We start from the raw sequence: 144179 nt of genomic DNA on the forward strand, positions 1-144179 counted from the left end.
AATGGTCCAATATTGTTGGAATAGTAAAGTCAAACCTTGCTGCTAATTCACATGTAGGTTGAGATGGATTCGCTTCCACTACAGCTTTCAGCTCATCATTATCCACCTTGGTCTCAGGTCGCCCACGTGGCTCAATTTCAAGATTAAAATCACCAGAATGGAACATCTTAAACCATTGACGGACTGTGCATTCATTAGTCACATCCTTTCCAAACACTTAGTTGATATTTCTAGCTGTCTGTACTGCATTGGTTCCATGATGGAACTCATATTCGAAAATAACATGAATTTTTGACTTATCCATGGTTTCACAAAAACTGCTCAAAAAAAAAAATTTTGAAAGATAATCACAAGCCAAACCATCAATGCATTTGAAAGAATGTGGATGTACCTTCACAATAAAAATAAAACAAGAAGCGTCAAAGTGAAATGTCAGAGATATCAACTGTCTAACGTGGTACTTAAGGAAATTGGACATTGCATATTTAGTAACCTAATGCAACTGGGTGGCATGTTTGGGGAAGCAAATACAAACTGTATTGGGCAGCAATTTAAAAACAGAATCGAAGGCCAGGTGCAATGAGTCATGCCTATAATCTTAGCACTCTGGGAGGCCAAGGCAGGAGGATGGCTTGAGGCCAGGAGTTTGAGACCAGCCTGAGTGAGAGATACCGTCTCTATTAAAAATAGAAAAATTACCCGGGCCTTATAGCCTGTGCCTGTAGTCCCAGCTACTTGGGAGGCCGATGCAGGAGGATCACTTGAGCCTAGGAGTTTGAGGTTGCAGTGAGCTATGATGATGCCACTGCACTCTAGCCAGGGTGACCCAGGAAAACTCTGTCTCTAAAATTAATAAATAAATAAAAATTAAAAAAATAAAAACAGAATTGGCAGTTATATATAAATATTGTATATGTGTACACCAGGATTCCTCCCCTAAACTCAAGTATTCTCAGAACCCAAAGGGATGGAATCATAAAACAGTATTTTAGATTCAGCAAACATGTAGGTTCCTCTCACCATGTCTATTCATTTGCTTTGGAGAACTATAATTTTTTGCTACTCAGATGGAGCCAAGTTTTTTGGGTTTGTTTTTTATGGATAAACTGAGGTATAGTATTCTGATGACATAGTCACATAAGTTATTATAATTGAAACAATGAGACCCATTCACAGAGATGTCAGCACATATTAAATCCACAATAAATATTTTTAGATAATTATGAAGATTAAATGTTATTTACTTGGCATTTATGCTTCCTTTAGTGATAGTCAGTATGAATAGTGTTTCTCACTCTTCTTGGGTTCTTGTCAAACTTTTGAATAGTCTTTGGTGACACAGGCCAGAAGTTACAAACTGGCTGCCCACAGAATGAGTTTTGATGGTCTTGCAAGTGTCTTCCTAACAGTTTGAATCAGGGGCCAGTGCAGAGGCTCACACTTGTAATCCCAGCACTGTGGAAGCCTGAGGGGGCAGGATCCCTTGAGGCCAGGAGTTTGAGACCAGCCTGGGCAACACAGCTAGACCCTGTCTCTATCAAAAAAATTAGCCAGTGTGGTGGCGCATGCCTGTAGTCCCATCTACTGGAAAGGCTGACATGGGAGGATTGCTTGAAGTTCAAGGCTGCAGAGAGCTATGATCAAGCCACTGCATTCCAGCCCGGGTGACAGAGTGAGACCTTGTCTCTAACGAAAAAGAAAGAAAGGGGAATAAAAAGTTTGAATCAGCTGACAACATTTAAAAATCAGGTGATTTCACATCAAAATTCAGATTTCTGGCTTCTCTTGAAAAATTAGGAGATGTAGTAACCTGGCCATGCATGACAATAATCAGTGCAGGCTACACGGGGACTCCCCACCATCAGACCAGGACTACCTTCTCCACAACCCCTTTCTCTTACCTTCATGGTCTCTGGAAGCACTTGAGTTTGAGACCTCGCTCCTGTTCTTGGCCAACTGACCACTGCTGGCAGTGAATTGCATTTGCATTGTCTTTGACAATATTTTTGTCTGTTTCTTCCGGTCAGACTAGGAAGGCTGGAGTGTTACTTGTTTTATGTGCTTATGTGCCTACGGCCCTGTGCCTGGCTTATAAATCAAATAAAAGTTTGATTAATGAGTCTATGAGGGTCAATTCTTCGCAAGCATTTGGCTATAATGAGGAAATTGAAATTGCAGTGATGGGCCTCAGGTACAAAAGCTTCAAAATCCTGAGTATGAGATTAGTCCAACCTGCCTGTGAGGACGTGAACAAAGGATAGGGTCGTGTTCAAGTGCATTCCGTGGCAGATCAGTCCTCAAGTGCTGATCCTATGGATCTTTTTTGAGTCACAATATGCATACCAAAGGCTCTGAGGAATTCTATTGTAAAACAACAACAAACAAAAAACCTGTTTTATTTGGTTTCACTGAATGTTTCCTAATCTTCATCCACCTTTTCACTATTTTGACACTCAGTCTTTGATTTCATAACATTCCCTCTTCCCAGATGTACTAAATGGTAAGCTGTTTTTTAATGATCATGAAATAAAAGTATCCTGGTTAAGACAATTTTGCAAGAACTTTGCGACTGTCCCCACAGGTCCCTGTGGTGTCCCCCAGGGTATCGCTAAAACAGCATTGGGAAACGTGGCTTTCACTGTGGTGCTGGAAGTCAAGGTTAAGTTATCCTGTTTCTTTTTCTCCTTTGATTGGGCCATAAATCTCTGAAGATATAATAGCTTACATTTGTAGGGCATTTTATAGTTTACATCATCACATGCATTATCTCAATTTCTCCTGCAACTACCCTGAGGGTAGCGATAATTATTCCATTTTTTTGGAAGAAGAAATGGACTCCAAGAGCTTCAATGACTAGTTTAAGGCCCTAAGCCATCCAGAGGCGATGCCCAGGCTTAAACCACTCTTTTTTCTAGATCTGATGCTCTTCTGGTACCTCTGATTCTGTCTTGAACACGTTATTTAGCTTCTTCGTCAAATTGGAATGTTGGCTGTAAATTTCTACGATTGGGGTTGTAATCCCTTCCTCCACACTGAAATGCCGACCCCGCCGTTCTCCACTGCAGCTTTGAAGACCACCACGGGAAGGTGCGAACGAAGGTTCTCATACCTGGAGGGCACACGCGGGGACGTCGAGGGGCTCAGATCTCAGTGCAGGACACCGGTGAAAGGGTCTGACCTGGTCTCTCTCGCTCCTTCACCTACAATCTTACCTCCCTCCACCGCGCCTCAGGGCCACAAGTCCCATCCAGTGTCCAAACTTTTTCTCCAAGGAGTTGCAACCTTGCCTCTTACTTCCCTGTCCTATGGGAGGAGCTACTCTTGTGAAAAGCTTCATTTGCCTAAAGGGCCTCCTCCAAACTCGTTTCTGGGCCTTTAACCTGCTCGGCAGGTGTCGCTTGCTGTTTTTGTTTTGCAGATTCTGGGTTCAGATGCGCCGGGACGCAGGCAGGCAGCGCTGCTGGGGCCCCAGGTTCCAAGGCTTCTAGTTCCCCGGGCGGAGCGGGGAAGGGGCCTTCACCTTTGTCCGGGAGGGGAGAAGGGGGAACAGGGAGGAGGCGAGGAGGGGGAGAGGGACGACGAGGGGGTGGGGGATGAGCGGGAGAGAGAGTGGGGGGCAGAGTGAGGAGGGAAGGAGAGGGGAGGCTAGAGAGGGGGACAGAAGGCCGAGGTGCTGGGGCGGGCCGGACGTGGGGAGGAGGGGAGGAGGAGGAAGAGAAGAGGAGGAAGGAGGGCTGCGGGGAGCCGAGACCCGCCCGCGCCGGCCTACAGTCCCTGCCCTGAGCGGTGCGAGCCGCCCCCGGCCGGCGGGCGCCGGGGCCCTGGAAGTCGCAGGCTGGAGGCGGCCCAGCAGTTCCTAACAAGAACGGGCGGCGTGAACTTTGGCTCCGTCCCGCGGGGAGGCCGGGGCGCGGGGGCCGGGGCGGGGCCGCGGCGCCGCAGGCCGGGGAGTGAGCAGAAGCCCGCGCAGACCGGCCCCGACGGGCGGCTCGAGGGCGGCGCAGGCCGCTTCCTAAGTGCGCTCGCCTCCTCTGGTGGGTTCAAGCCGCGGGGGTGTAGGAAGCAAAGGCCAAGAGTGCATCTGGGATCTGCTGCTCAGATCTGAAAGGCGGGAGCTGGATGGTCAGGGGTGCAGTGTGATTCATATGATTCCTCAACGAACTCCTCCAAGGGGCTCCTGGGCCTGAAAAGGGGGTCTTCATTTGTGTGGGGCCCCATGTTGTAAACTTGCAGAGGAAGGGTAGGAGGCTCACTCTTCCCCCAGGCTGAAGGTGTGCATGAATACGAATTTGCATCCAGCAGGGCTGAGCACCACGAAGGATGAGGGTCTCTGGTTCAGGAACTCCTCTTCCAAACCTCTAGTGAGTGGTGGGGTGAAGGGTTAGAGCTACCTGAAAGGGAGCGTGACCCCAGGGAAACCCAGGCTTCCAATGTGACCGAAGTGCTGAGCATCTTAAAGAATGCTCCAGATACTTTGCCTTCCATTCCTGTCCTGTCCTGTCCGTGGTGATCCTATGGGATACTTAATAGTGACGTTTGTTGTATTTGTTCTCCCTTCTCACCTGTTCTCCACTCCCAATCCCAGGCTACAAACTCATATTTTTGTATCTACTAATGCTTGGCTGGATGTTTCCGGGTTTCTCTTGACTATCCAGTCTCCCCTAGGCCAATGGACATCTCACAGAAGCACGTTAGGAGCCCAACTCTGGAGACAGACTTTCACTGTTGAATCTCAGCTCTGCCACCAACTAACTCTATGACTTGGGGCAAGTTACTTAATCTCCCTACCACGGTTTCCACTTCTGTAAAATGGGGATTGATTAAATGAAATAATTCATGTAAAGTTTAGTATTATCTAACAGCCAAGAGCCCCCTTTCCCCTTTACTTTGCTTCCTAACTCATTAAATGGGCGGTTGCTTGACTGTACATTTTCTCTCTCTCTCTTTTTTTCCCCCTGAGCCACAAGGTCTTGCTCGGTTGCTGGGGCTAGAGTGCAATGGCTCATCATAGCTCACTGCAACCTTGAACTCCTGAGCTCAAGGGATCCTCCCCAGTTAACCTCCCAAAGTGCTAGGATTACACGTGTGAGCCACTGCGCCTGGTGATAGTACATTTTCTTTGTGTCTAGATAGCTTGTTTCCTCAACCTACTTTTTAAGTTCTTTAAATTTAGTCACTTTTATTTCTATGTATACTCAAGGGCACCAATGTGATGCATTGCACCCAGCTCATATTCAGTAAATGTTTGATTGAATGATGCATGAAACCTCACTGATACCTAGAGAGAGACTTTTTTTCTAGAAAATTTGAAGTTATGGAAAAGAAAACTCTTCATGGGACAGGATGAATATAAGAAAAATTAAGATATGAAGTCACTTTGTTCATTTAGGACCATAAAAGTGTATCATGTGTAGTAATCTCTGCCATGTAAACTGCAAAAAATAAAACTGGAAGTAAAATGCCAAATGTTATAGTTGATGCCTCAGTGTAGGATTATGAGTGATATTTTTCTCTCTTGTTTTATACCTTTTAGTCCTTTCCAACTTTTCTACAGTCAGTATGTATTTTTGAGTTACTCAGGAAAAGTACTTTAATTATATATACAATTTACCTGATAAAAATGATCATATTTTGGATATTTAGAGGTGAGGTGGCCCTGGAGGAAAGAATATCTTGAGGACAAAACAATAGTTTTCCTCTAACTTTTCCTTCATTTTTTTTCCAGGCCAGCCAATCTTTACTGATTTATGCTAGAAAATCAATTCGTCAGTTTGAAATATAGAGATATTTCTATTTTCGGTACCAGAATATTTTTCTTTTCTATCTAGGGGACTTCTTTTGAAATGTCAAGATCCCAGGCAGGGAACTAAAATCACAGAAGGGTCATCCTAAATCTAGAGTCAAGACAAAGTGAGTCAAATGGTCTTAATGGTTATTTCAACTAGTCTAGTGAACTTTCACCTTTCCAGTGATTTTTTTTTTAAGCTTAGAGATGTGCTCTTTTGCTTATATTACTGTAACACTTTTTATTAAATAAAAACAATTTCCAAATTTACAATTCAATTCAACCAGCATTACCTTCCATTTCTATTGAAAATAAGGACAATGCCTTGAACAAAAATTTACTAAGTACCTACCAAGTGCCAGGCCCCATGCTGATGCTGGGGAGACCCAGGCAAGACCTGATCCTTATCTTTCAGAAGCTTAGGGTGCAGCCTGGGCAACATAGCAAGAACCAATCGCTAAAAAAAAAAAAAAAAAAAAAATTAGCTGGGCGTGGTGGCACATGCTTGTAGTCCCAGGTACTCTGGAGGCTAAGACAGGAGGATCCCTTGAGTTTGAGGCTGCAGTGAACTGTGATCACTCCATCCTGGGTGATAGAGTGAGACCCTGTCTCAAAAAAAAAAAAAAAAAAAAATCTTAGTATGTAGTTGGTGGACACATATAAACAGTGACATATAGAGAATTGTCTCTGGGGCTTTGGTAGATCGAAGTAGACAGACTTATAGCAGCTAGTGGGACATGAAGGAGTAGCCAGTTGTTGTGAGGAGGAAGGACAGCAAGGAGGAGGAATCAGGAGAAGCCTCATAGGTAACCAGTTAACTGGGCTGATTACGAATCTGTATCTTATAAGTGGGTAGATCTTCCTGACTTGAGACTATTTTTTTTTTCTGTACTTTGCCCTAATCACATTGTCTTATAGACTAGCTGTCTGATGACATTTTCTGATACATTAACAGTATGCTTTGTGATTCCTTCCTTCATTTATAAATGCAATAAGTTTATAATATTTAAATCCTATTCTACCATATTCTAAGAACTAGCCAAATTTTAAAAATATATTAGTTCTTTTATCAGGTATAATTGAGATTTATAAAACATATATACCTTAAACTTTTAATTTTTACTGAAAGCATATGATTGTACATTCATTCCCCAATCATTACATGTCGGGTTCAGTGTGTGAGTTCTCTGACTGAAATTACTCATTGTTTTTCTTGCACTAACCCCACCCTTGATACATTGGGTTTATGATTTCCAGCTTTTGTTCTTCTATAGAGGAGAAAGCTTAAAGACACTTGTAAAACAATATCAGTGTGGAATTCTTTTAGGCTTTACAATTTCTTTTCCCAGTCTTTTATAGTTTTCTAGTTCATAACTAATTTGACAAGACTTTTTGTTTATTTTTTAGTAACTGGCCTTTGTAGAGTCTTTTTAAGACATTCAACTTCATTTTCATAATTTGGTTTTTTCGTTTGTTTCATGGTGGGTTTTTTTGCACTCATATTTCATTGTTCTATGTAATAAGTGTAAACAAATAACTGACTGTAAACATAGAACTCAACTGATTAGTACTGTTTCGTTTAAAAAATGCTGGTCATGACCCAGTGGATTTATTTCACCCCAGTAAATTGGTGTGAAGACCTGCAGTTGGAAAAATACTATGTCAAAGAGTAGCCTCCTAGCATTCAGTGCCCACGGGCATCAGTGGCTGTTAGAGAGGGATAGAGAGTCAGCTAATATAGTGAGTTGGTTAAGCAGGGTTCCATTAAGAGAGCTTCTATTGTATTAAGATTTTGTTGGGGGCCGGGCGAGGTGGCTCACGCCTGTAATCCTAGCACTCTGGGAGGCCGAGGTGGGCGGATCGTTTGAGCTCAGGAGTTCGAGACCAGCCTGAGCAAGAGCGAGACCCCATCTCTACTAAAAATAGAAAGAAATTATATGGACAGCTAAAAATATATATAGAAAAAATTAGCCGGGCATGGTGGTGCATGCCTGTAGTCCCAGCTACTCGGGAGGCTGAGACAGGAGGATCGCTTGAGCTCAGGAGTTTGAGGTTGCTGTGAGCTAGGCTGACGCCATGGCACTCACTCTAGCCTGGGCAACAGAGTGAGACTCTGTCTCAAAAAAAAAAAAAAAAAAAAAAGATTTTGTTGGATTCAATTTCTGGACCAACCACCAGAGTTTGGAAATCTCATTGCATTCAAGCTTTGGCTGTTGTGGTTTGAATTTGAAAGACATCAGGCCTAGATCTAGAGTTCTCAAGCTTAGAGTCAGCACTAATTGCCCACAAAGTTCATATTATATATTTAACTAACCATAACTGAGCCATTTGAAGGCCATTTGATTATATCCTTTTCAATGGATAGAACAAGGAGATTGATTGATAAAATGTTTAAGCTAATTGAAGAAAACATCTTTCCTAGTCTATGGCAATGTCTGAGCCTTCTAAGAATGCTTAAGTCTTAGCCCTGAATTCTCCAGGGACACAGGACTTGAAAGATATTTGGTGGAGCCAGAAAAGGATATGGAAAGCAAGAATATTTGTTTTAGTTGAAATCAAGACCTTCCCTCTCCTTGGTAGAGGCTCCCGGATATAAAAGGTATTGGGGGCTGTCTCACCAGAGAGCATAGAAAAGGCAGGTGGGTATTTTCCTGGGATGATAGTTTTATTTACTCTGGTGTGTAGGACTAGCTCTCAGAAGTTAACCCCTTTTCAAAATGCCTGTCTTTCAGGGAAGATGGGGCCAGTGCAAGAATGGATCATCTGTTGCAAACATCTGGGAATCCCTGCCTGCAACTCAGGTACCTCTATCTCCTTTTTAATGAGGGTACACACTATGACATCCTTCCTTTTTTAGGATGTCAGGCCTGGACAGTTAGAAGTATTTGATGTGAAGATTGCTGGGAAGCAGAGCTGGTGAGAGATGTACACCTAGGCACATCCCTGGCTTCTCTAGCTGTTTTCTGAGTCTTCTGAGATGGAGCTCCCTCTTGCAGTTATATAGAGGACCCAACACTATCACAGAGAGAAGCCAGCCAATTCTGAAAACATGGCCCAATGTGGGAGTCATCACAGTTTCATAGTCCCCAAACTCAATGTTGTCAATGTGACCACAGTGACCAGGTTCTGGGGGACGGATTCATGCTAGCCAGACTTGCTGAAGAGCCGTGAGTGAACAGAATGCCAGTTCACAATGGGGACATTCATCTCTGGTAACCAAAAGACTCATGTGTTTTCCAGGACTCTCACTGCTAAATCCCGGGTACCTGGGGAACCATACTATAAACCAGAAAGTTGTTTGCTGATCTCAAAACCACAAAAGAGAAATGGATGGTGTTATGGGTTAAATTATATCATTCCCAAATTCATGTGTTGAAGTCCTAACCCTTAGTATCTCAGAATATAACCTTATTTGGAAATAGAGTCATTGCAGATATAATTACAGCTGACCTTTAAACAATGCAGGGGTATAGGGTGCCAACCCTGAGCAGTCGAAAATCTTTATATAACTTTTGACTCCTCCAAAATTTAGCTACTGTTGACCAGAGGCTCTACTGATAACATAAACAGTGGACTAACGTATATTTTGTTTTATGTATTATATACTGTGAACTTACAATAAAATAAGCTAGAGAAAAGTAAAAGAACAGCTTATTAAAAATCATAAGGAAGAGAAAATACATTTACAGTGCTGTACTGTATTTGTTGATATCAGTTTTTGGTTTGTTTTTTTTTTTTTGAGACAGAGTCTCACTCTGTTGCCCAGGCTATAGTGCCATGGCATCAGCCTAGCTCACAGCAACCTCAAACTCCTGGGCTCAAGCGATCTTGCTGCCTCAGCCTCCTGAGTAGCTGAGCCTACAGGCATGCGCCACCATGCCCGGCTAATTTTTTTCTATATATATTTTTAGTTGTCTATATAATTTCTTTCTATTTTTTTTTTTTTTTTTTTCAGTAGAGATGGGATCTTGCTTTTGCTCAGGCTGGTCTTGAACTCCTGAGCTCAAACAATCCACCCGCCTCGGCCTCCCAGAGCGCTAGGACTACAGGAGTGAGCCACCACGCCTGGCCTGTTGATATCAGTTTATATCATCTGTTTACAAGATCAGTTGTCTGTCTGAATGGTGGGCAACCGCAGCTGCAGACCTCAAGCTATGGTACATACCAAGGAATTCAACTTTTCCTTGTCATGTCATGCTTTTCTCTGCATCTTGGGAGCACTTCCAGCGTTGGTTGGAGCCAATGCTGTATTTGGCAGGGCGGAGTGGCAGGAAGAAACGGTCCTGGAGGCCGTGCTGTGCCACTGGATCAACACCTGAAGCCTGATCTACCTCTGCACTTTCAGTTATGGGAACCACGGCCTTCTCTTTGTTATTTTCTAGTACTTGCATCCAAAAGCATGCTTGCTGCTACTGTGAACCAGACTCTGAAAAGTCTCTCAGATGCACTGTTTGCCTAAAGAAAGTTTTTTAAAAGACTTAACGTTTTTAGAGCAGGTTTAGGTTCACAGCAAAATTAAGAGGAAGGTACAGAGATTTTCCATGTATCCCATCCCACACATGCATAGCCTCCCCCGGTATCAAGATCCCCCACCAAAGTGGCACCTTTGTTACAACTGGTGAAGCTACGTTGACACATCATTATCACCCGCAGTCCGTAGTTTACATTATGGTTCACTCTCAGTGTTGTACATTCTAGCAGTTTGGGCAAGTGTGTAATTACATATACTATTTATATCATCACACAGTAGCATCTTACAGAGTAGTTTCACTGCCTTAAAGATCCCCTGTGCTCCACCTGTCCTCCCTCCGTCTCCCAAGCCTTTGGCAACCACTGATCTTTTTACTGTCTCCACAGTTTTGTTCTTTCCAGAATGTCATATAGTTGGAATCATACAGATGTGGCCTTCTCAGATTTGCTTCTTTCACTTATTAATATGCATTTAAGGTTCCTCCATGTCTTGAGAGCTCATTTCTTTTTGGTGCTGAATAATATCCCATTGTCTAAATATACCACAGTTTATTTATCCATTTAAGATGTCCTTTACCTACTGAAGGACATCTTGCTTGCTTCCAAGTTTGAGCAATTATGAATAAGTCTGCTATATAAACATCTATGCAGAGGTTTTTGTGTGGACATGAGTTTTCAACTCTTTGGGTAGATACCAAGAAGTGTAGTTGTTGGATCATATGGTAAAAATATGTTTAGTTTTGTAAGAAATGGACAAACTGTCTTCCAAAGTGGCTGTACCATTTTGCATTTCCATCAGCAATGAGTGAGGGTTCCTGTTGCTCCACATCCTTGCTAGGACCTGACATTTTCAGTGCTCTGGATTTTGGCCATTCAAATAGGTACCAAGAGGCTGGTATTACACGGTTGTTCGCTTTTTTCTTGTTGAATTTTTAAGAATTCTTTGTATACTTTGGATAACGGTCCTTTAGCAGATGTGTCTTTTGAAATATTTTCTCCCAGCCCGTAGCTTGTTTTCTCCTTCTTTTGACGGTGCCTTTCACAGAAGTTTTCTCCTACGTTATCTTCTAGGAGTTTTATAGTTTTGCAATTTACATTTAGGTCTATGATCCATATTGAGTTAATTTTGGGGAGCGTAAGGTCTATGTCTAGATTTATTTTTTTGCATGTAAATATCTAGTTGTTCCAGCATCATTTAAAGAAATTTGTCACAGTTCCATCAGAGCTAGACTACACGTAGATCTCAGGGACAATTTTCCTAAAACATTCTTTCTCATGTCTCTCTCATCTCATTGAATTGGTCTCTTGGCAAATTGCAAAATCCTTAGAGCACTGTGCCAGAAGCAGAGCCAGACCAGCTCAGCATGGCAGAAAGCCTGAAATTATTAGCATAACATCCCCATGTAATAGTTAGTAGTTTATATTGCCTGTAGACTAAGGGGTTTAGAGTAGAGATTAAGAGACTTACCCAGAATCAGAAGAGTCTTCTATTTCAAATCTTAGATTAGTCTATCTGAGTAATTACAATCCATCTGTCACATGGAAGACAGTAGGGCTTTTCAGGAGGAGACTGGCTAGCTGGCTGCTTCACTGATTGGTAAAATATTTGTACAGATATTACAGATCTGATCTAATAACTACTGGGCCCTTCGCTTGAGGTGATTAAGCAGAAAAGGATCAATTCATCATAGTCAAGCTTATAAGAGACTGATGTGTAAATCTGTTTGTCAGATTATTTGTAATAGGAAGTGTTTCTCACACTTAAGAACCTATAGATTCTTGAATATATCCCAGTTTGAGAAACATTGCATGCAAACTTCCATTATAAGACTTGAGGTGATCACCAGTACAAAATAGTCATAAATCCACATCTGGTCTGGGCATTGATATTATGTGGTAGTACTCTGTAAAAAGGTGGTGATCCAGGTAATGCTTGTGTTAAAATTTTTATATTATCTTTAAAATGAAAAGACAAAATTTAAAAATTCTTCTAAAGAGTTTATGGACCTCTGAAAATATGATTTAAGAGTCTAATCTGAAAAACAATGCAATAGGAGAAAGGCTTTGTTTGAAAACCAGGGCTGTTTGTGTATACACGATGCTCTAAAGCAAGTCCACTCAGGAAACTGTATTACAGAGTAGAAGGCAGATCGGTGAGTATAGAAAAAGAACAGAGGCAGTTGGCTGTTGTCAGGGAATACGGCACTCAGACAGGGTAGCTAGTTATCCTGTCTGCATTTGCTGCCCAAATATTTCAGTTTAAGACTCTACCAGGGCCGGGCGCGGTGGCTCACACCTGTAATCCTAGCACTCTGGGAGGCTGAGGCAGGTGGATTGTTTGAGCTCAGGAGTTCGAGACCAGCCTGAGCAAGAGCGAGACCCCATCTCTACTGAAAAAATAGAAAGAAATTATCTGGCCAACTAAAAATATATATAGAAAAAATTAGCCGGGCATGTATAGAAAAAATTAGCCGGGCATGGTGGCGCATGCCTGTAGTCCCAGCTACTTGGGAGGCTGAGGCAGGAGGATCGCTTGAGCCCAGGAGTTTGAGGTTGCTGTGAGCTAGGCTAATGCCACAGCACTCTCTAGCCCAGGCAATAGAGCGAGACTTTGTCTCAAAAAAAAAAAAAAAAAAAAAAAGACTACCAGTCATGGAGAACAGAGCACCATCTTTCTTGCATTGTGGTCGAGAAACGCTGACAAATTATTACTCACTAACTTCCCTTTTCCTAGACTTCATTCTGAATCCACGAACCCTCCCTGCCAGTGCATCATTTCTAGGTAAATAGGATGTGCTTTGTACTTGACAAGAAAGAGATTTGGACCAGATCAGTGGAACTCCAGAGCCTATGGTCTTTCCAATTAGCCCGTTGCTAGTTTCTCTCATTGAACTAAAATTATGAGGGGCCCTTATATACTATAGGAGACAGTAAAAGCAACCTTTTATCTCTTTCCCAATTTTGTCTACAGCAGTCTGAGAATCACTGGTTCTTCTCAGATGACTTCCCCCGGTTTTCTCTACTTACCCCTTTTTGACATCTGCCTCTGACCAACCCACCCCTTCTCCCACCTCCAGTCTCAACTGGGTCAGTGCTAGGAACTTGGGAACACCCACGGCCCACTGCCATGTACTCCCTCCTGGCTCAGGATCCAGGTTGGACCAGAGCCAGACTCTGCGCTGGGCAGCCTCCAAGCAGCCTGAGAAAATGCCTGCTGTTCCCAGGCAGCGATTCCGGGCAGAATTCAATCGTCAATTCTTCCCTGGCCCCTGAGAGCCCAGAAAAGGCATGTAATCCCTTACACCGCTTGGCAAATAAATGCCCGCTTGTTCTCCAGCACGGTCAGAACCAGGGAGAAGGGCGCCTGCCAGTCCTAGAAGTGAGAGGGCTCCGAGAGAGCACACCCTGAACCCCAGGGAGCACTGGTGGGGACTCAAGGTCGGTGTTCACCGACCCCTGCCTTACCTGTCTGCCACGCCACTCAGTGCTTTCGCCTGCGCATGCGCCAGCAGTGACCTCAGGAGCCTTCAGTCCTGCCCGGCTGGGCTGCTGGGGTGGCCCCTTTCACCCTTCCCATTTCCTACCTGTGGGTGCCTGGACTGCTCCTCCCTTAAAACTCCTCCTCACAAAGTCCTCCCCACCCTTCAAGAGCCACAGCTGCAACGAACCCCCTAGAAAGCTGTCTATGATCCACAACCAGAAAGGAGCCCTTTTTTTGCCTTCTAACTGCCATACCCATTTTCCTGGACCTATCTTCGAACACAAACGACTTTCTGTTTCTATTATGGCTGTTGACGCACGTTTCTTATCTATTCTCCCAGGAAATAAGGTGGACATAAGGGCATGTCTGATTGGCTTTGTTCTTCCCATAAGGTTCTGCACATTGTAGGTACTTAATATTTGTTGAGTGAATAATAATAAATCGGAAGTACTGTACACGGGGTACACAAATTACAGAAGACTGGACAAGTCACAGGTTTTCGTCCAGAAGCTGCCTTTGTGCAAGGCTTCCCTGGGACCTCTCTGGCCTACTTACACACCTGCAGCTCAGGGGCCCTGTTGCGTGGGGCAGGGAGCCTTGACCCAGCAGTAAGCCGGCGCCCTTCCAATTGTGCAGTGCTAGGCCACACCAGTTGTGTAATATTTCGAATATCAGCCTTGCGTTGAGGGGAGGCAGCACTCAACCAGATGACTCAGGAGAGACACTGTATAGAAATGCGTGTTACAGCAGTAACATGAAGGACACGAGAGAAGTCAGGGAATCTGGTGCTGTTGGACGCTGAAAACCAGGGGGAATCATTTCACCTTTTGTTAAAACCTTGTGGAGTGAAGCGAGTGCTGCTGAAGTTTGGGAGCAAATAACTGGGGTGTGTTTATCCATATACCTTAGCAAGGCACCCGTGCGCCTTGGAATCTCTGCTAGCTAGTGATTTCTGTGGGCTTCAGGAAGCGGGAGGACAGGATGGAGAAGATGTGAGACTGATGGTTCTAGTCCCCTGACTCCCCAAAACGGTCTGCTGGGAACAGGACTTCTAAAAGGCAAATATGTCTGGAAGGCTGTGGTCGAAGGCCATTTTTGCTGGCTATAAGCGGGGTTTCCGGAACCAAAGAGAGCACACAGCTCTTCTTAAAATTGAAGGTGTTTATGCCCGAGACGAAACTGAATTTTATTTGGGCAAGAGATGTGCTTATGTATACAAAGCAAAGAACAACACAGTGACTCCTGGTGGCAAACCAAACAAAACCAGAGTAATCTGGGGAAAGGTAACTCGGGCCCATGGAAACAGTGGCATGGTTCGTGCCAAATTCCGAAGCAACCTTCCTGCTAAGGCCATTGGACACAGAATCCGTGTGATGCTGTACCCCTCAAGGATTTAAACTGACGAAAAGTAAATAAATAAAAGTGGATTTGTGCTCTTGTAAAAAAAAAAAAAAGTGCAATTTTGGGCAAAAGAGCACTAGCCTGGAGTCAGATCTGAGTTCTAGTTCTGGTACTGACACCTGCACTTGGATCTTGGACAAGTCACTTCTTGTCCTAGTTAATTTAGCTACGCAATAAAGGGGGATGGTGGAGGTTATGGTGAGGTAGAGTGCATGCTGCTCGGTGGATGTAGACAGTCACGAATGAGGCCTTAAGAATGGATATGTCAAAGGGAATGTGTTTATATGTTGAGTCTTCCTGTAAAAGAAAGTATACATTTTTTTTTTTTTTTTTTTTACTGTGCTTCAGTAGGATTTATTGGCACTAGACTAAGTCTTGAAATTGAGCATCTGGCAAAAGAGGGAGAAAATAAACCAGAGTATTTAACATTACCCTGGTGTTTCCATACATAACGTGCCCAGTGGTCCAAAGTATTTTTGCTTGAAACAGGAAGTATTTCTTGTCAGTTCAGATCACAATTAAACCATGCTTCTATTTCTTTGTAAAGACAGTTTTTAAACATTTAAGTTCTTTATTATTTCTCCTTTGAAAGGGCTCACGACATATTGCCAAATGTACCCAGTGAGCACAGAGTAGGTTATGTAAAAGTCTGGCAGAGTTTAGTTTATTATCATTGTTTTTATGACTTGGTAAAAACAAAACAAAGAAAAACACTTGTTGACTATATTCTTCTGTGCAAATAAAATTGCTTAATAGAAGAGAAGGAAATAGAGCAACTGTCAGTAAGTTCCCCAAAAGCAGAAGTTGAGTTCCTTTCACATGAGTATTCAAGTGTGCCAGCCACACACTCTGGTCTTGGCCACTCATGACTGCGGAAGGCCAGAGCTGTGTAGAGAGAAGTCAGAAGTGAAGATGTCTGAGCAGCCAGAGGAATGCGAGCAGGAGGGAGACTCAGGGAGGTGGTGTTGGGGATGGATCTGGGAGCAAAGCTACTTAGTAGCAGTGAACACCACTCACTCACAAACCCAGTTATAATCTGTGCAACAGAAACTTGTTGTGGACTTTCTAATTTCTCAGACATGTGTTGTATTTCAGGAATCTTGAAAGCTCCCCATGGGAACTTTCTCTAAACTCATTCTGTTCAAGATCAAATCCCTGACCCGTAAGATGATTTTCTATATTAGAGAGACATTTGGAATCTGAAAGTCTTGAAATAAGTATATCATAATAGCTTAGAATCTGGAACAGAGGTTCATAATTTTAACATATGCACTTAAAATTGAATTATCATCGGTTAGACAGATATAAAATTTATCCAACTCATAATTCCCAGCCTCGTTTTTCTGGATAGAAGCCGTGAATGTGCTACCATATGGGAAATGAAGGCTGACAGGTGAGCACTGGGACAGCTGATTGTCTTTCTGGCAAAGGGAATTTTCCTAACTCGTTCATACCCCACTGGATCAATGCTAAGACTGGCTATTGGCTATTAATTATCTCCTACAAGAATTTGGTTTCTGTTGTTAATCTTGATAAGAAAGCAGTTGTTACTGTAGACTTCAGAGAAAGAATGGAACCTGAAAGAGCATGGCACCAACAAGTACGACCAGAGTTTTAACAAGACGAGCTTTATTACATAAAAAGGATCTGGGAGTTGGTATTTCAACACATTCTGCCTCAGAAAATTAAGTTTCATAATTGCTTTTGTTGTTAAATGCAAGTACATAAAATATATGTCTGATTAGTTTCACGATAAGAGGACAAGTCCCCAGTTCTGCTTATACCAGATATAAGCTGATGCGTTGGTTTTACCTTAAGTTTGATGTTTTAAGAAAAGACTTTAAATGTAAGTATTGTAACTAAGGGGCAGGACAGATAATTATGTCCTTCAGGTCTCTGATCAATGTCACCATCTCAATGAGGCCTACTTTGACCACCTTCATTAAAACTGTGGTACAGTCCCCAACACTCATACTCTACTGCTTTTCTCTATGGCACGTATCGTTTTCTGACTTACTAGTTTACTTATTTATTATGTTCATTTTTCATTATCTGTCTCCTTCTACTAGAAGGTAACCTCCACCAAGGCAAGATCACCTGTGTTGTTCACTGATTTTTTTTTTTTTCTTTTTTGAGACAGAGTCTCACTCTGTTGTCCCAGCTAGAGTGCCATGGCATGATCATAGCTCACTGCAGCCTCAGGCTCCTGGGCTCAAGCCTCCCGAGTAGCTGGCCCAAGTAGCTGGGACCACAGGCACACGTTACCACACCTGGCTAATTTTTTCTGCTTTTAGTAGAGACAGGGTCTCACTCTTTCTCAGGCTGGTCTTGAACTTCTGAGCTCAAGGGATCCTCCTTCCTCTAGCCTCCCAAAGTGCTAGGATTACAGGTGTGAGCCACTGCGCCTGGCCTCACTGCTACATTTTTAGTGCCATAAACAGTGCCTGGTTTATAGTAGGCACACAGTAAATATTTGTTGAATGATTGAATGGACATCTATATATCTATACTTTCAAATCCTCTTCTGTTCATAGAATAATACCAACATCTAAGAACCTAAGATACATTTCTTAAAGGTAAAACCCCTGTGGGTATATATGATCAAAATATAGTCAAAGTACTGATGTTGGGACACAAGTGTTTGGAATTCTAGTCACTCTTTGAGCACGTACTAGAAGCAGCTCATTGCTGACTTTGTTTGGGACATAAGGAGAAAGCTCTCTCGGTCACTAGTAAGTCAAGTCAGTATGTATTTGTGAAGCACTCATTTCTTTGTGCAGTGAGGCTGAGCTGGATATTTTCAAAATATCTCCATATCTGAGCACTCTTGTGAGGAGGATAACATGCATGTTTCCCTGCTGTCTTCTACTTGCAATGAACAATTCAGTCATGATGGGATGCCCAACTATCTTGTTTCTCTAAGACACAAATCTGTGCTTGACTCTGACCCGAGGTCCCCGGGACCTCCCTAGCATGCTCCCCTGTGTTCTCACCTGGTCCATACAGTCATTGGCTTGTCTCACTGTCTCTGGTCCCTGCACTTCTAGCCCCTCCTGCATGTCAGAGCCAGATTAATCCTTTTAAATTATGGCTTTCACCTTATCAGGCCCCTCTTTAGGAGTTAACTTTACAACAATTCCTAGAACTAAATCCAAACTCCTCACCCTAGAATTCTAAGCCTGCCATCCAGTGGGACCAGCTGGCTTACGTGACCTCGGTTCCTGTGCCTGCCCGGGATGAACAGTGTGCTCCAGTCCCTTCCCCTTCCACACTCTCATTTTCCCTTTCCCAGCCCTTGTCCCCCACCCTGACACCCTCTCCATGCCTTTGTTTATGCTGTTCCTCCTCCATCCGTCATTCATTCATCAAGTAGATACTGAGCTTCTGCCATATACTAGGCAGTGTTTGGGGTCCCCAGGATGTAAACTCAGCAATCTGGAATACACTCTCTCCCGTCCTCCCTCAATCCAAGGCAATCCAAGTCAGAGACTGCCTTCAGGAGAAGATTCAAACCTCACCTTCCCAATGGTTCCCCAACTCTGGAAGGCAGCCAGGTATACTGGTTATAAGCAAAGACTTAGGAATCAGCTAAATCTGGGCTGGAATTTTGCTCTGCCACAAAATACCTGTGGAATATTGGGCAAGTGACCCAATCTTTCAAGCCTCCCATTACCTCATCTACAAAACGGGGGTCATAGGTACCTCATGGATTCGTTGTGACAATAAAGAAAGATAGTAATTAAAAGTGATGCTGCTGTTACTATCTTTTCCTTCTCTGAAAACTTAACAGCAAACTAAATAATGCCAGGTCACTTAAGAATGGGTAAATATTACTTGTAATGTATTTGTGTGTCTCATGAAACTCCTTCCCTGCTCAGCAGTCTGTAACAGTGAATGCACGCTCAGTAAGAGGACATTTGGCTGTCTCCTCTCTCTCCCATCGAATCCCCAATTCCTCAGGGACACCAGCTTCAGGCTGTCCTTTCTATACTCTCTCCCAGTCAAGATGGGCCTTTTCTGTGGATTGAAAGCCACCGAGGTAGAAATGGAGAAGCCTCTATCTGATCTGAGGATAATGGGAGAGGAAAACTTTTACAAACTGGAGAGGGCCTGAATTTCCAGCTAGTGTTAAGTGGCCATTGCAAAGTATAACCCATGGCTTCAATTTGGCCTGTCAAAGATGGAATTAAAAGTAAATTTGAAGTTTCACAACATAGTTCTCTCTATTACGGGTGCTGCTGTGCATTGAAATCGTCTGTGTGAGGCTTGTCATGATGGGCAGAAATTCAATCACTGCTAATGGCTCAAGGAAATGGGGTGGTGAGAATTAGGGTCATCTATCCCAATTGGGGCAAGAAGGAGAACCAGGAAATGTGTTTTTCAGGCTTGACATCTTGCCAGCTAGAGCTGGAAGGAAATGTTTTTCTGAACTCATTGAGCAGTCTACTCACAAATCACAGAGATAGCTGCATTCAATGAGACTAGATGTAATTTTTATATGGTCTGGTTACAGACTTGCACCACCCACTCAGAGTAGTGCAGAGCACCCCTTAGGGACCTTTGAAACTATACCACATCGCCAGGTAGAAGTCCACGTTAGCAAACACCATGGCAACTGGTTTTATGCAATGAAGCTATTTACATATCCTCAGTAACAGTTTGGAATATTACAAGAGTAATATGATATGGCAGACACAACCACCAAATCCTGCATCTTTAGTCATCAATAGATAACTGAGATATTGTCTACTAGGAGTAATATTTAGGTGTAGCATCTGTTTTGGAATTTGGTGTGAAGGAGTCTTAATACAAATAAATATTCTAAATAAGTGACAGGTCAACTTTATATTTTCAAAAGAACTTTCATATGGTCTCTTTCATATGATCTCACCTGGTTCTTTTTTTTTTTTTTTTAATTGGAGAAAGTGTCTCGCTCTGTCACCCAGGCTGGAGTGCTATGGTGTGACCATAGCTCACTGCAACCTTGAACTTCTGGGCTCAAGCGATTCTCCTGCCTCAGCTGGGGATTGTGTTCTTCAGTTCAGTTCTACAGGTACGTGCCACCACTCCTGGCTAATTTTTAAAATTTTTTTCAAGGCCAGCCTATGTTGCCCAGACCAGTCTTGAACTCCTGGGCTCAAGCAGTCCTCCCGCCTTGGCCTCCCAAAGTGCTGGGATTACAGGTGTTAGCCGCCACACCTGGCCTCATGATAATTATTATACTGACTCTATGACATACTTCTCTGATTTTTCTGCTCTGCTGCTTCAGCCTACCTTGGGATAGGGAGTAGGGTGTCCCTAACTAGATGCTTGACTTTCACAGGGGCAGGTAGGGGCCGGAAGCTGGGGCTGACCCTCCTGGTCCATTTTCTAGATTTGCTTGGGGCCAGGCCTGAGTGGGATATTTAGAACTGGAGCCCTTTTTACATTTCATGTTTTTCTGGTTTCTAAAAATGAAAATGGCAAGAAACCCCTGCAGCAGGAGTATTCGTTCCAGGCAGGGTGTTTCCTGCCAGTCTTCTCCAGTAGGAGGATCTGCCTTTTGTTCTAACACCTTTTAAAGCTATATCAGATTCAGCATTTCAGTTGCGTCCTGGTCTTACTATTGGATTAGAGTGCAAATGCAGTAGATTGCATGGATCTACTTCATTAAAACAAAACAAAACAAAACAATTCTTAAAGTTAAGAGGTGCACTCATTTGCCGATATTATGCTGAAGCTTTAAGAAGGGCCCTCCCCAGCCCCAGGGGAGTTGGGCTGGCTGGCTTGAGTGCAGGAAGGAGCAGTGGTGACCAGCACAGGCTGACACATGCTGGTTTGGAGGTGGGGCGGCATCTGGCAAGAGTCCTGGCTGTTCATTATCTGAGATCACTCACCCACATTTGGTCTCTGCTTGGATTTCTTTTGGAAAAGAAAGGGAGAAACACACCCCACATTCCAGGTAATGGAACTTCATTAAGTTGAAGGCGCCAAGGTTGCGTGAATGAGGAGGATTTTCATTGCACAAGAAGATGTAAAATACCCTTGCTCCTCCATAGCTGGAACTCATCCATATGCACATCTGCACTAATCCTGCTGCTGCTGATTGTTCTGAGGGCCAGGACCTGAGTTTTGGATGCTCACAAATCAGTGGTGCCAGGGGAAACCCAGAGCCATCTAGCAACTCTACCCAGAGAATGCAGTCACCTTCACACACTTCAAGGGCTGCAGGGGAAGGCATGACTTGGAAAGTCTCTAGCAGGCTGTAAGAACATGCTTTCCCACATAAACTCTGAGACATCTGGGGAGAGAGAGGGATCGAAAGAGGGGTGGAGGCAGGGAGACTTTCTCTGGATAGAATAAGCCAAGAGTGCAACAGCAGCCGTGAACGTGCCAGAGGCAGGCAGGCAGGTAGCCAAGAATCTTTGAGCAAAAGCTTGCTTAGCTTTTGCTTAGCAGGGCAGCCCCCTCTCCCAGCAGAGTCGCTGGTCTGGAAGTGTTAGATGGTGCCCACCAGTTGCCTAAGCAACCAGGGGGTGTCTAAAGTCCCCAGCATTTCCTTTGAGCTCTGGTCTGGCCTCCAAGTGGGGGCTTCCTGATTCTTTCCTAACTTCGTGGGGAGCAGCTGGAGGGTCTGAAGGGCCCAGGGTGGTTTGGGGCTCCCCCTGGCCAGCAGAGCTCCTAGCCTTTACAGACTGTGTCACAGCAGCAGCTGTTGCCTCCCCAGCTAAGATCTGCATGTAAAATCATATTTGTTACTGTATCCTAACCGTTTCAGCATGGCTGTGACTTAATTTTTAAATTGCCCTTTGCTGGCTGGGGATTGTGTTCTTCTCCCCAGAGTCCCTGCATCACAGTTCCGGAGCCTCCTGCGTCCTCCAGCACTTATGTTTTCTCCTCTCCCACCCCAGTGAGAAAGAAACTGAGCATCGTGACATTTAAAGTATCTCAACCCCAAATTCTAGGAGGCTCAGCCCTCAGGAGAGGAGGTGGCCTCATGAACACCAGCTGTGTGCAGCCCACGTCCAGAGAGGAGCGGAGGGAGGGCCACAAACCCCAGCCTCCTCCGGCCTCTGCACCTCCTCTCTCTTCAGCCCTCTTCCTTTCTAAGACACACTGCATTCCCTAAGCCGCCTTACTTTATTTCCTGGCTCCCAGAAATCTCTGGTGTGAGAAAAGGCAGAGGAATCTCCTGGGGTGTATTTGGAAGGAAGGGAGTAAGCTTGGGGTTGGATAACTTCCAAGAGCAGAATCTAAATCAGTGGTTCTTAGCCCTGCTGCACAATAGAATCATCTGGGAGCTGTTGAAAAAATTGCAAGGCCCAGGCCCAGAGATTTGGTTCAATGGGTCTAAATAAAGATTTTGTTTTGTTCAAAAAATTTTTTTTGACAAAGATATTTTTAAAAACAATTCCCAGGTGATTCTGAGATGAGAAGCACTGATCTGAAGGTGAGTAGCTTGGGCACAAGCACAGAAAAGGTTCCTGTGTGCTACATAATGGGCCTGAGCTTTGTTTGTCTGCAGGAAGCCTCTCAGTTTGGGCCAGCCAAGCAGGTGTGCTTGTTGGCAGAGACTGCTTTCTTCGTCTGTTTATCTACCACATACACCCCCTAACTTGGTCTAAACTTGAGGGAGGTTGTCTTGGGTGAAAAGGCCCCCAGTGCTGTGGTACAATTATAGAAAAGAAGCTTTTGAGTGGTCGCCAGAGGAGAAATACAACCTCAAAGCACTGGGGAGGTGGGTGAGGGGTGGGGGGAGGAGATGGTTGACTTTTTTTGAACATCTAAAATAAAACCCAGAGGAGGGGTGGGGCAAAGACAAAAGGAGGAACAAAACAGAAGTGAAACAGCAGATAGAATCATGAACGAAAATGAGAGCATCCAGCACGATTAGAAACTCTCGCACACCTGTTCTCCGAACATCTCGGAAAGTTGGTCTTTTGACTCAAACAATTAAAATTACAAGTGGCCTTCCTTGAAAATCTGTCTCAAATCTCTGAATAGCTATAGCTCTGGCAGCTGCATTGGGACAGTTATTTCAGTGTCCCAGAGGAAAGATATTTTGGGGTTTAGTCCTTGCCAGAAATAAGAAGCCAAGAGAAAAGGAGAAACATTACAGAATTTCCAAAAATATTTTGATAGCAATGCAAAACTTTGTAAAGGCTTAAAGAAAAATTAGAATACATTCTTATTTTAAGGAAGCCTAGTGGACTGGCTCTGTATTTTGGCCAGTAGATTAATTATGTTTCCCTGTGTTATCAGCTTGGCGGAAGGGCCTGTAAGTTCATGGACATACACGTTCGAGTGTATGTGTATACGTGTGTGTGTGTGTGTGTGTGTGTGTTTGTATGTATACTTGCATACGTTTATAATGTATTTTTTTAGTTACTTTTCTCATTTGGGAAAATGAGGGCGATAACATCAAGTAACTCCGGTGGGAAAGTTAAGCAGGGGAGGCTTCAGTTAGCAATTTAAAGTTGGACTCTACATCTCCAGAATCAAATATGACCTGACCCATCTGTGGTCATCAGGGCAGTACTGGCTCATTACCATATCAGGAACCTTCCGTGGGCCTGGCTGGGAAATAGTTTGCTCCTAATAAAGCTTGCTGTTTTCTTCCTCCAGTCCTTCTTCCCTCTACCAACTCTTACGTCTCTTGAATTGCTTACGCAAAGTCTCTTTCCTTCTTTTTGTGTTTTTTAGAGCCGAGGTCTTTCTGTGTCGCCCAGGCCGGGGTGCAGTGGCTATTCACAGGTGCAGCTGAGTGCACTACAGTTGCTAAGGGTCCTCCTGCCTCAGCCTCCTGAGTAGGTGGAACTACAGGCACTCATCACCTCATCTGACTTGGCAAAGTCTCTTTCTAATGTGTCCCAATCTTAGGGGTTAAACGACTTTGCTCCTCCCCAGCAGCCTGGCAATAAGACTATTTTATGGGTTCTCATTTTTAATTGTTGTAAACTATTAGTTATTGTTCTGTAATACTTTATTATGATGTGCTCATTTTCTCTACTAACATCCAAAGATGGCATTGCACAGGGTACAATTTTAAAAATAAAATAAAACAATAAAATAAAAATGTGAATTATGCCCTGGAGGTTGGCAGATGTGAGTCTAAGAATTCTTTCATTGTAAGGGTATCCTTCAGTCCTGTGCATGTTAGTAAGCATCTGCCTGTCAGTCACCTTGTCTGGGCAACCAAATCTATAGGATCACTTTGGGATCGAAGCTACCAAAAGTGGCAAAGCTTTGCTTATCTCAGCAAAGACAGTTTTCATGCAGTTTGGGATGGAAGAATAAACATTTCCATGGTTGAAAATAAAAGTACAGGATCTGAAGGAACAGATTTTCCCAGTCATCAAAGTGTGAGCCCTTTTGAAGGAGACAGGCAGTTACCACCAAGCAGAATTCAGATTGGAGTTCTGCTGTAGAACTCAGCATTGAGTAAACAGTGTTATCTGCTCCATAAAATGTGTAAAGAAAAACTCATCCCAGTGGCTCTTTTTTTTTTCTTCTTAGATTTCTCAGTGATAAGAGAAAGAAATTGTATATTTATTAAAGGAAAGACGGAAGAAAGAAAAAGAAAGAGAAAAAGCAAGCAAGAAAGAAAACTATTTTTATGCACATGATTATACAGGAATTTGTTTTGTTTCCTTGAATTTTAAAATAGTGACATTGATGACATGTAAACCCCCCAATGCAGAGTTTCAAGTTCATATTGTTATTAAATGTAAGATTGAGCTTAATTAAGAAAGTTTTTAAGTGGAATGCTAACTGTAACAATAATTAAAATTTTACAGTGCTTACAGTTTATAAAAAGCGTTCATATACTTGCTCATTTAATTTTCACAACCTAGAGAGGAAGATCAGGCAGATTTTATTATTTCCACTTTATTGGTAGAGAGACCAACTCTCAGAAAAGTTAAAGAGCTTGCCCCAAGTCATAACACAGGTACTTGGAAAAATTAAATCTGACACCAAACCCGTGCTCTTGTTTAACTGCTAATTGATTAGTTGGTAAGGACTGTTAAAAGCTAATGAATTATGTATAGGGTGTCTTGGATCATATGGTTTCTTATTAAGTTTTAAGTTTTGTCAGAGTTCTGTAAGAGAAAAATCTCAGATGGGAAGCAAGGGTAAGCTTCCCAGGGTTTCAGTTTTCTCCATCCCATAGTCATCAGTGCTGTTGGCTCAGGCAGCTGTTGTTCCTGGTCCCAATATTGAATGAGATCTAGAAAAATTCTTTCCTCTTAACATAGTCCAGCCCAGCTGTGACAACACTGGACCCCTTTCAAAATTGGCGTATCCTAATAAACTGAGAAAACAATTATAAAAACACATAAGTGGATTAGTTCACAGAACACAGATTTTATTCTAACTTAACTATAGCCTGGCCTGTAGCCACAGGAGCTTTCAGGACACTGGATACCAGCTGCTATGCCTTACTTTAATCCTGTTGGGGGTGATAGAGAAGATGTGGTACCTTGGTACTCGAGATTTCCAGCCTAACAAGAAATCTCTCTATCGTCATTCCCGATATGAGCTCTCTCTGACCCTGTGTCCTGCTACGCTCTGTTCTATAGGGTCTAACCTATATTATTATTTTGTTTTATTTTTAAAACTGTACCCTGTGCAATGCCACCCTTGGATGTTAGTAGAGAAAAAGAGCACATTACATATTACAGAACAGTAACTAATAGTTTACACCAATTAAAAATTTGTTAGACCCTATAGGGTGTGTCATTTATAATATGATAGAAAAGCACTAGGCTGGGAGGAAGGGACCAGGGGACAGGGAACACATCCAAGTCCTCCTATGTGACACTGGCAAGTCACTTTGTTTTTCTGGTCTCAGTTTCCTCTTTTGGGAAGTAAGTGGGTTAAACTGGACCCACTCCTCTTTTCTCAGCCCCTCTCCCAGAAGTCTCTCTCAGCAGTCAGAGATCCTGAAGGCCAGAGCCTAAGAAGCCCCAGCTGAGGTGGTGAGAAAAGCGGAAAAGTCTCCCCTTTAACCACTGCATATGCACATGGGAGAGGATCGGGTTGAACCTGGGACCCAGAAATGCAGAGACTCTGCCTCTCCAAAGACCCAGGGTGCTGAAAACTAACTCGTCTTGGACCCAGAGATGCAAACACCAGGGATGAACAAGGTAATAACCTCCAAGAATTGAGACCTAGAGAAAATGCGAAACTACCGCAAGGATTGAGAGATGATGCCCAGGTGGGACTCATTTCTGTTAGAATTCGAACTTCATTCTATCAGGCAGTGTTTTTATTCTGTTTAATGATGGATCCCACATATAGGTGTTCAATATATGCTTGTTGAATGGCAAATGAACTCTTTAAACTTCTGATAAGCTCAATGAACAATGTGAGATTATCTAATTTATCTAACTGCATTCACCCTAAAATCTCCCCTGGGTCCTAGGGCAGGGCTCTGGGTCTAGTGGTGTATTTAGAATCACTAGCTAAGCTACTCTCCATGTAGCCACTCAATGGTGTGGCCTTTCCTTGTGCAACTTGCATTGACCCTTGCCTGTGGAATGGTTGGTTTCATTTATGACTCTGCCCATCATCAGTTAATCAGTGTCCCCAGAATAATCACACTGTAACACAATGCAGTCATTAGGTGGAAATGGTCGGTAAGAGCCCGCAGTCCCCTGGAAACTTTGTGCAGAACTAAGGATGTGTTAACATGTGGGTGGATATGTAAGTAAACAGTAAACTGAGACAAAAAGGAGAAAAAGAAGAAAGCCACCATGTCCTGGTGCCTCTGTTGCTCTGATAATTAGGAATGTGCTCAGATCAGTTTAAAAATATTCTGCTTGTGTTCCACTTTGTAAACAGACAACGTGAAGTGATTTCATTAACATCATTTTACATATAATAACTTACATATAGGGTTTTTTTGAACACAAGAAAAGCCTGACACAAAAATAGAAGAAACTAAATAGGGTAACAGGGTTAGGAAAAACCTGGCAGCTCTTGGAAAACCTGCCCGGGGCCACCTGCAAAGTTCTGAACTGTTGTTGAGCCACACACCCCCTGAGGCCAGGCTGCTGCCTGTCAGCTCTTTCTCCCGACAGGTTCAGGCTTCTCTCTCTTTGGTTTATCTCCTCTTCAGAATTCAGTTCTATACTCTGATAATTTGTCTCTTTTGCTTAATTCCTACGTTAGTAGTTGCTTTTTTCCCCCCTACCAACCTCTGTTCTGTGTCTGTGTCACGTGAAACAATTCCTGGTGGCATATGTGTGCTGTGAGACACACACACCAAGGTGCTGAACCCTGTGTGTTCTTCCCAAGAGGCATTTAGGTTGACATAGTTTGGGTTATTTGTGATCCTTGCCCTCTAAGTAGGTTACAGCCAAGTAAACAGATAAGGCAAGCAAATATTGGATGATGTGTAAATAAGTAAATCAATTGACTAGGACAATATAAGTTACATGGAATATGTATAAAATGCATAATTTACAAGGAAATAAGGTTAGTTGTTTTTAGTAGAGAGAGTGAAAAGTTGTGGCAGATAGATTGGATTTATGATTTGCTCTAATAAGTAAGTAATGTTCTATGTTGGACACTGTAAGATAGAAGATGGATGAGACATCATTCCCACTCTCAAAGGTTATAGTTTGTAGAAGAGAAATGATGTATGCACTCATATCTAAAATACTAGCTAAAAAATATTAAGTGTTACAGAAGAGGGACGCAAGCTTCAGCAACGGAATGATGATTTTTGGCTAGGGAGGAGGCGAAAGCATTTAAAGTGGACTCGAAGCATGGGTGGGATTTCATATTTTTCACGTAACCAGTGTTTTCAAGGTCACTGATGCCTCAAGGCAAAAATAAGTTACACTAACTGAAGAAATAGCATTTTTCTGGCTTTGGCCAAGGTTTACCATAGTAGCATGTGCAGCGTCTTACAAACTCTGCTTGCCCCAGTATTTTTTTGGCAGTTGCCAGGGCAGTAGTTCTTTTGAGGATGACACTCTTTTTTGAGAATCTGATAAAACTTATAGAATCTTTTTGTAGAAAAATAAACATATACCTAGTAAATTGCATGCAGTTTTCAGGAGTTCATGGACCCTTGCAGCCTACTCTTAGACTCCCAGGAGTCCATGGTTTCCAGTTTAAGAATTCCTGGTGCAGACAGTGCCTGAAGTACTGAAGCTATTGGTGTTCAGAGCAGCATAGCAGGGTCACAGTGCCAGAGTCTTGGGAACTCTTATGTACAGAGCCACATTGTTTTCTCTGAAGCTCTCAGTGCTTTGGGTGCAGGCTGATCTGCATAACTTTGAGGGCCAATTTTGGTGCAAAAGCAGGGCTCCTTGAGAGGGTGCACCACATGCGCATGCGCACACACACGCGCACACAGTCAGAATGAGAGACGTACTTGTTCGGGGTACACTTTTAAAAAGATTTCCTGGTGATCCTGACATCTGCAATGTGTTCCCCCACACCCGCTGCCTTAGGATGTTATTTTCTATGAGCTCCTCAGTCCCTCGTGCGAGAGACTCCTGGCAAGCCCAGCAGACATGCCCAGACGAATCTGTATCCTGGCTCAGAGCCCAGCTTTGGCTCAGACTAGGACATCCCTCCCACTCCCCTTCCATGCTGCATTACCATTGAAACTGGATGGCAAAATAAGGTCACCAACAAGGAAGCTCTAGAAAACAGGCAGTTTGCAAGTGTTAAAAAAATATTTCTGTATCATAGCTTCATTGCACGGGACCTGGGCTGAAGCCTTTTAGAATCAGGGATGTGACCTGGGGTTGCTGGCTGTAGGTTGAGTTGTTCTGATTTGTAGCTTTAGAATTAGGCCAGCTTTTGGGAGCAGTGAGTAGGTTGGGGTGTACACCACGTCCCTTTGACTATTTTAATATCAGTGCGGTAGCTCCCTGAGGACCAAAGCTGGATTTACCTGGTAGGTAGGAGGAAGCACACGCTTGAGGCCCTAGCAGCACCCCACATGGTCTGCTCCCCCTTAATTAGGGCCCAATGTGCTCTTTCTCCATCAAGACCCCTTTTCTCAATGAGAAAGAGCAATCCGGGTGGAACTACAGGTACCCCTTTGTTTCTACAGGACAATCTACATCTCTGAAGACTTGAGGACAGACGCCTACTTCATAGACCTCAGGACTTCACAAGGATAATTACATTTCTAACACTTACTCACACATACCCTCTCTATCTGGGTACTGGGTCAGGAACTTCAGAAACAAACCATTTATGATGAGTTGGTGGCAGGGAGATATTCTGGGGAATATGTGAGGAGGAGACCTTCTTGAGGTCCCTTGATTCCCAATAGAAAAGCAAACTATGCTCACACCTGTCAGAATGGCTACTATCAAAAAGGTGAGGCCAGGTGCAATGGCTCACACCTATCCCAGCACTTTGGGAGGAGTCGCTTGAGGCCAGGACTTTAAGACCAGCCTGGACAACATAGCAAGACCCTATCTCTAAAATAATACAAAAAATTAGCCAGGCGTGGTGGCGCATGCCTGTTGTCCCAATGAAGGTAATGTGATATATTATATATGGTGGAATACTATTTAGCCTTATAAAAGAAGGAAATCCTGTCATTTGTGACAACATGGATGAACATGGAAGACATTAAGTGAAATAAACCAGACACAGAAGGACAAATACTGCATGATCTCACTTATATGTGGAATCTAAAAAAGTCTGTCTTTGGAAGCAGAGTAGAATGGTGGTAACCTGGAAATTGAGGTGGGGAGATGTTGGTTAAAGGTTACAAAATTTCAGTTAGACTGGAGAAATAAATTCAGCATATCTATTGTACTCTCTCTCTTTCTATATATATATATATATATATATATATATATGAGATCCATTGGTGACTATATTTAATAACAATGTATGATATACTTGAAAACTGCTGAGAGAGTGGATTTTAAGTGTTCTCATTACAAAAAAATAAGTATGTGAGGTAATGCATATGTTAATTAGTTTGATTTAGCCATTCCACAATGTATTTGTATTTCAAAACATCATGTTTTGTACACCATGTATATAATTTTTGTCAATTAAAAAAAAAGCAAACTGGCCAGGTGCAGTGGCTCACGCCTGAAATCCTAGCACTCTGGGAGGCTGAGGTGGGAGGATCGCTTGAGGTCAGGAGTTCAAGACCAGCCTGAGCAAGAGCAAGACCCCGTCTCTACTAAAAATAGAAACAAATTAGTTGAACAACTAAAAATATATTGGAAAAAAAATTAGCCGGGCATGGTGGCACATGCCTGTAGTCCCAGCTACTCGGGAGGCTAAGGGAGGAGGATTGCCTGAGCCCAGGAGTTTGAGGTTGCTGTGAGCTAGGCTGACACCACGGCACTCTAGCCTGGGTGACAGAGTGAGACTCTGTCTCAAAAAAAAAAAAAAAAGAAGCAAACTATGTTTACCATCTGTGAACAAGTCCTCCTTCTTGCCTCAAGTGTTTCTTTTTTATTTATTTATTTTTTCTTTACTTAAATTGAATATAAAGCTTTCATTGTCTTAAATGTTTTTATGTTAAAAGAGAGGAAGTAGAAGGCTTTTTAATCTTTCTAGTTCTTTCTAATAACTGTCAGTCTTGACATCTGTCATAAAATTGTCATGACTTTTAACGTCCTAAAACGGAGTGAAGGAGAAGGAGAAACAGGAAGAGAAAGCCTGGCCGCCTTGAGCAAGACAGGAGAGCCCGGGCTCTTATTCCTTGTTCCGAGGCGGCCGGGAGCCTTGGGGGAGAACTCGATGGAAGGAGGTGCAAACCATGTGTTGGGAACCCCTACTCTCTGCTGCACTGAAACCACTAAAACAGACTATTTTGAGGTTTTGGAGCTGAATTGTGTTAAAAGATGGGTGCTTTTTGTTGTTGTTACTGAAAGTTATCATTATCTTTGTAATTTATTTCAGGGCAGTGTGCTTTTGAATTTGTTTTCACTTCTTGTTTGTCTTCCAAAGCTTGGGGCTGTGAGGATGGGGTATTGCCTCATGGGGAAGGAGAGCACTGTCATCTGTGAGGAGACTCTGTGCCACAGGGCTTGAAGACTCACAGACTGACTGACTTGAGCCACCCGGGAGCAACCAGGATCTAGAACTGAGCTCTGTATTAAAACCCAACACCAAACCAAACAACACAAACAGCTTCCAAAGGTAGAAAGCAAATGAGAATGGCTCACACCTCTGAATAGCAAGACATCATTAAATGGCAAATGAAATACTGGGAAGAAATATTTGAAACATTGAGAGAAAAAGCTTAGTGTCATTAATGTGCACTTTCAAATCAATAAGTAAACTATGAATTCCTTAATAAAAAACTGGATGAAGGGTATAAACAAGAAAATACAAATGGCACTAACCATATAAAAATGCTCACTCTCACTAGTAATCAAAGAAATACAACTTAAAACAAAAGAGAGCCATATTTTTTAAAATTAAAAAAAAATTTTTTCTTTTTGAGACAGAGTCTCACTCACTCTGTTGCCCGGGCCAGAGTGCCATGGCATCAGCCTAGCTCACAGCAACCTCAAACTCCTGGGCTCAAGCAATCCTCCTGCCTCAGCCTCCCGAGCAGCTGGGATTACAGGCATGCCACCATGCCTGGCTAATTTTTTCTGTTTTTTAATTGCCTGGCTAATTTTTTCTATTTTTAGTAGAGTTGGGGGTCTTGCTCTTATGCAGGCTGGTCTCCAACTCCCGACTTCAAGTGATCCTCCCACCTCGGCCTTCCAGAGTGCTAGGATTAAAGACGTGCAACCTCACCTGGCCAAGAGCCATATTTTTGATGATCAATTTGGCAAAGTTTAAAAAACTGAGTGTGTGGAGAAACGAGTACTTTTATACACTGCTTGTGAGTGGATAAACTGGTAAATTTATCCACTTTGGAGGGTAATTTAGCAGTGCATGTCAGAAGCCTTAAAATTGGTATACCCTTTGCTACAGCAAGTCCACTTACAGGAATTCAACCTTAGGAAATTATCATGGATCTGTGCAAATGTTTAGCTACAAGGATGTTAAATAATGCAGCCATACTTTGAAATATTATGCAGGCATTAAAAATGACATCAGAGGTGTTTAATTATATATAAAAAGATATTCATGCTATATTAAATGTTTAGTTAATTAAAATTAGTGTGTGTAGATAGAAAAAAGATGAAAAGGATATAAAAAAAGTTAACAGTTATAACCATTTTTCTAGGGTAGGAGAATTATAGGTACAATAATTTTATTTTATTTCTTTTAGTTATTTCTTTCTTTCTTTTTTTTTTTTTTTTTGAGACAGAGTCTCACTCTGTTTCCCAGGCTAGAGTGAGTGCTGTGGCATCAGCCTAGCTCACAGCAACCTCAAATTCCTGGGCTTAAGCAATCTTTCTACCTCAGCCTCCCAAGTAGCTGGGATTACAGGCATACGCCACCATGCCTGGCTAATTTTTTCTATATATATTTTTAGTTGGCCAGATACTTTCTTTCTATTTTTAGTAGAGACGGGGTCTTGCTCTTGCTCAGGCTGGTCTCGAACTCCTGACCTCGAGTGATCCTCCCACCTTGGCCTCCCAGAGCGCTAGGATTACAGGCGTGAGCCACTGTGCCTGCCTCTTTTAGTTATTTCTTCAAACAATATATTTTCATTTCATAATTAGAGAAATAAACTTTTGTAGCTTTTTTTATTAGCCAAATGGTAGTATATATTTTTATTCTCTGAGAGTGGCACCAGTAAAGAAGTCTCATGGCTTCAAAGGTAACCTGGACAACGAGCCCTGCCATTTTTAGAGTTTAAATAAAAATTTTTTGAATTTGAAGCAATTTTAATTCTGCCTTTTGTGGAACAGTAATGTGAGAACTGTATCTAGAATCAGAAAATTCAGTCTTACTGTTTGATCTTGGACAAAGTGATTTAATCCCTTTGTATTAGAATAATGTTCTGTGGAATTTAAAGTCCATATTGGTTAATGTAACCATGAAAATAAGCACTGATTTGTAGAGTTTAAAAATAGATTAGGGCTGGGCACAGTGGTGTGTGCCTGTAGTCCCAGCTACTCAGGGGGCTGAGGCAGGAGGATCGCTTAAGGCCAAGAGTTTGAGGTTGCTGTGCTCTATGATGGCACCTGTGAACAGCCACTGCATTCCAGCCTGGGCAGCATAGTGAGAACCCATCTCTAAGAATAAATAAATAAATACATGAATAAATACATCAATAAATAAAATTAGGGCCCCAAAGCCCATTAGACACCAGTCTAAACTTGAGGAAAACATTAGACAAACCCAAATTGAAGTACTTTCTACGAAATACATGCCCAGTACAGTAGTGCCCCTTATCCATGGTTTTACTTTCTGCAGTTTTAGTTACCCGCAGTAAACCAGGGTCCAAAAAATATTAAATGGAAAATTCCAGAAATAAAAAAATTCATAAGCTTTAAATTGTGTGCTCTTCTGAGTATTGTGATAAAATCTTGGGCCATCTCTCTCTGTCCCCCCAGGACATGAAGGGTGTACACTGGATACTCTTTGTCCAGTGTATCCACACTGTCTTTGCTACCTGACTGTCAGTCACTCAGCAGCCCCCTTGGTGATCAGATGGACTGTCACGGTATCACAGTGCTTGTGTTCGAGTCACCCTTATTTTACTTAGTAATGGCCCCAAAGTGCAAGAGTAGTGATGCTGCCAATTCGGATACACCAAAGAGAAGCCATAAAAATACTTCCTTGAAGTGAAAAGGTGAAAGTTCTCAACTTAATAAGGAAAGAAAAAAATTGTATGTTGAGATTGCTGAGATTTACGGTAAGAATGCATCTTTTTTTTTTTTTTTTTTTTTTTTGTTGAGACAGAGTCTCACTTTGTTGCCCAGGCTAGAGTGAGTGCCGTGGCGTCAGCCTAGCTCACAGCAACCTCAAACTCCTGGGCTTAAGCGATCCTACTGCCTCAGCCTCCCGAGTAGCTGGGACTACAGGCATGCGCCACTATGCCCGGCTAATTTTTTCTATATAGATTTTTAGGTGTCCATATAATGTCTTTCTATTTTTAGTAGAGACGGGGTCTCGCTCAGGCTGGTCTCGAACTCCTGACCTTGAGCAATCCACCCGCCTCGGCCTCCCAGAGTGCTAGGATTACAGGCGTGAGCCACCGCGCCCGGCCGAGAATGCATCTTCTGACCGTGAAATTGTGATGAAGGAAAAAGAAATTTGTGCTAGTTTGCTGTTGTACCTCAAAAGGCAAAAGTTAACAGCCGTAGTGTGTGGCAAGTGCTTGGTTAAGATGGAAAGGCAGTAAATCTGTGGGTGGAAGATGTGAACAGAATGTGTTCCGATTGATGGCAATTGGGTTCAGTACTGTCTGCAGTTTCAGGCAACCATTGGGGGTCTTGGAACATATCCCCTATGGATAAGTGGGGACGACTTTACTCCTCAAAAGAGTCAAGGTCATGAGAATCAAGGAAAGACTGAGAAACTGTCACAGGCCAGAGGGCACTAAGACATGATGACTAAACATAGTGAATGTGGTATCCTGAATTAGATCCTGTTATAGGAAAAGGACATTAATGGAAAGACCAGTGAAATCCAAAGAAAGTCTGGAGTTTAGTAGTAATGCACTAGTGTTGGTTTCTTAGTTTTGACAAATGTACCATGGTAATGTAAGATGCTAACATTGTGGGGTGACTAACCTTCCCAGTTTGACTGGGAGAGGGTTTCTTAAGATGTGGGACTTTCACTGCTAAAACCAGGACAGTCTGGACAAACTGGGAAGATTAGACAACTCACATTGGGGGAAACTGGGTTAGAGGTATATGGGAATTCTGTATTATCTTTGCAACTATTTTTGCGAATCTAAAAGTGTTCCAAAATAAAAAGTTTATTAAAAAACTAAGATAAATTAGGGCGACCTCAGTGGCTCACGCCAGTAATCATAGCACTCTGGGAGGCTGAGGTGGGTGTATTGCTTGAGGTCAGGAGTTGGAGACCAGCCTGAGCAAGAGTGAGACCCCATCTCTACTAAAAATAGAAAAAAAAAAAATTAGCCAGGTGTGTAATCCCAGCTACTCAGGAGGCTGAGGCAGGAGGATCACTTGAGCCCAGAAATTTGAGGTTGCTGTGAGCTAGGCTGACGCCATGGCACTCTAGCCCGGGCAACAGAGTGAGACTCTGTCTCAAAAAAAAAAAAAAAAAAAAAAAAAAAGATTAATTAAAAACAGTACAAAACAAGTTAGGAATAGCTGACTAATAATGGGATAAGAGAAGTTAAATATCCATCTATTAAAAAAATTTATTGAAGTTCTATGTGCAAAGTTTTCTGTTGGTCTCTACTTTCAAGTGGGCAAAACAGACAAGTACAAATATAAAACTGCTCTTCTTTCTAGTATCTTGCTGTTATATTTTCAGAGACAATGTGTTTATGGAGAACTCTGTGGGTTTGTTCATTTTCCGTTTTCATGCATATACTTTTAGCATAAATTACATAAATTTTTAAAAGTTTGTACTTTTTTGCATTCTGCTTTATCCATGGATTTTACCTACTACCAAACTATTAATTTCTATGCCTTATTCGTACATTTTTTTTACATCTTCCTCAAAAAAGTTTCCACAATTAAATAGTCCATGTTAAACCCCTCTAGGTACAGGGAACTGTGCCATCCTCTATATTATTCTCACAGTGTTTCGCTTTCAGTATTCTACTAGGTTTTTTTTTTTTTTTTTAAGTAAAGATTCTCTCTATTTTTTTCTTGCATTTAAAAAAATTAAGGTATAATTTATATATGATAAAACTCATGCTTTTTAGGTACACAGTTCTATGAATTTTGACTACTGTAATAGATTTGTACTATTGTAATTCAAATATTTTCTTCTTGATTGTTAACAGATGTTTGAATTCATCAATAAAGAGAAGATGACTTAAAATACTTTATTTTTTTTAAAGACTAGTCAAATGCAGTAGTGAGAAGGGGGAAAGAGTAGAACAGGAACTCGATCTGTTAATGACTGTGATCAAGTGAGATAACTCACTATCTCTGGGCCTTGGACTGACATGTTAGGGCCAGGGCCTCAAAGCTCTGCTGTACACCGCCACCCCAAAACCCCACCCCCAATCCATGGAAAAATTGTCTTCCATGAAACTGTTCCCGGGTGCCAAAAGGTTGGGGACCACTGAGTTATAATAAGTAAAACCCTCATTCAATTATTTATTTATTTATTTATTTATTTTTTGAGACAGAGTCTCACTGTTGCCTAGGCTAGAGTGCCATGGTGTCAGCCTAGCTCACAGCAACCTCAAACTCCTGGGCTCAAGCAATCCTCCTGCCTCCCAAGTAGCTGGGACTACAGGCATGTGCCACCATGCCTGGCTAATTTTTCTATATATATTTTTAGCTGTCCATATAATTTCTTTCTATTTTTAGTAGAGACGGGGTCTTGTTCTTGCTCAGGCTGGTCTCGAACTCCTGAGCTCAAACAATCCGCCCGCCTTGGCCTCCCACAGTGCTAGGATTACAGGCATGAGCCACCTTGCCTGGCCTCATTCAATTATTGTTCATTCCCCAAATATCCCTTTTTCTCCTGAGCATGAGATTCAGAAGTATTACGTTTAACTTAATGAGAAGACATTGGTAAATTTTGCAGGAAATCAACAATTGGAAGTATCAGAAAGTTATGATTCAATTTAAGGAGTCAGCATGGATTCGTTTTTGATCTGCCTTAGTGATGTAAAATTACTTCTGGTTCTAATAACAAATATCAGTGAAGGGAAGCTGTGAACCGATTACTTGGACTTTAGGATAAAACACCATGAAAAGAACACTATACAAACACCTAATCTAGAAGTCAGATAAGTATGGTATAGGGATGAACTACTTAAGTAGATTAAACATTGACTTTGATATCAAAGTCTGGAATAGTTTGGAATGGATGGGTTACAAAGCTCCGGGATCAATATTAGGACCAATTTTATTCATTTTGTATGTCAATGACTTGGAAGAAGGAACATGCAGTAAGCTTGTTATACAAAACTAGAGGGAGGGTCAGTCGATACAAAGAAGGAATGAAATGACTTGAGTAGACTAGGAACATAAGCAGATAAGTGGCTTATTCAATGCAGTGTGCAGGAAATATGAAGTAGAAAGATTATCTCACAGTAATGTGAAATCAGAATGTTCAAAATAGAGTACAAAAGTAAAACTCATAAGATGAGTAAATAAGCATGCTAGAAACAAATTAATTCCAATGCTATGAGTAAGACAGGAATATTGACTATAGCATTTAAAGAAATAGCATATTTTTGATATACTAGACTAAGAAAATAACTCACTGAAATATATATAGTTAGAACAAAAATGAAGTCATTTGTTGTGAAGGGTGATAGAACCCTTAAGTTATGGGTGTCTATTGGTTCCAGAAATCTTTTAAATTAGGTGACTTCATCACTTAATTTATTATTATGTTTTATAAATTACGTATATATTGCACATATTTTATATCTATCAAATGGTTCATAATAAAACCATTTAAAGACTTCCTTATAAGTGTTTGACGATTTGTTCAGCTGGTGAATACTAGTTTTGTGGCCCCTTTACAATCAGCAGGTCATATTATCAACAGTTTCTCCATTAAAATAAGTCTGAAATCTTAATCCTAAAAGAATCCAAATTCATGGCTTATTGAAATCAATGAATTCTTCAATAGCTATCCATTGATTGTGTTCTATTGCTCAACACTGTAGAACTGTTTCTTGACCTCTTTCATTAAGCAACATGCCTCTTTTGATAAAGTATAAAAATCTCACATTTTCCTTTGACATTTGAACTTCAAATAAGTTAAATGTCATAGCTTTAAAAAAAAAAAAGTCCCCATGGGACAAAGCTATTTTGTTTTCAAACTATACCTGTCTCTTTCTTTGAAAATCAGTGCTTAAGAACTACACAAAGAGTAAGGTATGCTTGTGCATAAAGTGCTTATGATTTCAATTGTGGTGACAATGTTAAACCATGAATTAAGTAAGTGCAGTATTAAGGGGTACATTCTAAGGTTAATGGAAAGTTAAAGATGAGGGAATGACCAATAGCTGGAAACAACGGCTTTATGGAAAGAGATTAAAATGAGAACAAGAACCGAAGCTTAAAGTCTTGTTAGGATTTGCACAAGCACAGGGAAGGAAGAAGGAAAATTTTGTTGGCAGACACTGAATAAATTCTCAAGGGTAAAGGTTACTAACTGGGTGACCACAAAGAATTGTGAGAGATGTTATACATGGGAATCACTAAAATCTTTTGAGCCAGGTAAAGGAAGATTAATGTGTTAATACATGTAGAACAGAAAGGAGGTGAAAGTCTGGTCCCGTCCAGGGCTGCAGAAGTTGGCCAGGGCAAAGCATGCTTTGATCTCTTCCAGAAGGATCTAACTGACCCCTGGTGATTTCTGAATGCAGAGGGTAGTCGTTTCATAATGCATCTGGTATATTTTAGATTTTGTTATTTCTTTTCTCGATTATTTGCATTTGTGTATGTTTATATTTTGTTTCTTAAGTGGATTATCTGTTTCTTGAGAGTAGGGACTACCCAGTGTCTTGCAGAACAGGTTCAATAAATTTTGTGATTTCAGTGAACAGGTAGCTGAGAGAGACTCGCAGGAAAACTTGTCAGCACCTGGTAAGTGGCGGCCTATGTGAGAGGGAAGGGAGGAAATGTGTCAAAGACTTCTGAGGAAATGATGGCATCGCTGTCACACACAAGTGTCAGAGGGGAGGTGGAGCTGGTTCTGTACAGACAGTTACAAACATTCTGAGTGTGAGGTGAAAGTGCCACGTTCAAGAGGCATTTACAGTGCTGAAGGGTATGGAATGGAACTTTGGTGACAGGAGATAACTAAAGATAAGATTTGGGATTGAGTTTAGAGACGAGGGCTGAAGTTGCAGAATGTTGAGTTTTGGGGCGGGGGGGGGGGATGAGCCTCTAAAGAAAAGCTCAAGGAATCAAAAACTGAGTCTGGAGTAATGTTCATATTTAGGGGCTGGAAAGAGGAAAAGAAACCCTAAAGCTGCACTGTCCAATATGATAGCCGCTAGCCACATGTGGCCATTCAAATTTAAATTGACATTAAGTAAAATGAAGTAAAATGAAAAATTTCAGTTCCTCAGTCACACTAACTACATTTCAAGTTCTTAATTGGCCACATATGGTTAGTAGCCACTGTAAGGGACAGTACAAATAGAACATTTCCATCATCACAGATAGTTTTTTTCACAGGACAGAATGGCAAAGATACAGAGAAGTATTCATTTGAGAAAAAAACAAAAAGCAGATGATGTACCAAGGGAGGAAAGAGTTTCAAGGAGGAAATGTTTACAGTGTCCAATGCTGAAATTGGGTGTAGACTTCAATTAGGAAGGCAGTAGGAAAAGAGCAAGTTATTGGGATCTTAGACAAAGAAAGGAAGGAAAGAAAGAAGACAATAGCTAGAGACAACAGAGGTCACATGGAGGTTTTTTCTTTTGTTTTTGTTTGTGTTTTTTGTTTTTGTTGTTGAGACAGAGTCTCACTTTGTTGCCTGGGCTAGAGTGCAGTGGCGTCATTATAGCTTAAACTCCTAGGCTCAAGGGGATCCTCCTATCTCAGCCTCCCAAGTAGCTGGGAATACAGGCACGTGCCACCATGCCTGGCTAATTTTTCTAATTTTTGTAGAGACAGGGTCTTGCTCTTGCTCAGGCTGGTCTCAAACTCCTGGCCTCAAGCGATCCTCCCACCGCTACCTTCCAGAGTGCTAGGATTATAAATGTGAGTCACTGTGCCCAGCCATATGGAGGCTTTTTAAAGATGGAGAGACTTGTTCACGTTTGAAGACAAATGCATGGAGGTAAGAGCCTCCAAATCCTTACCTGCCATTGCTCCTCTTTGCAGCTCTAGATTGAAACTGACGCTAGTCTGTTGGCTACCTACCTCATGGTGTCCTGCTAGCTCCTTCAACTCCGCACATCTAACACCAAACTTATGATCACCCATTGCAAACTCATTGTCTCTCTTTTTTTAATCCCTTATTTTATTTTATCTTTCTAGTTGCTAAAGCTGGAAAACTTAGTCATATTTGAATCATTCTCCCCCTCACCTCCACCCCTTCAGTCAATCAGTTGCCTGGCATATTTATTTTACTACAGTACTTCTATCATGGACTCATTTGTTAATTTTCTTTTTTTTTTAGTTTAAAATAATGATCATGTAGTATTTCAGGCAAAGAGAGCAGTATAGAGAATATAATAATAATAGTATACTCAGCCTAGCTTAAGAAAACTTGCAAATATAAACAAAGCCTATGAGAACTCATTCAAATCTCATTCTCTTTATACCAAAGGTAATCACCATTTTAAATTTAGCATTTATCATTCCCTTGCAAGATATTAGTGTTACTACACATGTATATATCCACATATAGTATAGAATATAATTTGGTACATTTTAAAGCTTTATATAAATATTGTAGTATTATACGGTTTATCCTTCTAGCTTTTTTCACTCAACAGTTTTTGAGATTTATCCATGACAATCATCTCTTTCTTCATTCATTTTAAATTTCATTTAATGACCATATCCACAATTTATAAATTCATTGTAGATTATACTATATGTTTGTATGTTTATATCATTTATACATATATATTATACATATGTATGTGTATGTGTATATAATTGCATTTATTTTTTACTTCAGCTCTTGAGTTGAAATGGATTGATTATATGGTGCAGCATTTCAGCCATTTTAGGGGAAATTGGAAAAATTCTATTCCCTAAAGATAGGTAAGAACTGTCTTCAGTATTTTCTACAGTTTTATCCAGTCTTCTCCTGGCCATGTCATTTTTTATTTTATTCCTCTTCCTCTTCCCTTCTCTAGCTAGACTTTGGGTATGCTTGTCTCTTTTGGGATTAGTTGCTACATAAGTCTGCTACATAATTATATAATTAAAGGGAACAAATTTTATTGTATGATAAAGACTGAATCATGAAATAAAGTATGAATATACTCCAGGCTGAAGGTTGTTACTCATTGCTTAAGGATATCACACTTAAATGGTTACTTGTTACTTACTATGGTCAGATTATTTATTTATTATTATTTGTTAAGTAAAGCCACCTCTTAAGTTTTCTAGTTTATAATCAAGAGAATTTGGAGCATTCTTTTTCTAAGATAGGTTATTAATGAGGTAGAAATAAATAAACCATTTTTTCTTGGAAAATTGCCACCACTCAGAAATCTAATGTCAGTGGACTAAGCCTCTTGGACTGACATGAAGATAACTTCAGGAGCGTTGCAAATAATTAGAAATTTCAGAATACCAAGGAATGTCAATGTTCTGGATAAAGAGAATGGGATTCCTTGAATTATAAAGACATCAGGCCTTTTGTACCATAGTGATATGGTTGGTGTGGAGCTTGAATGAAAATCAGGGTCAAGGCCAGGTACAGTGGCTCATGCCTGTAGTCCCAGCTACTTGGGAGGCTGAGGTGGGAGGATTGCTTGAGGCCATGAGTTTGAGAAGAGCCTGGGCAACATAAGGAGACCCCTGTCCCTAAAAAAGTAAAAAATTAAAAAAAAAAGCAAAGAAAAGAAGGATCTGACTCATTTTGGGAAGGTGATTTTGAAAGAAGTGAGCTATTACAAGGTCAAAGAAATTTTACTATACAGTATTTATCAGTTAACTTTTTTATTCATCATCCATTTTCCCACAAGATGATTGTCTTGACAATCTTTCTGCTTATTATTAAACATCTACAATGTGTCAGTATTGGTTAGAGCATTCAAAGTATAGGATCCCTAACACAAGGAGCTCAAAGACTTGCTTTAAAAATGATCTTCCTTATAAATATGTACCAATTTTACCTACTTTGTTTTATTTATCTTGTATTTATTTACTTTTATTTTTTCACATAATGGGCAGGTTAATCTTTTAAACTGATCATTTAAAAAGACTTGATATATTGATTGGCAAGACTGAAGAATGTGGGTTTGAATCTTGTCACTTATTTGAAAGTGACATCGAGCAAATTCCATAATCTTTACAGTTTCCTCATCTGTAAAATGATAAATCTATAATGCTTGTCCTACAGGGCTATGAGGATTAAATAAAGATCTGAAGGACTTGGCACGTAGTAAAATAGTAAAAGCTCAAAAATGTTACCTCTACCTTTTGTTAGATTAAGAAAAAAACAAGAGATGATTTTTAGTTTTGAGAAAGTAGGGAAGATATGAAGTATGAAGGGGGTTAAGTATACCTGGTTAATGTAAACTAGAATGTTTCTGAAGTGTGATAGTGATTATGTAAGTGGAACAAATTAAGGTTCTTGAAATCCTGTGAACAGGTTAAAGAGATCTAGGGTGGGGAAAAATAGGGTCACAATTATAGCAATAAAGGTTATGTTCATGAGATATTCATTTAGGTTGAACTATACAAAATTGCCACCTTTTTAGATTAAAAAACAGTTGAATATTGGCAATTTCATATGGTCCATTTGATAGATGTTCAGGAGGGAAGAAATGGACAACTAGAGAGCATGAACGAAAGGACACAGTCCTTCAGTTGTGCACCTATCCAGGGCTGTCACTGTTTTTAATATAGAATGGCTAGCCTCTTGCAGATGTACATCAAACAATATTTAGTGGCCTCTTTTCTTTGTAGGGAAGAAAGGGGTTGAAGATGAGCGAAAGATTTCATGCCACTAGGTGTATAGAACCTTGGAGACTTTTGACCTTCATCACATTTCCAGAGGATTTAAGAAAACTTATAAAAATACATACAAATTTTTTTTAAAAAGTGAGGAAATTGAGGATAAGGAAAAATAAGGTGACATCCAGATCTCTTACTATGATGTAAGCAGTGGCCAGCACAGAGCTTCCTCAAAGCATTTTGCAAAAGAGGAAGTGCAAATAATAGCCAGCACTGTACTGCTCTGTTAAGCAACTGCAATTTTGGGTTCCTATGTAAATGTAGCAGTAGGTGCCACTGAGGTACCTTCTACTAAGAAAATAAATATCTTTTAATTAAACTGTATTTCAAGCTTTGACTATGGTACTAAAATAGTTAGGAAAGGGTGTTCTTTCAAGAGACTGTCTTAATTTCCAGCCATCTTTTTAAGATATCCCATGACAATGACTCTTTCAAGTATGGTCCAAGAGGGTTCTCTGAATCTTACTGTAGTAGTGAGTGATAGTTTTGGTATATGTATCTCTTTTTTTGTTCTTAAATTTTTTTATTGATACATAATATTTTTACATATTTGTAGGGTACATGGGATATTCTGATACATGTATACTATGTGTAATGATCAAATCAGAATACTGAGGTTATCTATCACTTTGAACATTTATCATTTCTTTGTGTTGGGGACATTTCAAATCTTCTAGTTATTTTGAAATATATAACATATTGTTGTTAAATATAGTTAACGTACTGTGCTATCAAACACTTATTCCTTCTATCTAACTGTATGTTTGTAAGCACTAATCAACCTCTCTTCATTATCCCCACCACCTCCCCCATATGTATCTCTTAAAAGCAAAATAGTTAGTTCAGGTAGGTATTTTCTCTTTTTCAGAAAGAAGTGTTTTCTGCATGTCAGAATGTTCTATGGACTAAAAAAGAAAAAACTGACAATTTATTCATGTCATTTGTCAATTGGTATCTATTAAGAAATGAATTTAATTCCTGTGGCCAAAGACTTTGCTTTCTATGGGGGTTGGACTAATGCTTTGCAAAAGGGGCATAGAAATAGTGTACTTAGACCCATAAAACACATCTCCACTTCTGGAAAAACACCTGAAAATGTGTGAAATACCCTTTTTAGGCAAAGAGCTAGCCTCTAGCTAACATATCCAGATAAGAGCAAAAAGTGATTAATAGTGTGACTTTTCTTCCACTCTCCCACTCCACTTGTTTTCATCGCTGCTTTGCTCTTCAAGCCACCCATCCCTTTTTCTATCCCCTCTATCAGCTTATTCTTTTATTTTCCTTTAAAAATCTAAGTGTACAATAGTGTACCAGTTATACTATCAATTTTTAAAAATGATTCTTCTGGTTAAATATGAGACCAAAAGTACTTACTATAATACAGGAAGAGATCAACCCTCTTCTTGGATCAGAATTTTGAGTCTTGTTTTTGCAAGTTTGTGGTTTTTAGGTCAGTTCCCTGGAAATCTGATCTTTTGTACAATTAAGAGTCAAGTAACTATACAGTGTTTCTGGTCCTATGAGCATAGTTGGCAAGTGTTAGGTGCTTTGGAATTGGGATGCAAACCCAGTATGCCACAAAAGGATTAAGAATTTTTTTAGTTAGTGCACACGAAATCTAGTTCAAGTGCTTGGACTTCACTACATCATCCCCCGGCAAAACTACTCTTATTACACAAAATATAATAATCACAGTAACTGGAACACTGATTCTTGTTTGAGTCAGATTTCTAATAAAAGGGAAGTATCGTGGACAGTGTTCCTATCTCTTAAATTTAACACCTTTCTTGGCAACTACACCTAAAGGTAATAGGCAGAGATGTCTCTTAGTTGGGAAAACACACACATAAAACCTGAGCATTTTCCCCCAGGATGACAGTAAGATATCAAGGATGCCAAAGAGGGAAGGAGTGTTAACCTAATCTAATAAATAAAACAAGATTTTAAAGTAGAACGAAAAACGTTCCAAGATAAAAAAAACTACTTCACTGAGATTCACTACTTTAAAAACATTGGCAATCGTTGATGGGCTTTCTCAGGAGATATCTAACTCGGTACCAAGAGGATCAAGAAGCGGGTAACATATGTTTGTGCAACAAAATGATTATGTGACTGATTCTTTTAAAAAAGGATTCTGCCCCATTGAGTACATATGCACACCACATATAAAATGAAATCTACTTTTAAGTCCTTGTTTGCTGTCACTGGCCAGAATTAAAGCTTTCGTCCCGTAAGTGAGGTGACCTGAGATTTCTTTTTTGCTTTAAATGCCTGCCTCCAGGGTACGAGAAAGCGGGAAACCAGTTGGAAACTCAGGGCTAAGGGGGATGGGAACGGGATGGCTTTGACTGTGAATCTAAGAGCTGAATGTGTGAGAGAGAAAATCCTCCTCCAGCCTCGGAGGGGGTGTCTCCCCCAATACCAGCTCCCTCCCCTCGGGCTCGTGGGGCGGGTCTGGTTTGCTCAGTAGCAGCAGCGGCCGCAGCAGCAGCCCCGGGGCTGAGCAGTGGCGGCCTCCTGGCAGCGCAGGGAAGCGGCGGTTCCGAGAGCGCGAGGCCCTGGGGAGATCCGGCCAAGGCTGCCGCTAGGATGGAGGAAGCGTCGAGTGGAGCCGGAGTCACCGGGGACGGATTTCCTCCCCAGCTCAGCTCCCCTACAGCTTGGCGAGGCCTGCTCCTAGCGCCTGCGAAGTGGAGGAGGACTGCGTCTCGGGCCTGGCAGCGGCAGCCGGCGAACGAGGCGGGCACAGCAGGGTAACGGGCAAGCCGTAGCCGCTCTCGGGAACCTACGCCGCCACGGTCGCTCATTGTCTATCCCCTTCCACCCGGGGGGCAAACAGGAAGCGCGCTGCCTGGCCGAGCGACGGACATGCGTCTGGACCAATGAGCACAGCCGGCGGAGAGCGTGGTGGCGAATGAGCGCGAAGAAGAGGGGCGGGAGTTCCGGGCGGGCTGTCACCCTCTTCCCCCCTTTTGGGCTGGAGGCTCCACCTTTTGTGTTTCCCGCACAGTCAATCAAAATAGGAAAAAAAAATCCCCGGACCGCTCCGGCCGTGTCCGCCGCCGCTTCCCGCATCCTCTCCCGGCGCCGCCGCCTTCGCTCCTCACCATGTGTAAGGCGGCGGGGAGCCCCGCCTGAGGTGCCCTAAACACACTATGACCGGTACGTAAAGCCGAGAGAGAGCAACCCTTGCTGCTGCCGCCGCCGCCGCCGCCGCCGCTGCTGCTGCCGCCGACCACAGCCAGCCTGGGGCCGCCGCTGCCTGTCCCGGCCCCAGCCCCGTGTGTGCGACCGAGTGTCTTGTGAGAGGCAGAAAGCCGCACTCCCCTCCGCCTCCCTCCCTTCCAGCCACCGTCCACCCCTGAAGCCCCAGCAACGCCGTCTCCCCGCCGCGCCCCGGGGCGGGTGGCCCGGTCCGCCGGGAGCGCATCCCCCTGTGTGCGGGCGCGGGCGGGCGTGTGTGAGTGACTGACGGTGCGAGAGGAGCGAGCGCGAGTGAGAGCGAGCGGCGCGAAGGGAAAGGGGAGGAGAGGAGAGGAGAGGGGGCAGGGGCAGCGCGGGGAGGAGGAGGAGGAGGGAAAGAGGAGGAGGAGGAGGGTTACAGGCAGCGGCGGGCGGGGGCAGCAGCAGGAGGGGAGGAGGGAGCCGCCGCCGGGGGGCGGGTGGGGGAGGGGAAGGGGCCTGGGTCCGGGCTTTCGGAGTAATTTCTCCTCGGCCCGCGGGCCCCCTCCCTCTCCTCCACCCGCCTTCCTCCCCACCCCCACCCCACCCCCCCGCGCTGTGCCTGCAGCTCCCGAAAAGCCCGTGAAACAAGAGGAAATGGCTGCCTTGGACGTGGACAGCGGCGGTGGTGGCGGCGGCGGCCACGGCGAGTATCTGCAGCAGCAACAGCAGCAGCAGCAGCAGCAGCAGGGAAACGGCGCGGTGGCGGCGGCGGGCCAGGTGAGGAGCGGCTGAGCCCCGGCCGGGCTCCCCCCCTCGCGCCGCTTTCTCCTCCCCTCGCCTCTCCCCTCCCTTCCCCCCGCCCCGGGAGCTGCCCGCCCGAGGCGCCAACGCTCCCGACCCCGCCCGCGCTCCCCCGCCCGCCGCCTTTTTGTGCGTGTGTGAGTGTGTGCGCCCTGCCGGGGGTGGGTTCCGGGCGGAAGGTGGAGGCCCGGCGCGCAGCCCGCCGCCCGCCTGCCCGCGGACCGGGGTGCCGGGGTGCTTGGGAGCAGGGGACGCGAGCCGGAGGCCAGGGCAGGAGTTAGAGGAGGAGGAGAGCGCGGGCTGGCGCTCGCCCGGGCGCAGCCTGGGAGGACCGAGTCGCACTTCCTGTGCGAGCGGCGGCCCGGCCCTAACCGCCACCCCCTCCTCCTGTCTCCCTCTCTGAACCCGCCCATCGGGGGTAGGACACTCAGCCGTCACCGCTCGCTCTGCTGGCCGCTACCTGCAGCAAGATAGGGCCGCCATCGCCGGGCGACGACGAGGAGGAGGCGGCCGCCGCAGCCGGGGCCCCCGCCGCCGCCGCCGCCGCCGCCGCCGCCGCCGGAGCGGTAAGTCCCGCGCGCGGCCCGCCCCCGCCGAGGCCCTGCGCCCGCCATCCCGGGCCTGCGGCGCGCCCGCCCAAAAGGCCTCCCCGGCGCCCGCGCTTGCCCCGAAACGGACGGGTCGCCGAGCCCTGGGGCGCCCTTTCCTGCTTTTTCGCATCCCTGTTTGGGTCGGGAGCCAGCCCAGGCTTTCTCGAAATTGTCACTGCGGCACCGCGCTCAAAATTTTCTACAAAATGAAGTCTGAGAGGGCGGGGGTAGAGGACTCCAAAATGGATGTTTGAGCAATTCATATCAGTGCTGAAAACTCCTTTGCTTGAACACTACAAAATTTTCAAGCACAGCCTGTCGGCCATAGATAGTATCAACTACAGAGGCAGTGTCTAGTATTTTTGAACCTGGAGCTTTTACTGCTGGAAGTTGCTAGATTACTGATTTAAATCGTAGATTATAAAAATCATAATTTATTACTGATTTAAGTCGTAGATTATTAAAAAAATGAGGGTTTATTCTTGGAATTACCCTTTTGTGTGCAGAAATGAACACTCTTGGAGTGCTTTTTTAGTGACCATTCAAAATAGTTGAATTTTAGTTTTTGCAGACTGCTAAAATTTACAGTAAGTTTTCTGAAGTGGGAGTAAATGAAACGTTTAGCGACCATTGAAATTAGCGAAGTTAGCACTTCAGCTTTTGAAATTGAATATGAATATCTGTTAGAAACAAAAGTACATGTAATGAATTGTATTTACGTGCATACTGATACATACCACACTTGCCTTTGAATTTGGTCGGCAAAACTCTATTTTTATTTTATTATGATTGTTAATGTAATAGGATGTAGTGGGATTCTTTTTGTAATGCTTTTACAGTCTGAAGCAAGGGGAGGAGCTGGCTTACGTTATACGAAGGCTTAATACAAATAAGCTAGGAATAGTTTTTACCCTGTTAATTGTGAATTTTACATTTGTTTGGATTTTTGCTGTTTAACGTGTGTGTTCACCTACTAATATAATTGAAACCCCTCTCAATGTTTTTTTGGTAGTGGATTATAGGAATTGATTTGTGTAGTGATATTTTAAACAGTCACTAGATGGAAAAGTTAGGTATAATCTGCAGCAAATAGTATGCTTAGGTATTAAAAGTTAAGTTAAACAATTAGTAAATACTATATTTGTGATTTTAGTGCTTCAAATTATATTACGGGGGACGTGAGTAGTTTTAATGTTTTAAGTTGTGCTTTTGTAAGCTCAAATGTAAAGGCATAAAATTATGTTGTGAGAGACATAATTGTTATTTTTAAACAAACTTAGGGCATGCTAGACCTTTTTTATGAAATGTATCCCTCCAGTCCCAAAGTGCCAAAACAAATTGTTTATCTTAAGAAACCACTGTATAAATAAAATTGAAAAGTAGATTGCGTCTACTTATGTTTTTATATTTCAAATAGAAGAAAAAATTTCTTGGAAATGTAGTTTACAAAGTTCAGATATCAGCTTACAGATGGGGGAGGGGGAGTGAAGAAGGAAGTTATAAGTGAAAAATACGTATATGTACATATACATGTGAGTCTCCAGCCTTAGCTAACTGTGGCCATATACTTGTAGGGAAGTTGTTTCCATGTCTCTTCTGTGCCTTCTCTGAATTACCAAATCACTACTGACAGCAAATTTTCCGCCAGCTGAACATGGACTAGAATCAGTCTCATAAATCTAAGATTTATCAATCAAATGCATCATAATTTGTCAATTATAGTAAAATGAAAATACAGTTTTGCCAAAAACCCCTCAAAACATACATTTGTTTGTGTGCTTGGTACCTATGTATAAGGTTTTTCACTTTGAGTAAAATTGGTAAGACCGGCTTGTATATGCCTTAGCAGATAGAAAAATGATTTTTCCAGTTCAAAAATGAACTTAAGACATTTTTTCAGTACATCTTAGAAAGTGAAAGAAATTCTTGTGAGTTGTTTTCCTTTTAAAATGTGCTAGATAATCTTATTTTAATTACTCAAATTACTGGGAATCAGGTTACAGCTGTGTTTTTTTTTAAATTGTGTTTTGGAACAATTTTAGATTTACAGAAAAGTTGGAAATACAGAACTGAGAGTCGTACCCTTCACCCAGCTTCCCCTAATGTTAACATAACTGTGGTACATTTGTCCAAACTAGGAAATTAACAATGGTATGATATTACCAACTACAGACTTCATCCTCATTTCACCACTTTTTCCACCAATGTCCATTTTCTGTTCTGGGATCTATTCCAGGATACCACATTGCAGATATATGGTGTTTAAAATCAAACGGAAATATATATAGTTCAACTTTATGCCAGTTTAGCTTCGTATTTTAAGATTAAAAGGGCGTTGAAAAGCCAATCAGCTACATTAAAGATTTGCTTTGAATATTTGGGTTTTGAATTTGGATTTTTTTTTTTTTTTTTTATATAAGAGGATCCTGGCCAAGGGTGTTTGGTTACCCTCAGGACAGTGCTGAAGAGGTCTAATTGCAAAGTAGTCTCACCTGTAATGTCCCATAACATGGACTCCCAAGGATGGTTTTATAGCAAGTTTCTTTTGTAACTTTTTTTTTTTTTTTTGAAACAAGGTCTTGCTCTGTTGCCCAGGCTAGAGTGCAGTGGCACCATCATAGCCCTCTCCAACCTCAAACTCTTGGGGTCAAGCAAATCTTCTTGCCTGAGCCTCCCAAGTAGCTGGGACTATAGGTATGAGGCACCACAACAGGCTAATTTTTTATTTTTTGTAGAGACAGGGTCTTACTATTGCCCAGGCTGGTCTCGAACTCCAGGCCTCAAGTGACCCTCCTGTCTTGGCCTCTCAAAGTGCTAGGATCACGGGCATGAGCCACTGTGCCTGGACTTCCTTTTTACTTTATTAGTAAAAGTTGTGTGGTTAGTTTTAGAAAGTCAGGAGATAGAATAAAGTAGGCCTTTATGCAAGTATTAACTTGTCCACTTCACATTTGTGTAAACTTATAGATTATTAGTTACTTCATTTGTACTTTTAGTGAAATAAACTGAACAACATATTATGAAAGTCATTGCCTGATCTTTGATTTAGGTTGTAAAGTTAGTGTTCATTAATTTAGCATATAATTGTTGGTGAGCTAAAAAAAAGATGAATAATAGCTTATTTTTTTAAAAAGTCATTTTTGCCATTGCTTAAGACCTACACTGTCATTATTGTAGTTAATTCATTGGGCAGGGTGATTTTTTTTTTTTTTTTAATTTGAAATGTTTGAGTTCTGTTAGTGTTCCTTGAAGATTTTAAGAAACTTGAGTATTTGCCTAAGAATGGTTCTTAGTTTGTTTCCACTTTACCCTCACACTTGTTCTTGTTTCCAGTTATACTCCTTCCTTTCCTATTTCTGGTTTTCATAAAGCCATTTGTGGGAACTGAGAAGTTAATGTAATCCTTTCCAAGTGCTGTGTAATAAGTGGTGTGAATTTTTTCTTTTTCCCTTTCCACAGGTATTATCTAAGAAGATGTACCCTTTTTTTCTTTCCTTTCTAACCCCCCCTCAACCCTCTATTTTTATGTCCAGTTGTGTTGAAGAATGCCCTTGTATTGAATTGCTATAGCAGTGTCACTGCTGGTGCCACCCCGTGGTGCCTGCACCCCCAGGGCTACAGTAGGTTGTGGTCCTTTTCACCCTGTGGTTATGTGTTTATGTATAGAGAGACTTAGAGTGCCTTTAGTTACAACTTTTTGCTATGCTAATGCCAACATCTATGTTAAATGGTGTCTTGTTTGTTAATTGTCCAATAAGAATATTAGAGTTACTGAGAGAAACACTGGTGGGTTTTTTGTTTAGTTTGTAAGCTTATGTAAAGGGTTATCTTGCTTCTAAACCAAATACTAGTTCTCCCTAGAATGTATGTTTTTATGGCTCTCTCTTTGTGTTTCCTATAGCCTAACATCAAATATATATATATATATATATATATATTTTGTTTCCCAGATGATTTTTCTAATGTATCCCTTTCCCATTTGGTATTTAATGTGCTTTATCTCTTTTAGTGGTATGTTACTGATGAAATTTCTTTTACAAATTAATAGGCTTAGAAAGCTTTGTAGTTTTGAAATATATGGGGCTTATTCATTGTGTAATTATGGAAATAGGTTTAAAATTGGTTTAGCCTTCTTCATAGAAGGCTCTAATACCTCAAAGGTAGTGTTTTCGATGTTCTTTCTGTCATTTTGTTTGCAGTGATTTTAAAGTAAAATACCTTTAACTGTTGATTCAATAAATATTTATTGATCTTTGTGCCAGGAATTGTGCTAGGCATCTAATGGATATTTTTCAAATCTGTTCTCATATTCTTAGTAATCATAATGATCTTTGGGATTGCACAGTGCTTTATAGTTTATAAAGCTTAACATTTTCTTGACCCTGCACGATAATATTTTTCCTATTGTTAACACGAGGAAATTGAGTCTTGCTCTAAATCATGTACATTTCCACAGTTCTAGCTAGGATGAGAACTAAGTTCTGAGTTCTTTCCTTCCTAGTATAATATACTCCTCTCTTCCAAGCATAGTTTTACCTTAAATCATCAAAATCTGGTAGTTTTCTGATTTAGTGTGTTTTTCTATTCCATTAAAAAAATAGTATTTAGCAAATTTTTTAAACTGCAAATTTATTACATTAAAAATCCTTTTTCTTGCCTGATTCTTTTGTTTAAACTATCCATTGTTTTTTTTCATCTTTGTGCTTCATAGATATTTAGATATGCTTTTCATCTTAGGTTTATTTAAAAAAAGTTCAGCATACGTCATTTTGTCCTAGGTTTGGAGATTTTCCTTCAATTAATGGCCTGCATTGCTGAGAAAAATGGTACTACAGTTTATTTTTATTTAGCCTCTGGAGAGGGGGTGACTTGGCAATGTTTACTCAGACTTGTCATTTGAGTAGTTATTTATTATCAAGGAATTTCTTGACTAGAAAGCTGCTCAATGGTGGCTGAATATCTGCCTTTATTACTATTTTAGATGACATAAGTTTTAGTTTTTTTTAAAGAAAGGAAAAGGAACAAAATGTCAGTATTGTAAAATTAATTTGTGTCTGATATAGTATATTTGACAAATGTTGAATATTTGTAAATTTAATGTTGGTCATAAGAAATTTAAATCAGTTCTTTAGAAGAACAATAATCTTAAGATAAAGATTGGTTTTGGGCATACAGAAGCACAGATTTTAGTATAAACTGTAGATTTAGATATTTTTAGTTTACTTAACATGCCAAAAGACTGAAATGAGACATGATTTGTTACTGTAATGTTAGGAAAGGTGACTTAAGCTTACAATTTCTATATCAGATTGAAGTTGAAGAATGATATGTGACTTTAATGTCTGGTGTTTCATTTTAAAATTTGAGTTTAGTAAGTTGAACTTAAGTTTTTGTATTTAAAAGACAGATCACTGTTTTAGTTTAGGCCTAGGGATTTGTGTTAGGTCCTAGGGTTTCTCGGCCTTTAGTCTCTTCCTCATTTCTTTCAGTCTCCTTTACTGGACCTTAGTTTATCTTTATAAAATACAGATGTGATTGCACCACTCACTCGCTTATAAACCTTTTATAGTTTTCCTTCCTTTATCTGCAGGATAAAGTCCAATTTAGTGGGATCCACAAAGCCATTTACAGGCCTTGATAAAAATGTTTAGTCCTGTTCCTTATTACTTTTCTCTATGAATATGAGCCTTTTCTAGATCCTCTCTTGAACTCCAAACTGCATTTGTCAGGGTTTCTTTTTGCCTGTGATTTTCTGTACCTTTATAAATGCCTCTATTTTCTAACTGACCATAGTGAAATCTCATATTTCACTCTAATACTGCTTCAGATATCTCTGTGTGAAATCTTCTTTTTCAGTTTTTTGTGTTCCTACATAGTGTTTTGGTCATACGGCTAGCATATGCTACTTTTGACATTGTATTAGCATGTATGTGTATGTCTGCTTGGATTGATTGTGAAGCATTTGAAGGTAGGGAGTATGTATCTGATGGGTTTACTCAAATCTCCTTACTTCACCTTGGCAGGTGTGTTCAAATGTTTGAGTCATTAAACTGGTTTATCCATTGAAATACTGTGTATAGTTCTCGATTGTGTCTATATATAAATTAGGTAGTAAGTTTCTTTAAGAAACTTAAGATCTTTTGGTTCTATAATATTTGCATTAAATTTTATGGTATGGTTTATGTTGGGAGAACCATATTTGTCTTAACCTTGTTTTATGGTCACAGATCCCCATTGAGAATAGATGATACTGTGAAACCCTAGATTATCCCTCCCTCCCAACTTGTACTTTGTCAAAAATGCTGTTTTAGAAGATTCAGAGATTCCTTGTTGCCCAGTCATGGATCCTAGGTTGACAGTATTGTGCTAGATATGCTTATATTCTCATTGTCTAGTGATATGTGGAGTTATAGAAAATCACAGATAGATCTAGAAGGAAATAGGATAGGGATGGCTTTATTTTGATGGTGAGTAAATCATATGGGGTCTATTCTCTGTCTTGATCCCTGGTCTTAGAGGGGGACAGATATGGTCTAAGGGCCTGGTGTTAAAGGGCCTGGGTTTTAGAGTTAGGCTTAGTCTAGATTTAAATCCTGTCTTGGCCATTTGAAAGCTGTGTGATTTTGTCCCTCAGTTTTCTCATCTGTGAAAATAGGGATAATATTAACATCTACCTCATAGGATTGTTTTAAGGGGTTAATAACATAATCTTATAAACCCTTCTTAAAGTACTTGGCATGTAAAAGAAAATCTCTAATGTTAGACATTGCTGTTGTTCCCTTTAAAAAAATCTACCCTTGGGCATTGACATGTAGAATTCTATTGCTTTCTGCTTTTCTGTGTTGGTATTTTTCCAGTCTTGCCTATGGGGATGATACCTGAGATTTTAGCAGGTCACAGAATATAAAATGTGTATCCCTGGCATTCTACTGGAGATTTAAAATAGAATAGTAGGTAAAGCCACAGTTTATATCTTCCAGCTTTTAGATTCTAGAAAAACCTTTTAGATGGGGCTAATTTACCATGCGGTCACAGGGCAATAACCTTCCTCATTAAGTTTTTTTAAGGTCTCATATATTTTCCAGTAGTTTATAGGAAAAGTAAAGAGTTTGATGGCCTCCTAATGGAATAGCCCTAGCCCTGAGTTTACTGTAGAGTACATTAATACACACCATAAAAGAGTAGCTTTAATAATTTGATTTCAGGTTTATAGCAATGTTACGCAAATCTTACATTTCTAACTTGGATGACTTAATACACTTCACTAATGTTCCTTTTTTGTACACAGATACAATGCACCTGATTTAGTCATATGTTTTTAGTGAGTTGTATGCTTTCTGAACTCTCCAGTAGTTGAGGTATGTTTGGTTTGAACTGTTCATGATCTTTTCTAGCCACCTCCACCTTTTGTTTTTCTTTAACTGTATAGCATTAAAGATCATAGATGTAGGATCAGAAGATCAGTTTGTGATTATAAAACAAAGAACATTTTGATTGAGATTTTTTTTTTCTCTTGCTCAAATGGGATGGACTATCTTTACAATAACAAATAAAACTGGAAGTTGATATTTATTGTAGTTTATATAGTAATGCTTCTGTTTTTGAACTCTATTGTGTTATTAAGATAACTTGCATCTTCAGGTAGTAGGATTTATACCAATTTTTAGAGTTTTTTGAGGGTCAGTTTAAATATACCACAAATATATCACAACATTTTTGTTTTTTTCATCCAGACAGGTGATTTGGCTTCTGCACAGTTAGGAGGAGCACCAAACCGATGGGAGGTTTTGTCAGCCACACCTACAACTATAAAAGATGAAGCTGGTAATCTAGTACAGATTCCAAGTTCTGCTACTTCAAGTGGGCAGTATGTTCTTCCCCTTCAGAATTTGCAGAATCAACAAATATTTTCAGTTGCACCAGGATCAGATTCCTCAAATGGTACAGTGTCCAATGTTCAATATCAAGTAATACCACAGATTCAGTCAACAGATGGTCAGCAGGTTCAGATTGGTTTCACAGGCTCTTCAGATAATGGGGGTATAAATCAAGAAAGCAGTCAAATTCAGATCATTCCTGGCTCTAATCAAACCTTACTTGCCTCTGGAACACCTCCTGCTAATATCCAGAATCTCATACCACAGACTGGTCAAGTCCAGGTTCAGGGAGTTGCAATTGGTGGTTCATCTTTTCCTGGCCAAACCCAAGTAGTTGCTAATGTGCCTCTTGGTCTGCCAGGAAATATTACCTTTGTACCAATCAATAGTGTCGATCTAGATTCTTTGGGACTCTCGGGCAGTTCTCAGACAATGACTGCAGGCATTAATGCTGATGGACATTTGATAAACACAGGACAAGCTATGGATAGTTCAGACAATTCAGAAAGGACTGGTGAGCGGGTTTCTCCTGATATTAATGAAACTAATACTGATACAGATTTATTTGTGCCAACATCCTCTTCATCACAGTTGCCTGTTACAATAGATAGTACAGGTATATTACAACAAAACACAAATAGCTTGACTACGTCTAGTGGGCAAGTCCATTCTTCAGATCTTCAGGGAAATTATATCCAGTCGCCTGTTTCTGAAGAGACACAGGCTCAGAATATTCAGGTTTCTACAGCACAGCCTGTTGTACAACATCTACAACTTCAAGAGTCTCAGCAACCAAGCAGTCAAGCGCAAATTGTGCAAGGTATTACACCACAGACAATCCATGGTGTGCAAGCCAGTGGTCAAAATATATCACAACAGGCTTTGCAAAATCTTCAGTTGCAGCTGAATCCTGGAACCTTTTTAATTCAGGCACAGACAGTGACCCCTTCTGGACAAATAACCTGGCAAACATTTCAAGTGCAAGGGGTCCAGAACTTGCAGAACTTGCAAATACAGAATACTGCTGCCCAACAAATAACTTTGACGCCTGTTCAGACACTCACACTTGGTCAGATTGCGGCAGGTGGAGCCTTGACTTCAACGCCAGTTAGTCTAAGCACTGGTCAGTTGCCAAATCTACAGACAGTTACAGTAAATTCTATAGATTCTACTGGTATACAGCTACATCCAGGAGAGAATGCTGACAGTCCTGCAGGTGAGTCTTAATTTACATCATGCCATAAATAAGTTCAGTGATAATATATAGGGCAATTTTTTACTTTAGGTGTTTATTAGTATCTGACTCTTATTGAAGGTGATGGTCCATTTCCTTATATTTGTATGAAAGTAGACGTCAAAGTATTTTTGCAAATTGTTCTTTGAAAGTTTGTCGTTTTTGAAGTTAAGGATTCATTTTTATACTATTCCAATTACATTTGTAGTTTTTCCTTAACAAGTTTACGTTCCTTTTGATGTCTCATTGGTATTGTTAAGCATTATAAAAGTTTTATTTGGCAGGTAGGGTGTCTTGGTTGGCCTCCATGTAATGTGAGTTAAACATTTTATGCCTTATATTTGGTTGGAGAATCAAGTTGGCATAGTGAAAACATGGTACTGGGAGCAAAGACTACTTATTCTGTCTAAGCTACTACCTAGGTGTGATTTTGGCCAAGTTGTTTTTCTCTTAAAAACTTAGTTTCCTCAATGTGTAAAGTGGGGATATTGGACTAGGTAACTATATCTAGGGTGCCTTCCAGACCTAAAATTGTTTGATTCTGTGATCATAGACACTAAACTTAGCTGTGCTAGATATAGTTATTGATAGTATGGGTAGAAATTTCAGAAGTCTAGTCTTTGAATATTATGTAAGAATTAAATTATAAAGTTTAAAAAGAAATAGTATCCTTGTTACTCTGTTAATGTTATCTGTCTAGATGATGTTTTATTGAATGTTTAGTTGTGCATTACATCCTGAACTTTATTACTTTAATTCTACTTTGTATTTGGGTTTCTGTGGAGATTATACTCTTAGAACCTTCCACCGGGTCAGTGATTCTAAACTCTTAAATTGGGTCCCTTGAATTGAACTTAACCGAAATAACTCCCATCATCACTTAAAGATTACCCTTTTTCTCTTGAGAAATTTATAATATTTACTTAAAAAATTGAAATTTTCTTGGAGCCTCAAATCTGTATTTGGAAATCCTTTAATTGTGTTAGAGTCTCCTGAAGCTGTGGTTTACAGCAGTAGTTCTTAAAGTTTGATCTGGGGATCCCTGGGGATCCTTGAGACCCTTTTAGAGATCCTTCATGTCAAACAAACTACTTTTCATAATAATACTAAGAAATTATTTATCTTTTTCTCTGTGTTGACACTTGCACTGATGGTGGATAAAACTGTTTGTGTCTCAGCCTGAATCAAGGGAGTGGCATCAAACTGTGTTAGTAGTTGCTGTTTTCTTCATGACCAGATGTACACTTGTAGTTAAAAATTCCAGTTTCAGGCCGGGCGCAGTGGCTCATGCCTGTAATCCTAGCACTCTGGGAGGCCGAGGTGGGCAGATCGTTTGAGCTCAGAAGTTCGAGACCAGCCTGAGCAAGAGCAAGACCCCATCTCTACTAAAAATAGAAAGAAATTATATGGACAGCTAAAAATATATATAGAAAAAAAATTAGCCGGGCATGGTGGTACATGCCTGTAGTCCCAGCTACTCGGGAGGCTGAGACAGGAGGATCACTTGAGCTCAGGAGTTTGAGGTTGCTGTGAGCTAGGCTAACGCCACGGCACTCACTCTAGCCTGGGCAACAGAGTGAGACTCTGTCTCAAAAAAAAAAAAATTCCAGTTTCACTCAAAAATGACCTTGATGAACCAGTAAAAATAGTTGTTATTATTATTATTTTTTTTGCTAAATCTTGACCCTTGAGTGCTGCCTATCTTTTAAAAAAAATAATAGCTTTATTGGGATCTCAGTCACATACCATAAAATTCACACTTTAGACCTAAACTCAGTGGTTTTCAATATAGTCATAGACTTGTAGAATCATCTTTACTGTCTAATTTTAGAACATTTTTCATCACCCCCAAAAGAGGCCCATACCCATTAGCAAGTCACTCATTCCCTCCACCCTTCAGTCCCTGGTAAGCACTACTCCACTTTCTGTCCTTTCGTTTTGCCTTTTTTTTATTTCATATCAGTGTAATTACACAATACGTGGCCTTTGGTGTCTGGATTCTTTAATTTACCATTATGTTTTCAAGGTTAATCTGTGTAGTAGCATGTATCAGTACTTCATTCCTTTTTATGGCTGAATAATATTCCATTGTATGGATATACCACATTTTATTTACCTGTTGATAGACATTTGGGTTGTTTTTACTTTTTGGCTATTATGAATAATGCTATGAATGTTTGTGTAAGTAGTTTTTTGTGTGAACATATATTTTCTTTTGGGTATATACCTAGGAGTGAATTGCTGGGTTTTATGGTAACTCTATATTTAACTTTTTGAGGAATTGCCAGACTGTTTTTCCAAAGAGACTGCACCATTTTACATTCTCAACAGCAGTGTGTTGAGGGGTTCCAATTTTGCTATAGTCCCAACAGCATTTATTATTGAGCATCTTTAGCCATTCTAGTGGGGGCGAAGTGGTATCTCATTGTGGTTTTGATTTGTAGTTCCTGCTGCATGCCTTTTATACTTTTTGTGATGAAGTGGGAAGTGTGCTTTTTTAATAAAGCATTTCTGCTGCGTACCAAAATAATTGTCTTTGAAGAACACTTTTTCCCCCAGCTATGTAGTTCTGCAAGCTGAACTAGATTCCGTTTTCATGAAACATGTTTTTACTTGAAAGAACAATTGACAAACTATAGTTTTTGAGAGTACTACATTCAAGTGACAGATATTTTCTCAAAAAAATATGAAGTGAGCATGTCACTTAAAGGAAAAAAACCTGAAAGTATTCGCTACCAGTGATGAAATTTGGGCTTTCTAATGAAAATTAGAATTTTGGAAAACTTAAATCTACTCCCATGAGCTTGATGCTGCTTTTTCCTTAAATTTTTAAAAAAAATTTTTTAAACTTTGCTGTTTTATGAGGCTTCTTAATATTTATATTTTTCTGTTGAGATAAATTGGATTTTTTTGATATTGTATTATAATGACATGTGCCAACACTTGGAAAATATAACTCAGTGAACCAATAGTTTTCAAATGGTCAACTTATTATGTTACAAAATCACACATGGGTAAAAGATCCAAAGTGCAGGATAGACCAGTAACGGTATAGAAAATTTACAGATAAGGTTTCAGATTCTACATTCATACTGACCTTTAAGAAACTGCCATGTGTCAAGTTTGGTATCAAAGAAGAATACCCACAATTGGCTGAAAGGCTATGAAGTTATTCCTCTCTTTTCCAGCTGCATATGTGTGAGACCAGATAGTCTTCAAATGCTTCAGGCCAAACCACATATTGCAAGAGATTGAATACAGAAGCATATCTGAGACTCCAAATGTCTTCTTTTAACCTAGACATTACAGAGATTTACAAAAATGCAAAACATGTTTTCTCATTAAACTTTTTTTGTTTTGGAAAATGGTTTTTTTATAAAATGTTAATTTATGGAAACAGGTAATAGATTTATTTTTAAATGAATCTGAAAATTTAAGATTTCTGTTTATAGTACATAAATATGTCTTATAATTTCTAATACAGTAAATGTTGAAAGATACATACATATATATCCTACATGAACAAAAGTTTTTTGTGGACCTTAGTAATATTTAAGAGTTTAAAGGAGTTCTGAGACCAAAAAGTTTGAGAACTGGTAAGGTAACAGATTTTTGAAGACATAGATAGTTTTAGAAACCGGTTTTTAACACTTATGCAAAGCTAATGTTATGGAGTTCTATACATGTTAAGAAAACATTTCTAGAAAATTTGTGATTTTTATGGATTTATGTTGGTTATGAAATTAGGTTGGTATAAAGCACCAAGTGATTTATGAAGTAATTTCTTTTCAAATGTTACCAAATAGAAACATGAGATGAATAAATACAAAATGGAATTTTTAAAGTGCTAATTTAGTTTGTTGAATGGTGGCCAGGAAGAGTAAGATAAAATGTTCCAGAAAGCCATTAAATTTGAATTTTGTCCTAATTTTAAAGGAATGGGAAAAGAATTTGAGAAAGTAAAAGTTAAAGCAAATGAGAAATAAAAGTGCTAGATGGTACATACCATATTTAGTAATAAAAATTAGAAAATTCTTATTTTGGGAATATTGAGTATTAGGAGAACTGTCTCTTAGTGTACTATCTTTTTAATTGACAAGAAGAGGGACAAATTATTTCAAGAAGTTTTTTCTCACCAGAAAATCAGAGCAAAAGATCTTTAATCTATGTTAGGCATATGTTGTATGCCCAGATGGATATGATTAAAACTTTGACATCCTTGGTTTACATTTTTATTTTTGATAGGTATGAAATTAATGTAATAATTTTCCAAAATAGAAGGGACTTTTTTTTTTTTTTTTTTTTTTTAAACTAAGGCTCACAGAAAAATGACTTCTACTCCAGCGTCCCCACCTACCAGGGTCTTACTCTGTTTTCTGGGCTACAGTGCAGTGGCAAGTGGCATCATCAGAGCTTACTGCAACCTCAGACCCCCAGGTTTGAGTGATCCTCCTGCCTCAGGCTCGCACCAGCGTGCCCAGCTAATGTTTCTGTTTTTTGTAGAGATGGGTGATGGGAGAGTGGTTTCCAGGGGGTCTTGCTCTTGCCTGGACTGGTCTCTAACTCTTGGCTTTAAGTGATCCTCCCACCTCAGTCTCCCAAAGTGTAGGATTACAGGCGCACCCGGCCCTACTCTATCCTTTTTAAGCAGTAAATCTGACTCTGGGCCCCTTTTCTTATAGAGTACTTTTATTACTCTTTAACCCTTAGGAGCCAAACCACAATCTTCCTTGGAACATATAGCCCATCAGGCCCCAAGCTGCAACCCTACTCACTCCTTATATTTCTATCCTCTTGTGGCCCACTGAAAAATCCATGCTGTTTTAGAGAAGGTTTTTGTCATCTTATTTTTACTTTGCTGTTATTGCTGTGTATTTGAAACTGAATCGGAACAGGCAAAGTATGAATTTATGTGTCTTTCCAGCATCTTTTCTAGTCAGAAAATGTCCCCAAAATTTAAGCCAAGACTTATTCAGTCTCTCAAACTTTAGTCCTCTGCTAGATTTTGTTTTATCTAAATACAGTTTTATCCTTTAAGACTGGATATATTTAAAATGTAGTCAGATGTTTGAAGTACGAAGAAGGAATTCTAGAAGTCATTGCTACTTTATTTTTTATTTATTTTGAGACAGGATCTGCTATGTTGCTTAAACTGATTTCAAACTCTTTGGTTTGTAATCCCAGCCTCTGCCTTCTAGAGTAACTCAGATTACAAGCAACTTAATGTTTAGAATTCCCCATTATCCATAGAAAACTGGATATGGAAACCAGTTACAGACTAGCTGGTAGCTGTATTTTTTTTTTTTTAATTAGAGAAAATAGAAGTGCTATAAAAGTTGGATTTTTTTTTACCCTATTTAAATACTAATGGGAAAAAGGGAGAGATCTCTTATGGGCTCCTCCGCTGTCAGGTACTGTTCAGGTATTTTTAGATATATTATCTCATGTAATTCTTTCTTACGTTAATCTCGTTATTTTAACAGTTGGATAGGAAAGAAACTGGCCCGAGGCTTCACAACTAAGCTCTGTTATTTTCAGTATACTATACTGCCTTGGCAGTCTGCTATTTAATTTATATCAATATTGTGTTTTTGTTCCTTTTCTTGGTTATATTTATTTAAGATTTTTTTTCCTTTTGGGGGTAGGTATATTAACCTTCTTGAATTAAGTATTTTTTTATGGTAAGTGTAAGAAATGTCTTCTGAAACATTTTTTTGGTGATTCTAACAAGGTAAAAGGTAAATCTTTATTGATTTTTATCTAAGGGATCACTTGTCAGAACTGGCTGATTATAGAACTGTACCTCAGATAGTACCAAATCCCTATATATACTGTGTTTTTTCCTATACAGTAATGGGTGGGTAACTTATACAGTGTGGGTAGGCTGGCAAAGGGATGATTCATGTCCCAGGTGGGATGGAGAGAGACAGCATGAGATTTCATCATACTAAGAATGGTGAGCAATTTAAAACTTATGAATTGTTGATTTCTGGAATTTTTTATTTAATATTTTTGGGCCACAGTTGACTACAGGTAAGTGAAACCACCATGAAAAGAAAAACCTTAGATAAGGGGGGACTACTATACTTATTAAGTATTTGGGTCAGGACTTATATCCTATTTAAGTATCTATTAATATAGATGAAAGTACCCCACATGAAGAGGAGCTCAGAGTTAGAGTCATCCCTTGAAGCCTGGGGCTGGAGTAGAGCTCCTTTTTGTTTAAGTTGGGAGCCGCGAAAAAAGGTTACTTTTTGTTACCCCAAGGTATGGCTTAAATGAAGATTTACAGAGATGAGAAGAGGATACAGTGAAATAGGAGGATGTCAGCACTGTCTTGTGACGAGCATCTGAACCATTCAACTGTTAGTGTCTGGATTTATGATAGTCAGTACTGCTAAATCTAATATAAGAATTCAGGGGCTTGCAAAAATGCTAGACACAGAATTGTGATACAGAGAAAGAAAAAAAAAATTGTACTTAAGATGAGCCTGAAAACTGACATTACAAAATGAAGGTGAAGGCAAAACCGATGAAAGATAGTTGGTAAATGAACAATCAGAAGATGAGTTTATGTCAGAGTAAAGAAAGATAAAACAATCTGTTAAAGACTTGAAAATCCGTATAATTGTCAGTGAGATAAAATAAACAATAGCTTCTATAGATAAGAAGTGAAACAAAAAAAGACATGAACAAGAGTCACATCCTGGATGTAAGAAATATTTCATTGATTCTAAGACACACATTTCTGAAATACGCATCTTGCATTTGAAATGTGCACCTTCAGGGTGCATCTTGCAGTCCAGGGCATGTCAGTTGACTCTGACTGCCACACTAGAAAAAACATTTTTTTCCTTGGGGCCATGGTGTTTTATTATAAAAATTGAATAAAAACTTTGAAAACAAACCAGTCTTTTCTAATTTAATGAAAAGTTTGTTATTTTTTATTTTTTTCTGCCTGTGAGTTATATGCAACTTGAAAAATAGTTCTTGCAGCTCCCAAGGTGAAGAGACATGTGAGTTACATATGATTCAAGAGGCCCCAGGCTCAGAACTAGCCTGAGTTAAATACAACTCACATGGCAGTTAATGTGTTACTGGCAGTGCTTTTTCCTTTTTATTGATAGTAGTGTGTCTTAGATTAGAAGAAATATAATTTGGGGTCGGGGGAACACAGGACAACCTTTAGAATGGATTTAGGAAAAGAATGAGTGAACAGTAGTATACTGAGGAATTTACTCAGAATATCACACAGAGATAATGTACATTTAAGAGACATGGAAGATAGATTGAGAACCACCAGCATGGGAATTTTAGAAAAAAAATAGAGTGAATGGGAAGAGAAGCAATATTTGATGAGGTAATGACTGAGAATTTTCTTGTGTTGAAGAAATACAGTACAGATCAAAATTTTACTAGCTAGATAAAGTAAAAAGTCCATCTCTGACGTAAACTAAAATTGCAAAGAGACAACAGAGATGTTATCCTATCTTAAATGTTAACAGAAAGAGAAAGACTAACGAATAACAGACCTACAACTTTTTAGCCACAAGGATGTCAGAAGATGGTGGAGCAATATCTTCACAGAGTACTGAGAAAAAATAACCAGCAGCCCAGAATTCTTATGCAATTAAACCACTACTCAAGAGTTAGAGTTTTGTGAAGATATTTAAACTATCATTATTCAAAAACTCATACTGAGCTAACTACTGAAGGATTAAGTAGAAAAACTGGATCCTGGGGAAATGAGGAAATAATGCCAATCACAGAAATGGATAAAAAATTGAAAATTTGATACTAAAATACAGGTAACTAAGAAAAATTATAGGAAATTTCAAAAGTACATGAAAGCAGAATGTGTAACTACTGCTCACAGCTTCAGCAATTATTAACATCCTGCTACTCTTGTTTCCTCTATTCCTACCATTTAAAATTTTGCTTGGTTATTTTGAACCAAATCCCAGACATTGTATAATATTACGCCAAAATATCAATGGAGTGATTCTCAGTGTGTGGTCTGAGACCTCTTGGGGGGGGGGGGGAGTCCCTGAGACCCTTAGGTGGAGGACTGTGAGGTCAAAGCTATTTTCATAATGACATTAAGATGTTATTTGCTTTCGCTTTCACCTCACAAGTAGGGTACAGTGGAATTTGTTTAGCTATTTGTGTTTCTTTCGTAAATTGCCTTTTATGTTTTTTGCTTGTTTTCCCTCACTGCTAATTTGTAAGGCATCTTTATGTTAAGGATGTTAACCTTTTGTCATACACTGCAAATATTTTTACCATTTGTTTGCTGTTAAGTTTGGTCATGTTGAATTGTAGTACACATAAGTTCTTACTAGATTTTTTTGAGTAAAATAATTTAGAAACTTGGAAGTTTAGTTTTTGAATTTAGTTTGTATTGATTTGCAAGTCTTCTGATGCAGTGGCAACAGTATGTGGAAGAAATTGGGGATTTTAAATTATATTTTCTTTGACTAGAAGATCTAGAATACATTATGTGACCTTTAAAATAAAATCATTTTAAATGTGTTTTTGGTCACACTTGTTTTATTTAATTTTTTTTGAGACAGAGTCTCGCTCTGTTGCCTGGGCTATAGTGCTGTGGCGTCAGCCTAGCTCACAGCAACTTCAAACTCTTGGGCTCAAGCTATCCTTCTGCCTCAGCCTCCCAAGTACCTGGGACTACAGGCATGCACCACCATGCCCAGCTAATTTTTTCCATATATTTTTAGTTGTCCAGCTACTTTCTTTCTATTTTTAGTAGAGACAGGGTCTCGCTCTTGCTCAGGCTGGTCTCGAACTCCTGACCTCGAGCGATCCTCCTGCCTTGGCCTCCCAGGGTGCTAGGATTACAGGGGTGAGCCACTGCGCCTGGCCACACTTGTTATTTTCTTAGTATTTTGTGGAAAGATAGTGTTCGCAGATCCATGAGATTCATCCTTGATGATGATACTTTCAAGCATCAAGTAATCTGAAATATCTAATTTAACATTGGTAAATACTGAAACCACTAACTTGTTCTGATATAGTTATGTGATTTAATACATTGACTCTTGGAGAGTTCAACTAATTCATTAAATGCATCTTCACCAAATGGCTGCTCAGTGTGTATTTTTAAATAGTTTTTGTTTTCTGAAATAGTATAGCGAATTAATACCTAACCAAATTTACCCCATAGTATAGTCAGTAACAGTAATGCAAATTAGAATTCTGGATGGACACAACAGAATGGAAATCACCTCATGTGTGATCTTCATCAGAATGCTTTCTTTGATACATTGTTCTATAATGCCATATTACTTTTAATCTAGGAGGAGACCTTTATTACAACTTGTTCTCTAAACTTGTCCTATTAGTGGTTCTTGGGAACAGTTTTTGTATCCAACTTTATTTTATGAGAGCACTTAACATGTGATACTGTTTTTATAAATTTCCATAAGTTCTACTCTGATGAATAATAGTACCATCATCCAGCAACCTAGATTAGTCAGTCGTCATTCATTCAGTCAACAAATGTTTGAGAGTATAGTCACGTACTGAATAAGGAAGTGTGTGTCAACAACAAACCATACATACAATGGTGGTCTCATAAGATTATAATACTGAATTTTTACTGTACCTTTTCTATGTTTAGATACACAAATACTTACCATTGTGTTACAGTTGCCTATGGTATTCAGTAAAGTAACTTGCTGCACAGGTTTGTAGCCTAGGGGCAATAAGCTGTACTATATAGCCTACGCCTATGTGTGTAGTAGGCTGTATCATCTAGGTTTGTGTAAGTACATGATGTTTGCACAGTGAAGAAATCACCTAATGACATTTCTCAGAATATATCCTTGTCATTAAACAACTCAAGACTATGTACTACAGTATTCTAGGCAATGTATTTTAGGTTCTTTGACTGCAACAGTGAAAAAGACTAAGTCCCTACTCATGAATCTTGTGTTCTAGTGGGTGAAGACAAAAGCAAATATAACAATTTTAAATAATTAGTGTTATGAATAAAATAAAGCAAGAGTTATGGAAAAGTAGGGTATGTGGAAAAACCATGGACGATGGTGGTTATTTTAGATAAGATGGTTAGGAAATACCTCCTAATGGGGAAATGTAATTGAACTACGGATCTGAACACTGAGAAGGGAACCTTTCATACTGACATCTGAAGGAAAGAGTATTCCAGGAAGAGGGAATGAGCAAGGTGGCTGGAACTTAGTGAATGAGGGCTGTTAGAAAATGAGATTGGAAATAGGCAGGGGCCAGATAATAAAAGCCATGGTAAGGAATTTGGATTTTACTTTACCTTTAGTAGGAAAACATTGGAGGGTTTTGAGTAGGGAAGTGACATAATTGGATTTATGTATTAAAAAGATCACTCTGGTAGATCTCTGTGGCAGAGTAAGCACAGGCTGATGGAGTAATACAGTTGTCCTTTGGTACCCATGAGGGATCGGTTCCAGGACACCCCACCCCCATCCTCTGGGATACCAAAATCCCTAGATGCTTAAGTCCCTTTTATAAAATGGTATAGTATTTGCATGTAACTTACACATACCCGCTTGTAAACTTTAACTCATCTCTAGGTTACGTATAATACCTAAAACAAATGCTATATAAGTAGTTGTTTTACTGTATTTTAAAATTTGTATTTTTTTATTATATTGCTAGCTTTTTATTTTTGAATATTTTTGATCTGCACAGTTGGTTGAATCTGTAGATGTCAGATCTATGGATATGGAGGGCTGATTGTATAGGCAAAGGAGGATGATGAATTTGGCTAGGCTAGTAATGATGAGTAAAGAGGGAATTAAGAATCCTGTTTTGGTTTTAAGTTTGAAATGCCTATTAGGTATCCAAGTGGATGGTTCAGGTAAACAGTTGGATATCAGAATCTGGTGGTCAAGTTGGGCTGGAGATGAAATTTAAGGTGTCATTAATGTATGTAGATGTGACCAAATGAAATCATTCAGGTCATAGCTCCTTAACTTTTGACTGCATGGTAGAATGTTACAGGAAACATTTAAAAAATTCTAACAACTTGTGTCCACCCTCCTCTCAATTCTAATTTAATTGCTGTGCATGAGGCCTAGGAAAGTTGTGTTGTAAAGTCCCAAAGTGATTTTGACATGTAACTGGTTTGAGAATTACTAACTTACTAGAGAAATAATATAGACGGAGAAGAGGTTGGAAAATAGTATTCTGAGCCTCAAGTTACTTCTCCAGAGTTTTCAAATGCAATGTCTAGTACAGAATCAAAGGTAATGACCAGACATATGAGGAGAAGAGACACCATGAGTGAGAACCAGCAGAAACAACAGAAATAGACCATTGGTACTGCACATATTAGAATTATCAAACAGACTAAAACAACTGTTCACTATGATCTAGGAGATAATACCAAACTTAAAAAATTTTTTAACAGAGAGTTGGAGACTATAATGAAATGACATTGCAGATTTGTAAAAGAAACAAATAGAAATTGAGGAACTGAAACTTAAAATATCCAAAACTGAGGAAAAGCCTTAAGGATGAGTCCTAGGACATTTCCAGCAGTGGGAGGATGAGTAGTGAAGGAGGAGCCAGCAAAGGAAACAGAAGGAGCTTCCACAAGAGCCAAGTATATCCTGGAAACCAAGTGAATAGACTACTCAAGAAAGGAGGAGAGAGTGCTTATCTTTTCATATAGTATTGTGGAGAGGATATGTAAGAGTGAATAGGTTATTGGATTTAGCAAGATAGTGGTTGGTGACCCTTAACAAGTGGTTTCATTGGAGTTCTGGGGAGCAAAGCCCGAGTAGAATGACTTAAAAGGAGAAAAAAGAGGAGTAGTGACAGTAATTACAGACTAATATTGTAAGGGTTTTTTACTGTTAGGAGGAACATTGAAATAGGAGATGGTAGCTGGAGGTAGACTTGGTTGAGGGAGAGTTTTTCCCTGGGAATAATAAAGAATAGGAAATCGATGATGCAGAAGAGAAAGTGTGTATAATAGAGGAAAATTTTTAAGAAGGCAAGCAAGATGAAATACAGGACATAGGTTTAGAGGTTGGGCACAGGAGTGGGGATGATGGTGTTATAACAGGGGAAGGGCATAGGATGGACCTTTGCAGATGCAGGTATGTTGATTGGAAGGTAATTCTTGTCCGATTGCTCCTTATTTCCTGTTGTGATAAGAGTAAAGCTTAGATAGGTGGTGGGAGCAGGTGTTAGAAGTTTGAGAAGGAAGAAGATGTGAAATGGTCATCTGAGAGCATTGGAAAGTGAAATGTGAGATGTAGAATTTTAACAGTATTGGGTGCCTGCTTGAATTAATTAATTAGCACAATTGTGATTTTTCTCCAGTTGTCTTTAGTTGCTGGGGTAACTCTTCTCTGTTTCCTGTTAGTTCCAAGTCATTTTGATTCTGTCTCTGCCATATTTTTTGCCATATACTTTTTCCTATCCATTCTCATTTTGTTAATCTGGCTGTTACTATTAGAACGTCTAATCTGTTTTCCATGCTTCTAATCTTTGTTTTTCCAGTGCATTTAAAAAAAATTTTTTTAAATGTATTTATTTCTTGAATAAACAATACCTGTACAAGGTACAAATTCAGAAGGTATAAAATGATAATCAGTAAAAAGTCTATTCTCCTTAACCCTGAGTTCTCCTGTCTAGAATTAACCATTGTCAACCAGTTTTTTAAATGTGTAGAATATCTCTGATGGAAGGATACATTTATAAACATTATTATATATTTCTCTGTCATTCCCTGAAATTATATCATACTGTACCCATTCTTCTGAATTTAAAATTTTCATGTTCGATTTCTTTTGTTATTACAAGTATAGAACTATCTCTTTCTTAGCAATGGCAATAACAGTATTGAACAAATGTCTTGTAATTTATTTAATATGCTCCTTATTGATGAATATTTTCAGTCTTAATGTAGCAGTGAATATCCTTATACAGATGTAGTTTTTTTCATTAGAGCACATATGCATATGTGAATTATGTACTTCTAAAAGCAAAATTTCCGGATTAGAGAACGTACGCATTTTTAATTTTAGAAGACACTGGACATTTTTCCAGTATATCCTTTTTATATCACTCATCTTCCCTAAACACAGCTCCTGTTGTTGCCCTCTTTAAAATCTTCATTGGTGGCCAAGTGTGGTGGCTCACTCCCGTAGTCCCAGCACTCTGGGAGGTCAAGGTGGGAGGATCCCTTGAGACCAGCCTGAGCAACATAGCAAGAATCCATCTTTACAAAAAATAAAAAAAATTAGGTTGGGTGTGGTGGTACACAACTGTAGTCCTAGCTACTTGATAGGCAGAGCCAGGAGGATTGCTTGAGCCTAGGAGTTGGAGGTTGCAGTGAGCTGTGATCACACCACTGCATTCCATCTGGGTGACAAGAGTGAGACCCCGTATCACCAAAAACAACAAAAAACTTTACTGGCTCTTCCATTGCCTTTATATTTGAGGTCTGTTGAGTGTACGCATATGTATAGAGCTCGTGCTGTGTGCCAGATATTGGAGATACAAAGACGAATATGATATTTCTTGCATGAAAGTTGCTCGTAATCTTAACAGGTTAGACTAGGATTTCTCAATGTCTGCCCTATTGATATTTTGGACCTGGTGATTCTTTGTTGTGGAGGCTGTCCTCTGCATTGTGTGGTGTTTAGCAGCATCCCTGACTTACCCACTAGATGCTGGTAGTACCTTTTTACGCACTCTCCCCACTCCCGGTCCAGTTGTGACAAAAATGGCGTCAGACATTGCCACATGTACCCTGGAAGACAAAATCCCCCCTCTGCCCCTTGAAAACTATTAGTTTAGACTGACATGCAGATGATTCTAATATAATGTGTAAATGGCATATCAATAGTGAACCCCACAGCACTTTAGGAACAGAGAGGAATAGAGGTGTAACATTCCAGTTGATATCTTTCAAGGCTTAGCACAGATTCCTGTAGTCTTTTCTGCTTCCTGCCTCCTTTAAATTGCTGCTTGTTTCCTTTGTTTTGTATTATGTAATAGTTAATATGATTTTCTCCTTTTGGAATTCAGCAGTCACTGCTTTCTGTGTTTTTTTAATGGATACACTAACATATCTAATAGATACAGAATAAACATAGATTTGTATAGTAATGTATAATATGCAAATTTTACCTGCTTGCTTTTGAAATAATTTAGTTCATATATGTGAGATGCATGGATTTTATTATTTTATTTTATTTTATCTCATACAACTACCAAATGTGTAATTGTGTTAAATTAGTAGCTTTTTAAAGAGCCTTGACATTCAGAATTACATTTCAGAAACCAACCTGTTGGGAGAAAAACTAAGAGAAGCAAAAGGAACTTTAGATTTAGTCTTGCCTGCATGCGAGGGAATTTAAAAGAATTAAATGACTTGCCCCGTAGATTTCATGTATTTATTCTAAGAATAACATGGTGAGAGATTTTAAAAATGTAAGTTCTTTATCTTTGAGCAGTACATATTGAAATATTTGTGGATGAAATCTTAATATCTGGGATTTGTTTTCAAATAATGTAAGGCAGTTTGGTTTATATGTGAAACAGAATTGTCCCAGAGTTGTTTTAAGTTGGGTGATGACTACATTGGGGTTTTTTATACTGTTTTACTTTGGTATATATTTGAGATTTTCTATAATAAAAAGTTTTTGAAAATGTGAGTTTTATTCTCATGTTTTTGTTGAGTGGAAATTTTCAATTAAAATTTTTTAAAAAGAAATTTAGCATACAAATAAGATTGGACTTTAAATTTGTTTCCAAAGTTCCCTGTGATGTTTGTGTTTGTGGAGCCTTGTTCATAGTAACAGCTTCGGCAGAGTGTGAATACTTAACTTGGTTCACAAGTGGGAAGCGGATTTTACAGTTCTAGGAAAGCCTTGAAGATGGATTTTGACTATTTACACTATTTCCCTCTGTTATTTTCTGTGTTATGATGAAGGTAGTTGATAAATTTCAGGAGATAGCCAGTCACACTAAACGACAGTGGAAGTATTCTTGGTTTTTTTTGTATATGAAGGGGAAAGCCAGATACATTTTTTTATAAATGCTTTTGGTGCTTACATTTTGATAGCCTTGTTTGGGCAAAGGGATAGTAAAGGCTTAAGAACTTGAAAGAAAAGAGGAGGTGAACAAATTTCTTAGAGTGGAGCTGTATTTAGTTAAGTAAGTAGTACTTTTATCGTGTTGTGTGGTCTGTAAGAGGTGTATGTATTAATACATGTTCATAGTCTCAAGAAGCTTACAGATTTGTTGGGGTATTTATAGACACATGGAGGAATAATCAACAATGTAAATCATTGTATAATCTACAATATAAATCAATGTAATCACTCAATTGCATGATACAGAAAATTGTGTAAAAGTTAAGAGGAGTAGGACTCTAGTTGTCAGGGGAGATACATCAAGTGGGAAATCTAGATTGGTATAGGTAGAGAGATGAAGGGAAGATGTTTACTGATAAGGCAAAAACAATATAAGAATAGAAGCAGCTTGTCAAGGAGATAAATAGCTCAGTGTTTCCCCAAAATGGTTTGTAAGATGTTAATAGATATTATTAAGTAAGTTTTGAAGAAACTCATTAGCAGTGTTAAAAGTTTCTGAGAAATCCTGTGGAAAATAAATCTGATTAAGGAAAGGAAGCAGTATCTTTTTACTGTTTTAGATTATATAATACATCTGTAGAGATTAGTATTTTATTGAGTTAATTGTGAGAGGCACTCCTTTGGAAATACTATAATAGCATGAATAGAAATCTGGGCTGTGTTTGGTGATTAGAGTAAGTATAGTGAGAATGGAGAGTGCTGAATACTGTTGGTAAGGATTTTTTTTTAACTTGACTTAAGGAGTCCTTGAAAGTTTTTGAATGGAGGAAAAACATGAAGAAATCAATGCTTGGAAAACATTTCAGGAACAAATTGGACTGGGAAGAAACTAGCACTAAAGCAGGGTAGAAGGGGCTACTTCAGTTATACAGGGATAGATTTATGAAAGTAAAGGAAGAAAGAATGCTAGATATTCCAAAGGATGAATTTATAGGATTGGTGATTAAGTATCAGAAATAAAAGAGATGAATCCATTGTTTTATGAAAGGTTATATCATTGGCAAAGTTATGAAGGGAAAACTGACCTAGGGACAGCAAAGTGATACTAGTTTTAATGGTTTGAATTTGTGGTGTTATGTTGAAAGGACTGTTGGTATTAGAGAACTGAGCTCAGGGCAAAGGAATGAAATTCTGTAGGATAGAGGTTACGAGAGCAGATATAACTGAGCAAGGGAATTACAAAGATGTTTTGGGAAATTTTGGGGGTTTGAGTGGGAAACTATAATTTAAATGAATGCATTTTTTTTTTGCCATTTCTGAGATTCTTTTTAGGAAAATTAAGTTAGTGGGTGATACATTTCTTTGGATAACAGGAAAACAATTTCTCTTTCCTCTGACATCTGCTGTTGGAAAGTTTAGTTTGGACTTGGTGGATAGTTTTGGTTTCAGTTGTTTTGCTGGTTGGGTTTTGGTTTTGTCTTATTTGTTTTCCCTCAGAAAAGCAGCTCATGGATTGCCTGTCAGTTGTAGATATTATCACCTCTGCTTTATTTATAAGAGCTTATTTTGTCCTAGACTGATTGTTAATAAGTTAGAATCCCCAACTTTTAAAACAAAAGTTTTGTAGGGAGGAATTAACTGCTATATGAAACCAATTCACATACATACCAGTACATTTATTCCGTAAGCAAAATTTGTTGTTATATTTACATAAGCTGCTTCTTGCGATGCTTTTTTTATTGCCTACATCTTACAGATTTGGAATTCTAAGTACTTAATTCAGTCATTTGTTACTTTTGGTCATCCTGTATGCCAAAATTCTTTCTTAAATGCTTAAGTGAAAATTGAGTGGAGTTTAAGGATTTATTTTTAAGAGAAAGTGTTTTTAGTCTTAGAACTGTGAAAGCAAAACTTTAGACTTTGAAGGAATACCTTATATTTGTGGATAAATGAGTAGGCAGTTGATTCTTACATTATTGTGTCAAATGGCAGAAAGTTAACTTTAAACTGATAAGAACAGATACTACACTTGATCTTAGCCAGGAGGCTGAGAAGTGATAGGAAGTTAACTTTAAAGGCTGTAAGGAGATCTTTTTGAAAATTGGTAAAAATATATTTAGTTTTGATTATTTCCCTTATTTTCCTCTCTTTCACCCCACTCTTGAGGAATAAATATGGGTCTTTTTTCTTCCCATCTGATTTTCCTTCAGAGCCTGCACTTGTTTCAACAGCAGTAACCAATCAGAAAGGCTTGGTAAGAAACTTTTAAAGGGAATTTGAAGTAACTAAATGAATTTGCTAAAATGAATTAAAAGGAATAGTATTTGAGCCTGTTCCCATATTTTCAGTTGCTTTTACCAAATTTTGAGAAACTTTAAGGGAAAATTATGTTCCATGGTAAAGATATTTTATTTGTCCTAGATTTACTGTATTATTTAGTTAGTAGTAGTTTATTCAAGTTGTAGTTTATTCAGTATATTCAAAGAGCCCCCACCACTTTATCATTTTATTTGCTTTTTTGAAGCAGGCTTATATTGGAAGAAAAGGAAAATTTGAAAGGTATAATTCCTTGAAAACAGTTTGAAAGTTTTAAATTATGATGTTAAAAAATGGGTGTGTTAATTATCAGTGCTGTACCTAATATTTCTGGTTCCCTTCCTGGGCACACCCAAGTTGGGCGTAGCTGTGCAGTTTGCTTTGGCTAATGAAATATACCATAGTGTGACTGCTTCATTAGGATTGATCTGGAAGTGAGGAAAGCATACGGTACACCCTCAGCTGACTTACGATGGATGTGAATGAAAGATAAACTTTTGTTTTAAGTCACTGGGATTTCAGGGGTTGTTACTGCAGCTTCGTTTTGCCCTACATTGTCTTGTATGGTAGCCACTAGCTTCATGATCCTATTAAACACTTGAAATGTGGCTAGACTGAATTGAGATACACTGTAAGTATAAAATACAAACTGAATTTTGAAGATTTAGTATAAAAAATAGAATGTAAGATATCTCAATTTTCATACTGATTCATGTTGACATATAATTACTTTGGACATACTGGCATTACCTTGGTTTATTGTGCTTCACGGATACTGCGTTGTTTAAAAAAAAAAATCAAAAGTTTGTGACAACCCTGTGTCAAGCAAGTCTATTTGTGCCATTTTTCGAACAGCTTGTGCTCATTTTGTGTCTCTGGGTCACATTTTGGTAATTTTTGCAATATTTCAAACCTTTTCATTATTATTATATCTGTTATGGTGATCTGTGATCACTGATCTTTGATGTTACTATTGTAATTGTTTTGGAGTGCAATGAGTCACATGACCGTAGACAGTGAACATAGTAAATGTTGTAGGTGCTCTCACTGCTCCACTGACTGTTTCCCCATCTCTCTCCATGTTCTTGGGCCTCCCTATTACCCTGGGACAGGACAGTATTGAAATTAGGCCAGTTAATCACCCTACAATGGCCTATAAGTGTTCAAGTAAAAGGAAGAGTCACACATTTCTCATTTTAAATCAAAAGCTAGAAATGATTAAGCTTAGTGAGGAAGGCATGTTGAAAGCCAAGATAGGCCAAAAGCAAGGCCTATTACGTCAAATAGTTAGCCAAGTTGTGAATGCAAAGGAAAAAGTTCTTGAAGGAAATTAAAGGTGCTTCCCCAATGAATACATGAATGATAAACAAGTGAAATAGCTGTAATGTTGATATGGAGAAAGTTTTAGTGGTGTGGATAGATCAAACCGTCCACAACATTGTCTTAAGCCAATGCCTAATCCAGAGCAAGGCCTTAACTCCCTTCAGTTCTAGGGTTAAAAGGCTGAGAGAGGCGGGCATGGTGGCTCATGCTCTGTAATCCTAGCACTCTGGGAGGCCTAGGTGGGAGGATCACGTGAGCCTGGGAGTTGAGGTTGCAGTGAGCTATGATGATGCCCCTGCACTCTAGCTGGAGTGACAGAGCAAGACTTTTGTCCTTTTTTTTTTTTTTTAAAAAAGCCTGAGAGAGGTAAGGAAGCTGCAGAAGAGACGTTTGAAGCTAGGAGAGGTTGGTTCATGAGGTTTAAGGAAAGCTGGCTCCATAACATGAAAGTGCAAGTTGAAGCAGCAAGTTTTCTAGAAGATCTAGCTAAGATCATTGATGAAGGGGGCTACACAAAAAACAACAGATTTTCAATGTAGATGAAACAGCCTTATATTGGAAGAAGACGTCATCTAGGACTTTTGTAGCTAGAGAGGAGAAGTCAATGCCTGGCTTCAAAGCTTCAGAGGACAGGCTGACTTCTTGTTAGTGGCTAATGCAGATGGTAACTTTAAGCTGAAACAAATGTTCATCTACCATTTTGAAAATCCTAGGGCCTTTAAGAATTATGCTGAATCTATTCTGCCTGTGCTTTGTAGTTGAACAGCAAAGCCTGGATGACATCTGTTGACAACATGGTTTACTGAATATTTTAAGCCCACTCTTGAGACCTACTGCTCAGAAAAAAAGATTTCTAATTTTTTTTTTTTTTTTTTTGAGACAGAGTCTCACTCTGTTGCCCAGGCTAGAGTGAGTGCCGTGGCGTCAGCCTAGCTCACAGCAACCTCAAACTCCTGAGCTCAAGCGATCCTCCTGTCTCAGCCTCCCGAGTAGCTGGGACTACAGGCATGCACCACCATGCCCGGCTAATTTTTTCTATATATATTTTTAGCTGTCCATATAATTTCTTTCTATTTTTAGTAGAGATGGGGTCTCACTCTTGGTCAGGCTGGTCTCGAACTCCTGAGCTCAAACGATCCGCCCACCTCGGCCTCCCAGAGTGCTAGGATTACAGGTGTGAGCCACCTCGCCCGGCCAGAAAAAAAGATTTCTTTCAAAATATTACTCACAATGAACCTTGACACCCAAGAGCTCTCATGGAGATACAAGGAGTTTAATGTTTTCATGCCTCCTAACATAACATCCATTCTGCAGCCCATGGATCAAGGAGTAATTTTGACTTTCAAGTCTTGCTATTTAAGAAATACATTTTGTAAGGGTATAGCTGCTCTAGATAGTGATTCCTCTGATGGTTGTGGGCAAAGTAAATCGAAAATCTTTTGGAAAGTATTCACCAATGTAGATGCCATTACAAACATTTGTTATTTGTGGGAGGAGGTCAAAATATCAACATTAGCAGAAGTTAAGAAGTTGATTCCAACTCTCATGGATGATTTTTGAGGGGTTCAAGACTTCAGGGGAGAAAGTAACTGCAGATGTGTTGGAAATATTTAATAGCAAGAAAAATAGAATTGGAAGTGGAGCCTGGGCTGGGCATGGTGGCTCACGCCTATAATCCTAAGATTCTGGGAGGCCGAAACAGGAGGATTGCTCCAGCTCAGGAGTTCAAGACTAGCCTGAGCAAGAGTGAGACCCCGTCTCTACCAAAAAGAAGTTAAAAAACCCAGCCAGGTTTTGCAGCACGAGCCTGTAGTCCCAGTTACCCTGGAGGCTGAGGCAGAAGGATCACTTGAACCCTTAGGAGTTGGAGGTTGCAGTGAGCTACAATGATGCCACCATACTCTACCCAGGGCGGCAGAGTGAGACTCTGTCTCAACAAAACGAACAAGGCAACTGAGAACGCCTCCTCACAATCCCTCACCCCTTCATTAAGAAGAAAAAAAAAAAAATGGAGCCTGAAGATGACTGAATTGCTGTAATCTCTTGATAAAACTTGGAAGGATGAGGAGTTGCCTCTTATAGATGAGCAGAGAAAGTGGTTTCTTGAGATGGAATCTACTCCAGATAAAGATGCTGTGAACGTTGCTGAAATGACAACAAAGGACTTAGAATATTACGTAAACCTTGTTGATAAAGCAGCAACAGGGTTTGAGAGGATTGACTTCAGTTTTGAAGTTCTATTGTGGGTAAATGCTGTTAAACACCATTGCACACTACATATAACTCTTTAGTGAAAGGAGGAGTCAGTTGATATGACAGCCTCATTGTCTTCAGCAACTACCACCCTGATCAGTTAGCAGCCATCAACATCGAGGCAAGACGCTCCACTAGCAAAAAGATTACGATTCACTAAGGGCTCAGATGATTGTTAATGTTTTTTAGCAATCAAATATTTTAATATTAAGGTATGTATATTGTTTTTTAGACATAATACTATTGTTTTTCTAATAGAGTATGGTATAGTATAAACATAACTTTACATGCACTGGGAAACAAAGCTCATATGATTTGCTTTATTGCAATATTTACTTTATTGCAGTGGTTTGCAACCAAATCCGTAGTATCTTCTAGGTATGCCTGTATTGGATTAAATGAAATATATTATTAAAATTAATTTAAGTTTATTTTTACCTTGTGGCTATCAGAAAATTTGAAATTACATATGTGACTTGGTTTATGTTTCTATTTGATAGCACCTATATTCCAGGTGATTCTGACTCATATGAAAGTGTATGCAAGGAGTAGTGTGCTTTAACAACCTCAGCTGTGGCATTGGCTCAAGGGTCAGGCAGCAAGAAAACTGATATTAGAGGTTGGGAAGATGATAATGCAGAGAAGTTGGTAAAACTTGCCTGCAGTAACTTGGAAGGCAAGTTATGTGTCTAATGCTTTTGTAGCTTTAGGGGATGAGGTTGGAAAACATATTTTAGCTGCCCTTGGTTTCATTTGGCAAGATGTTGTAAGAAAGAGATGAGCTAGAAAATAATTGACTGGTTTGCAAGTAGGAATGAGAAGCAGTAGAGAGTCCAGAAATTTGGGGATTTGTAAGATTAGAAGAAGCAATTGCTTCTCACTTCCAATCAATAAGGTGAAACTGAAAAGACTTTTGAGCAAATAATTCAAAGTCAAGTCTTTTGGCAGGGATCCAAACAAGGTTATGACCATCACTTGCATTGTTAAAACTTCTGAATGGTTTAAAGTAATTCAGAGTATAGGTCTGCTGAGGGAGGTGTGTAGTGCCTTTCATTCGGGTTAGGGAGAAGAGACTAAAGGTGTGGATTCCCAGCTAAAGCCAGGTATAAGTTCAAGGTCCCCACAATCAAGCAGAGAGAAATAGGCCACCGTATCTTGGGGGCAAGAAAGCAAAGAAATGTAGGAAATCTAAAAGGCATATGTTAGGGAAAAAAAATCAGTGGTTGAAACTGGCTAGAATCAAATAGATAAGCCTTCTAAGTTTTCCAGGGAGTTGTATAGCCAAAGAAACCACAGGCATGGACCAAAGTCTGAAAAAAGTATAATTGTTTGAGACTTAATGATCTTGTTCCTCACCCCATCCCTCCTGAACCTTTTACTTGCCTGCTGAGAATTCTGCTCAGCTGATAAGGCACTCTCTCTGATGTCCACTTCACTTGGAGTAGAAGATACCAGACCAGCAAAAACCTCCCAAAGGGCAGAACCTAGGGGCACAGAGAACAATGGACTGAGAAACTCCTCCCAAGTATCAGTTACAGCATTCTGCACCTTCCAGGACAGAGAGCCCTTGCTGGGTTTATAAATTACTATGAACCAGTGACTCGTAGGTCCCCTTTTCTTCTTTTGAATAGGAATATTTTTTATGGTTATGCTTATCTTTATTGTCATTGTGTAGTGTGCGTGTGAGTTACTGTGACGAGGGGCCACATCCCCTATAGAACCTGTCTTTTGAGCTTGATGCTGTGACTAGATGGGATATTTGGATTACCTTCTGCAGGGAGGGGCAGGTGTATTTTGCTTGTGGAAAGAAGAGTAAATTGAATATTTGACCAGCAGGGGGGACTAGGGAATCATGATTCTTCATAAAAGGTCTACTTTTCGGCCGGGCGCGGTGGCTCACGCCTGTAATCCTAGCACTCTGGGAGGCCGAGGCGGGTGGATCGCTCAAGGTCAGGAGTTCGAGACCAGCCTGAGCAAGAGCGAGACCCCGTCTCTACTAAAAATAGAAAGAAATTATATGGACAACTAAATATATATATATATAGAAAAAAAAATTAGCCGGGCATAGTGGCACATGCCTGTAGTCCCAGCTACTTGGGAGGCTGAGGCAGGAGGATCGCTTGAGCCCAGGAGTTTGAGGTTGCTGTGAGCTAGGCTGACGCCACGGCACTCACTCTAGCCTGGGCAACAGAGTGAGACTCTGTCTCAAAAAAAAAAAAAAAAAGGTCTACTTTTCTTCCAAGCACATGATCGGATTGCCTTTTCCTTCAGTTATTAAAGTCAGGCCTGGCCCCATATTTTTTTGTAATCAGTACAATGTGAGTGGAAGTTTAGGATCAGGATGTAATTTGCCACATTCCCTATCACCTTCCTTGGCAAGGCAATCTTGGAAGCATGTGTCAAGTGAAGCCTAGGTTCCTGAGGGACTGTTAAGAGCAGATCTCCCCTGCCAACCTGAATTGGACATGTAAAATTTATAAGAAATAAACTTTTATTGTATCAAGCCATTGAGATTTTGTGATTGTTACTGTAGCACAACTTCAACAGTTATGATTGATGTGTTAGGTTATAATTTTGGTCACAGTAGTTCAATAAATGTTTGAATTGAATATGTAGAAATTTGAGAATGAAAGAAAAATACACAAATTCTAAAACTGCTAAGATTAAGCTTTTTAGCTTGTATTCCTTGTAACAGCCAGCCTACATGTTGACTGAGTGTCCTCTTTTATAGGTAACATGACAAAGAGATTACTTAGGTAGAAAAAATAGAAAACAATGAAGCTTGTAACGTTATAACTAGGAATAACTGTTCAGAGCAATACATAGGTGTGATTTAGTGGATCATTTAAAGCTGTTTTCTATTTCTAGTAATACCAACCCAAATTAGGATTATTTATAATCTGCAGAAGGTGTTTTAAATAATCCTTAGAAAAAATAATATTGTTTTCTAACACAGTAGGAAGAAAGGGAATCTTTTTGTTTAAAGGCAACAATTTTTAACAAAGGGGGGAAACCTCAAACCATGATTTTTTTTTTTTTTTTTTCCTAGCCATAGCAGCAATGGCAGCAACATCAGTTTTAATCCAGTGCGGGAGCAGAAGCCTTTCTTCAAATGAAGTCTTAGGTAGAACTCCAGTGTATAAGACTAATCTCAGTGGGGCTGCTCTGATTTATATGAGGGCCAGGGACCTCATATATTCCTCTTTTCTGCTAGCACTTAAGTATCCTTTAAGGAAACAGCTTGCAAGTCCCTGTGCTGGAGCAGGTATAGCCACTGTGGCCATCTTCATTTTGGGGGGTTTGGGTTTCTTAGGAGCAGCCTCAGATCCTTTCTTTAGTCCTACTTTATCCAATAATTATATATAGTTTCAACAATCCTAACTGATTTCCAAGTTTAAAACTGGCTTGAAAGTGTACTTGAGAAGGGATGAGTATGATGACCTGGGAGGTGGAGGATGGAGAGCGTTGATGTCATCAGAGTTGAGAAGAAGGCAGAAAAACAAGTAGATATAAGAAATCAAAAACTAGCATTCTGGACATTTTTACTTCAGTGTTCTAGGGGTTATTTAATAGCATAAATTACTTTTAATAACAAATTAGGGTCTTTAGACAAAGATTAATATTCTGAGCTTCCTGCCAAGGAAAGTAGGTATATGTTTAATTGATTCTAAAGAGGTTTTTGTTCAAAGTATGGTAACTTGTAGTTATCTGGTAACTATCCTAAATAACTTGTGCCCTGAAGGGTTTGAATTTTAGAAGTTTTTGATGTATTTTTAAAGTGATAGACAAATAATTAAACATTGAAATAGAAATAATACTGTTTCCCAAAGTTTAATTTTTTTTTTTTTGAGACAGAGTCTCATTCTGTTGCCCAAGTTAGAGCGCTGTGGCGTCAGCATAGCTCACAGCAACCTCAAACTCCTGGGCTCAGGCAATTCTCCTGCCTCAGCCTCCCGAGAGTAGCTGGGACTACAGGCATGTGCCACCATGCCTGGCTAATTTTTTCTATATATATTTTTAGTTGTCCATATAATTTCTTTCTATTTTTGTAGAGACAGGGGTCTCGCTTTTGCTCAGGCTGGTCTCGAACTCCTGAGCTCAAGCGATCCACCCCGCCTTGGCCTCTCAGAGTGCTAGGATTACAGGCGTGAGCCACCGTGCCCGGCCAAAGTTTGCTTTCACTCTTCCTAACTTCCGGCCCCAAAGTTTAATTTAAAAAATGTTATAACTAAAGCATATCAAAAAGAACCTCAGGTAATTTAAATTTTAGAATATGAATTTATAGTATGCTATATGCCCTTACCATTGTATTTCAGCAAATTATAAGGAAAGCATAACTAAACTGTGTTTCGTCATAGCTATTTCTAGAATATTTTGAGAGATAACTACAAGCCACAAGCCATCCAATTTGAAAGAGTTTTTTGTAACATGCAATTAGACTGAATTATTGATAGTAATAGAATTATATAGAAGCCATTTTTACATTCTTGGTGAGTAACATAAACAAATATATATATGAACCTGAAAAGATACGTATCTACTCGGTAGAAAGTATGAAAACTGAGAATAGGATTCTTATAGGTATACCTACTAAATACCAAGAGATGAGGTTAAAAAATCATATCATTTATTGTTGTTTTTATATATTTTCTTCCTTGGTCTTACTAAAAGAAGGAGGCTTAAAAAAACAACAGCATATTTTGTTCTCAAGTACTTAGACTAAGAAAGTATTTGCTTATTCTAGTAATACAATGTTTAGAAGCTTAGGTGATTGTGGGGTGGGAAGCTAAGTAAACTACATTAGGATCCAATTTCTATTATAGTCATACTTTGTTTTGAATCAAGAGCAATATGATATCTCCCCATTTGAGTATTTAACGTTATTCATAATATACAGCTTCAGATCATTTTTGATTGTCCCTAAAAGTTAAGTCTACTCTTAGGGTGAACGTTTGATATTCTGAGGATTTGAATAGTGAGGGTTGTGAGTTACGCTAGCTGCTTTTAGCAGACCACTTTCCTGCTTTTTCTTGGATAGCAGTTAAGAATTATTGGGAACTATCTTTTTTTTTTTTTTTTTTTTTTTTTTTGGTGTTACTCTGGGGGAAAAACTTTTTTTAAAAGCCTTTATAGTAGCTTTAAAGTAGTCTTTCTTTTTTAATCTGAAGGAGAGAGGAAAACTAGTCCCTAAAGCTTATGGGGAAAGGGAAGAGCTTTAGGAAAGAGTACCATATGAAGCAATAACTTAGAAACATATTGATGTATATCTTTCATAGTTATTCTAAATTTCTTCCCTGTGGCACTGAAGATTTTATCTGTGAAGTTCCTAAAATAAAAAGTCCTCTATGGGAGTGGGAAGCAATAGGAGAGACTTTGCCAGATTTTTTTTTTTTTTAGTTATGGTAAAAAACACATAGCATTAAATTTACTATCTTAACCATTTTTAAGTGTATGGTTCAGTAGTGTTAAGTATATTCACATTGTTGTATAGCAGAGATCTAGAACTTTTTCATCCTGCAAAACTGAAACTGTACCTGTTAAATGCCAATTCCTTCTCTCTCCTCTCACTAGTTCTTGGCAGCTACCTTTATACTTTTTGTTTCTATGGTTTTGAGTACTTTAGATACTTCGTATTTGTGGAATCACACAATATCTGTCTTTTTGTGCCTGGTGTAATGTCCTTGAACTTCATCCATGTTGTAGCATGTTGATAGGGTTTCCTTTTTGAACACTGCATAATATTTCATTGTATGTATATACTAAATTTTCTTTATCTTTCCTAGATTTTTAAACTCTTGTTAATTTGATTTGATGAAACAATTATTAAAATCACAGGTATTTATATGTAAGGGACGCTAACGGAAAGCTGCCATTCCTGTGAACTTCCTGGTAGGGATCTGATCTTTAGCAATGCCTGCAGTATGGTTTTGCACAATTTTTTTTCTTATGTCCTGGCTCTATCCATTTTCAACTGTGACTTCAGGCAAACTATATGACCTCTTTGTTTTCTCATCTAGAAAGCAGAGAGAAAAAATGGTACTAACCTCAGGGCAGTAGGGAGCATGAAATGAATTAATTTAAGTGCTTGTAACAGTGTCTGACAAGCAGTAATTTTATGTGTTAGCTAGTATCATCATCATCATCATCATCATCATCATCAGAGTAGAACACTGTCCCCTTAACAGGGGCTTATTTAGTACTTCAGATTAAATAAGGTAAAGCTAATATTTCACTATTCAAAGTGTATTAATTGCAAGTCACATAGTCTTTTTCTCACGTTTGTAGTAAGACTGTATGTTAAATGAGATCTATTAAGACATGTTGGAAAGTCAGTCATTCCCATTTGTATGTCTGCGTATCTTGTAAAAGCTTGCATTGTGTATATTTAATAGGAACAATCTTTTTAATGTATAATCTCCAAATGAGTGGAAAAGCTTTGAAGATAATTTGGAAAACTGCTATAAAATGTGGAAGATTAATAAAAGATTAATTTTAAATGAGAGGAGAGGACCAGTTACAGAAGAGTAATGATCCAAATCCAAGGAGATGGAATTTGGGGGAAGAGATTGCTTAATGTTAAAGCATAGATACTATGTATATTTTAAATTATATTTGGTAAGGGGAGAAAAATTTAGAGACAGGGTTTCACTCTGTTGCCCAGGCTGGAATGCAGTGGTGTGATAGCTCACTGCAGCCTCGAACTCCTGGGCTCAAGCAGTCCTTTCCAGTCCCCTCCTATCTAGCGACTTTCAGTCTCCTTTGCTGGTTCTTTTTAATCTCTTCTGCTTATTAATTTTGGAGTGTTCCAAAGTTTCCTCCTATTGTACCCTGTATTCATCCTCTTGAGTACCTGGGACTATAGGCATGCACCACCATGCCCGCTTATTGTTTTTAAATTTTTTGTAGAGATGGTCTCTTGCTATGTTGCCCAGGCTAGTCTCCAACTACTGGCCTCAAACAATCCTCCCACCTCAGTCTCCCTGGGTGCTGGGATTACAGGTGTGAGCCACTAGTCCGGCCAAAATTTAGTTTAAAACCAGATCCCTGAAGAGCTGACTTCTTTTGATTAGACTAGGGAAGACATATTTTTAGGAAGCCATTTCTGTAATTTACAACTATCCCCTTAAAAGAAAAGTTTAAAAAAAGACTTGAAGTAGCTCTGAAATGTCCATAGCAATGTGAATAATTATGAAAAACTAATTAAAATAATAGATGACATCTTGTAGGATTATCTTGTTCTGTGTAGGTGATTTTTATGGCAGGGTGAAACTGATTAAAGGGCAAATGTAAATAAAATTAACTTTTAGAATCAAATGAAGTAATTTTATCAGTGCTTTAAAAAGTCAAAGGCAGAGAATATGAAAGACTTTGATAAGAGCAACAAAATCCTAATGATATGCTATTGATAAAGGAGAATGTCTCGTTTTATCAGCTGTACCGCAATTTATATTTATCTAGCGTTAGCTACTTAAGTTAAATATACATGTTTCAGACTTGATAAACCAACTGAGAATTTATCTTAAATATTCTATTAGCTCTGATGAGAAGTAATTAGCAGTTAATTTTAGGAAGAGGTATTTAGGATTTTCTTCTGGCAATATTTTTAATAGAAATCTATCCATGCCCTGAGTTATTAATGCTTAACTAATATTGAAAATTAGTGTTGGCCGGATGTGGTGGCTCATGCCTGTAATCCTAGCGCTATGGGAGGCCAAGGCGAGGATCACTCGAGGTCAAGAGTTCGAGACCAGCCTGAGCCAGAGCGAGACCCCGTCTCTCCTAAAAATAGAAAGAAATTATCTGGCCAACTAAAAATATATATAGAAAAAAATTAGCTGGGCATGGTGGCGCATGCCTGTAGTCCCAGCTACTCGGGAGACTGAGGCAGGAGGATCACTTAGTAGCCCAGGAGTTTGAGGTTGCTGTGAGCTAGGCTGACGCCACGGCACTCTAGCCTAGGCAACAGAGTGAGACTCAAAAAAGAAAAGAAAAGAAAATTAGTGTTATCTTTGTAACGATACTGTGTGTGCGTATGTATATATATATTTCATCATTTAAATTTCCTATTTCCTTTCTACTTCATCTCTTGCACAGGTTTGCAGGAAAATTTTTTCTTATGTACATTTCCCTTTCATTAGCTAGTTTTATTGGTAGGCCTTGAAAACAACCATACTCATGGGACAAAGATGCTGTCAGTGTTGTACTAGGCCAGATGAAACAGAAACTTAAACATTTTGAGGTAGAGAAAAGACATAATTAAAAAAACCAGTGTAGTTTATAAAGTTCTTTAGTGTGTTATGCAGATATCCTTGAATTTGTTTCCATTGCTTAAATGTTTTGCATTTAAATTAGTTTTTCCTTAAACACAAAAGTCAGATTTAAATGAGCATATTCATTTTTTATACTGCCAGTGTGTGTTAGATACTGCTACTAAATATAGCAGCTGGTTTACAATATTTCAGGTACTCTTATGTGTTAAATCTACATTTGTGGGCCAACCTGTGCCAATATATAATGTTTGCTCTTACAGATAACTCTAAGCAAAGCTCTTAGAGTTATCTATACTTGTCTCCAATTCATCTCTTTCTATTCTTGAGTCTACTTTAGGCAGGGTTTTATCCTTACTTCACTGAAACAGCTCTTGTCAAGATCACCAGTGATTACCACAATGTTATATCCAAGGATCATTTCTTAGCCCTCATTTTAAGGATTTTTCAAGCATTTGACACAGTTGATTATGTTCTTCTTGAAATGATTTCTTCATTTGGCTTCTGGACACCAGTTTCCTCCTATCTCACTGGCCACTTTCTGTCTCCTTTGCTGGTTCTTTTTAATCTCCTCTGCTTATTTTGGAGTGTCCCAGGGTTTCCTCCTATCTGTATTTCACATGACTCTCTATACCAATTATATGTTCTTATATTGGCAGGCAGACTTCTACCTGAACTCTAGAACCATTCCCTCATGATCAACATCTTCATTTGGATATTTAATAGGCATTTCTAAACTTTCGTATCCAAAAATGGGCCCCTGATTGGCAACCCTCCCCCACAATCTTTTCTACCTCCAGTCTACCTATCTCTATTAATGACAACTCCATTTTTCTAGTTGCTCAGGACAAAACCCTTGGAAGTGTCTTTAGCTCCTTTCTGTTCTCGCACCTCACATAATAACCTATTATCAATCTATTAGTGAATATCTTTGACTCTGCCTTCAAAATATTTCCTGACTGACCACTTCTACCACTATCCTCATCATTGTCCTACTTTAAGGCCACCATCATCTTTTCCTTTAATAGTTACAGTAGTCTCCTAATTTAATTAGTCTTCTTACTTCTTCCCTTGCTTCCCAACAGACTCCTTAATGCAACATCTAGAGTGATCCTGGATTTATTTTAATAAAATGCAATTCAAATTACATCACCCCTTTTACTTTTAATCCCTGAGTAGCTTTGTGGCTTTTACCACTCAGAATAAAATGTGAAGTTCTTATAATGGTCTACAAGGTAGTACACAATGGCCTGTAACGTCACATATGATCCTCATCTCCCCACCACTACCCACCGTTGTTACCTCTGTGATGTTATCACTTAACTATTCTTCTTCCATGTTCATTCTACTCTAGCCACACAGGCCTCTTTGCTTTTCCCTGAACACACCAAGAACACATCCAACTTGGTTTTCTTGCTTCTTGAGTACTTCCCCCACCCTTTCTTGCTTGCTCCGTTGCCTCCTTCATGGACTGATGTCAGCATATCAGCAAAGCTTTCATTGGCCACCCCATTTAAAATGGCAACCACTCCACTCATCTTGTTTCTTATCCCTCCTTACCTTACTTTTACCCCATAACACTTAACTACCACCTAAAATACTGTGTATTTATTCGTTTTTTGTTCTGTCTTCTCCTAACTAAAAGGTAAACTTGACAAAGGCATGAACTTAACTCTTGTTAACTGCTTTATGTTTAGAACCTAGAACAGTGACTGGCACATTGTAGCCACTCACATATTTGTTGAATGAATACGTTTATATTCTAAACTTCAAATTATGGTATTTAATTTGTGAGGCACACTCATTTTAAGTTTTTTTATTTGCATATGGGGAATAAGAATTGAAGCCACAGAAAGAGAAATTTATTATCTTTAATAATTGCTAAGTAATCTCCTATAGATTACTTAAAATATTTCATTTAGAATAATCTTTATATTGAAGTATTAATATGCATCGAGAAAATACACAAATCATGTGTGTATAACTTGATGAAATTTTACAACATGGAACACATAGGAGAAACCACCATCCAAATCATGAACTAGGATATTATCAGCAACCCCAGATAATCTGCCTGTACTCAGTCATTATTCCTCTCGAAAGTAGGCAATCACCACTCTTCCATCACCATAGAGTGGCCTCCTGCCCTTTTTTAAAGACTTAAATTTTTTTTAGAGCAGTTTTAGGTTCTCAGTAAAAATGAAAGAAAGGCACGGAGATATACCATATACCTCCGACCCCCACATACATAGACTTCCTCATTATCAGCATCCCCATCAGAGTGATATGCTTGTTATAGTCGATGAGCCTACACTGACGCATTATCACCCAGAGTCCATACTCTACATTAGGGTTCCCTCTTGGTGGTGTGCAGTCTATGGGTTTGGACAAATGTATGTCATGCATCCACCCATATTATACACAGTGTATTTTCACTGCTCTAAAACTCCTCTGTGCTCTGCCTATTCATCCCTTTCTCCCCCTTAACCCCTGGAAACCACTGATCTTTTTTATTGTCGTGCTAGTTTTGCTTTTTCTAAAATGTCATATAGTTGGAATAATCATTGCCTATTGTTTTGAGTTTTATATAAATGGAATTTTTTATTTATATTAAAAACATGTATGATTCTACTCCCTGTATATATAGAGAATACATATATATGGGGGGAGTGTGTGTTGCTTCTTTTGTTTAAAATACGTTTGTGAGATTAATTCTTGTCATTGCATATAAATTGTTAATTTTGATTGTTTTGATATGTTCCATTGTATGAATGAATATATTATGATTCATTTTTCCATTCCAATACTACTGGATATATGGGGTTTCTTTCCAGTTTAGAATAATTACAAATAATGTTGCTGTGAATTTTGTGCGTATTTTTTGGTGTCATATATATGCATTGCTATAGGGAATATACCAAGGGATGAAATTGTTTGGGCTATAGGGTATACATAGGTTCGGTTTTAGAAGATAAGAATGAAAGGTTTTCTAAAGTGGTTGTACTGATGTACACACCCACCATTATCGTGGGAGTTTTAGTTCCACTTCCTTGCCAACAATTGGCATAGTCTGTTTTAAAATATTTAGTCATTCTGTGGGTGTATAGTGATTTCTCATTGTGAATTAAATTTTTGTTTCCCTGATATTTATTAATGTTGAGTACCTTTTCATACTTTTATGGGCATTTGATGGATTATTATTTTCCCTTCTCCTGAGCCTTATAAACAGTATCCACTGTAGAATAACTAGGTACCACGTGGGACACTAAATAGAGCACAGTAAAAAAATGTTTTCCTATCAGCTACACTAAGATACCAAGACAGATGTAAATTTGACTGCCTAGTATTGGTGACTTATTTTTCAGCTATCTCTATTAAATTGGTATGTGTTTGGCAAAGGAGAATCATTTAGGACTTAATAGGTAAATTTATTTTATGATTAGCATTCTAAAATATACCCAGATATGTATAAGTGCAATGGTTAATAATTGGGTATAACACTTTTGGAGCAATTAATTTATTGTCTTTAGTGAGCACTTTATGGTCATGTCTATGTGTGACTTAATCTTATAAAAAAATCTTCTCTTAATGTATTATTTGCACATAGAAGTAGCATAGAAAAGTAGAGGACAAAGTTTTTCCACATAATTATTACCTATATTGGAAGTTCCCTTTTAAAGAAAGTTTATTCATTTAGTCAAATTGTATTTTCTGAGCACTTTTGAGTGCAGCATTCATTATCTAAAGGGATGTATAAGCTAATAAATATAACTAATTCTACCATAAGCATGTGTAAAGGAGATGATTTTTGAGCTAGTCTTGAAGGATAGATAGAGGTTAGGTGAAAAACAAAAGAATTAGAAAACAGTCAAGGCAAAAGAAGTAGCGTGTGCAAGTGTGTGGCATTGGGAGAGGACATGTGTTCTGGAAATGATGAAAATTTCAGTGTTTTAATATTGAAGATGGAAGAGCAAGATAAGGCCAGATTGAAAGATTTTTGGATACCAAGTTAATGAGTTTGGACTTTATCCTGTATAAAATAGAGAATTAGTGGAAGTGTTGAATTAGGAAAATGATATATTAGATTTTTACTCAGGAAGAAAATTTGGGAAGCTGTGTAGAAGATGAATTGGAGAAAGAGATGAGAGGTTGGGAACGGACTAACAGGACTCACCTGAAGTTGACAGAACAGTTAGGTTGAATATAACTAAGGGGATACAAAGATAAGGTTTGGTATGGACAAGATCTGTTCAGTTTGGACCTGCTAAATTCTGTGTGCCTATGGTTTATTTTCTCACTTCTCATTCATTTTTTTAGTCAGTTTCTTTCTTGATTCATTGCCTTTGATGTTGTCCACTTCTTCCCTTTCTTGAAATGCATTTTTTCCTTTTCTTTTGTGGTAGCATGTTGTAGCTGCTCTCTTTTCCCCTTTCCTTAAATGTTTTTGTTCCTCGTAGGCCACCTTCTTATCTCATGCTACTCATGGTCCTTGCATGATCTAACTTACTTCTTTGGATGGGCTTCTTACTGGTGTATATACTGATAACTCTCAACTTTCTATCTGTAGCACACAAACTGCTCTCTGAGCACCAAACCTGTAGGTCCAGCCTTTTTACTTGTATGTCTCACAAATGGTTCAAACTCAGTGACCTTCAACCTTGAACTCATTAACTGTTCTTTTCCACCTGGACCTTCTCCAGTATTTCCTGTCTCAATGAAAGGCATCACCATCTACCCTGTTGTGCCATTTCCCCCCCTTGATTCTTGATGTGGTTATTCTGATAAAATAAACTCGTTTTAAGCTGTTGGAGGCAATTTTCTTGACTGTTGGTTATACATTCTAGTTTTTGTTAGTATAAATTCAGGAGTTATTAAGCACATTTGATTTTTAAGGTTATTTTTGCCCCAAGTATTAGTGACTAATACAGGTCTAAAATTAAGATTTTTTTTGTTAACATACGTCAAACCAAGTTTTGCAAGAATTTATGTTTTACCAAAGATGTTATATTCAGTGTTGTAAATCGTTCATTATTCCTTTTAAAAAATTAGTTTTCTGAAATGAAAAAAACCTCAGTTGATCTGTTCTCTTAGTTTCACTTAGAAAATGATGTATTATTATCGATATATAAATAAATGTTTGGCTCTGCCAAAAAATGACATAACTTCCTGCCATATTCACTTTTTACACCATTGCATGCTTATGTTGTTTCCCAGTCTGGTTTATAATAAAAGTCCTTGAAAATAGAAACTGTCTCATACTTCTATACCTCCTTCTACAGTAATGTTTTGGCTGTTTTAGAGATTTTAGTAATGATTGACTTTAGAGCTTAAGTTTATAACAATTTTAAGTGAATTCTACCTTCATTTGCATTCATATAGTACCTATAGATAGGCATAATAGATGCAAGTTGTGAAGTAAAGATTAAAAAGGCATTAGAATTTGTTCCAGTCTGAACTGATCATTGGATTTATTGACTAATTGAACAACTATAAAGTTTCAGATTGCAACTCAGCTTGCTCAAAAAGTAATACCTGCTTTTATTACTGAATCTTTTTAAAAATAAGCTTTCATGTTGGCTTTATTCCCTTTTTGGCTTAATCTCTGATATTTAGAATAAAATAGGTTGTTTTGAAAGGAATAAGCCACAATGAAGAGCAGTGATTAAGCTCTACAAACAGATGACATTTGACTTCTACGTAATATTCACTTTACCTTAGAGAGGTTCAGATCTCTTGCTGTCTTTTTGGGCCAGTGGGCTGCTTCTCATCTGTATTTTTTTTTTTTTTTTAGATATTAGGATCAAGGAAGAAGAACCTGATCCTGAAGAGTGGCAGCTCAGTGGTGATTCTACATTGAATACCAATGATCTAACACACTTAAGAGTACAGGTGGTAGATGAAGAAGGGGACCAACAACATCAAGAAGGAAAAAGGCTTCGGAGGGTAGCTTGCACCTGTCCCAACTGTAAAGAAGGTGGTGGGAGGTATGCACACATGAAACATATCCTTTTTTTTTTTTTTTTTTTAAAGAATGCTAATATCATCCTAAGTTTTGAAATATTGCATGCCGTATCAATTTTGAGAAATTATTCATTACATGATCATTTTGGGTGTGTATCTGTATGAGTGTGGCAGAAGTTAGGGAACAAAATATTTGAAATTCAATTTTCAGATCTAAATGCCTTTTAAACTAAACTTAGTTTACTTTTTTTTCAAATAAGTGTAATAGATACCATTTAATAGGCCCATATCAGAAATTAGCCTATTTGCAAACCAGTCATGAGATTTGCCTTAATTTGGATAAAAAGTTGATTCTTGGGTTGAGAATAGCAGTTCTGTAAAAATAAGGAGTTCAAAAATAGTTGATAAGCACTTCCATTTTTCAACGAAAGTGAAAAGTAAACCTTAATAGATAGAATTTTTTAAAAAGTGGGATTGTAGTAATTCACTTCAGTGTTTTTAAAAATAAACATTAAGACAGAATAATGATAGGATGATCAGTAATTATGTTAAATGTGGATAAATTTAGTTCAATAATTAAGAGATTAAGGCTCAGATCATATTTTAAAAAAACATAAAATACAGTCTGATGTTGTGATTATAAGGAATACCTCAAATAATTGGCATAGAAATGTTGAAGATGAAGCATGGAAAAAGATTTATTAGGCAAATGTTAACAAAAAGAAAACTTGGATAGCAATGTTAGCATTAAGCAAGTTGGGAGGGATTAAAATGATGAGCCTCAAATGGACAGATAGGGGATATATTATATTTCTTTAATATGAAGTTTCCATCAAGAAGATTTAATAGTCATGGTACCTTTTTGTGCAGCTTTGAAATATATAGAGCAAAAATTGATAGAACTCTAAAGCCATACCAAACAAGTCCTCAGTAATGGTGAAAAGTCTTAACACACCTACCTACTCTTAGAAATGCACAGTTTAAGTAGGCAGAGTATACTATTAACACAGTGAACAGACTTGATCTAATAGAACCTGTCTGTCTTTGAATTGGTCTCATTAGCTAATTTGGACATTGGCCAGCCCTTTTGCAATAATAATCGCTAGTAACTGCTAACATTGAGAGCTTACTGTGCTCCGGACAGTTTTATACATGAAATGGAGGTTGAATGACTCTTAAGAGTACACACAACTGGGATTTGGACCTACTTTCTTACTCCAGAGCCTTAACCATTAAACTGTATTGACTCCCAAGTGGATCTGGATATGCATCTGATCCTTAGGTATTTGTATTTATTGTAATTATTCAATTGTTCAAAATGTTGTTTATTCTTTGACATGTTTTGGTCAAGTAAATAAGTGTGAAATTCTGGCTAGGCAATAACTTTTCTGAAACTTACTTTCATTTTAGAGGATCTTCTAAAATAAATTATTTATGTAAGTAAAATCTAATAAGAGGTCAAGGCCCTAGTCTATGCTTCACTTACTTTAAAATGAAAATTGTTTAATTTATTAAACTAACACATCCTCATAAAAATTCAGAAACATGGAAGAATGTTTCAAAACACTAAAATCTTACCCTACTTCAAGATAAACACATAATGTTTTTTGTATACATCCTTCCAGACCTTACATGTATTTTAAAGTGGAATCATCATCATCTCAGTGTTTTACATGTCTAGTCTTGTTTTGAGAATTTTTGTGACCATATTTCCAAGTCTTTATAGTCTGTATCTTTTTTTTTTGGCTGTTTAGTTTTCTATTGTGTGAATGTATAATAATTAAATATATTTTGTTGGGACTTTATTATTGTCATAATCTTTTTACATATGTCTGCACATTTGTCTGATTATTTTTTTAGTAGTATAAGTTGGCAGAAGTGGAATTGCTGGGTAAAGGGAATTGACTGCTAGAAAGGGTAGTGTCTCCTCTTCACCAGCAGAGTATGAGAGTATCTGGTTCCCTACACCCTTGCCAACAGTGGATTTTATCATTTTTTAAAGCTTATTAAAGTCTGACAGATGAAAAATAATACCTCAATATTGTTTTAGTGTATTTTTTTATTGTTTGGTGAGGTAGAACACTTTTTGACGTTATTTTTGCCATTTTAAAATTTCTTTTGTAAATTGTTTTTCTGTGTCTTGTGAATGTGTTAATTTGTATAACTGTCATATGTATAAATATTTTTCCTAGTTTTACATTGACTTCAAATTTATGTCATTGGTTTGGAAAATACATTATTAATATACGAGTAAAAAAAGAGTTCCGTCACCTATAAATTGGAAACTTTTTTTAAGCACAAAAATTTTAAGTTAGTCTGTCCTTTAGTAGATGCCTTGTTACCACCATGCTATTATGTTTTCCCTATCCCAAGGATTATAAAAATGTTCACTTAGACATTTTCTAGAACTTTTGTGACGTCATTTTTTAAAAGCTTACTTACTCTAAATAGTAAAAATTGAGATTCTTAAGAAACTACATTGTTTCTTAGACCTTGTTTGAACAAAATTCAACGAGTATATGCATGATAGGCACACTTGTATAAATGACAATTATTGCACATAATTAGTGAAAGCATAATAATATGTTGTAAATCCAAAATATTCCAAAGTGTTCTGTAAAAGTGAGTGAGGCAGTACTTAAAATTGTTTTTAGAATATTGGCCCTTTTTTCTCGCCTATTTCTTTAAAAAAAAAAAAAGGATATAGGCAAGATGGCATTTTTAGAGAACTAATTTCATTGATATTTAGAGAAGTAAATTTTATTTGCTTACCTTTTTGAGTAAGGTATAAAATGTAATTAAATACTTAAAATTGTATTAATTTGGGCAATATTTATTGAGCAATCAACCATCCTTCAGAGACTCTTTAATCTAGTGGAAGAGATAAACAATTGTAATGAAGTAAAATGAATTTTAGAGGCATTATTGCTGTATAGGTTTTGTATGGATTATGCATAAATCCATATTTTTAAAATTATTGTGCAAAATCTATTTTCTTTTTTTTGAATGAAAAAACCATTTAACAAAAGACCAATTTGTGTATTCCTTTGAATTATGTCCATAAAAAATTTAAATATACAGGCTGGGCGCGGTGGCTCACGCCTGTAATCCTAGCACTCTGGGAGGCCGAGGTGGGCGGATCGTTTGAGCTCAGGAGTTTGAGACCAGCCTGAGCAAGAGCGAGACCCCATCTCTACTAAAAATAGAAAGAAATTATATGGACAGCTAAAAATATATATAGAAAAAATTAGCCGGGCATGGTGGTGCATGCCTGTAGTCCCAGCTACTCGGGAGGCTGAGACAGGAGGATCCCTTGAGTTCAGGAGTTTGAGGTTGCTGTGAGCTAGGCTGACGCCACGGCACTCACTCTAGCCTGGGCAACAGAGTGAGACTCTGTCTCAAAAAAAAAAAAAAAAAAATTTAAATATACAAATCATATTCCCAGACCCAAAATAATCTTTTCAAAAAAATGAAATAGAGACATAGACAAATTCGGGATCCAAATCATTTAAAAAATATTGGGAAAAAAAAACACAGTAAATTATTTTTTGTAATAAGAAACAAAACGACAGTTTTACACAATTATTAAAATTTCAAAAAGCTCAATGATGGAGCAGTGGTGCCACCATTTATTTAAATAAATAAGTACTGTTCACTAATGCTTTTACAGTATGCCTATTTTAATTTCGTTACATAATGGATCTAAAGGTCAAATCTTGAAACATCCAAAAAATAGAATTATAGTTATTCTTTAAACATTGTAATTTTGCCTGTGTGCTTAAAGTTGTGAATTTAGAAATATCCTCCAGAAAAGTCAGGTATTTGGTAAAGCAAGGCACAAAGTACGAAATTTTAATAAAGGTGCCTTTTGTTTGCTTCTTTGACTCATTTTTTAAATATCCTGGAGATTCTAAAGATGACTTTCAATATAGCATAAATAACTTTTATAAATTTTTTCCTATGTAAAGCATATACCCCTAGCAATTAAATATTATAACAATATACGCATAGATAAAATGAGTGATGCTAAACCCTGTTTTAAAAAAGTCAGTTGAATGTGCAGTGACATTTTAAAAGTCCAATAATTTGATAAGTAAGAATAGTCAGTATTACAGTAAGTCAATTAATTTCCTTTCAGATTCTATCTCCTTTAGAATCTAGTTTAAATATCAAACCACCTTTTCTTCTATGAAATTCTGTGACATTCAATATAAGTAAACATTTAAGTTTTGCACCTCTAAACTACATATTCCACCATCAAAGTAACCTACAGCCTTTCTAAAATCACTTATTAAAGAACTGTTAACATTACTGTGTTGAAACATCCACCTGTTGCATTTCTTCCGAAATACTATATTTTTAATTTTTAATAGAACTGTCACTCTTCTCCCATGAATTAGCACGTTTTCATATTGAACACAAAGTAGTTGAGAGATAATAAACTTTAAAAAGTATAGGAATTTAAATAATCAACGATTCATCTTTATAAAATCTTCATAAGTAAGGCCTTTGGAGTTCATGAATACGTACACCACACACATAAGGAGATGGCATTATATGCATACAGATACAGGTCTGCCTGTATAAGATACAGGTCTGCCTTCTTAAATATGCTTATTTCTTTATGAGTTAAAAGTTAAACTACATAGCCCAATCTCTAATAAGTATTTCCAAACCCACTAGAGAAGCAAAATATAAATTATGCCAGTCAAATAAAAGTTTTCTTTGAAAATGTACTTTAGACTATTTTGTCCATTTTCACAATTCTTGATTACATTTTTATAATTTTTATTAGGAATCTTGAAAATTCTGTTATTTTGAACACCGGAAAATGTTATTATTCTGATATGTCTAATATCCGAGAATTTACTTACAATTTTTTAAAATGTTAAAATAGGGACAGACTAAACTTGAATTAACAATTGTGAATGCACACTCCATTAATATGTAAGTACCCAAGCAACGCTTCAATGTGAGCTGAACATTTTTAAATTGTTGTGCAATATTTGTTTTCTTTGTTAGCATTTTGGTTTATGTCCTGTTTTCTCCCACTCTGAGCAAGAGACTGGACTTAAACTTTTTGTCATCTCTCTACCCACAGTTTAGCTTTATTTGTAGTCACTTTACGTTGGCATTATTAAGTTATTGGGAACAAGTTTAGGTACTCAAGAATAGAAACTTAAAGTTGTTAGTTTTTCTAGGTTACATAATAGGTATTAGTGGTATACTTATGTTAACCAAGAAGAAAACTTAAGACTAAATCTTTTCTTACCTGAAGTTTGTGGAGAAATTCACTTTAGTTCTCTCCCTTCCTTCATATGACATGCTATAAAATCCATATTAAGCATATCTGTATTTTATATTGAATCACATTTCCTTTTCAAATAGAAACTTGGACTTGAGTGTTAAGTTTTTCCCTTAAATTATATATTTGTGTGGGACCCTGCCCCCATGTTTCTCTCTTAGATGGCTATCCCATTTACAAACAAAGACTGTTTCTCCCGTTTCCTTATAATTCAATTGAAAGTATCTTTCCCTAGCTTCTTGCTTTTTGAGAACCCAGATTTGTTGCTGTTAGTTTTTTAGTCTTGTGCTTTTTTAGTGCTAAGCTAAATTTTGCTAAGTTTGTGAAACAGTACTTTTGAATATATAAAAGCGCATTTATTTATCTGAGTGGTAGGCCTAGAGGAGAGGCAAGAAGTCACGGGTATATGAGTGAACTGAAGTGAGTTCTCTGTGAAATTGCTATGGTGAACACAATATGTAAAATTGGTTTGTACACCAGTAGCCACAAACATTGCTGTTTTTCTTAGGGCTATTTCACAATAAAATAAATTTAAAAAGTTAAATTAAATGGAAACAGTTTTGGCTTTGCTTAATAGGACTTTGGCATTGCAAGTGAGCCAGAAAAACCTGTTTCACTCAACTCAGCTCTTTGAAGAGAGTTGTAGAAGTTGGGGGTGGAATGGAGCAGAAACTAGAATTGTGTTAGATTATGACATCCTTGCCCTTGAGACAACAGCATGACTCCTCCTTGTCTTTACTTATGCTATTCCTCTGCCTGGAATGCCTTCCCTCCTTTCTATCTAAATCCTACCCACCTCCTCCACGAAGCCTTCTCTAACTACTGGAGCCCACATTGATGTCTCCCTGTTCAGAACACCTATGGCATCTAACAGCCAGCACTGCACCGTTTAGCACTGTTTGTCCTATGGCAATTTCACATGCTACTGAGTGTGAGTACATTAAAATATAAATGTGGGGAAATATGCATTTTTCCAGTAAAATTTGAAAAACAATAGGTGTATTGTGTACTGGAGGATTTTCAGGCTATAGAAGGTTTACAGGCTACCACCTAGATAGTTAGACTGTGAGATTGGGGGAGGAGGGGAGTTGGGGAGGGGGGTAAATATACTTTTTTTTTTAAATCTCAGAGAAACATTGTAAAGTTTATACGATATTTTGATAATTGTTGTGTCCAAAGTGTCATGTTTTTAAAAAAAAACTATAATTAGTAACTAGCCTTTTTTTTAAGCTTGAGAAATAACATTTTATGTAATGTTTAATATTATTTGGATGGCAGTTCTGGAATAAAAAATTTTTCTTCTTAGGCTAAGATACCTCTGTTCACCCATCTAACCACATATTTTCCTAACTCTCTTCTTGGTATCAAATACTAAAATGTAATGAATGTCAAATTTTGCAATGTGGAGAAAACTGTATTTTAATGTATCTCTTGTGTATGATTTTGGGTGTCTTTTGCATGGTTAGTATGAAGGAAATTTTAACTGTAAAGGTAATTTTGATTTGTATTTATTTCTACTAATGCTGATGGAATTAAGATCATAGTTTTAGCTAGAGTTTTCAAAAAAGCTTTCTCCAAGTTGTTGTATATTCAGGGCATGACCATATAAATATATGAATAAATATGCTTAAATCATGTTAATTTAAAGTCCACTTAGCTGCCTATCTACCTTGTAATTGTACCTGTGATCAGTTTTACATTCATTCTTTGGTTTAAATATTTTTAATTATCTGAAATCATGACTTTTGAATAAAGACCATTTAGTTTCCCATACAGTTAACTTAATTGGATTGGACTTATGCATGTAATTTTTGAATGGTTCTGGCAGAATAATAAATAGCTTTATTATACATTTTTTAATGTATGAAGTATCTTTTAATTACATATTTATTGAGCGTATTTACATTTGGACAGCAATTACATTAATTCTGGACTATAATATATAAAACATATACACTTGGTATATAAATTTTCATTTAAATTGATTTTAAATGGTTTTGGTTTCTGATCTCGTGGTGATAATATCTTTTATTTGAATCTCAACATGGAGTATGTAAGTGCTAATATCCATTTGAGTATTTTCATGTAAGTATATATTATTCTGTGTGTTTTTTAGAGGTACCAATCTTGGGAAAAAGAAGCAACACATTTGTCATATACCAGGATGTGGTAAAGTCTATGGGAAGACTTCACATCTGAGAGCTCATCTGCGTTGGCATTCTGGAGAGCGCCCTTTTATTTGTAACTGGATGTACTGTGGTAAAAGATTTACTCGAAGTGATGAATTACAGAGGCACAGAAGAACACATACAGGTTACTACTGTTTACTTTTAACAGACAAAATTGAATTACAGGGCCACATAACTACCTTGAAATTTTTTTTAGCATACTTTACTGAACTGAATCTTCAAAATACACTGAATTGCATCAGATTTTTACCTTTAGTAACACCAGTTTAAAAACACTAAGTCCAAAGAACAAGCCATATGGATTATCTTGTAAAATAAAGTTTTATTTTATGCTGACTTTGGTTAGCTTTTGTTGACATTGAAAGTCTTAGGCCACATTTATGCTATTATTTATGCTGTTAACATTTTTTATTAGTTGTCTGCTTGTACTCTTTTTTTTTTTTCCTTCTCTTTTTTTTTTTTTCCCCCTTCTCTCTCTTTTTTTTTTCTTCTCCTTTTTTATTTGGGGTCGGGTGGGGGGCGGGGGACAGAGTCTTACTCTGTTGCCCAGGCTAGAGTGCCATGGCGTCAGCCTAGCTCACAGCAACCTCAAACTCCTGGGCTCAAGCTATCCTACTGCCTCAGCCTCCCGAGTAGCTGGAACTACAGGCATGTGTCACCATGCCTGGCTAATTTTTTTCTATATATATTTTTAGTTGGCCAGATAATTTCTTTCTATTTTCAGTGGAGACGAGGTCTCACTCTTGCTCAGGCTGGCCTCGAACTCCTGACCTCGAGTGATCCTCCTGCTTCGGCCTCCCAGAGTGCTAGGATTACAGGCGTGAGCCACCACGCCCGGCCTGCTTGTACTCTTGATCCATCTTTTTCTTCTTCCCCCTTGACACTGTAACAAAGAATAATCCCTTTTCTTCTGATAAATTTGGGCATTTCACTTTTTCTATTTAGTACCTGTGAGGTAAGCGAAAGACTTCGCATTGAGGGATAACCAAGGCATTGTTGATGTCAAGACTCTCTGTCATTATATTGGTTTTACGTAGTGTTGTGTGGTTGTTATATGAAATGGACCTAGGACTGATGCAAACTGAAGCCTACCTTAATGTAACTTAGAGATAGTTTTCTCCTGTTACCATGTAAACAATCAAAAGTGTCCATCAATCTAGTCTCAGTACTGGAGAATGGAAAAATATGTATCTATAATCCCTAGAGAGCTTAAAAGAAGTATGATGAATTGGAGCATGGATTTTGAAGTCATCTGGCTTCCAATCCAAGTTCTCTATTAGATTAAGCCAAATACCCTATCTTCTGATACTGCTTCACTCCTACTTTGGCTTTAAATATTGTATGAAATAACCTGTGAAGTATGTAGTAGTACACAGATGCTCTACTTGTTTTAGTTCCTGTCTCTTTCATTGCATAGCTAGACAGATGAGATTAACTTGCATGAAACTGCAACAGTTAAGTAGATAATGAAGTAAAAGATTTTGTGTAACAGTCTGTACTGTTGAATATGAATTATCTATTTGCTAAGGAAGCAGCGATAATTAATGCTTGGGTTAGTAAGGCATGGGATAGTAGAGCTCAAGATGACCCTGTAACGGAATTTTCCTCAGTCGAATTTGATCATCAGGTTGTAAAAAGGAGTAATACAAAAGGGAAAAATGGTCTATGATCAGATAAGTATGAGAAACACTGGGTTAAGGAGGGCACAAGTACTTTTAAGGCATGCCTCTTAGGCCCTTTAAATTGAATGCTAGGTGAACATCGTGCATCTCTAAGTGGGAGATGTAACGTGTATATCAGCATTTCCCAACCTTGTGTGATCATTGTGCCATTTGCCGTGGAACATTTGTCAGGACTGATGTTCCTGGTAAAGAGTGAGGATGAGATTTTACACAACACATTTCTGTTAAGTAGGCTCGAGGCACTTTATAGAGGTCCCTGTAAATTAGGCAGTAGAGCATCTAAACTGTTATCTGCAAGTTACCCTTGTATTCCCACCACTTCGTATTGATGGTAAAGTTTTGTACTGCAGTAAAATTTGGTATTTAAGGAAGATGTGTCTGGCATTGATTTGTGTTAGAATGAGAAGGTGAGACTAGGGTGTCATTGCAGTATGGTTCAGGCATGATGTCTGATAAGGACCAACCTAGAGTGGAGGTGCTAGAACAAGAGATAGGGCAAGACATTTTTGAAGAAAAAAATAAAGAAAATATGAACTAGATTTATTGATTGATTTTTCTCTGAATTTGTTTTTGGTTGGCCTTTTGTCTTCTAGTAATCCTCTTGCATAGTAGGTCTTCAGTGTGATAGAAGTCTGTTTTTTTTTGTATTTAGAAGTATTTTACTCATCCAGGAAAATAAAATTTTGGCATCAGGGTCTTCACAATTTTAACATCTTGATATATTAGGCTGGCTATTGATTGTTCCACCTGAAATCCATTCAGCTAGCTATTTTTATTCTTGGGATTACTCAGTCTTGATGAGTCTCAAGCTTGTGTCTTTAAGTACTCTGTTACTATTTGAATTCATATTTAAGAGTTGAAGGTTTAGTATCATGGGCATGACATGTTAATATTATAGTTTGAAAGGATGTACTTTTATTTAGACTTTAAAGAAGTGTGTTACATGTTACAGATGATCATTTTTTAGCTGGTGTCTTAATATGGGTGTTTCAAAACAAACTCTTAGCATAGTTGAAGATTGCTTTTCATCAGAAAGTAAAGATGACATTTATTTTGAGCAGAAATATTCTATAAGAAAAATCTTGCAGAGACAGCTCATAAAACTAATACTATTTTAATAGACCCCTACTACCCATCCCCAACTATCAGTGTTAGCATACTTTCTGTTTTGGAGAATATAATTGGTTTATTAAAGTTGAATTTTAAACACTAAGTAACTTAATTTTTTCTTAACAGGTGAGAAGAAATTTGTTTGTCCAGAATGTTCAAAACGCTTTATGAGAAGTGACCACCTTGCCAAACATATTAAAACACATCAGAATAAAAAAGGTATTCACTCTAGCAGTACAGTGCTGGCATCTGTGGAAGCTGCGCGAGATGATACTTTGATTACTGCAGGAGGAACAACACTTATCCTTGCAAATATTCAACAAGGTTCTGTTTCAGGGATAGGAACTGTTAATACTTCCGCCACCAGCAATCAAGATATCCTTACCAACACTGAAATACCTTTACAGCTTGTCACAGTTTCTGGAAATGAGACAATGGAGTAAATATTACACAAATACTTATTCATTGTGGTTATTTTTATACAGTAGTGAGAAGAATATTGTTCCTAAGTTCTTAGATATCTTTTTATTGATGTGCAAAAATTTTTGGATTGACAGTAACTTGGTTATACATGACACTGAAATGCCTTACTTTGTATGATATTCCATAGTATATTAAAAAATGGTAAAATTGCATGGGTTTTGTAGGTACTTTTGGAATCTAGAAGAAATGAAATTTTACCAAGTTATATAAAGAGAAAATTGAATTTAACAATGCGAATGGTAGTCTAACCAAATGCATCAATCCTGTGTGGTTTAGTGTATAAATGAGAACATGTTGGTATTTATCTATTGTAAGATAAAAAAGTTGGTGGGTGAAAGAAATCATGTTATGATAAAAAAATTTTGTAATTTTCTTGATGACTGGAATTTTTATTATGCATAACTGACAAATCAAGTTTCCAAGCAAATGTTACATAGTGTAGGCTTTACTTAGCTTATCAATTTGTCATTTTGAAGCTAATTATTTTAATTAGGTTAACTATGTACAATATTTTAAGCATTACTCTTGTAAGATTTTGAAAACTACATTTTAACATGGAACTCTAGGGATAGTCACCTTTTAAATCCTGTTGAAAAGCCATGTTTAAGATTTAATTTGCCAAAATAATGTCTTGTTAATATTCTTTCAATAACGAAGTTGGGCAATATAACCAATGTTTAAAAAAGTTTAAAATGTATAGGTTGAGGCATTTGGGTGGTAAGAAAATGTTATAGTGAATTATCCCTTTTCTTGAATATTGGAGGACCAAAAAAATGAGGTGTATTGCGTCTTAGCAGTGATTTTTATCCAATCTTGTTTCCAAAAACCATGTCTGCCAGGGCCTTAAAAGCCATCATGTAAATTTACCAGTAAAGTATAACATATGCAAACATAACAAAATCACTTCCATAGTGACGATACTCCAACCATATGAATATTAGTCATAGAAAACTAGAGATTTTATGATATTTTTTTAAGTCTTTTTTTTTTTTGTCTAGGTAGTCAGTCTGCACTTAAATATCAATCATTTTCCTTTTTTGCTTCTTACCTTAAAATTTATATGTATCCAGTACATTTAATTGAGAAACGTATGTTTTTTATTACGCTGTATTTTCTTTTTATTTTTTAATTATTGTTTATATTTTCAATTTAAAGAATGTACAAAATAAAGTTACATTGCTGGTCTTGTAAGAGCTATACAACTTTCCTAAATGTATACCTATAACTGCAGCAATTCACCTATTTCAAAAATTTGGAATTCTGTTCATTTATTATTCTTAAGACCACCTCAAATTTAAAGGCTACCTTATTGTACGTTTAAAGTGTATTATAACAGTGTGGTAGTTAATAAAACACTATTTTTTTTTCTTTTGAGTTTGTTGTATTCCTATGCATTTAAAATACTGCAATAGTCTGGGGTAAGAATTTGTGTTTTATTTTTCAACTTAGCATTTTATTTTCAGAATCTTGATTTCAGACACTGAAATGTAAACAGGTATATTTATTTTAAAAGAGATGTATAGAGGCACTGGCAGTTTACTAATTTTTTACCTAAGAATGAGCTTATAATTTTAATAATAAATATATTAAACATAATTTTTGAAAAAATCTTAGCGCACATCGATTCATATCAGTTTTATCAATGGCATTTTGCAAACCTTTGTTTTTGTTTGTTTCACCTTTGAAAGCAATGTAGAGTATTTTGATTTATCAAAGAAAGACCTGAATTTACATAAAGACTGTTGAAAATGATAACATAAGACAAATCTCAGTAACTATGACAGGAGTTACTCAAAAAAGTCATGTTTTGAGTTTGTGTGTCTAATCATGATAAAGGTGGGGTAGAAGGAAAGGAAAAAGAAGCAGAATATTAATAATATGATTATATTAGCTATTTCAAGGTAAAAATCAAATTCGTTTCCACATGCATACAGTGGGGGTAAAGATTTCCATTGTCTATTTTCCAGGCTTAATCTGACATTGTCAGTAGTATCTTTGAGTGCATTGGGTAAATCTAGACACAAGCATAAACATGGACATTTTTCTAAATGTGAAACTTAAGCTTGTGAGATATGAAGTATTACTTGGAATTACAGAAATGAATCAATGGAATTTACAATTATTTTGAAGTTACAAGGATTAGAATTTGCATCTTAACTACGTTAGGTAATTTTTAGAATTTTTTTATTCTGTAAGATTGTGTGAAGAGGATTAGGTGAGAAGATAGATCACTAAAATGCCCATTAAGTGAGGAGATTAAATTGTTTTAGAATGATAATAAAGATGTTTTTAAGTAATACTGAATTATTTTATTTTATTTTTATTTTGAAACAGAGTCTCACTCTGTTGCCCAGGCTAGAGTGCTGTGGCATCAGCCTAGCTCACAGCAACCTCAAACTCCTGGGCTCAGGCAATCCTACTGCCTCATCCTTCCGAGTAGCTGGGACTACAGGCATGTGCCACCATGCCCGGCTGATTTATTCTGTATATATCTATTTTAGTTGTCCAGCTAATTTCTATTTTTTTAGTAGAGATGGGGTCTCTCTTTCTTGCTCAGGCTGGTCTCGAACTCCTGAACTCAAACAAGCCACCCTGCCTCGGGCTCCCAGAGTGCTAGGATTACAGGCGTGAGCGACTGCGCCCAGCCAATAATACTGAATTTTTACAGTAAGTTTTTAGATCACTTTTGATACATGAACTTTCAAGCATATTTTATCAGTTCTTAGAGAATAAGTGCGGTGAAGAAAGTAGTCTTGAAAATTATTTAAGTAAGTTTTTAGCTTTTTTGAGTGCCCACTAGGAATATATTAGTGAACTTTAGATCTTTTACCTAACAAATCAAAGTATTTAACCTTACTGTAGGTGATTTTAAATATTTCTATTTTTATATTAAAAATGTTGAATATACTCTGGAAGCCCAATATTTGAAGATTTACTCTGAAGTTAATTTTTTCTAGTTATAAAATCTGTATTAGTATTATATATGTATGTAATATTAGTGTAAGTATATTCTTTATTAGGTGATTTGTCAACTGCTTTATTTTTGTAAAGGCTAGAGTTAGTGCATATTCAGTATATTTATATACAGATAATTCATATTGTAACATTCATCTAGTGGACTGGATTGTCTGTACTCTATACCTCAAAGAAAATATCGCATAAGAGCATCTCATTTTCTGTGGATTGAGACTTAGTGACTTGGAAAAGTGACTCAACCAAAAAGCACATAACCCTTTAAAGGAGCTACCCCTATTGAAAAAGTCAGGTGCCTGTAAATAGCTTTGGTCTTTCAAAATAGTGAAAACACTTAAAATACTTAAAAATATATGTAATATAAACTGAAGGCATGTCGAATATATTTCATAAAAAATAGTTCTTAACTAGTACTGTTCATTAGAAAATGCTGGGGAGCATTTTTAAAGGTCCATAGGCCTGGCCTCATCCCAGACCTGCTAAATCAAGATCTCTGAGGGTAGAGTATACATTTATTGTATTTTGAAACAGCTCCTCTCGTGGCTCTGATAAACACTCCTGTGTTAGAATTGCTTAAAATAGAGAAGCATCCTCTTAGGCTCTTAATTGTAGTTAAATCCTAGTACTGCCTGCTCGGTATCTCAGAGTTTTTGTCTTACTAAAAATTTTTATTCAGTATTGTTTGAAGTTTGGAGTTAAATGATTATGGAATAGCACTTGGTTTTAAAATATAAGTTGACATGTTAGTCATGCTACCTATTAGATAATTTGGTTTTCAGTTTTAATTATATGAAATTGATAAGAATTTAATGTTGATAAGTTTTTAATGTAAAGGAATCATTTGCTTCACTAGTATGTTTAAAACTTAACTGCCATGAATGAGTACTAAGCCTTCTGTTGTCTGACAAGGCACACAAAACAATTAGTTGATTGGTATCTTGGGGACAAAATTTGGTATTTTAATGAAGTCCCTTATTTAGTGTTGGAAACAAAAATATATTGATTGCCCCCTTGCCTTATTCAGACTGACTGGCTTATAATCAAATATAATGTGGCAAATATATACTAGTGGCAGATACAAAGTGCTGTAGAAACATAGAAGAGGGAGAATTCTGCATGGACAAGTCTGTGAAACTTGGCAGAGGGAATGGCGTTAGCAAAGGTATAGTATGGTATATTATGGGGAATAGGAAAGTTTGTGAGGGATGGGGTGGAAAAGTTTTCCAGGGAGATGTCAAATTGCAAGGGAGTTAGGAATTTAATTTTTAGCAGTGATTCCTAATCTTTTTGGGATCACAGGCCTTTTAAATCCCCAGAAAAATTAAATAATGAATAAAAGTCCAGGGTTTTCAAACACTATAGGAATCTGAGCTAAGCATTGAACCTTGGAAAACACACTTAGGGAAACTGGTGGAGGAAGAAGAGCTATCAAAGAGGTTAAGTTGGACGAAAAGCAAGAAAAGGTTTTGGGAATGCTACTGATCTCTGGAAGCAGTTGAAAAGAGTTTGGGTAAAAGTCACACTGGTCAACTGAGGCCACAGGAAAAGAGGCTATGGAGGCGGTAAGGATAGAATAGTCTAATTTGGTGGTGAAGAGAAGAAAGCTGGGCAGATGCTTGACCGAGTCAGGACTGAGGAAAAGATTTTCTGGCTGTGACACTTTATATTGGTGAATATTGAGAAACTAAGAGCATAAAAATTAAAATGTCTAAGCTGCCCAGAGATAACCATTGTTTGAATTATTTTCTTTTAAAATGCATAACAAAATTGGACTTCAGAGGATATACAAGTTTTGTTTTTTTCTGTGACCTTCATTTGATGTCACAAGGCTTCCTTTATGATCTATCTATGTATCTATCTGTATGTTTTTTTTGTTTTTTGGGACAGGGTCTTGTTATAGTCCCAGCTGGAGAGCAGTGGTGCAATCATAGCTCAGTGCAGACTTGAACTCCTGGTCTCAAGCGATCCTCCCACCTCGGCCTCCTGAGTAGCTGGGACTACAGGTGCATACCACCATGCCTAGCTAATTTTAAAAAAAAATTTTTTTTTTTTTTTTTTGTGGAAATGGGGTCTCTTTATGTTACCCGGGCTGGTCTTGAACTTCTGGCCTCAGGGGATCTTCCCACGTCAGCCTCACAAAGTGAGCCACTGTGGCTGGCCAATGTATCTTTTTAAAACAGGTTTTTAAAAGCTGCATCGTATACTGTCATGTAACATCATACCATTTCATTATTGTATATTTAAGATACAATTTTTGGTGTTAAGATGTGCTAAAAAGGAGGTCTGTTTCCTTCAGCCATTCTCTTCTCCCCCCACCTTTTAACTTTTCTAAATTCCTGCTAAGCTACATACTAGATGTGATATTGGATAGGTTTTCTTACCATCTTAAAACCTAATTTTCATCATCCATAAAAAGAGGATAACAATAGTATCTCAGGATTTTTGTGAAGGTTAAAGTGTAAGCATTTAGTATAGTGCCTGGCTTATTAGTAGGGACTCCGTAGGTGTCTCCCCTGTCCCCTGTTAACTGGAGTTTTTGTTTTTCTATAGTGAAGGGGCCAGTGTTTTGGCATTTTCAAAATTTGTTTGATTATGGTTCAGGCATTGATTTTCTCCTTCAAAATGAGGAGAAGCTTGTTTTTAATGCAAATATGTGAAAGAACATTTAGAATCTAAATTGAGAATAAAACAAAGATGAGAATTCAACCTCAGAAGAAAACGATGCAGAGAATGGCTGCCTTGATTCCTGATAACTCTGCAGTTTTTCTTCCAGTATTTCGTGCCTGTCTGTATTTCCTGCTCCTGGGCTTCCATAAGATAGCCTTAAAACCTTACAGAGAGACTCTCCAACTTAGTTTTTTCTTATGCAAATTTAGGAGGCTGTTACTTGCTACCAAATAATGTCAACTAACACTTCTGAGATATAGTTCACCCATGCATAAAACACAATAGTTTGAAATAGTTGGTGACTTGGTCCTGTAGAAAATACCAACAAAACGTCATGGTTAGTGCCAGATGAGTCAGGTTTAGAAGAGGGAGAATGTAGTATAGAGCTCGGGTGACTGAGAAGTGGTGGGCCTTCAATGAATGCCCAAGAAAGTGGATTAGGCTACAGTCTTAGGACACCTTCTTAACAGAGGGCTGTGTCTGTGTCTATGGTTGGTCTTAAGGAATATTGACTTCCTGCCAACGTTAGCCTTAATAGTTACATCTGACACCGCATAGTCTTCCCTGTATATTTTTACTATATATGTTAGGACTCAGAATAGGTTTGGGTCTCACTTTTAATTGTGCATACCCAGTGGCTCAGTCCTCCTTAAACCCTGATCCTTTAGAAATTCTTGATGTTAATTGCATTTTTTTTTTTTTCATTTTTACTCTTGGTAACATCCTGTAGCTTTTTCATCTTAGTTCATTTAGTAAAGTTGTAACCTTTTGTAGTGTAACATAGTGATTAAGTGCATAGGTAGTGGACTTAGACACACCGGAGCTTGCTTGTATCCTGGCTCTGTTGCTTACTAGCTATGTGACCTTGTGTTCTACTTTTCCACTCTGAGCCTCAGTTTTCTAATCTATAAAATGGGGATGATTATGAAGATACTGTAAACCACTTTCCACAGTGCCTGACACATTAATTATTAGTAAATATAAGCCTTGGAGAAATGAATATTCCTCCTACACTTGGACATAATTGTTATCAAATATTATAGAGTTAATTTGCTCCACCTAGTTGTCAGCAGACATTGATCAACAAAACTGCTAGTATTTGTATTGTGCCTTTTTCTTTTCTATTATGAAGCATTTCAAGCATATAGAAAAATATAGAAAACAGTGTAACAAATACTGGTGTATCCATTATGCAGCTTTTACATTTTATTTTTTACCCATATTTGCTTTTTTTCTTTCAAAAAGAAATGATTATAGCTGTAGTTGAAATCTGCAAATCCCTGTCTCATTTCCATTTTTCTCCCTTTACCCAGGTGGCTGTTGCTCTGAATTTGATGTTTATCAGAATGATACCATGAATGGTTTTATATGCTGCTTATATGTGTGCATATATAGGATTGTTCTCATGTTTTTGAAACTTTGTATAAATGGTATCATCCTGTAAATAACCTTCTGGGACTTATTCACCACTCACGTTTTTGAGATACGTCCATACTAACATGTTTCTCTAAATTATCTTAAATGCTGTAGTTCGTATCACAGTTTATCCATTTTCTTGTTGATGGGCATTTCAGTTATTTCCATTGTCTGACTATTATAAACAATGCTGCAATGAAATACCTGACATTTCCTTATGCACGTATATGAGCATTGCTTTGAGTTGTGTATAGAGGTTCCTGCATGTGATGGATTGATGGATGTGAAATGATAACTCATGATTTTAGTTCTCATTCTCCTGTATTATTCTGGTGAAGTTTAGCATATTTTCATAAGTTCTTAATCCATGTTTCCTCTGAAGAGAATTGCCTATTTGAATTTTTTGCTCACTTTTTGGAGTTATTTGTATTTTTACATTGATTTTTAAACATTACTAATAAATCCCAGGTACATATTTTAGGGACATACGCTGATAATATCTTTTTCCAGTCTGAGACTCATCTTTTAACTTTGTTTATGGTGTTTTGTATGTGTTATTTTTTTTTTCTTGTTTTATGTGTGTGTTTTGTAGAATTTTTATGGTATCTATGAGTTGCGGATTTTCTGTCTTTCTGAAAAAATTCTTTACCTGCTGTCATAAAAATATTTTCCTCTAAAAATTTTATAATTTTTGTCTTTTCCATTTAGCTTATTCACTTTGAAATTATTTTTATTTATGGTCTGAAGTCTAATATTTCCCATATGGATAATCAGTTGTGTCAGCACAGTTTGTTGAACGGCCCCTCCCATCCCCACTGATTGTAATGCCTCCCCTGTCATTGATTACGATTTCATTTGTGTGCGGGTCTATTCCTCGACTCCTTGCTGTCTCCCTGTGCTGAGACCAAACTCTCAATATCGTGGATTTAAAGAAGACTCCTCTGCCCGTGCTTCGTCTTTCAAAATGGTTTTGACTGTTCTTGAGCCCCGGCTCTTCCTGTGGATTTTAGGATTAAATTACTGAATTCCATTAAACAATCATGTTAAGAGTTTGTTGGAATTACACTGAATCTGTGGATTAATTTGGAGGAAGGATGTTACCTTCCTACCCATGGTCATTCTGTATCTCTACATCTATTCAAGGCTGCTTTAATGATTTTTTTTATAAATTATTTTCTCTTTATTACATTTCTTCCTATGTAGTTTATGTTTTTGTTATTGCCATGGAGAATAGACTTTTTAAAATTAAGTGTTTGAATTGATCAATGCTGGTGCTTTTTGTAAATTTTTTTTTTTTTTGGTCTGACAATCTTACATAATTCTCTTGCTACTTCTAATGGTTTGCCTATAGATTCTGTAAGATTTTTTATGGAGACAGTCATATTGTCCTCAAATAAGAAAATGTTTGCTTCTTCATTTCCAATTCCTATACCTCTACTTTTAAAATATCTTACGGTGTCATCAGCTTCATGTTAAGTGGGAGTGGTGGTGACAGACATCTCTGTCCTGTTTCTGACTACCACTTACTTTTCTTTCCTGCAAGAACCTTGTTTAATCCTTGTAACGTTATGAGATAGGTAGACTAGGCATTGTCTCCATCTCCAGTTCAGGCTTAGGTAAAGCATCAAAGTCACATAGATAGGAAACATCAGAGTGCAAACTCCAGATTTTCTATTTGAAATCCTGTGTGATTATCCCAAGTACAACAGCTGTCCTCACAGAACTTAGAGGATTGATGGCATTTGTTCCTTCCTTCGACAGACATTTGAGTGCATATTTTATACCCTACACTTGGGATAAAATGATGACCATTTCATAATGTCTGTCCTGAAAGTTATGTAGTTAGAGAGGCTGATGACATCCTGACTGCAATCACCTTTCTGACTTTCAAAAAATTCTAGCTGGTTTCTCTAGTTTCCTGTACTTTTTCCATTATGACAACATATTCCCTTTATTTCAAAGTTAGGGAAGAACTAGTTTTTTATTTATTTTTTCCTATACATGATCCTCTGAGAGCTGCAGCATAACTCTGCTAACTGTCCACAGATGTGCCACCTGGCTTGTCGTACCCCCAAGCATGGGAGAGGCTGAGTTAGGGCCTCCGTCTGCTTGGCATGGTTATGTGCATGAGGGCACCTAATAAACCTTTTAGGACATTCAAAGAAAGTACATAGGGCCTTACTTGTTCAGGCTCTAGTTTTAAGCTTGAGGCTTACTTGTTAGGCCAAATTCAGGGTAGGAAAAAATTAAGAAAAGTTGCTCATGGGATGTGTCTTTCTAGCCAAAGTCTCCTCAAATCTACTGTAATATTGGAGACGGTTGAGTCAACTCTGAAATAGAAACTAGAAACTACAAGGCAGCAACATATGCACCAAATTGACTTTCTAATCACAGTTGGTGAAGAGGGCACATGTGATACTCCACCCTGCAAATCATTATTTGACTGATGTCGCAAAGCAGGAGGGGCAGCAGGGGTGAGCACCCCCCAAACCAAGCAGCTTGTGTTACCTGGGCCCCTCTCTGCTTGGCTGGTTCCTTTTTCGACTGGCAAAGGATAAAGGGACTGTTTGGAGATATTTTCTTGTGCCCTAGAATTTAAACTTAGGACACAGGGGGCAGAGCCTCGCTGGAAAAGGGAACAGTTAGCTGTTGGTGTGGAGGAAGATGGCAGGGTAGGATGAATGGGGGTGTCCTGGGGTGAGGCTTAGGTCCTCTTTTAACAGTCTCATACCCATAATTCCAGTACTTTGGGAGGCTGAGGCAGGAGGATCACTTGAGCCCAGGGGTTTGAGGTTGCCGTAAGCTATGATGATGTCACTGCACCGTAGACTGGGGAACAGAGTAGATAGATAGATAGATAGTAAAATAACAAACTATGAAGGGGTCCATAGGCACAAGTGCCTAAAGCCCACGGGAGCCAGGAGGCAGCCCTGAGCTGGTGCACAGAGCGCAGAGGCGGGCGGGAGGGAACAGGAGCCATCTGAGGAGGGGCGAGGGCAGCTGGCCGCCACACAGCAAGTGAGGGACCGCTCGTCTGAGAAGAGGCTGGGGAAGTTGGCTGAGGCCCAGCCAGGCCCTGACAAAGACTCGGGATGCTACTCGAAGTGCCAGTAAAGAGTTTCAAGGATCGCTGGGTGTCATGACGTGCCTATAATCCCTGCTACCCTGGAAGCTGAGGTGGGAGGATAGCTTGAGCCCAGGAATTGGAGCCTGCAGTGAGCTCTGATGACACCCCTGCACTCCATCCTGGGTGACAAAGTGAGACTCTGTTTCTAAACAAACAGTTTTAGGGAGACTGATATTTTCAAAGATCACTCTGGGCTGGTGTCTGGCGTGGACTAGCAGGGGTCAAGAAGAATGCTGGTAGAGATGTAGAGAGATGCATGGCTTTGAGTCATGTGGACCGCCAACAGGATGGACCCGGGACGGGCAGGAGAACAGCGTCACTGTCAGCTTGCGCATTTCTGGCATGAGCACCCAGATGCATACGACGATGCTATTCACTGAGATAATACTGAAGGTCTAGGTCTAGGGGCAGACATTCAGAAACTGAGTTTTGAACACATAAAGTTTGAGGTACCCGTGAAACTTCTGATACAGGGGCCAAACAGGCAAAGCAGTATCTTGCCTGCAACTCAGCTGAGGAGTGGGGTGGAGATGGGAAATTTGGGAGCTGTCAAAGTCTAGAGTGAAAGGAAATTCCCAGAATGATCATCCAGTAAGGGTGCAGAGTGAGAAATCAGCTCAGGATCAAGCCTTGAGAAAACTCAGCACTGAAGTGTCAAGTACAAGAAGATAAGCTGGCAAAGGAGACAGAGCCAGGGAAAGAGGAAGGCGAAAGCCCCACCGGACCACAGGTAGCTCTCAAGGGAAGAGACTGTTTCGAGAAGGGGATAACAGCCAACTGATTCGAACACTCTGAGGTCAAGCAGGATGTGAGTGTTTAAATGGTACGTGGGTTAGTGACAAGGAAGTCATTGCTGACTTTTTCAAGAGCATCTTCAGTGGAGTGAGGGCAGGAACCAAATGGGAGTAAATTGAGAAGAGAGTGGGAGAAAAGGAAGTGGAAAGAGTGTGGGCAGCTCTTTCAAGAAGCTCATTGTGAAGGTGAGGAGTAGTGAGAAAAGCCAAACCCTGCTTCACTCACCGAAGCTGCCTGCCCACGGGGCAATAGGGAAACTAAGGCAGAAATACCTTTGCGGGAAGCAAAAGAGTTAGGAGCCTGGTGCTGCTAATTCTGAGAGATCAAAGATGAGCATGGCCTGGGTCCTTCTGCAGCTGGTTGCCTGAGGACTAGCAACTTTGACAGAAGCTACTCTGTGAGCCTACTGATTTTATGACTGTTCGCAAAGGGACAGTTTTCTCTGTCCTTGCAGAGCAAAACCAGAGAGGAATTTAAGTTTGCAGCTTGCACCCCAGCAGATCTCAAAGTTGTGCATGTGTGTGTAGGGGAAACCTCAAGAACAAAGGTGTGATCACACTGGGCTGGAGTCCAAAAAGCCAGCTTCAAATAATATTAACACTTTTTAACAGCAGCAAGAAGCTGCTTTGTGTGAACTCTTTTGGCGATTCTTTAAATACAGATTTTTGTTTGTTTGAGACAGGCTCTTGCTCTGTTGCCCATGTTAGTGCATGGCGTGATCATAGCTCACTGCAGCCTCCAACTCCTGGACTAGAGCGATCCTCCTGCCTCAGCCTCCCCAGTAGCTGGGACTACAGGTGTGTCCTAGCTAATTTTTCTAATTTTTGTAGAGATGGGGTCTTGCTTTTACTCAGACTTAAAAAATTATATTTTAGGGCTACATTAGTACAAAGATGAATAGAATCTAAGTTGGATTCATTTCTTTTTTTATTGAAATAAAATTCACATAACATAAAATTAACCATTACCGTTAAAAATGTTGTTAATTGACAAAAATTGTATATATTTAGGCTGTACTTGTTTTGAAATATGCATACATTGTGGAATGGCGAAATCAAGCCAATTAACATATGCATTACCTCACATACTTATTTTTTTTGTGGTGAAAACACTTATTATTTATTTTCTTAGCAATTTTCAAGTATGCAATACATTGTTTCTATCTGTAGTTACAACATTAGTTATATTAGTCTATTAGTTATATTAGTCTATTAGTTATAACATTAACCATTTTAAAGTATACAATTCAGAGGCATTTAATACATTCACGTTGTTTTGCAATCACTACCTCTATCTAGTTTCAAAACATTATCCCAAAAGAAAACCCTGTACCCATTAAGCAGACACTCCCCATAATCCCTTCCTCCCAGCCCCTGAGAACCACTGATCTGCTTTCTGTCTCTATGGATCTACCTATTCTGGATGTTTCATATACATGGAATCATACAGTATATTCTTTTGTGTGGGGCTTCTTTTCATGTTTTAAGTTTCATGAACAGTGCAATATGTATCAGTACTTTATTTTTATGGTTGAATACTATTCTATTGCATGCATATACCACATTTGGTTTATGCACACATCAGTTGATGGTCTTTTGTGTTGTTTCCACCTTTTTGGTATTGTGAATAGTGTTGCTATGAACATTCATATGCAAGTATTTGTTTGAATGCCTGTTTTCAATTCTTTTGGGTATATAACTAGGAATGGAATTGCTGGACTCATTACTCTCCTGATTTTAAAAGAAATTAAAAGCATTTTCTTGAGCCCCTAAATGTATCGTGAGCCTAGGCACTGTGCCTGCTGCACCTGATGGTTAAGTTGACCCTGTATTCTCCTCCTTCTGCCTGAATTGCTGCTATGGCGCCTTTGCTGCACTAGGAGAGGGGCAGTCCCAGGTACCAAGTGTCCATTGGGAAGACCTACTGCGCCTTGTAGAGCAGAAGGGGCCCACGGATAGGATAGAGAGTGGATCTGGAGCTAGTCTCAGTTCCTATCCCAGGAGAAACAAGAATTGATTGCAACAATTGCAGTAGTCAATCTGAGCTCAAAGCAAAGAACTATTCTGCACATCTGCATAATTAGCTCACTGTCTGACTCTCTTAGCTGGCATAGGAAGATACAGGGCCTATCCCATGTCTCCAGCTCTTGGCTAGCATATAGGCACGAGGGTCCTTTTTTTTTTTTTTGAGATGGGGTCTCACTATGTTGTCCAGGCTGCCCTTAAACTCCTGGGCTGAAGGGATCCTCCCACCTCAGCCTCCTACCTCATCCTCCCGAGTGGCTGGGTCTACAGGTGCGTGCCGCTGCACCTAGCTAGCCAGAGTCCTCTTGTTTCCCATATGCCTTCCGCCTCACCGCAGCTGCCTTCCCCTGGGGAGCCTGACCTTAGGAAAAGAAAAAGAACTGATCCCCCTCATCTTGAGTATGGCATTGGGGTGTTAAATAGTAAAATATAACCAAGTTATGTTGACCTAATTATTTTTTCAAGATCTTAGGATTATATTCTTGTGTTAACTAGAAAGTCTTAAGTAAATTTTGAACTTTATGAAGAAAGAAATTCCAAGTAGAATAAGATATACAAGAGGGTATGAGGATTTCCCTGGGACTCTGCGATAAATCTCCTTGAGTAGTTTGGCAGCAACCCAATGGTAGCTAAGAGGAAGAGGAGAGCCATGTTTTGTTTGAACACTACTCTTCCTCTTTATATGTTACCCCCAACGGTTTTTATTTTTTCTCCTGTTTCTTCTTTCTCTTGCATGTTAATTCAGCTAAACTAGTATAGGGTTTCATCAAAAGAGACGAAGCATCTAAATTTATAAACCTGATATTCTAGATTTATCTCTGTCTTTTTTATTATTTTCCTGCATCCCAGGTGGTTAAAAGGAAGGATCTGAACAGGTCGTGCTCTTTGCATTGGTTCTTCCCTAGGCTGACATTTGTAACAAGAGAAGATTATAGTCAGGAAAAGTTCCTAACCAATTTTTTCAGTCAAACCCACAATATTTTCCATTCTCCCTTTTAATTACATTTGCTCTGTGGTTTGGTTAAGTAGACCACATTGCTTGCTGCCTAAATTATTTTCCAACTACCAAATTATTATGTCCCTGAAAATGTCCCAAATCATCTCCTATGTGTTTTTAGGCAAACTGTCTTTCAGGACATGGAATTATGTTCTTTATCATGATGTATAATTATAGCATCAATGTCTATATACCTTTTGTTACAAATATATGCTAATTATTTTTTCCTGTTTCAAGATTATTAAAGCAGTTCTTTCTTAGGCATTAAAAGGTACTGTCAACAGAGTAAGTATTGAAAAGAAGATTGGGGGGAAATCCAAAGAAAGCAAAGTTTCATAGATTAACCTACAAACCTTACCCTTGCCATGATGTCTCTTAATGTTTTTGACAGTTTGTAATTGGAGAATTTACCTACCTTCCTTCGAATTATTTTGTGAAACCAAATGGGTTATTATGAAGCCTAGATACTCAATAATCTTATTTTATCTTGTTAAAATTACCTCTATTTGGAGATGTGCAAATGATATTTGTCATTACTTAGCAAATGTTTCACTGTGTTGGAAAATTGCCTCTTGACTTTTGTCATGAGCTCAAGATGATAATAAATACCGTGACAATAGAGAATGGCTAATGGGTCTGGGAAACCTGAGAGCAAAGGTCAAGACTATCAGAGTTTAAAAAAATAAGGAACATAAAAAGTAAAAAGGTTTTCTGAATCCAAGATACTGTGATTTTTTTCCAAGGCTTCATATTTTATGAGAGGAACTAGACATGAAAGGGTTTTCTTTTAGCCTGTTTGATAATTTTTCTTCCCTCTACTTTAGTTTCACGTTGGTTTTGCATTTTTCAGTATGATTTATAGGTCTGGTTTTAATTTAAAATTTTGAACATGGGACTTGGGCCCTTAACAGTCTTAATTCTCAATGATGGGATCTGCTTACCGAAATCATTCTATGTGGAGGCCCAGGAATGGGCAGGAAGTCATAAGAAGGCACATTGTGAAACTCAAAGATAAAATCCGGGCTATGAGTCCGGTAGCAGGAAGAGCTCTCGGTCTGCCCATCAATACTGGAAAGTGGGTGAAGAAGGCGAGTGTCTGTGAGCACCGTGTTCATGATATGCCTAATTAAGATAATAAAGCAGAGCCTAGCAAGGCTTTGCCAGAGTTAATTAGCTTTCCCCATTATCTGCTGTTTCATTACCTTCTAAAGTTTCTTACGGAAAGTCTCGCAAGAGGTGTTTTATGAGCAAGTTGTAACTGTTTTTATGGATTTTGGTGATTTAGACCAGATTCATGACCCACGAGCACATTTACCATTATGAAGAATATAGACTTTATTTTTTCCACATTTTATGCAATGAATATCAATTTTTTTCTCCTTTGGGTAGCACTTAAGTGATGTTTTCTATGCCAGGTGACGTGGCTCATGCTTGTAATCCTAGCACTCTAGGAGGCCGAGGTGGGAGGATGGCTTGAGCTCGGGAGTTCGAGACCAGCCTGAGTAAGAGCGAGACCCCGTCTCTACTGTCAGGTCAGGCCTCTTGGCGGACTGTTGTCCTGGTTCTACGGTTCCTTGCTTGGAAATTCACAAGCAGGGCTCGTGTGAGGGAGTGACCACGGACAGGAAGCAATTCCACACAAACAGCTTTTACTGCAGGAAAGAAGGGAGCTATACAAAGCGAGAGTATGTTCCAGAGAGGAACGGGTCAGTCTGCACGAGTGGAGAAAGACGTTGGGGACTCCCAGGTGGTTTCTTTTATTGGCCATGTGTGGGGGAGGGCTTAAGAAAGGCGTGGGATGTTACCAGATGATTGATATACGTGATTGACAGGTGTTCTTATAACAACGTTGCAGCTCCACAGGTGTGTGTGCCTCAAAACCCCAAGTTCCCGCTCTTAGCTGCGTTTTCCTGCAGTCCCTTCCCCGGCTTCTCTGCCCCTAGGAACTGCCCTGCTGGCCTGTATCTGCCACCTGCAGATTTGGTCCCTGCCTAATATCTACTAAAAATAGAAAAATTAGCCGGTGTCATGGCACACATAAAGAGTTATTTTGTGTGGTCCTTAACAACAGAAATGAAAATGACAGGAGATTTTGAGATATGTGAACTAACATTTGCCCCTCTTTGCACTCCCGGGAACTAGAGTTCCCTGTCGGTGTTAAGTGCTACAGGGCTGTGCACAGGATATTTCAGCAGGATAGAAGAGGAGGGGTCCTTTAAACCAGAGTTGGGCTCATGCGATGCTCCCTAGAGGAGTGACAAAAGCTGGGGAGGAAGAAGAGCTGGACAGATAAGAATGGCAAATTAGATGTGTCTACTCTGCTTAGCACCATTTCCTCAGGGCATAGCGGAGGTCCTGTTTAGGTATAGCAGGGCATCGGTAAGGACTCGTTGAATGACTGAAGAAAAGGCTACCAATGTGCTGTCCTTGCAGAGTAACATGTTTGCATCGGCCCCTTTGGCGACAGAATACCTTAACCCAATGCAAACATTTTGGGCAGCAGCAGCCTTTGAGGGGAAGAGCTTAAGGTCAGATGGTGCCTCAAGTGAAAACGCTGTGTGGCTGCCTTCTCTATACTTAGCTCTTGCTTTATGTCATTGATTGGAAAACTGCAAGGAAAAGCCAAGGAGATAAAGTGCTTGTGATAATTGCCTGAACTTCCTTCATGAGTAGAATGTGGGCGCTCATCTGGGCTCACGAAGCGGGTGTGGTGCCCTGTGGAGGTGGCAGCCATCTCGGGGAGACACCAGATAACCACTGATCCAAGTGAGCCACAGCTTCCGCTACTAGCCAGAGAAAGGGCTGCGGGAAAGAGTTTGGGGACAACCAAAATGAGCATTTGCTCGTTGTCTTCATCAGGTGATATTCTCTAAAGCGGGATGGGACTCTTCTCCGTGGGAGTGAAATAACAGGGAGGAACTAGCATGTCTGCACTGCTCTAAAGAGAAAATGTGCCAAATGACTGCTTTCTCCTGGTCAAAATACGTTATAGACTGTCTCTCAAATTCGCACTGTCCTGGAAGCAGTTGGAAGAACTACCTTACAGGTCATGGTGATTTCCCTTTCTCTCTAATCTTGTTTGCAGGAAATAACCTAGCAGAAAAGGAGGTAACAAAGACGTTTTATTTTTTAGGTAAGATTTCAACAAGATTCTTTCCTCCATTGTCCTTTGCCTCTAACCCCCCCTAACTGCTATATCAGTATGCACGAAAATTGTCAGTAGTGAGTCTGATGGCCGCTGAGAAGCTCCTTCCTGAGCTACAGCCTCCTGCCACCTCTAAAACGAGCCTGAGTGTCAGGAGGGTGACTGGGATGATGGTAGCCTGGATGCACAGTTGAGGTAAAAGACAATGAGGTCCCTTGTCGCATTTCCCAAAGGGGAAGAGGATTGTGCAACTGGGAAGTATCAACATGTCCTTGTCCCTTCCTGGGTGAAAAAGGTTTGAAAATTATTTCAATGCAGGGCTGCCACTGCAAAACTTTTGCATCAATTACAGAAAGATGTCGCTGTGGGCAGCTGCAGCCCCCTCCAGGACTCGGGCATGGCAAGGGGAGCACGGGCTGGATTTCAGTCCCTGCTTGCACCAGGAACAACCTGCACGACTGTGCGTTAGGGCTCTGATCTGATGTGCCCCTTAAGCCAAGCTGATATGATTCCTGGAAGTGGCAGCTATGGACAGGAATCTTTGGCAGGTTTGCCCTTGGCACAGTGCCATTCTTTTTTTCCTGCTCCTTTTCTCTCTGTTCCTCTCTCTTCTTCCTCCTGGTACCTTCAAACTAGACCTCCAGAGTCAGCACACTATCCAGGTTTCTCCTCTTAGACTTCAAATCCTTCCTCCTCGACCTTTATTAAAAATTATTCACTCTGTGTTTCGTTCCTCAAAACCCTACCATGGGGCAGAAATTAATCTTGTTAATAAATTGGTGCTAATGATTGATAATATATTAATAATACATTACTCCTCCAGATAGAACCTGGATGAATATTTATAGATTGGGCCACAGCATTTACATTTTAAGAGAGACCTATAAGGCTTTAACCCAAAAGGAGATGGACGCTGTGAATTTCATGTTCTATGGCATGGCCAATAGAATGATGTTTTAGGCTGGAGTTTTCTTGAATTTCTCAGGCACACCATTTAGGTATTCTCCTTATGGAAAAAGTGAATTCAGCTGACAACTGAAAGTGACATTCAAAAGTACTGGTCAGGCTGGGCGCAGTGGCTCATGCCTATCATCCCAGCACTTTGGAGGCCGAGGTGGGAGGACTGCTTGAGGCCAGGAGCTCAAGACCAGCCGGGGCAACATAGTGAAATTCCGACTCTACTACTAAAAAAAAAAAAAAAAAAAAAAAAAAAAAGTACTAGGCAAATTGAAGAGGCATATTTACAAACATTTCAACTTTTGATTTTCAAAAAAATACTAATGAGGCTATCCTAACATTTTGTAGGTTGCACCTCTTATCTGCTTTCCTTGTTTTTTTTTTTTTTTTTTTTTTTTTGAGACAGAGTCTCTCTCTGTTGCCCGGGCTAGTGTGAGTGCCGTGGCGTCAGCCTAGCTCACAGCAACCTCAAACTCCTGAGCTCAAGCGATCCTACTGTCTCAGCCTCCCGAGTAGCTGGGACTACAGGCATGCACCACCATGCCCGGCTAATTTTTTTTCTATATATATTTTTAGCTGTCCATATAATTTCTTTCTATTTTTAGTAGAGATGGGGTCTCGCTCTTGCTCAGGCTGGTCTCGAACTCCTGAGCTCAAACGATCCGCCCACCTCGGCCTCCCAGAGTGCTAGGATTACAGGCGTGAGCCACGGCGCCCGGCCCTGCTTTCCTTGTTGAACACTTTTCCCCTTCTTTACTCTTGATGGCCTGTGAGTTTACTACACTCATCTAAATTTGGTATATTGTTAAGTATGGTGCATTTATTAGCATGCTTGTCCAGGAACAAACAAAACATCTTGGACTAACTCAGTTTCTATCATAGCATGGCCCAGGACCTCATATGACCATTGTTTCCCTTTCCTTCTCCTCCTTACCCTTTAATCTTCAATGACCCTCTACTTTTACCCTCTATATAAAAAAAAAAAAAACTATTTTGAGAAAATTGTAAACATATAGAGAAGTTGCAAAATAGTACAGAAAGTTCCTGTATACCCCTCACCCAGCTTCCCCTGACATTAATGTCATGCATGACAAGAATACAATGACCAAATTAAGAACTTAGCGCTGGTGCAATACAACTAAGCCAAAGATTTTAAATTTCACCAGTTTTTCCCCTTAAGTCTGTTCCGGCATCCAGTTGAGGGGCTCATGTCACCGTGGCTGTCTCGTCTCCTTAGTCTCCTCCATACTGTGGTATTTCCTCAATCTTTTTTGCCTTTCATGACTTTGACACTTTTAAAGAGCACTGGCCAGTAATTTTGTAGAAGGTCCTTCAATTTGGATCTACTGTGTTCTCATGATTAGACTGAGGTTATGCATCTGTGGTAAGAATGCCTCAGAAATGATATGCCCTTCTCAGTCCATCAGATTGGGGGTATGTGATGTCAGCATGTCATATTCCTGGTAATGTTAACTTTAAGTGATGTCTTCTGGATTTCTCCAATGGAAAACTATTATACCCTCTGTAATTAATAAATATCTTGGGGGAGATACTTTGAGACTAGACAAATATCTGATTTCTCTTCAAACTTTTTCCTGTTAATTTTAGAAACCATTGGTGAATCTTGCCTGCAACTATTATTACTATATTTTTCTAATAGTAATTTTCTATTTCTCTTATTTCTTCTACATTTATTTGCTGGAATTTTTCTATAAGAAGGGCTGTGCCTTCTCCTCCATTGATTTATTTATTCAGTTATTTATTGAATAGATAAAATTTATTGATATGATCATAAATATTTATTTTATTCAAGGACTATAATCCAATATTTGTTTTGTTGCTCAAAGGGTTCTAGTTTTGGCTATTGAGGCTCTTTCATGCCCTTCAATATGCCTTCATCATGTTTTTGAGCCCTAGGTACTTTCTTTTGTTTTGTTGAGACAGAGTCTCACTCTGTTGCCCAGGCTAGAGTGCCGTGGCGTCACGCCTAACTCACAGCAACCTCAAACTCCTGGGCTCAAGCGATCCTCCTGCCTCAGCCTCCCGGGTAGCTGGGACTACAGGCAAGTGCCACCATGCCCGGCTAATTTTTCTATGTATATTTTTAGCTGTCCATATAATTTCTTTCTATTTTTAGTAGAGACGGGGTCTCGCTCTTGCTCAGGCTGGCCTTGAACTCCTGAGGTCAAACAATCCGCTCACCTCGGCCTCCCAGAGTGCTAGGATTATAGGCGTGAGCCATAACACCTGGCCCCTTGCTACTTTCTTGCACCACGAGATACTACAGACTCATGCTATAGACTTCACTCCAGCTGGAATCATTCACTTCTCCAAGGAGCCCTGGTTCATTTTATTGGAGAACGGTATTTAGAACCCATGATCTGGGTGCAAGGCATGCTCATTGTTACCAGGGTGTCATTGCATCTAAGCTTTCCTAGCAGACAGGGCTAGGACATATATGTATTACCCCAGGTACACATGTATGCATATACATCTATATTTATTTTTGTATTATCTATCTGGATATATATTGGGGAAAAACCCATGAATTCACACTAGTGCCTCCAATTCCAATCCCAAAACCTCAAGGTTCATTCTAGCATTCCTTTTTTATTTTTATTTTTCACTTCTTTCTCGGACAGTGAGAAACCTGGCTCTCTTTATCTACAGTATATTTACCTATTTGCTCAACCCCAGCATAAACGTATAAAGTAGTTACCAGATTGCTAACCCGTGCCGTATGTCTTTTTTTTTTTTTTTTTGAGACAGAGTCTCGCTTTGTTGCCCGGGCTAGAGTGAGTGCCATGGCATCAGCCTAGCTCACAGCAACCTCAAACTCCTGGGCTTAAGCGATCCTACCGCCTCAGCCTCCCGAGTAGCTGGGACTACAGGCATGCGCCACCATGCCCGGCTAATTTTTTCTATATGTATTTTAGTTGGCCAGATAATTTCTTTCTATTTTTTTTAGTAGAGACGGGGTCTCGCTCTTGCTCAAGCTGGTCTCGAACTCCGGACCTTGAGCGATCCACCCACCTCGGCCTCCCAGAGTGCTAGGATTACAGGCGTGAGCCACCACGCCCAGCCTGTGCCCTATGTCTTGACTCTGCTTTGCCTTGGGTAAGCCCGTCTCTTGGTCAGGCTCTCTCCACGTGGCAGCCCAGCATCTTCAAGCTTACATGCTTTCACCCAATAACTTTGAAGAAAGACCGCCTCTTTTCTCTTTCCCAGGAGTTTCAGAAAAAGTTCTAAGGTGGGTTCTTATTGGACTGACGGGGTTCTGTGCTCATCTCTGATCCATTTACTGTGGCCAGAGGGATGGAATAACTTGACGGGTTAGACGTGAGACGCATGCCCACCTTTGAGCCTGGGAGGTGGTGATGTCCCACCCAAACCTTGCAGCCGAGTGTAGATGAGGAGTGGTTATCTAAAGAAAATTAGAGTCCTATTATCAGAAGAAAGGAAACCAATTTGTGCAGGTCAAACAGGACAGTGGTGCAGCAATGCCAACTGAGGGCGTGGCAATATTGTGGGGCATGCGGTGGGGAGTGGGAGAGTATAGGTAATACTGCGCAGATGCAGCCACCAAAAAAAGTGTTTCTTAAAAAATATATGTACAGTTGATACAAAAAGGAATATTGCTGCAATTCAACAAGAATTATTGCCAAGCTTTTTAGCTTGACTTAATTTAAGAGGAAATAAAGAGATGCTTAATATTAATGACTTGAATGCTTTTCATCCACATTCATGCCAAAACTCTATGACATGCCCTCCACACTCTGTTTAGTTCCAACCAGTCAATTTGCCCAAGATTTGGGCAGCTGCCACCTTGTGGCCAGGACTGCCCCCTGGGTTAGGAGGGGCCAGTGGGGCCTTCCGAAGTTGCTGCTAGCAGGGGCACTCTTTTTTATCGCTAATAAAATGACTGTAGCTTACAGCTTCTATATGGTAGACACACTTAGAAATTCAATCTGTTTTTGCAAGATTTGAAAACCATAGAAAACTATGTAAGATGTGGAGGTTTTTTTGGTTTTATTTTCTTTTTTTTAAGATGTAGAGTTAACAAACGCTGTTTAGTCTCTGGCTGTGAACTTATGCCAAATCTTTCCTTCAGGCTAAACTCCTTTTGAGGTTTTACTTTCTCTGGTCTTCAGTCCTAAAAAGAAACCAACTATATCTTTAGTTAGCCACCTGTCTTGAGTTCAAGAGAGTTCCAAGGACAAGCTTGGATTTTCTGTTATATTTTCCTTGGCGTGCTCAGTAACCTTGCTGATAACTGTTGCTCCCTCTTTTATTGCCTCTGTCTGATTAATACTTCATTTACATAGAATGAAATTTCTTTAATTAAACCTTACATTTCATTAATCTAGCATTCTGCTAAAAATCGTATTTTAACAAGACTTTATAACTCCCAACCTCTTTAAAAAACCATCTGTATCTTTAAAGGGACTTGGCACTTTTCTCTTCTGAAATGTTAGAATGTATCTATAATAGATTACAACAGTTTTTATGCAGCTACCCAGTGGTTTAATCACAATGCAAAAACAACATTGCTAATCTGAACAATCTACATGGATGATAACTCATTGAAATAACTATCAATTAACAACATAATTGTCAGTTATAAGTTGCCAACATTAAAATAGGCAATTGTTACTTCTATGAGGCTTTTGTGCTTTTTTTTTTTTCTTTTTCTTCACAGGGTGTGGATATAGGGCAGGGGCCTGGGTGGAAAAGTTTAAACTGAGGACCAGGTTAATTGTTTTAATCATTGGATCTTCTTTCTTACAGGTCATTCTGAAGTGACAGCAGGGGTGTTAGTCATCAGATTCCATTCCAGGCTTGGCAGGTCAACCATGCCTTGGTTCTGAGACCTCTGTAGCATGAAATGTGATGTCAGGTCTATATTCTCTTTAATCAGGGGCTGTTGTAGACAGAGCTTAATATGTGAGTTCTCTTTTGTTCTGTTCTATCAAGATCATGTCAAAGAAAATCCAGACTCTGTGTGAAGGCAAAGTCCACTTTTGCTAGAGCGGCTGAAAAGAATCTAACCCAGTATTGTCAGGGTAATGGCCTCAATGTCTCCTTTCTACACGATTTAAATATAGAGATTACCCCCAGCCCTGTCACCCCAAGCCTCTGTGGGTGAGCAGGCAAAAAGCACAGCAGGAAAAGATTCAGGACTTGGTAGGGGAAGGGCACCATGGAATTATTCTCTTGTGTTTGCATATCTCTCATTGGGGGAAGACAGATGTCAAGGTGGAACCAGGTTCCTTGTTACCCAGTAACACCTTCAGGAAGAACTACCTAAAGGTAGGACTCCAACTTGTGCTTGGGCACAAAACACTTCATGGTGCAAATTCATATTCCATTAGCCAAGACCTGGAGCTAGCTAAAATAGGAATTATGGCATAAATCCAGCCGGTTCTTTTGCATTAGGCCAATTGATCTGCATCATCAGGTGGTACTTCTCCATTTGAAGACAGAGTTTGACTTGAATCTTGCAACATACAGCCACCCCCCACCATGGGGGGCGTTGTGATGGAATGCAGAGAAAACAAGCTCTCGAACCAGAGCCTGGAATTGGAATAGCTACCACTACTGAGTTACCATCAGAGTGTGGTTAGGTTCTTTTCATGGATCTTTAATTTCTAACTTCTAGAATGATGAGAATAATTCCATCTTGCAGTGTTGATAGAAGATTAAATGACACATGTAAAGTGCCTCATGCATTGTTAGTGCTTACCAGTAACTGGTCATTATTAATTTAAAGAGGTATCAACAAAGACACTTTTATTGACCTAAAAATATTTAAGTTAATGAAATAGTTTTAGTTCTTTGATCTTAATGAAAGGGAGTTTAAATTAAAATTTAAAAAATAGTCATCAATTAATGTTTCCATTTTAAAACTCACTTTTTAAATTCAGTGAGCAATTATTATTACTATGTATAACAACTTTATTAACCATAAACCCCTGAATCAAGCTTTTCTGTGCAACTGGATAGGTGTTACTTATAAGTGGTGTTTAATAATAACAATAACATAGCAAATATCCTTTGTCTTCCCCTCATAGTTATATCATTTGACTGTATGTGGTGTCGACAACATTCCAAAGAGGGCAAGAACTCTTTATTATCCTAATTTAAACAATCATACTTGGAGAAGATATAACTCTGCTTTTTATGCTCATTGGCTTAGAGTGGGAGGGGGGCACGTTTTAAGTGCCACAGAATGAGGTTTCCAATTATTTAGTGCTTTGCATATTTTCCTTTTCTAAATGCTTCCCTAAGGCAGCCCATTGTTGTGCTTGTCATGTCTACTTCGGTGCGTCTAGACATCTGTATGCTTCTCCAGCGGCATGGGAGATGCGCTTCACCTTGTGGCTCCTCCCTTCAAAGGTTACATTTGCTGCATGGAAGAACAGTTGACTTTGCTGATCGGGAATGTCTCATTGCGCCCCTTTTCCACACCATCTGTCTGACCTGGACCCATTCCAAACACTACGGCTTTGCTGGCAGAATGGTCTTCCTGCTACAGAAGTTTTGTAATCTGCTAATTGACAGGGTAAGGAAAATTTATATTTGGGTTACAGCTGAAAAGTTGGATGTTTCTTTGATGGGGCTTTAAATACTGACATATGCTGCCTTGGTGTTTGATGTTAGGCATCCCCGTGTGAGCACGATCACGCACTCTCCCCTGTGTTCTCTGCCTCATTGAGAATATGGCAGCCTTTGGAGAAGAACACCAATATGACCTACCAGGGAATTATCATCTACTTAGTTTACTCATTAAGCAATGATTTTATTATTATTATCTCTTTGTAGTATGAGACAGATGGCAAAGAGAGAGTTTGCTTTATTGAACAAGATGCAGTTTTGGGCATGGCAGATCTCTCTGAATGGTTAACATCTTCAGCAGTCATTCTGCCTAATAAGCATCTTTTCTTTTGTACAGGGCCTGGTTCTACACTCGGCTCTTAATTTAAGTGCAAAGCTCTTATTAATTCTTCTTCTTCTTCTTCTTCTTCTTCTTTTTTTTTTTTAGGTACAGGATCTCACTATGTTGCCCTGGCTGGAGTGCAGTGGCTATTCACAGTCATGATCATAGCACACTACAGCCTCTAACTCCTGGGCTGAAGTGATCCTCTTGCCTTGGCTTCCTGAGTAGTCAATTCTTTTTTTCTACATGTGGGCCGAGGGCAAAAGAATCCTAAAGAAGGAAGTATCATTAAAATCATGTTGTTCCAGTTGACATTTGTGGTTGCCCTCATCTTGAAATTGTGGTTTAAAATTCACTATGAACAGCCCCCACTTAAGTAAGTATAGACATGCTTACTGACCCAGACCCAAGTCCCTACAGCAGGGTCCTCTGTGCACGGAACCCAGAGGCACAGAGGCAGGTAGTGCATGAGTGTGGTGTGACATTGTGCCTCCAGACTTCCTGGGCCCCTCTCTCAGTTGCAGCCGCTTCAACCTGCACTGGAACAATGATCAGCAGAAAGAAAGATGAGAAAGAAAGAGGATTTATTCCATACCTTTGAAAACTTCAAAGAAGTTGTTCCCAATCTGGTTCTGATGATCCATGTCTCAGTGCAAAGCGTACATAAATATCTAAAATCTGCACACTGATGGGAAATAGTTTTTGGGAAGTCAGATTTAATCCCATGAGCCAAATGATCACTACTAACAGCGATCAGGGAAAACCAAAGTCCACAGCAAATTTTAATTTGGCAAATGCATAAAATGTTCAAAAGAGCAGAGGTCTCATTTACATTCCTCCCTCTTATATGGGATTTTCTTCTATATTAGTAATTAAAGGGTGCAGGCTATAGAGCGCAACTATATCACATAATAGCCATCGGGGGACACACTAACAACTTCCTTGAAGTAACGCACACTAGGGTGTTTATGGTTCAGTGTCACATAGACTCTCTTTGATCTAAATTAGGATTCATTGGCAAACTCACAACAGGCTCCACATGTACCCCTCTCAACCTCTTTCTTTTAATCATGGAAATTAGAGATGGAAAATACCCATTAAGTCACTTAGTCCATTTCCCTGCTAGAGTGAAATTGTTGCCTGTGATACGTGGGTACTGCATGGTCCAGCTTACATGTAAACGTCTCAGGGGTATGGAGGCTCCTGATTTTATAATTTTCTTCTTTCCCTTCAGAGGGAAATTTAGAAAGGAAAAGATTAGAAAACAGAGGAAGAGGTTTTGTCCCCTTGTTCTGAGTTGGAGGTAATGGTAGTGGGATGGACAGCTGTGCTCATGTGGTGTCAGCTTTCTGGAAGCCACACCTCTCGCTGTGGCAATTCCATTATTCATAACGTACACAGATAAATTTAACTCTTGTCCCCAACGTGTTTTACTCTTTAGTTCAATGGAACTATCCAGACTCCTGAACTTTTCCTGTAAAGTTGAGCAACTAAGCCCTCCAGGTTTGGTGAGGGAGGATGAGGCCCAGCAAAGGAGAACCTGTCTGTTAGGCTCTCTCATTGATTAGTGATGAACAGCACGGCCCTTCTGACTGATGTGAGGAATCACTGGTGCAGTGTGAGCTCATGATTGGGTCACTGCCTATCTGCTGCTGAGTGGCCAGGGGAGGTATTTTTATACTTGGAACATGTGGCACCTGAAAGATGAGAAATGTGTGTCTTTGTGGAATGAATTCCCTCCCTGACTCATGTTCAGCAACAGAAGGAAGACTGTCACTCAGCATATGCCTGTATCTCTAGCTGTAGAGGCCAGTTCTATGGGAAAGTCACAAAAACCCACTGACCATCTCTCCAGTGAGATCTCTAGCAGAGGATACATAGCAGTGTATTAGCTGAGACTTTAAAAGGGAAAGGATGTTCTGGCATTACTTTGTCAACTAGGAAAAAATAAATAAATAAAAATAAAATAAAATAAAATAAAATAAAAGGAAAATAATGACCCACTATGAGATTTACATTTTGGATTTCTTTTAGAGGCTTCCTTTTAGTCTGCCAAAAATCACCAGTGAGATTGCACTATCTTAGGAAAATTTGATAGGTAAAAATTTCAAATTCTGATCCTGATGTGTTAGACTGTGATTATTCACATCGTAAGATGGAAGTCCTACCTCCTAAATTCACTGTGGGTTTCATGAAATAGCTGGCATCACTCATGCGTTTGAGGTTTGCAAAACCTGATGTATTTATTGAGGAGGATGCTTATTGTATAAAGCAATGGCAAGTTTCTATTAGAAAAAGTTCTTTCAGTATGTCCAACACTGTGGCTGACATTAACTGTGCATTCACAGGACTTCTGTAGTGTATAACGCATTCCCAAGGAATTTCTTATTTTAAACACCCCTGAGTGGTAATAGATGATAGGATTTTGAATGGACCAAAAAAAAAAAAAAAAAAAAAAATCAGAATCAGTTATAACTTGATGGTCTAGAATCAGAATCTACTGAATGCAATTCTGATACTGGATTCTGTACTTTGCTAATGAAAAGCTTCAGTTTTAAAGCAGGTGTGGCAGAGCCTGCTTATTGTTCTTCCAATAATCGTGCTCCCTGATTTTTAGTGCCTGCATTTCCCACCCACCCATATTGGCCGGTTAACTGTAGTCTGGCCAATGAGATGTAGGGGCAAGTGGTTTGGATGTTCCTGCATTGTGTCCTTGCCGACACCATCCGGTCCCCGCCTTCTGATTGCTGTTGGCCTAGAAGGGCCATGAGGTTGGTGCTCCAGCTGCCATCTTAGATCACAGGGCTGAGGATCACGTCCTAGGAGGGATCGGAAGGTGCCTGCATCCCAGATAACTTCGTGGAGCTTCCAGACTAAACCTAGAGAAACTTCCTCCGGACTTCTTTTACATGTAAAAATAAGGCCCAGTGTGTTAAAGTCATTGTTTTCTGAGGATTTCTGTTAATCCAACCTAATCTTAATCCTAATCCTGTCACCAGCCCTGACCCTGATTTGGTATCTACTTAGCATCTTGTTAAAGCCTAAGGATTTCGGTTTCAGTTGTAATCAGTACTGGCTTACATTTATTCCTCTGCACATGCCCTTGACATACTTGGAGATAAGGGTGTGTGGAAGAACGCAAATGTACAGATTCCCAAATATATGATTAGCTAAAGTAATAAGATGGACACGGAGAGGGAGGTATGGTTCAGTTTCTCGTGTCCATTTTGTTCACCACATGTGCACTCGCCTTCCATAAAGGGCTTAATGAGAACCCAGGCAAAGATGATGATTTGTGTAAATAAAAATCAAGAGTGACTGCAAGGAAAAAAACAGTCAGGACCAGGAAAAGGTAAAAACAGAGGTACAGATAGATGAGTTTTCAAGTAGTGTGCATACATGGGGATCTATTGTGGTTTGGGGAAAAATATCTTTATAGTAGAATGTTTAGTTATTAATATGTTTAGTTAGAGTCATTTTTATTCTGAAATGAGAGGCATTAAGACTAAGTAAAATTTAACATGCAGATTGGCATGTGCTTCACTCTGCCGGCTCATGACACTTAGGGATGCCACAGTGGCCGGAGGAACAGACGGCCTTAGAATGAGGTGTATAGCAGACTGTCCTTTATGGGGTAAAAAGACCAGAAGGTTTCCCAGCAGTCACTGGGGAACGTGGAACTCTCTGGAGTGCTTCCCCAAGACTCAAGAAGTGTGTAGCTCAGAGCAGGAAGGGTAAAAGTTCTCCCCTGCTGCCTGACCCTTTCTGAACACACCTGAGCACGGTCAGCACTTGATTAACACCTGGGCCTGGGCAGAATGACGGTAAGATGAAGGGGAGGAAGAAACAGAGGGAGGGCAGAGGAGGAAGGGGAGGGCGAGAAGGAAGAGGCGGCGTTAACCTTCCGGAGGGCTTCCCGTATGCCAGGGCCTCAGCCATTTTCTTATCCGACCCACAGGGCAGCTCCTCTGCGCAGGGGCCGTCGGAGGCCGGGGCGATGAGTGACTCGGCCAGGTCACTTCTGCGACTGGGCCTGCTCTGTGCTCTCCCAGCCCCGACTCTCTGTGTTTGTAATTACCTTTCCTGACAAGTCTGATCTCAAGGGCTTTGTCAGGTGCTGTGACGGTGGTTCCCAAACTTTTCCGCTCATCGGAATCACCTGAGCACCTTCCACAAACGCAGATGCCCGTTCCCAGGCTCACAGGTTCCGATGTGGCTGGTGAGGGCGCCACCTGGGCAGCGGGAGCATTCAAAGGTGCAGCTGAGTCTGGGAACCGCAGCAACCTACCACCACGGAGGACACGGGATACTGGAGAGATTGTTGGTGAGTGTTTTGGTGTGGGTAGGCTGTGGAGGGATGGATGATTCTAGTTGTAATCAAATTTTGTTCACTGCCTGTTTATCATTTCCTGATGCCTGTGGTTCTCAAACTTTGAAGTGTATCAGAATTACCTGAAAGGCTTGTTGAGACCCAAATTACTGTGTCCCATACCCAGAGTTTCTGATTTAGTAGGTCGGGGGTGGGGCCTGAGAATTTGCATTTCTAACACAAGTTCCCCGGTGATGTGGATGCTGGGGGTCCAGGAACCACACTTTGAGAACCACTGCCTTAAAGCAGTGTTTTCCAACCTTCCCCTGGGGCGTTTGTTAAAAAACAAAGATTCTTGGGTCCCACCCTAACCTGCTGAATTGGTCCCTCCAGGGAAGGAGCCTGGACTTCAGTTTCTTATCACTGGGAGGAGGGGGCAGTGCTGGAAACAATACCTTAAAGCAATACCAAGGGAAGAACCAGACCCATAAGCCTATGTTAGAATAATAAATATTTCAAATATTTGAGTTTAGAGTTGATAGTGGTTTAGCTGGTAATTTTTTTTTTTAAAAAAGGCTAAAGTGGATATGAGTAGAGAGACCCTGAAAGTGTTCTTTCCTCCTGTCCTAGGCTCTCCCCTCTTTTCATCCCAAACTCAGCCCTAGACCTTAGTACTGGATCTTCTAGTGGATGATGTGAAATGATTTAGGTGAAGCGGTGGATCCCTTGCTGAACTGACCAGTATTGTGGGGGTTTTCCTTTTATAGAACATAACTAATCTCACCTTATTTTGGAACTCCATTTGACAGATGATTTGGAGACTGGGGAAGAATTTAAATTTGAAAGTTAAAGACAGATAACTCAGTACTTTCTAGCTTAAAGCAGTTAGCTCAGGCACCTATTGGTAAATGCTCCATTTTGGGGAGTCTCTCCCTCTTCCCTCTTCCTCTCAGCCAAGCTGTTTCTGCTACAGGGAGATGCTTGGGTATCCATTGTGCAAGGGAGAGGGGGTAGCTGGTCCTAATTCTGAGGGTCACTTCTCAGTGGCCCTGCCCACATTGTCATAATTATTCCAACAGCTCTCAGTCCTGCAGGTGATTTTTCTCCTGGGGTGGCAAATCTTGCGCTAGATTGACAATGGACCTGTGATGTAGACCTTCAAGTGCATGTTTCTGAGGCCTGCAGGAATTTGTCCTGCTGAAGAAGAGGCGGGAATCTGTATACATGTTCGTAGATGTCTGTGAATTTTCTTGAGCTCAGGAAGATTAGATGACTTGCCCTGGGTGACAGAACTTGCTTTTTAGTGATTGACCAAGGACAGAATTCAGGTCACTTGGTTCCTGGACCAGGATTTGGGATGTCTGCCCACCTCCTGTCTCTGTCCCCATTCCTATGGCTGGTCACAGCTCCACACCATCCCATAGTGGCTCCCTGTTTCATTCTATCTTCATATGCTGATCTTAGCTGCTCCAAATCCATGAGGTAATTTGTTATAAGAGTAACTGACCCGAGTGGAGCCAAAATCTGCTGTCTTTAGACTCAAGTCTGCCATACACCTCATTTCCCAAAGACTAAAAACACCAACCTGTGTAGAAAAGCATTCAATTCACTCACTCATTCGTGCATGTATTTACGGAGCCTCTACTGTGCTTTGGCATTGTGCTGGGTACTGCTGAACACAGACAGGTTCCAGACATAGGCATGTAAAAATTAGCTTACAATACCAGGCAGCCTTTGGTTAAGAACAAAGTATTGATGCTGTCAGTAAGAGTTAGAGGAGAATTTGACTGTGTGCTGGAATAGGAAGAGAAAATGTTTTCGAGAGGGTAGATCTTGGAGCAGGATCCGAGCTGAGTCAAAGCCCAAGGGGGTGGAATCAACTTGACAAACGTGAGGTTTAACTGCACAAGGCTCCACACACCACAGGGATGAAGAGTTTGCTGTTGCCATTAGTAACCCTTGTGTACCTAGGAAAATGGAAGCCCGGGACAGGTGAATTCTAGTGAGCGGTTAGATGTCACAGTCATTTACCAACTGGAGGAGCAAATGACATGGAGAATGCCAAAGAAAGGGATGAGGAACCGGGAGGAGGCTGGAGTTTGAGTCTGTGCCACCATTAAGATATTACATTTCATGTTATTTTATCAAGAACAGATGTTGGTGTGAGTCAAATTGATTTCAAATGCAGAAACACCAAATCTTAGATGCACGGAACTCTTAAAGCTTTGGGAAAACTGGAAATTTTATGATCTATTGATTTCAATACTCCATCGGTGTAGTAATCTTACCTAAGAAATGTGTAATATGAAGTCGATTTTTCCTCTCATAAAACTTAAGGATGAAATGTATGAGGGAAGACAACATAGGGAATATTTTTGTAGAACTAGTAGTAAATTCAAGTTATCTGGCTGTGCAGCTGCGTATGTTCATTGGCCTGGCTCCAAAAAGTTATAAAGGGAATATGAGCAAATGCAGCTTTTGCTCCTCAGAGTTCATCGAAATCCATATCTTTTACAATTCTTTTTATGTTGGCCCTAAAATGCTACTTGACTGAAATAATTTTCCCCTTGATAGCAAAGAATGTCTCACAAGCTACAGATTAATTGGTCAACTTGACATTCCAGGTTCCCAATAGCTAATGCTGGTGCCCCCTTTTTCCAGAACACAGATCTTGTGGGTGATTTATGGGTGGGAATGATTTAAGGCTCAATTACTCTCTTTTTAACAACTCCTGTAGTGCCTCTTACTCTGAATTGTATGGTATTTCCCATTCTGTTCCCTGTGCTTCAAATAATTTTCCTCTCCATTTTAACATGCTGACTTCTCCCTTGACTTTAAGATTCACCTTGGAAGAAAAATGAACATTTATTGATGCTTTATATATACCAGACCCTGCACCAGCCTTTGACAGTGGTTATCTATGTAAAATGACCAACAGCTCTTTGAAGAAGGTATTATTTTTGCCCTCACCCACCAACTTTTTCATTTTACAATAAAGAAATCAAGGCTCAGAGAAGTAAAAGAACTTTCTCATTGCCGCATGTTGTAGTTGATATAAATTGAGGTGACTTCAGGGGTCTCAATGATCTCCCCTCATCTGAGACAGGCCCTCCATATACAGGAGTAGGAGGCATTGACTCTTGTCAGTCCAACTGAGTCATTCCTTGGGGGATCTGCAACTGGAATTGGGAGGAGAGAGTTGATTCCACCCTGATGGTTAAGCTGGGGAATGAAGACTAGTTTGTGGTTTCACTACATGAGCAAAGCCAGTCTGGAGGAAATAAAGCCAAGCCACAGGGAGATGCAGAGGAGAGGGGGAGAGACAGGGCACGCAAGTGAGCACACGGACATGCTGGGGCTTGTGAGTCTCTCATCCCAGCCACTTCTGATGTCCAGTGGCATCCCTGCTCTGCCTAGATGGTATGTGAGCCTTCTAATAAGCTTCCCTTTTTGCTCAAGCTAGTGTTGGTTGAGTTTCTGTCTTTTGTAATAGAGTCCAAATTTTCCTAGTAATCAAGATTCCAGAACACGTGATTTTTCTGTCTGCCACATGACATGAATTGAATTTATCGTCATTAGGGTTTCCCTGGCTTGGTCTCATTGATGACCTGTAATCAGTTCATTTGGTCACTCCTGTCCCATGACCTTCTCACGTTTGGAGGAAGAAAGGCAAGAGCCTGACAGTACAAAACATATTCCATGCCACTACCACAACAAATGCTGTGTTCCATTTAGAGTGTGAGTTACCCGAGAGCAGAGACCAGGACTTTTAAATTATTATATTAATATGTAATTGTAGAACACCTTAACTGTAAACACATTTAATAATGCAACTTTGAAGACTGAATCTAAATGAAGTCTTGTAAGAAAATCTGGAATTAGACTGTCTTTGAGTTAACAGGCAAGCAAGCAAACTGTCTAAACTCATAGAGTACGCACAAGGCTAAATTTGGTTGAGAGAGAGAAAAAACAAACAGAAAACGGTTGGTAAGGAAGTAAACAATGGCAAGATGGGCTGGAGGAAGGAGTGAAAGCCCAGCGGTTACATGAACATCTGTCTGCGTGTGCAATACCGCTCTTGTTCCTGAGGGCTTGAGGAACAGAACACACAAAGCAGGGGCTCCTCGTTGTTTTGAATACTAGGGCAGCTGAGAAGCATGGATTCAACAGACAGGCTCAGCATTTGGAAGGTGGGACGAGAGACCTCGATAAGACAGGCCACCTCAGTCCCTCCACCTCCCTTGGCACTGGGCTCCTCCCTGCTAACATGAAGATAGCCGTAGACATTCCCTTCCGGCTCTACAATACAGTCGTTCTGTGAAGGTGACGGAAAGGGAAGAAAAACATGCAGTTTTCTAATGGAATCCCTGCAGATGTCTTAGATGACATGTCTTCTAGAACAGGCAGAGGAGAGACTTATTAGCATTGTTGCTGCTCTGCTCAATAGCGGCCGATGGAAGAAAGGCACCAATAGGAGCCAGAGACAGTTTGACACCTGTCATTTTCCATGACTGAGTTGTCTTTGTCATCTGTTTTTAATTAAAAGCCAAAAAAAAAAAAAAAAAAAAGGCCAGGAGCTGTGACTCACGCCTGTAATCCTAGCGCTCTTGGAGGCCAAGGCGGGAGGATCGCTTGAGGTCAGGAGTTCAAGACCAGCCTGAGTAAGAGTGAGACCCCGTCTCTACTAAAAATAGAAAAATCAGCCGAGTGTGGTGGCACAGGCCTGTAGTCCTAGCTACTTGGGAGGCTGAGGCAGGAGTATGGCTTGAGCCCAGGAGTATTACGTTGCTGTGAGCTATGATGAACCCACGGCACTCTATGCAGGGTGACAGAGTGAGACTCTGTCTCAAAAAAAAAAAAAAAAAAAAAGACAAATTTTTTTTTCCTTTCATTCCTTCCGAAACTCCCCACCCCTGGCCTTTTACAAAGATAAAATCAAATCTAAAAATAACAAGCGAGGGCAGGCTTAAGCTGATGGACAAAGGAGACCCTGGAAAATCAGACGTGGAGCACGCAGAGAGTTTTGGCTGGAAGCATCTGCGCAGGGATCGTCCAAGTTGGAATGGACAACACAAGGTGTGCGATCATCCTTTGGAGTCTCAGGACTGAATTTCAGGTGTCAGCCTCTGGCCCTTAGTGGAAAGTGGCTGATTCCTTCTATAGCAGGGAAAAGAGAAACAGCAGATATACGAGTGTTTACTTACGAACAGAGGGAGGAAGTCGCATCCCTAATAGGTACAGAGGCGAGTCTTCGTCTGCTTTTCAGAAAAGCTGGCGATGAGCTGAGTCCAGCGAGGGAGCTGGAGAGGAGCCCGGGGCGGCTAAGGACAGCCGTTTCCTGAGGGAGCCAGCTCTGGGCCGGCGCTGCCCGGGAGGAGGGTCCTGGGCGTGAGGCCGGCTGCACGGGGATTACCAGCCATTGTCTTCCCAGCGCCCACGCATGTGTTTGGAAAGAGCAGGAGAGGCGCGCTGAGGCGGCCAGGAGAAGCTGGTGCTTCTTCGGGTAGAAGGCAGTTCCTGGGGGAATTCTGGGTCTGTGTAGCTAAACTGGTGCGTCCTTCTCCAGGGCTGGAAGGCAGGCTTGCTGGACAATGGGCAGAACATTGACAGGGGAAACTCCTGGCCCGGGTGGCTCAGAGGCAGTGCCAGCTAACGTGACCGACTTCCTCAGAATACCATAGAAACAAGCCCCCACGCTGGGTGGTTTGACACCCCACCTCACTCCCAGCTCCTGCTACCTGCTCCACTCAAGTTGCTGGGGGCTCTGCTCCACACGGTCACGGTCACAGAGAAACAGAGACAACGACAAGATTATAGAGACATCACGTCTCATAGCTACGCTGTCTGGGGTGTGTTGCCTCTGCACCCCCTGGAGGATCCCACACAGGCTTTCCTGTGCTTTATCCCATAAATGCCACCCCTCCGCACAGCGCATTGGCCAGGACTAGTCCCAGGGCCTTGCCCGGCTGCAAGAGGGCTGAGACTGGCAGTCCCCCGTGGGCCCCAGTCAAGGAATAGTGAGACTCACATGCCACGCAGCACTGGTCACCGGGCAGTGCTAAGGAGTGACATATTAAAGGACAGTTTAGCACGATCTCTGACAATACAGAGGAATCGGAGGGGTGGGTAGGCAACAGAAATGTGCACCTATAATATAAGCAGAGCATGGTATTCCCAGGAATTCACTGTCTGGCTTCAAGGTGGCCATATGGCAGGTGGGATAAATCAGCTGTGTGTTATCGGGGCAGGAGTCCAGGCTCACGTAATTCCTGGGGTATTGTTTTGGTGATACTCCTGGAAATTCACAGGGTTAACTTGCAGGGTATTAGAGTGTTTGTCTTTTTAATGTGTGTGTGACTGCTTACTCAGAGTATGCAGAGTAATCACGGCCTGTTTTTTTTTTTTTTTTTAATGAAGAACATATTGTTTAAATTATTTGGGGTTAATATTGATTGCATATCCATATGAAGTCAGACGTGACACTCTGTGTACCTCTCCCCACCCCAAAGAAAGGGGTAAGGAAAGAGCTTAAATATAAGAGCAGAGATGAAACTTTCATCTAAATAACTCTTCAAAGAAATTAAGTACTCTGTGTATAATTGAAATCCCACAAGAGTACACAATGGTAAAAAGTATGTAAACTTATCTAATTTACAGTTGCATATTTCTAGATAGAAGGCTTTGCCAATGTTCCCAATGTTATAGTCGTTTCAATGTATTTACATCATCCTTGGATAAAGAAATAAAGCAATGATTGAAACATTTTACCATTTTGCTTGTTTTAGGTTGTTCTGTAGAGTATTAAGCAAATATTTTACATATTACATCATATCATTCTGGTGATAATGTATTGATTTAGTCTCAATGAATCTATTTTTTTTTAAAAAGATAACAACTTAACAAATATTTGCTGTTTTGTTTTGCTGAATGAGCCCATTACTATTTTTCTTACTATTTAGAAAATTCTTCAGTAGCATTCACTTAAAGCTGTTAATGAATATGATCCCTTTTGTCATAGGGCTTTTTAAACTTTAACTACAATAATTCATTTAACACACATTTATTGAACATTTCCTTCATACCGGGCTTACATGTATCTTATTCCTAAGATGATTTTTAAAAATTGGATCAAGAAGACTTAAAAAAAAAATGATGCTAGAATCCAGGAAAGAAAGACTTTGAGAAACCATACAAACATTTCAGAGCAACTTTACACATTCACCACGAGGAACTCAGTGACAGCGTAAAGGGTGAACAGCTGCCAGCTGCCTTGCTGACCCTGAGTGTTCCTGAAAGGCTGAGTCACAGTAAGACTGACGCCCAGGGAGGGGATGTTCTCTTTTGGTGACAGAGAACATTCTTCTCTGTGCTCTTAGGCTGCCACATGGAGCATCTTTCCTTTGCCTTGAAGGGGAGACTCTCTGGTTCCAAGATGACCGTCAGCCAAGCTTTCTAAGAAACGTGAAAGATCATCAGGGGGCAGAAGGGCTGGAAAGCAGAGGTCCCCAACACTGATGTATTTTAAGGTCATTATAAAAAGCAAGAGAAAATATACTAATGGGAGGTTTCCTGACCCTTCTGACGTTACGGCACCGACACCTGAACCGCACGAGGCAGGAAGCGCCGAGCAGTTTGGCTGCTCTAGACCACGCTCTGGGGGCAGATGGCACACCACGGTCTCGAGGGTCAAAATAATAATTAGGAATTTAGGATGTTTCCAGAGAGAGCCATATAAATCCTGGTCACATATAGTTTTAACTATTCATATTTTTAAAAGTTTTCAGAGTTGTCATCTTTGTAAGAACAGGAGGACTGCGGCCGTCTCTTGGCACAGCTGTACACACCTGTGGCCAGCAGAGAGCTGCGCCTTGTGACCAGGGCTGGTGGGGGGGGTCCTCTGGTTTGGCTCTGCCCCTGACTGCTGTGCACCTCTAGCTAATCTCTAGACTCTTTTTCACCATCTGTAAAATCATGAAACTGATGCCTTTTGAGGACCCCAGCACTGCGACTGTGGTAAGTAAGCCAAATGGTCTGCAGAGGGCTGGATGTTCATGGATTTTTTTTTTTTTTTTTTTTTTTGAGAGGAAAACCAGAGTTTTACATTCAGGTGGTGTTGGCATATTCCTTGTTGATTTTCACAAAGGTTTGATAATGGGGGTCTCAGAAATTGAGCCAGGGAGGTCTGTCTCCAAATGCCAGTCAAAGCTGGCCACATTGTACCCTGGGCATGTCTCCTGGCCGTGCTGGTGACCCTGTAGGCAGGAAAGGCTGAACTGGGACTGAAGAAGCCAAGCACCAAATGGCATTAACTTAAGGCTCATTCTGAGAGAATCGAGACGGGGAGCAGCCCAGAGCATGACTACTAGTGAGTGCTACGCCGACGTCACGGCGAGGCCCGGCCCTCCGTCCCCATCACGGGCGGCTGCGTTCAGGGCCACGTACTAGCTCAGATGTATTTGCTGCCAGCCCACTGTTGCCATTTGGCATGGACTTGGTAATCTGACAGTTTAGTTTATCCTTTTAAGCAGAGGAGCAGGGAACATATAACTACCTTTTCCAACTAAAACTGAAAACCACTTGCTCCCAGAACATACGACATAGAAACAACACGTGTTTCTCCTCGAGTGCTTTGCAATGACACTATAGCTCCAGGTTCTGCTTGGCCTACTCTGCCCGGGGTCTTTCCCATTTCAGATGATAGGAGCTCCGTCTTTCCAGTTACTCAGGCCAAAGACCCTGGAGCTATTCCACATTCAATTGGGCAAGAAATCCTCTTGGCTCTACCTACACGATATCTAGAATCCAGTATCTCCTTACCCCCCACTGCTATCACCGACTCCAAGCTCCTGTTGTCTCTTGGCTGGACCTTTTCTGTAGCCTCCTAACTGTTCTTTCTGCCCTGCCTATCCCTGAAGCAACAGCCAGAGTGATCCTCCTACATTAAGTCAGGTCACGTCACTCTTCTGCTCAACCCCTCTTTGCTTGCTGTCCCACTCATGGTAAAAGTGAACGTTTGCATGATGGTCTATGAGGCCCAGCAGGATCTGGCCCTGTGCTTACTCTCTGAGTGCCCCTCCTAGTCCTCTTGCTCATTCCTCTCCTCCCATACTGGGCTCTTTGTTCCCTGAGCGAGCCAGGCATGCTCCTACCCCAGGGCCCTTGCACTGGCTGTCCACACTGCCTGCAACGCCCTTCCCCTCACAACTGACTAGCCGGCTCCCTTCTTCCTTTGGGTCTTGACTTGATGTCATCTTCTCGGGGAGGCCTCCCAGGGCTCCACCGTCTCAAAGTGCAAACTACCACTGATGTTGTCTACACCCTTCCTGCTGTATATTCCTCCATGAGACCAGCATAGTGTGTATTTCTACTTGTTTGGTTTATTTTTTCTGCTCCATTAGAACATATGCCTCTTGCAGGCAGGGATTTTTGGCTGTTTTGCTTGCTGTGGAATCCCCAGCAGCCAGATGATCACCTGGCCATAGTAGATGCTCAGTAAGGACTGAGTGGCGGTGGGAACACTACCCTGAGCCCACAGAATATGCAACAGGAGCATCTCCTGCACAGGCTACTTGCTCAGATCGGCCTCTTGTCCCTATCAGAGAACATTAAGGAATTGTCCCATGCCCTCTCTCATCTGGAATTTGATAGACTATGGTAAAATTGTTGATGGGGGACGATGGCTGAGGGGGAACGGGGAGAGCGGTTGGTTCATGGGTACAAAGTTTCAGCCAGGAGTAAATCCTGGTGTTCTATTGTTCAGTTGCACAGCACAGTGACTATAGTTAATAATAATGTATTATATGTATCCAAAATAGCTAAAAGAAGGGATTTTAAATGTTCTCCACACAAAGAAATGATAAATATTTGAGGCAACAGATATGCTCATTAGTCTGAATTGATCATTCCACAATGTATGTATGTATGGAAACATTGCATTGTTCTCTATAAATATATACAATTATTATTTGTCAATTAAAAATAAAATAAAACAAACAAAAAGGCCAGAGCCCTGGGGGCTGGGTCTTGTTAAAGTTCCCCGGGGCTCCCGGACTTTACAAGCAGCGCCTGTGCTGGGGAGGCCCCCCCCACCGTGACTGGGGCAACACCCATCCCTGCTCCTTCTCCCAGCCTTTTGGGGGCCCGGCTCCTCCCAGGAAATCCTCAGCCTGTGGTTCCCAGGATCACTCCACTTCCAATTCTTTCATGGAAACCAGACCTCCACTTCCTTCTCCAACTCCAAACTTATTTATCCTTTCCCACTCTCCCTCTGTTCTCAGAGGAAGAGGCATCACACTTTTATCTCCTCTCCCTCCTGCTCCGGGGTCTTGCCTCAGCGCAAGGCAATATGGCGGAGTTGTTGGGGACATGCTCTGATGTCACAGCCTGACTGGCGGGTTGACGTAGGGCAGGCTACTCACCATCTCTAAGCCTCACCCTACTCATCTGCAAAATGGGGATGATGAGAGTCGGGTTGTGGGGATTAAAGGATTAGTACAGGAAAAATGTTTGGAATGAGGCTTGGCACAGTCAGTTAAAGGTTCTTATTTTGTCCAATGATTTCTTCCTTCGTGGCTTTAGTCACAGCTGGGAAGAAGAATCAGAAGTACTGAATATTGCTTTTGTTACCTGGGGCTTTGAGGGAAGGCTTAATGTTCTCTTTTTCTTGAAAGTAGAGTTGTCAAGTTTTGGTCTGAAATGTCGGTTCTTGATGTACTCATGGCCCAAGAATGACCAGATGCACTGTAGTAGGGCAAGCACGAAAATGAGTTTTATTGAGGAGAGAAAGATAGGATTGTAGATCAAGAGCAAGATATAGGTTTACAGAGCATGCTACATTAGCCACAGATGACGACCAGACCCACCGTCCCAGCAAAAGTAGAGCCAAAGGAAGGGCATAAAAAGGGGTTGGTTAGGGTATGCGTCTTATTTTATTTATAGTGCCCAGATTGAGACCTGCCTCATGGTTCAGAGGTCACCACAGAATCACTGTGATTGGACAGTTGGGAGTTGTATTACTACACATGCGAGTTGTTCTAGGTCATTTCTGGACTCTATGGTACCTATGCTGCTTGGCCCGTGGGCTAGAGAGTCCTCTGCATTCTTTTGCAGCTCCTGTGCTAAGTTATGATTGGCAGATTTGTAGGGTATTCTCTCCTCCCCCAGGTATGGCAGTCGCTCAGGAGAGGATTAGGGTGTGGCAGGACCAAGATGGGGCCTGAGGCCCACCATTGTCCTTCTTCCCAGGTGGGGCGATTGCACCAAGGTAACAGCACCTACTTTCATCCCTAGGAGACCCAGTAATCCTCCACTATCTACCTAACAGAGTCTTTGCAACAGGTTCCCCAGCCTTTTGTTGGGAGGTGTCCCCAAGATACTGGTGGGTGATGGTTAACAGTGTCTGCTCAGGTCCTTTCTGACTTTACGCTGACCCACTGGGGCCACCCACAACCTGGGCGCTTCCGCCCTGCCCACAGCAAAAATTGTTCTGTTCCTTCTCTCCTCTCTCAAAACCTGCTCTTGGCTTCCTACTCAGTCCTGCATCTTCCTCGTCTTCCTGCTTTGTTTCCTGTTTCTGCCTCTGTGCTAGTCCTTTAACTTTGAGGACAAATTCTGGCTTTTCTAGCTTTGACTACTGGCATCCAAAAAATACATATTCCCTCATTTTCTGGCTCTTTCGATTCATGGATACTCTGATGCCCTCCCTCTTCCACTGAGCCCCTGCCTGCAGGACCCCCTGCCAGTGTTGGGTGATTAGCCAGCTCAGCTTGCCCTGGTTCCCTCAAGGACAAGAGCACGGTAGTACTTGCTGATAAGAATGATGCTGATTTATATTTGTTTAGCACTTGCTGTTGTCTTGAGTGGTTTAAATAGACTGTGGCATGTTATTTCAACTGCAAATCCGTGAAGTTTTATCTTCATTTTGGAGGTGAGGAAAGTAAGGCTCAGCAAGGTTAAACTCAAAACCACACATGCGGTTGAAGGGGATCAGAATGTGCCCCCAAAACATGCCATTTGGCATAGGATTATTTTGCACTGAAAGCAATCGAGAATCAACCAAGGCAGGAAGTGCTCTCTGCCCTCCCCTTCCCTGCCAGAAGCAGGAATGCCCCTTTGTGAGGGCGCCCTCCGCCACTCCCCTGTATAGGAAGAGGAGAGTGACTGTTATCACCTGAGATGAGGGGTTGACCTTGAGACAAATTTGCATAAACAGACCTTATTAAGATAACCTTTATCTCCCATTAGTTCCCCATATATTTCCTAGTCACTTTCCCATGATTTATCATCCCCTGAAGCCAAAACCCCCTTTCCTTTGTTAAGATGGTGTACAAGCCTGAGTTGAACTAACTGGTTCTTTGAGTTCCACTTCTTTTCCATGCATGCAAAAAGCTTATGCCTTTTTTCCTGTTAA

The 144179-nt window shown here is 39.6% G+C and overlaps 1 protein-coding gene, 1 non-coding gene and 1 pseudogene across 2 annotated transcripts; 2 read left to right on the plus strand and 1 right to left on the minus strand.

Annotated features, from left to right (window-relative positions):
- Positions 1-14617: 14617 nt before the first annotated feature.
- LOC138385088 (large ribosomal subunit protein eL33 pseudogene) lies at positions 14618-15157 on the plus strand (annotated as a pseudogene).
- Positions 15158-46594: 31437 nt separating this feature from the next.
- SP3 (Sp3 transcription factor) lies at positions 46595-103465 on the plus strand. The gene is made up of 6 exons (XM_069470790.1): positions 46595-46741; positions 47188-47310; positions 55089-56448; positions 91485-91677; positions 99076-99272; positions 102067-103465. Exons 1-6 carry the CDS (start codon positions 46619-46621, stop codon positions 102381-102383), a joined length of 2313 nt encoding a protein of 770 aa, XP_069326891.1. The 5' UTR covers positions 46595-46618; the 3' UTR covers positions 102384-103465.
- On the minus strand, positions 73409-73593 carry LOC138388205 (U2 spliceosomal RNA). Its single transcript, XR_011234099.1, has one exon. It is a non-coding gene; the product is annotated as a U2 spliceosomal RNA (small nuclear RNA).
- Positions 103466-144179: the final 40714 nt, after the last annotated feature.

The sequence above is a fragment of the Eulemur rufifrons genome, chromosome 1 (assembly GCF_041146395.1).
Source record: "Eulemur rufifrons isolate Redbay chromosome 1, OSU_ERuf_1, whole genome shotgun sequence".
Classification (NCBI taxonomy): domain Eukaryota; kingdom Metazoa; phylum Chordata; class Mammalia; order Primates; family Lemuridae; genus Eulemur; species Eulemur rufifrons.

Coding starts and splice junctions, on each gene's coding strand:
- SP3 (XM_069470790.1), top strand. CDS start 46,619: ATGGCTGCCTTGGACGTGGACAGCGGCGGTGGTGGCGGCGGCGGCCAC. Junction 46,742..47,187: donor CGGTGGCGGCGGCGGGCCAG/GTGAGGAGCGGC, acceptor CATCGGGGGTAG/GACACTCAGCCGTCACCGCT. Junction 56,449..91,484: donor GAATGCTGACAGTCCTGCAG/GTGAGTCTTAAT, acceptor TTTTTTTTTTAG/ATATTAGGATCAAGGAAGAA.